General features: G+C 41.4%; 2 protein-coding genes across 6 annotated transcripts; both read left to right on the top strand.

Annotated features, from left to right (window-relative positions):
• The first annotated feature begins 7,195 nt into the window (after positions 1-7,195).
• Positions 7,196-30,600, top strand: LOC310957588 (kinesin-1 heavy chain). Its single transcript, XM_083928215.1, has 26 exons — positions 7,196-7,517; positions 13,791-13,878; positions 14,013-14,086; positions 14,173-14,277; positions 14,956-15,004; positions 15,667-15,722; positions 15,815-15,902; positions 16,005-16,129; positions 16,277-16,381; positions 17,999-18,144; positions 18,406-18,554; positions 19,826-20,013; positions 20,960-21,028; positions 22,017-22,223; positions 22,580-22,723; positions 23,277-23,465; positions 23,582-23,699; positions 24,195-24,250; positions 24,480-24,589; positions 24,787-24,888; positions 25,133-25,193; positions 25,587-25,658; positions 25,855-25,959; positions 26,172-26,388; positions 26,588-26,741; positions 27,721-30,600. Exons 1-26 carry the CDS (start codon positions 7,392-7,394, stop codon positions 27,722-27,724), a joined length of 2,907 nt encoding a protein of 968 aa, XP_083784341.1. The 5' UTR covers positions 7,196-7,391; the 3' UTR covers positions 27,725-30,600.
• A 1,259-nt stretch (positions 30,601-31,859) lies between these two features.
• On the top strand, positions 31,860-93,186 carry LOC310957648 (rho GTPase-activating protein 12-like). Of its 5 annotated transcripts, XM_083928307.1 has the most exons (18): positions 31,860-32,039; positions 38,927-39,695; positions 77,524-77,793; positions 79,051-79,257; positions 79,643-79,723; positions 80,934-81,062; positions 81,882-81,956; positions 82,707-82,768; positions 83,852-83,933; positions 85,135-85,236; positions 85,529-85,627; positions 87,068-87,170; positions 87,482-87,601; positions 88,631-88,729; positions 88,953-89,030; positions 89,179-89,313; positions 89,960-90,065; positions 91,885-93,186. In XM_083928307.1, exons 2-18 carry the CDS (start codon positions 38,997-38,999, stop codon positions 92,057-92,059), a joined length of 2,622 nt encoding a protein of 873 aa, XP_083784433.1. In that variant the 5' UTR covers positions 31,860-32,039; positions 38,927-38,996; the 3' UTR covers positions 92,060-93,186. The 5 variants fall into 5 exon arrangements, with proteins under 5 accessions (XP_083784433.1, XP_083784436.1, XP_083784434.1 ...); XM_083928310.1 differs by lacking the exon at positions 79,051-79,257; XM_083928308.1 differs by lacking the exon at positions 80,934-81,062.
• Positions 93,187-112,393: the final 19,207 nt, after the last annotated feature.

The raw sequence follows: 112,393 nt of genomic DNA, 5'->3' as shown, positions 1-112,393 counted from the left end.
CCTTACCTGCAAAGCTCTTATCGGTCAGGCTCCGTCGTATCTTAAAGAGCTCATAGTACCGTATTACCCGACTAGATCGCTGCGCTCTGAGCATAGACGGATTGTCATGACTACAGGCCCTGGACACAAACTCACCAAGGCCCCCGGCCAACACATGCAAACAGTGCACATGCACGCAAAGACCCTGTGACGCCAGCCAATGTAATAATGTCAGCAAACGTAATAAAGCACTAATAATACTGACCATGCGTGCAAGATCCAGCTGCTGACCAACAACAATATTGCTAAAGCACGAAGAAAAGAGCACAGTACCATTATACCGTTTGTTTTTGTGAAACAATAATAACTTTGAATATTATCACAATTAAGTTCAGTCTGTGATGTAAATAACAAAATGCAAACAATAAAGGCTTCTAACCATCTTTCTAAAAGTGTCTAGTTTTTAATTGAGAATCGTTTTTATATAAATTACACAAAAGGAAAAGAAAATATAAGATGTTTTACACATTTCATCACTTCACTTCGGTTTCATTGTTACATTTTTCGTGCGGTTTACTGCTTTCATTGTCTCTCTTGTCTCCAGCTGTGCCTCTTTGTGAACAGTTCGGTGCTGAAATACTGTGACTCTGTGGAGCAGGGAAAGCCGAGGAAGACTGTCTGCATCCTGAGCACCTTGCCCGCTGGTGTGGGCACCTTTAGTGGGGCGAAGGCAACACCAAAAACTGTGATGTGCTATAACAACACCAAGTACGGCGAGGACGTCCCGGACAAGATGGGAAGGCGTAGGCTACTCTGTCAAAGGCGGCCGGCCAGTGGTAGTCTTTTATAACATCTTCCTCGACCTGGCTGGGATAAATGCACCAGCAGCAGGAGAGCCCGGGGAAAGCAGCCGCGGCAGTCGGCACAAAATGGGCAGCAGCGGAAGCAACCACCACAGCAGCAGCAGCAGCAGCAGACACGGACACTGAGGCAGTGAAAAAAAAATATGCACCAAAATTGGCTACAGTGGGAGACATAGGATGGAAACCATGTGAGGCTCAGTGGACGATGTCGTCTTTTGTTCAGTTAAAAATAACCAGGCAAATTTTTCTTTGGGATTAACAGATTCTTGGTTCTTGGTCTAAAGATGCATGCACGTTGCTTTGCAACTCTGGGTTTGGTGAGGTTTCTTTAATAATGAAAAGCTTAATAATAGTCTGTTTAAAGCATCTAAATCTGTGTTTGTTAGGTACAAAGGACAGAGGGCCAACAATATGTGGAATCAGCTAAAATTGTGTATTTTTCACAGTCGTGCCTAGCATAGCATGATAGGTACCACTGGATTCTTTTGGTCGTCTAGTTTCATATATACCAATATGTTCACTCTAAAACAAAGCCTGCTACAAAGCCAGTAATGTTGGATGAGAACGTTTCTTACTCTCCTCACTCAGTCTCAGGGTTAGCCTTTTTGGAGAGTGTTGTGACAGGAAGCTCCACTGCCAGTTACCGACTACAATAGGCGATGCCCTACCCTGCCTAAAGGATATTTACAAAAGGTGCTGCAAGAATAAAGCTTAGAGAATCAATAAAGATCTAACAGATAACAGATTCACTTCATCTCTTACTGGGGTGTCCGATCAGATTGTGCCATTTCGCAGCCTTTTCTCCCTGTTGAGGTCGGGAAGAAGGTATCGGATACACCAGGTCGGCACTGAGAGGCTCAGGAAAAGCCTGCTCCCTCAAGCCACTAGGATTCTCTGCTTAAAGCGTACTGATTTTTTTTATTATTGCTATTGTTTTTGATGTATCATACATTGATTACAATAGGCGTACACACAGTATGATAGCTGAAATGGGTAGTTCATTTGACTTTGCGGGGCACAGCTGGATCTTCAGCAGGGTGACAAAGGACAGACAAAGACAGAGTGACAAATACATTTTCAACCACCAACCATCAATATTAACATCCGTTCAGTATGATACACACAGAATAGCGCAACTCCACTAAAAAAGGTTCGTATGATTCACCCACACCGTTCTTGTAACAGAGGTAAGGAAATCTCCACATGTTGCCCAGGCCATATATTCTCTCTCTATGTCTTGAGCTTTTCTCTGATTTTCCCTTTTCCTTATGTCTGCGTTCATTTTAAGATCAAGCACTTTATCAGTAGTGCGAGGAATCTGCTGCTTTTTCATTCATCTTCAACCGCTTGTCCCTGTCGGGGTCGCGGGGCGCTGGAGCCGATCCCAGCTGACATCGGGCGTGAGGCGGGGTACACCCTGGACAGGACGCCAGTCTATCACAGGACACATAGAGATGAACAGAGACAGACAATCATTCACACCTACGGGCAATTTTAGAGTCACCAATGAATCTAACACCTGCACGTCTTTGGATTGTGGGAGGAAACCGGAGAACCCGGAGAAAACCCACGCAGACACGGGGACAACATGCAAACTCCACACAGAAAGGCCCAGGCTGGGATTTTGAACCAGGGACCTTCTCGCTGTGAGGCGACAGTGCTAACCACCACACCACCGTGTAGTCCTCTGCTGCTTTTTATTTATTTTAATTTTTTTTACATCTTGCTCTAAAAATCTTTAATGTCCTTTTCAGGAGGATGAGCCAGAAATACCAGTTTACAAAGTCAAGTCAAGTCAGTTTTATTGTCAATACTTCACATGTGTTATACATACAAATGAATCGAAATTACGTTCCCCGCTATCCCATGTGTAGACATACATCCAGACAAGACAGAACATGACACCACCAGGGTAGACAGGACATGACAACAGTAAAGTGCAAAGACATACAATAAGGTGCAGAGAGCTTAAGGCTTAAGTGCCAGTTCTCTTATATGTAAGTGTTGCATTTGCATGCACAAATAACGTCTTTGTTCCGATGACTTACCAGATGTTTCACAGACAGTTAAAATGATTCATGATCAGTGTCCCTTCTGTCTGTGACGGGCTTCATTTTTTATTTTAGAATCCTACAAAAATTAATGTTTAGCTCCATTCAGAGGGTTATGACATGCAAGCACACTTCCTCATCTTCAAGCAGAGAAGAATACATTGTGCTTCTTAATCATTCTGTGTTGTGGCCTTTTGTCTTAAATGACATACACCGGGAGAAGTCTGTGAGGTTTACTTTATGAATCTAGTGCAATTTGAATAATGCGGCCTAGTTTGCTCTGTCCTACAGACATACATTTGGACTAAATGTCTTTGTCCTTGTGTGTCACACCAGCGTTCTTGTATCTTTTGACCCATTCAATACAAAGCATCATTTGCATCGCCGCAAAACATTTTGCAAACTATGCTTCTGTGTAAATTTAAATACATTTGCATGCACTTTTATACTGTTTCAGGCATTTTGTAAGTAAGATTATTATTGTGAAGTAATACAAGACAGCCTTCTGCTTCATACTGCTCATAAACAGTGTCACCGATTTTATCTGTATTTTATTTATTTAAAGAAAATTACATTTCTTTTATTTTATGTTTTCAACTGCACCCATAACCCCCTGGCTTTTGTTAGTGAAGTAAAGTGACTTGTACAGACTGTATTTTACACATTGAATGCTTAAATGTTGTTTTTGTCTAAACACATAAAACATTGTGGAAATAAAATGGTGATTTCTGAATTTGTAAGCAATAATTAGAAGCTTGAAGGCAATGGGCGGCAGTAGCTCAGTCCATAGGTGACTTGGCTGTGATTCGGAGGGTTGCTGGTTCGAGTCCCTGTGTGGATCATGAATGGAGCGTGGACTGGTGGCTGGATAGGTGCCAGTTCATCTCCTGGACACTGCCGAGGTGCTGTTGAGCAAGGCACCGAACACCCAACTGCTTGTGGAGCCCCCTCGCTCCAACATCTCTCCATTAATTGCTTGTATATAGGTCCTGTCTGTGCATGTGTGTATTTCGTGCCTGTGTGTGTAACATGAAAATGAATAATAGAGTGAAAATTGAATTTCCCCATTGCGGGACAAATAAAGGAATTCTTCTTCTTCTTCTAAATGTAGGTTAATGTAATGTTATACATCCATGCCAGTGGTCTAACAAATTAACAATGAAAGTAAACCTATGCGCAAGACTATAATAACCAAGCCGTCAATGAATAGACTTAGTTTGACGCTGAGCCCTTTGGCACACAGTTAGGGTGGGGTGGAGGGTCTCCTATATACCTCAGTGGTATAAGTGAACACTCAGCCTGCTTTCTAAAGCAGCATCAGAATGTATCACACTGTGTAAACAAAAAGGTCAAAAGAATGCAAAACCAGCTCGTGTTACTGAATAACCCTCAAATTCCCGTATATGATGAACAGTACAGACAATGTGGTCTTTGGGGACCTGTTGCTCAAGGACAACCAGACTGCCCTGTTAGCTCACACAGAGGAGCCACACCCTTTTGCTCCCAGCCCAACTGGTATTTGGATTAGCTAAGCACTCCATGGTGAAAAAGGATATCTCTAACTGTTTCAGGGAGTGGCCAGAAAATGTGTTCAGCTACTCGAGGTGGTGTGCTGTGGCTTTTTGCTCCATTATGGCATCTGTTGAATGAGGTCACACACGATGCATTTTTATTTAGGGGCAGGTCTCACAGCTGCGGCTCCCTCTCTTAAAGGCAGCTGAGTCACGAGCTACTGTAATGTCCTCTTTTGGGTGGAACAATGGCACCGGTTTTAGAATGATTCCCTCACATTTTCCTAAAAGCAGCTCACATAAAACACGTCTTCCACCATGTATGACATACTCCGTCTGTGTTTCACTGAAGCTTTATCACACTTTTATTCAGCGAAACATTCAAATCTAAGAAGCGTTTTTTTTATGGCTTTACTTCAAATGGAAAAACATGTGTTTCATTCCACAGATCTTCAGCATAACTAATGGTCTTCTAGAAAACTACAGACTGTATATGACAAAGCTTGTCCGCACGTCATGCTTCATGTATTGATGGAACTGCAAACGGGCCTATGGGGTCAGAGGCTACAGGTTAAAAAGCATGATAAACGATTACAAGCACATTTTCCACATTTTGCCCCATAACAGATTCACTTTCTTAAATTCTATTTTACTCTCAGGGTTGTAATTGTCTGTTACAAAAGAGAAAAATACAATATTGCATCATGGCAATCTTCTTTTGTATATTACGTCCGCACAAATGTGATTATTAAGCACCTTGTTCATAATATCTGATTTATGATTTAGACTTTTACCTCACCATACGCTTTTTTAAGAGCTGCTTTTCAGATTATACAACATAATGTGAGATAAAGCAACACAATGGTATGAAAGTTTGTTAAAACAGTTCTAACTTGAACATCTGCATCTTTAAAATGATTCTTACACATTAATGCAACAATCATAAGTCAGTATTATGTTATACAGAAATATATCTCTGGCAGGGATCATTCAACCAGTGTAAGGAGTGCTTTTACTGTTTATTTTTTATTCTATTTTATTATTTTATATCCTTTGAAATGAAGGGTAGAAGTATAAAATTACTGTAGCAACAAATATCTTATATTAGGTAAGTAGACTACAGTATTAAATGTGTATTAATTAATGTATTAAATGTGCTTTTCCATCACTGTCCAACTTAATAAATAAACAAGTAAATGTGAGTAAACCCTCAATGTAAATCATTGTGCCTCACTTGATATTTCCTGTTTTTAGAGGCTCATAGGTATTTTGTTGGTGATCACTGATCATTGACAGTGGTGGAAGAAGTACTCAAATGGAAAAGTAGCAACACCACAGTGTAGGAATACTCTAGAATGAATGAATTCATGATTTCACAAAAGTCTGAGCATCAAATTATAGTTAAAATACCAAAAAAAGTAAAAGTAGGTCCATCCACAGTACTGATTATGCAGAATCATGACTCATACACTGGGAATACTCCATCGTGTGTACAAACATCACTTTAATATTGAAGCTGATAAAGGTGAGGCTTATTTTACAGCGTCATCTATAATGACATATCCAGATTTATGTCAAATATCTGAATCTACATCATAACTAAACTTTACTTTCTGTACATTCAAATTTGAGTCTTTTCTAATATATGTTTAGTCTGTATAATATGTGTTATTTGTATATCTGGAGTTTTGTAGCAAAAACACCCCCCCCCCAGGGAATATTAAAGTATTTCTGATTCTAAAGCTTTAAAATAATTACAGTAAAATATTTGCCTCTCAAATGTGGTGTATTGGATGAGCAAGAAACATTGAGGTAGTACAAGTAGTAAGGTAGGCAACTTTATTTGTAACGCACTTTTCATACACAAGGCAGACTCAAAGTGCTTCACAGCACAGCATGTCATGAATTCAAATGCATTACAGAAAGACAAAGAGAATAAAAACATGGACAACAAAAAAAACAGTGCGGACGTTAAAAGTGCAAAGATTTAGCAGAAAGCTGAGGTGAACATAAAAGTGTTCAGTCTAGTTTTAAAAGTGGTCAGAGTGGGTGAAAGTCTCACATCTTCAGGAAGTTTATTCCAGCTGTTTGTTGCATAAGGACTGAAAGATGCTTTCCCTTGATTTGAGTTTAACAGATTGGCCTCAGAGGATCTTAGGGCGCACTCACACTGTCCTTCTGTCCCGGGCCAAAACGGGTTTTTCAGCTAAAGCCTAGTACCTTTAAGCAGTGTGAGTGCACCCGCTCCGCGCACAACTGCGGCCAGCGGACCGTGGACGGAGTGAAACTTGAAAGAGGTGGACATAGAAGGCTTATGTAGTGGGAGCATATCGGTGATATACCTCAGCCCTAGACCATGTAGTGATTTATACGTGAGCAGGAGGATTTTGAAATCACTTCTCTGACGTAGGAAGCCAGTGTAATGATTTAAGAATTGGTGTAATGTGCTCACATGTTCTGGTCTTTGTTAAAACTCTAGCAGCAGCGCCCTGAACAAGCTGCACCTGCCTGACAGTTGTTTTGGGAAGACCTGCAGGGAGACCATTACAGTAGTGTAGCCTACTGGTTATAAAGGCATGGACAAGGTAGTAAGTACAAGGTGCCTCAAGATATTATGCTTACTTCAGAGTATGTGAGTAAATGTAATCAGGCACTTTCCACCACTGATGGAGGATTTCAGTACAACAATCCTTGAGTGAGGAGGGGAGCGCCGAGCTGACGTCATTGTGATCCACATCCACAGCAGCAGGAGGGGCGAGGTGGCCAGCCGCTGATCCACCGGTATCATGGCTTCCTAACAGGAGGGGGGAAGTGACTGAGAGGACAACAAGGATTTCTTATTGAATGCCCGACAGATTATCGCCCTTTCCAAGAACCTGAGATTGGGACAGAGGGGCTCGGCCTCCCTTTTCGCCCCCACGGCCGCCCCTAGGATCCAGGATATACGTTAATTCTACTGGTGAATTTCCATTCGTAAACCGTGGAAGATGGCCGACCCGGCGGAGTGCACCATCAAAGTGATGTGCCGTTTTAGGCCCCTGAACAGCTCCGAGGTGACCAGGGGCGACAGATACATCCCCAAGTTTCAGGGGGAAGAAAACGTTATCATCGCGGTGAGTTGTTTCGTTGTGAAGGGCTCTAGCTAACGTTGACAGAGCCCTCTGGCACAGTCAGCAGTACGCCATTTTTGATTGTCTTGTAGCTACGGTGGTTAGCACCTTTAGCTTGTTAGCTAACGTTAGCCGGGGCTGACCTGCTCACCATTGCGTTGTGTCGCCGGCCCTCAGAAGACAACTTCTGGCGCCGCCAAAACACTTCGTTTACATTTAACTTGTGACTTATTCGGTCTCCCGTACATGGATAGTCGACAGCTGCACTCAGTTTAACATTGCAACGGGCCGGTCTGGTTGCTGTTGGCGTTAAATGTCACTTTTCGCAGTTGCCCTGTCATGGCTAGTGAGCTGTCATTCAACAAAGCCACAAACTCTTTGGCGGACACAGGTTCAAATGTCCCTAACGTTAGTCCACAAACCCTGCGCTTTAATCACTGCACTATTGTCCCGACATTAACTCACAAGTAGCCCTACATCTGTAACGATAAAGCCATTAATTATGAACGGTTAACGTCAGCATAAAGCGTAAGCCAGCTTTGATTTAGTAGTGGCTAACAGACTGTTGGCTAGCAGGCTAGGCCAGCTGGTAGTTGACAGATTAGCCGGCCTCGGCTAGTTGGCTAGTTTTAATACTGTTGCTTAATTAAAGCTATCATTAGTTAGCTGACCAGCTGGCTACATAACCTCTTTTTTATACCACGTTGAAATAACCTGTTATTGAATATAAAACTCAATTAAAAAAAAGCTTCCATTAAGGATTAGGAGTCACAGACAATGGTAAAGTCAAAATAATGTAATATGCAGTGGAAATGTCAAATTGTATGCATGCTGTTGACCTTCAGTGACTGGACATTGGACAGTTAACCTAATAGGCTCTTCTACAGATTAAAAAGAGCTTTTATTCTTCTAATTAGAAAGTTCATAATGGGAACACCAAAGTTTGTTGTCTTTGGTTTAATTAGCATCCAGTGATACGGATCCGGTGCTTGATAAGGATAATGGCATGGGCACAATTTGCACTCTGTCAAAAGAAGGAAATGCCTTTACTAATGGCTTGCGACGACTCTATGTTACCTCCACTTTCTGAACAAACCAAGAACTTGCCCTGAGATCAGTTTGAAAATGACACATGCTTGATGCTCACTGCACGTACTGTTTACACAACTTGTGTTCATAACATTGCGTTCCTCTGTGCTGTATCTGTATGGCAGGGTTTAGAAATCATGCACAGAAGGGGAAAAAAGGCTGGTCCTTCCACAGGCTTTATGACTGTAGTAATTATCAAGCACAACAACAGTACAAAAGCCAGGCTGACATCTCAAGTTTGTACTTGAACTTTAGTTTGTACTTGTACTTTAAAAATGCAAAAGCCTATGGCGTATCACTTGAAAAAAGAAAATCATGGTTAAACATTAGGTTTCCTTAGCGGCATATAATCATTCTCTTTGTGGACTTTGTGTCTTTGCTTACCTATGGTTTAAAGACGTTTACAAGGCAATAGAAACTGATCTGGAATTGCATTTGCAATGTTGCAGGTTTCGGCTGAGTGGATCTGAATTACATCCTCTACAAATTTAGGTGGTGAACTTAGAATACAACACGACTATTCATTTTCTGTCCTGCAAAACAGAGAAGACTGTTGTAGCTGTGGTGACTTCTTGAATGGTTCTGCTGACACTGACTTAAGGCCTTTCACTAACAGCAAGCATACTGTCTGTGCCCCTTCGGCATGATGTGGCCCAGCCCAGTTCAGAGTGCCAGTCATAGTGCCAAAATACCAGTGAACATTGTGAAGGACACGAGTGTTGCAGGGTACAGCCTCGTAGCCTGCCTCTGCCTGTGCATCTGCTTTGAAAAGTACAACACTTACAGTGCCCGTAAGCAGCAGCATAGGTCTCCTGGGTAATCCCCCTATGTTTTCTCTCCTGGTAACCAGCTGTTCGACCAATCAGAGTAGGCAGTTGGTCGGGCGCTGGGCAATCTCTCCTGGTGAGGAGGGTAATTGTTATGGTGGTGTACTTTGTTTTGCAGATGCTCTCATCCACGGTGACTGACTCACTTTGCCCATATTTGTATCCATTTTGAAACAATCTAGGGTGTGGACTGTATTAGGGCTGAGGCCTCAACAGCGGAGCTCTAGCAATGGTGAAGCTGACCGCTCTGCATGTTGTAAAGATATACAAGCAGCTTCACCATTGCAGGCGTGCTACTTGCACGTAGCATTTAGATATCCAACATCAGACACTGTTATCATACAGCATATTCCTGCAGTAAGCCTTTACTCAGCCGTGGCATATTTAAGTCGTGCCAGTCTTGCCGGAAAGGGGGGTAGACTAAGTTTTTTTAGATGAGATGGTATGGGTGTCTTAACTAGCTTGGTTGGCTTGCCAGCATAGTGCAAGTGTGCGGAAGGTGAACTATTCATGCATCCATTACTTCTGTGTCAGTTTTGCACATGAAAGATCAGGTCATTCCCCCATGCTTTGCTGTCACTTCTCCTATTGGCATACAGCAGCCTGGAATGCCACGCAAGAACACGACTCAGCGACTTTTAGTGTAATGGTGGTTGTTGCGTGAGAGGTTAAAGGAGAGAAAAGACATTAGCAAGATAAGTAAAAGTGCTTCTAACAAATTTGTACAAGTATGTAAATAATACATAAGCAAGTGACACCAGTTTTTGACTTGCCCGCTGTGTACCAGGAACCAGAATATGATTTTTAAAAGTCTGACCTGTCGATTCAGTTTTCTCTCCTTTTAAAAACTATAATTGACAGCTTATACCAGGGGTCACCAACAGGAGAACCGCGGTTTGGGTCCGGACCCAATAGCTGTCCAATCTGGACAGAGTCCAAAAACGGATAAATGACTGATAATTATTAGACTTGACAGAGCGTTCCTTTTTTAACGGCACAGCTTTTCTAGCGTTCACGGCACCGGTGAATCACCTTACGTGATGTGCTATTAGCCAATCAAATGGGGAGCCCATAGCTGTAGCTTCCTGGTGCTAACGACGACGGCACGCTGCTGGAGACAGTTTCAGTTTAGCGGATTAAAACTTTAATTTAAAACCAGAAACTCCTCAGAAATGTGAACTTTTCACGACACAATGCTTATGGAGGCACTACCGCTTAAAGTTGTCACCCAACGTTCCACATAGCAGCCAATCCCAAGGACGAGTCGAGGCAACAAAGCTAGCCTATTACTGCACAGTAGGGCGAAAGTAGGTTGAACACGGGTGGGAAAAAAATCATGAGTGGGCCAGAAGAGGGAGAAAGTCGGAGAGAAGTGAGTGAGATAAGTGAGGGAAGAATGATATAGCACTGTGTTAGTTAAAGCTTTATTCTCTCGCTGAACAAGAGAAAGTGGCGGGGTGGGATTCAAGAGGGAGAGAAAAGGTGTTGAAGCAGTCCAGTTGTTAAGATGTGTTTTAGCTTATTTTAAATTGGGTGGAGACTGTTCAGATGTGAAATAGAGTTTGCAAATTGAAGAAAAAGGGAGACTGAAGCTACACTTTAATTTTTGTAGCACAAGACGCTGAAGTTTTTGCTAGTCACTTTTTGTAAATTAAGTCGCGAGTGGTTCTGAAAAGTGACTAAATCTATCGAGAAAGTCACCAATTCGGTGTGTGCGTGCGTGCGTGCGTGCGTGCGTCTGTCTGTCTGTCTGTCTGTCTGTCTGTCTGTCTGTCTGTCTGTCTGTCTGTCTGTCTGTCTGTCTGTCTGTCTGTCTGTCTGTCTGTCTGTCTGTCTGTCTGTCTGTCTGTCTGTCTGTCTGTCCGTCCGTCCGTCCGTCCGTCCGCTCGCTCGCTCGCTCGCTGGCTGTGGCAATAGTCAGTTACTGTCTGTGCCACTGCGCACTTGACGTAAACCATGGTATGGTGCATGCGTGTAAATTTGCCCAGCATGGAATTAGCTATATCTGAGCAACACGATCCACTTAATTTTCACACAATAAGAATCATGTGGGTGCTTCAGAAAGCCTTTTACTGACGTGTGTTACTGTCTCCTCTGAGTGGCTTTGCCGGGGCAAGTATCATAACAAAGCCATCGGGAAGCAGTAACATGACAGTACTTATAAATACTTTAACAATGCTTTTCGCTGTAATTACATTCTCAGCAAGTACTCCTATTAGACAGAAGTGTAGGTAAAGAGGCCAGTAGCGGCAGTAACAATGAGGACATTAAACTCTGTGTGTGCCATTGTATGCTGACAGCGTCTGGCAGGCCTGATAGTGGCTCGCTGCCCTTGTTCTGGGCAGGGTTAATTGCCAGGATGTGGCTAGCTGGACTGAATTATCAACATCTTAAGATGATGCTGCTCTGTGTTGCGCCGAGCTGTGCTTCAGATGTGACCGCCTGTCAGGGGGGATTATGAGGGCAAATTGAGGACATTTCAGCTGTAGTAGTCGTTGACTAATTCTATTACTGGAAAAGGTGCTAGAATTTAGCAGGAAGAGACATATTTGTGGTTTCACCTTGACTTCTGAATGTGTTTACATGTACCACTAGTCCTAAACGAGGAAGCCCCATCAGTGGCGTCTCCACGGTGACACCAGCTGCTTGTCAACATCTCCGCCTTCTCTTGCTCCTTTCAGGTGTTGACACTAGATCAGTAATAACTAATTTACTGCCCCTAAGGACTGTATGTTTTGCAGCCTGGAGTATCACATGCAATTACACTTTTTTGTGGTTTAATACACCACAGCTAAGAACCCCACCCATCAGGCTGGAGATGAGATGAGTCAACTGGGACTTCAAACCTCTGAAGACGGCGTGCCATCTCAGTTGAACCTCAGAATTGCTTGTAGCATCATTTTTTTTACCCTGTGGTTGCCTTCTTAAATCCAGCTATTGATTTCTATCTCACTGGAATTGTGCTTTTAAGTTTTGATTTAGCTCAAAGGATATCACATCAGCTACACTCATGCTTGTTTGAAGTAGACTGGCTCTTTAGTAGGTGGTAAAAGTAAAAGAGTTTAGTTCATTATAAATGCTGTGCAGAGATTGTAGAGAGAGGAGTTCAATTGGGATGGGATCAGTTGTGTCAGGACGGCTAACTTTCAGAGGTTAACTAGAATGTAGCTGAAAAGGTCGAGAAGAACATCAAATTGTGACAGCTGGTCGCATTGTTGCACCCATCCCTTAGATCTACATATTTCCTGTCACCTTTCTATTGTCACTATTAAATAAAAGCAAACATGTCTGAAAAAAACCTGTGTCCATTAGAGAAATCGGTGCAATTAGCAGTAGGGATAGGCACGAGTAGATACTTCCAAGACCGAGGGATCGCATCAATTCCTCAAAGGCCAATCGAGTACTTGTTTTTCTAAATCTACTTTTAAAACGCATCTTCCTGCAGAAATAATGATGCACACCAATACAGCCTACCCAACACTTAATGCTTATTCTCAACCAAAGCAGTCACAGTTACCCTTTAAGGATTTATTTTTCACAACCGCAACGTCAAAACATCGTTTCCTTACAAAAACGTAATTGAATTTGCGTTTTCATTCTGTTAATGATCAGTCCTGCTGTGGAGAACAGGCGCTCTGCCGACACAGAGGAGGCAGGAATCAGCAGGTGCTGCTTTGCCAGAACGCTCAGTTTTTTGTACTGGGTCCTGTTGGACATCCATCACTCCAGTTTTCTGAAGATGAATGCATGCCTCACTGAAACAAGCTTCTAGCTCATTGACATCCCTGTTTTTCGAAGTAGTTCTCCCCGAAGAGGGTGTACAGTGCCTCTGTGCTTGCGACGTTGTGGCTCCAAACGTCACTGCTTTCCCCCTCCATGTCATCTGGGCCTTGCACAGTAACCAGTAAGCGCTGGTTCCAAAAATCAAAGGTGTTTGTGCGTTCTCGCACACATACAACGCGCAAAACAGTGCCGTTGTTTACTTATCAAGTTCATTTGATGATTCATGAGGACTACCCGAGGAATCGATCACTCACAGCCATCTCTAATTAGCAGTGAAATGTGTAAAGGGTCAGTTGGGAATGGACTGCATGCATACGCCTTTCTTTCCTTGAAGTTTGAGTTGTTATGTAGGCTATCTTTTTCTTTTTTTTGTCCACGTCAGCCCTGGCATCTTAGATGCTTGGTGTCGAACTATTGTTGAATTGCTGTCGTGTTGGTTGATGTATTAGTTAGTGAAAGAAACTAGCACAAACAGAACATGTCACCTATTGTAATTTTGAATGATGTTTCACGATAATGTGTTTTGTTTTGTTACAAGAGCAGTTACTCACTCACTCACTCTTTCTCTTTCTTCCAGGGCAAACCTTACATGTTTGACAGAGTGTTTCAGTCAAACACAACACAGGAACAAGTGTACAATGCCTGCGCCCAGAAGATTGTAAAAGGTTAGATCTCATTTTGGTTTTAATCAGTAGGTTTACAAACTAAACTTATTATTTAGAGGCGTGTGCGCAACACTAGCCCAGCCTATTTTTAATCTTGTCTTCTGTGTGGTGTGTGTGTGTGGTGTGTGTTGTAGATGTTCTGGAGGGATACAATGGAACAATTTTTGCATACGGGCAAACATCATCCGGCAAAACGCACACCATGGAGGTAAGGATGACCTATTTTCCCAATACTTGTTTTTGAGTAGAAGTCTTCACATCATTACATTACATTTGTTTGCTCTCTGTTTGCAGGGGAATCTCCATGACACAGATGCAATGGGCATCATCCCCAGGATAGTTCAAGATATCTTCAACTACATCTATTCCATGGATGAAAACTTGGAGTTTCATATCAAAGTAAGTAGTGAGAAGGGGCAAGCTTTGGAGCTTTCCCTCCACACGCTGAGAAGCAGGGTGCTTTGGTGGTTGGAGAGACACTGCCCTCTAAATTGAAAGTGACATTTTTAATCCCTGCTTTCAAATTCCAGCTTCAGGTAATGTGCTCCTGTCCAACACTATTTCAGACTCTGGGTTCTAGCAACAGGCTACGTACGTCCCGATTGTTATAACTAAGCATTTTTCTGCAGACAATTTAAGCGATGTGTAACATGCCACTCGCTGCTGCTGTGTCATATTTCCTGGCTGTCTCTCCAGTATGTTTGTTGATTGCAACTTGTGCATTTTCAGTTGGGCATAAGAGAAATATTGAATTGTATGAATTTAAGTGGTGAGACATTCACTTGATTCAGTTTTATTAAGAGTTTTTTTGCTCTCAGACAATGCCAATGTAACTCCTGTTGATTTGTGAAAATATCAAAACAAAACAGTAGCAACCATTCTCCAAACACATATCTACATTATCATACAACTCTCAGTTTTCCCTTATATTTGTCTTCTGTGTATTTTTTAATGCCTGTATATATCTGTGCTCTCGATTTCCCATCTGCAGTAAACAAGACAGTCCCCTGTGTGTGTTTCTCCGCTCTCATCCCTGAGCTGGATTGCCAAATAATGCTATTCTTTCTCTCTTCACAGGTTTCATATTTTGAAATTTACTTAGACAAGATCCGGGACCTTTTGGATGGTAAGTTGCCGCGATGGTGTAGTGAGCACTGTACCTCTCATCTCTCTTAGTTGTACCACACAGCGGTTAGAGGCGTGACAGGACAAGCTGCTTAAAGCCTGTGGGGCGTTAGCTGTAAACATAAAATATGTAAATATACACAACTCTACATAACAAGTCTCCAAGACAAGTGTTTGACATTGATCACCAACAACCAAATGTTTCATCTGTTACGATATACTTTAAGGTTCTCATATAACCTGATTATTATGCTGTTATTTTTGCAATTTGCTCAAGTCCAAAAGGAAATTTGTTAAAGATTTCTGAAGATAAATCTGCACAATACTTGTTCCGATCTATTTCCAGGTATATATAAACCTGCTAAGTGGATGTTTTCTAGGTAATACACTGTTAACTGGCGATGGGGAAACATTAAATAGGAAGTTTACAGATGGCAGCCATTCATTTCTAAGAACATTTGAGATATGATGACCAGAGAACATCAATGCGAGCAGTGGGACTGGAAGCAAAGGCTTTGTTAAGCACACACAGACTCTAGCTTCATATCTATATAAATGTTTACATTTAAGACGTTAAGTGCAGTGAAAATTAAACTGTACACACAGTATACCATTTTTTTTTTGTGCCAATTTCCCTGACACCTTTTTTCCTCTTATCTTCAGTGTCCAAGACCAATCTGTCAGTGCACGAAGACAAAAACAGAGTACCATATGTCAAGGTGAGACCTAACCTCCTGTCACGTCAAAGTAGTGGTAAAACTTTTTTTGTGACGGCCAGTAATCCGACCTCGTGTTCTGCTTTTCTTTAAAGGGCTGCACTGAGAGATTTGTCTGCAGCCCAGACGAGGTCATGGATACAATCGATGAGGGCAAATCAAACAGACACGTAGCAGTTACAAGTAAGATACCATCTTAGTCGCCGTCACAAATTTTGACTGTAGTGTTTGTATTTTTGAGGCTGATTACTGGTTTTAACCACAAGGGTATCTTTTCTCCTTTAGACATGAACGAGCACAGCTCCAGGAGTCACAGCATCTTCCTGATTAACGTCAAACAGGAGAACACTCAGACGGAGCAGAAGCTCAGCGGCAAACTTTACCTGGTGGATCTGGCTGGAAGTGAAAAGGTTAGTGGGAGATTCCTTTGATTCATTATTTTGTGTATTGTCTACTTTTGTTTGACCCATTTTCCCTGTATTGTCTTCTCGGGCTGGATTCAGATGAGACTCTTAAACACTGAGCTTTGTTGAGGTTATTGTTGTTGAAATTTTCAGGTCAGTAAAACGGGAGCAGAGGGAGCTGTGCTGGATGAAGCCAAAAACATCAACAAGTCTCTGTCGTCCTTGGGAAACGTCATCTCGGCTCTGGCTGAAGGAACGGTTAGTAACTCTCTTTGGGGTTGCTTCTTAAATCTGCGTAAATCTGTTGGCGCATTAAGGCAGACCACTTTCTAGCATACATTGTGGTGCTGTTCTGTGGGCTTTGGTTGTTTCATTTGTACTGTAAGTAAAAGGGAATTCTATCACATGTTCCCTAATTGAAGTTACGTTGACACTGTCAACTGCCCAAATAGTTTTTTTTATCGCAGCAACGTTAGATCTGTTATAACCTCAGGGGATGATTCCTTCCCAAATGTTTTAATAGCCCTTTTAAATGACAGACATTACGGTTAATGTAGCAGACAGAAGGGGAGTGTACTGTTTACCAGCTGCACAGCCCAGAGCAGGTGTGCATCTGGAAGATCTGCATCTTTATCTTACTGTGAACGCACCATTTTCAACAGATACAGGTTCTTTGTGTTGCAGAAATAACTTGAACAGATAAAAATGTACCTTCAAGCAATGTGTTGCTTTAGCTGTTTCATAGTGATTTCACACTTTTCACTTAAATCAATAATCGGTTTGTTCTCAGGCCCCTTTGCTCTGTAAACAACCTGGGGCGGACAGCCTCTGATATGTTTGTGATGGTCTGAAACAAATGAGTTATTGTGCAGAGATGTCTCACTCCGACTGCATTGTGGTGTCGCAATAATTATAGCAGACGGCTGCAGTTTAGCTGTTTGTAGCAATACTAATAATATATTAAGTTATTATGTAACAGCCATCTAGTTTGACAAAAGTCCCAAGAACTGTAACTGAAGCCTTTACATCCTGGCGGCTCTGTGCTTGTGAAATCACAGGCCTCTTCTTCAGTTTCAGGACTGCAGGAGAAGCATTTATAAGTTGGTATTACCCTAACAAAGATAATACTCTCCTTTTCGTATTTCTTTCCTCGGCCCATCTCTGAGTCTGTCATGTAGGGTTTTGTTATCCAATAATCCCTAATCAAGTCGGTCTGCCACTCAGATATACAGTGGAGATCAAAATTAGAGAACAAATCAGATATACTTGATTTATTCTGAAATACCATTATTTTTCAGAATTTGATAGAATAGCATGTTTTTTTAAAGACAGCGAGCAAAGTTAGAGAACAGTAACCATTGTGTCAAAACAATAGATTTAAACCCCATAGAGAATCTCTGGAAAACCCATAATGACAAAGTAAAGTCTAAGAAACCCACTACAGTTAGTGAACTGTGGAAGAGACTGAGTCAGAATGGACCAAGATCAAAACAGAGCAGTGTGAGAAACTAGTGATGTCCTGTGGGTGCAGATGTGCTGAAGTCATTCAAAGTTGAGGCCTCTACACTTCCTGTTCACTTTTGAATCTTATAGCCCAAAGAAAACATTGTTGAAATCTTCTCTTCTTACACACAATAAAGGTTTTTTTTGAAGTGCCTTGGTTATTTAAAAAAAAAAAACATGCAAGTAGATTTTGGTGTCCAGCGTAGATGGAGCTCAATGATATCTTGCTCAAAAGGTGCTTTGTCATTTATTTTGTTAACCTATTTACTGATATCCTTTCTTCACAGATTTTTCTCAGTTTTTATTCACCACATTAAGTTAATTTGTCTTCTCCTCATTAAATGTTCCCGTATACGTTTCTGTTTATACCAGGCCTACATCCCCTACCGAGACAGCAAGATGACCCGTATCCTACAGGACTCTCTGGGTGGTAACTGTCGAACCACCATTGTCATCTGCTGCTCGCCTTCCTCCTATAACGAGGCCGAAACCAAATCCACCCTCATGTTCGGACAAAGGTTGGTAGGAGCTCTTCGTAGATTCTTCGTTTGTAATGATGCGTAATATAAACATAATTCATATTTTAATGGAGAAGTCCACGTGTAGGCGTAGTAAAGTTATGGAATACCATATATGCATTCATGATCGTCACTGTTGGTCCAGTGATGGTTCAAGTGCGGTTGCTGGTACGTTTAGGAAGCATTCTTGAAGTAATCATGGTTCATAAAGTGTCGTTTCAGTTACTTTAAAAAAAATACTGTTTTTTTTTACACAACCAGAGCAAAGACCATCAAGAACACTGTCACGGTGAACGTGGAGCTGACGGCAGAGCAGTGGAAGCAGAAATATGAGAGGGAGAAGGAGAAGAATAAGACTCTGAGGAACACCGTCACCTGGTTGGAGAATGAGCTCAACCGCTGGAGGAATGGTGAGGAAGTTTACTTACATCTTATTTTGCTGTTTCATCTTCTACAAGACAAGAAAGTTAAAAAAAGGAACCTTTTCCGACTTGGTCCAGAGATGTCTCCAAAATTTGTAGGAGTAGCAGCAAAAAAACAACTTCGGAAACGATTCAAAATGATGGAAAATGTATGTAGATGCGAGTGGCCATGCTTCCGTGGATAGATTCGTCTGGACCCACACATAGTCTGGCTCACCGGATGCACACCACTGCCATCTCCACTATCTGTTTTGCAAGGGCACCCTCTGCTTTGCTCCGTCCAAGACGATAGTGATTGCTTTAAAGATCTTGAAACAAGCCAGAGTGGTTTTTTCCCCTTATCTCAAAATGATAAGTGGTGTAGCCAGACCACACTCCAGCAGTGACACAGCTCTGTGGACATGGGTGCAAGAGCTCCATGTACAGCCCTATTTAGGCCAAAAGTGAATTGCTTGTTTCATCATAGTCTGTTTATTTTTACCACTAATGCCGTTTGCTTCAAATTATGTGCCATTATATTTGTTGCAACGCAGCTTGTGAGTGAGTGGTCAGCATGGATGTATCCATGGTGGTTCCGTATCAGTTGACTCCAATGTTATTAAATGGATAGTAAGAGATGGATACCGAATCCTGGTATGAAACAGGCCTCAGTGATAAATTATGAAAAACCATAAAGTGAAGATAAGCTCCAACGTAACAATGCAGAATCTCCTCGGCTCTCTCTTGGCCGAGCTCCTCTGACTATGCTTGTTAGGTACTGTAGGTGCAATAAATACTTTATCATTACACTTGTTCAACAGTGAAGAAAAGCCGTATTTCAATCTCTTCTGTCTGTAGTCTGTCATCCCCAACTGCTGTTTTACACACAGCGTGCTAAACCGGACAATAGCAAATTGTTAGATTGTTTTTGCTGAGGCAATCTAGCCTCTCCTCTCTAAACCAGCGGTACCCAGTGCCACACCTGCATATGGCTTATTATTATGCACGTCATTGGTGTCATCAGAACATGAGGTGATAGTGGGGTGATACTGACTGTTTTTCCAACTCGTCAAATTCTGGCGCTTTGTCACGGCACTCGCATGACCGTCTATCAAAACAAACGACAAAGAGTCAGATTACAAGACACCCAAAGGGATAGTGACTTCACTCTCTGCTCATAACACCATTACTCCACTATATCGGATATCTGTTAACTGCTATATTATTGTTCTGAATGTCGAGTACTGCTTCTTAAAGGTGTGTTTTTGCTCCCACCTCAGGTGAAAGTGTGCCCGTGGAGGAACAGTTTGACAAAGAGAAGGCCAAGGAGGAGGTGCTGGCCCTTGATAACATAATCAACGAAAAGCAGGCCTCCACGCCCAACGTGCCGGGTGTTCGCCTCACCGACGTGGAGAAGGACAAGTGTGAGGCTGAGCTGGCCAAGCTTTACAAACAGCTGGATGATAAGGTGAGGGAGAGGACAGGATGATTGTAACAGGTGCATGAAAGTGGGTTTTATAGAGTTATGTATACAGGTTTTAAACACAACTTACCCATTGCAACAAGAATAAGTCGGAATGGATTTCATCATAAAATGTAACACCTTAAAACGGGATGCAAGTTATCTGGAGGGAGACTTATCGAATCTGTAGCAAAAAATGAAAACGAAGAATGACATGCCCAGGTAACTAAAGAGTAATTTGCAAGATTGAGTCCTTCAGACATCCCTCTGCCTCAGGCCTCATCGATTCCATCCAATTTATCTTGAAGTTATAATATGTGTAGTATATTAGTGGTGGTCGAGCAAGCTAGAGAGCTGATGAAGAGAGAGAGCGGCATTAGAATGAACAAAGCAGTGAATCAGTGAATAAAATGTTAGTTTCTTATTGTTTCATCATGGTTACAGTCTAAAGCATAAAGGATTTTGTGTGAATGCGAAGCTTCATCCTGCCGTGCACGTGCGTGTGTGTGTGGAGACAAGCACATAAAGACACAGAGCAATGTAACGACCCGTCATTGATGCATTAATGCTACTTTAGTCTGAAGACAGAGGCCGCTTTGACTTCTCCCAGTTTTAGTTAGTGGATGTCTTGTGAAATCCAATTTTTGATTTTCTTTAAGAGACTATCACATTTGATTTTTATGTTTAAAAGAAACCCCAGGATTTTCATGCAGGATATTTTGAAAAAGACACCTGCTCATTATGGCATTAATACACTATATTGTTTAATTAGACAAACTAAGCAAATTAATCCTCATCCTCGTTTGTTTATCAGGGATTTATCATTCACTATATATATATATATATATATTTTTTTAACAACTTCAAATATTTGAAATTAAAAAAGTCTTCAGTAACGCCTGTGGTGCCTGGTGTGATTGCTAATGTCGCTTTGTGTCTCTGCACTTTACAGGACGAGGAGATCAACCAGCAGAGTCAACTGGCCGAGAAACTGAAGCAGCAGATGCTGGACCAGGATGAGGTGAGTACTGGACGTCCGACAGGTTTCTGGAAGGCACAAGTGCAGAGTGAACTCTTGTTCTTTGTAGCTTCAGAGGTATGAGGTAACACATGATGACGCTATCACAGCTGGCAGCTTGTATTTGTATTAACGGTGGGGCATGACTAAAAAAATTAAAGAAAAGTGGAAACCTTACATTGCAAAAATATTTAGAATAATGTCCTTGGCATAAAATAAATGCTTTTTCTCCATGTTTTCAAAAACATAGAAACAAAAATGATCCATCAACTATTGACCCTCCTTGCATAATAGCTTCAGGTATTGAATGAAGGGATATTTCCCAGGGTGCTTAAATAGAGAAAGCTGTTTTACTGCATTGCATAAGAAAATTGAGTTTTCATACTAAATAAGTGATAACATTACTACAGCAATTCAAGACTGTACTAAAGTCCATGTTTCTCTGACCTCAATCAATTTTAAATCACACAAAAGTGAGAAAGGACAGGGTTTGTATGGGGGCTTGAAATCCTTGAATTTTAAGGTTGTTTTCAAGTTTGGAAAAGTGCTTAAGTTTTGGATGAAGTACTTAAAAATGCTTGAAATTGTTTCCGCATTTCTTTCACAACAAAAAGCCATAGAATAGAAATTAAATTTAATTTCCCAGCCTTCTGGTGTTACGAAACACTATTTTAGGGGTTTATAGCATAATATCATGTCATTAAAAAGTAAAGAAGCATTTTCAATACGTATGTATTCGTAGAAATATGGAATTAACCACAGCTGTGAGGTGCTGGAACAGCTTGAAAATGGACCTTGAAAGTGCTTTAATTTGACTTTGGAAAAGTTGTACGAACCCTGAAAGGAGGAAAGCTTGTGTGTTTGACAACAGTTCAAATAAAAAAGCAAATTGCTTACTCCTCCACAATGCAACAAACACTGAGTAATTCCTGCTGCCGTAATGCATCTTAAAATAAGTAACAACATTATGTTTCTCTCCCCTCGCTTGCAGCTTCTAGCCTCCTCACGCCGCGATCACGAGAACCTCCAGGCAGAGCTGAACCGCCTGCAGGCGGAGAACGAGGCCTCCAAAGATGAGGTGAAGGAGGTGCTGCAGGCTCTGGAGGAGCTGGCCGTCAACTATGACCAGAAGAGCCAGGAGGTGGAGGATAAGACCAAGGAGTTTGAGGCCATCAGCGAGGAGCTTAGTCAGAAATCGGTGAGCTGGGGACAGAAAAGTTTCCCAAAGTTGCTTTGATGCCTTTTTGCCTTTTATTTGGCCTTCATTTTGGCTTTGTTAATATGCAACACACAGACAATGTGTTGTCATCAGAGTTTCTGTGTTGGTGGATTTGATAGCTAGTCCGGCCGTGCATGCATTTGAGTGCCTCGTGCGTCGGTAGCAGACGCTGAGGGCTGTGACAAAACGTCTATTCGGCGAATTAAGGAACGGTCTGTGCACAATACAAACAATACAAGGGGCAAAAGGTAGAATCTGCCCACAGTGGTGTTGTTTTTCTTTCTTTTCTCATTTGAAAACAATGGACAAAGACTGAATGCTCTCTCTCCCTGCAGTCCATCCTGTCGTCTCTGGACTCTGAGCTCCAGAAGTTGAAGGAGATGTCCAACCACCAGAAGAAGAGGGTGACCGAGATGATGTCTTCGCTGCTCAAAGACCTAGCCGAGATCGGCATCGCAGTCGGCAGCAATGACATCAAGGTACTGGCATGCCTTGTGCATGGTTACCATAGCAACATTATGGCTTCAGTAGCAACACCAGTTTCTGGGAATCTTGAGATGGAAGAAACCGTAGTAAAGCAATTTTTACCTTTCTGGCCTTTTTTTCACTTTTGTAATCTTAAAATGCTCTCTATACGCGTATGGCACACTACAATGTAATCCAAAAAAAAGGGATCCACCAGGTGTTGAAACCCATCAATATTCAGTTCTTATATATATTTCTGACAAAAGTCCGACCCATCATTTTATTTGGTCTGAATAAAATGATCTGCTGAGCTTCCTGCCTGTCATCGTCGTAGCGTCCCTTCCAGTAGCCTGCCGCTGTCACTGCGTGTCAGAGGTCAGGCAGGGGGAAGAGGGTGGGACTTTGGAGGGTGGTGGAGTTGATCATGTTCAAATTTTTACTTAGTGCTGTGCAACATGTTAGAAAGGTTAGAAAAGTCACTAACCGTAGAAAATCTAGTACATTATCAGTTCAACTATTCTGATGATGTGGCTGTGCCTCTTCAACTTTCCACTTCTGCCTTTCCAGCAACATGAGGGCAGTGGCCTGATAGATGAGGAGTTCACAGTGGCCCGTCTCTACATCAGTAAGATGAAGTCAGAAGTGAAGACCATGGTGAAACGCTGCAAGCAGCTGGAGGGCACCCAGTCGGAGAGCAACAAGAAGATGGACGAGAACGAGAAAGAGCTGGCCGCCTGCCAGCTGCGCATCTCACAGGTTCGTGGAAACAATGCTATGGACTGAAAACGTACATAAAAAAAGAATAATGTCATCTCTGTATGCCCATTATACATGTATTTATAAAACCTCTGTATTATTTCTTCTGTCTCCAGCATGAGGCTAAGATCAAGTCCCTGACTGAGTACCTGCACAACGTGGAGCAGAAGAAGAGGCAGCTGGAGGAGAACGTGGACTCTCTCAATGAGGAGTTAGTCAAGATCAGCGCTCAGGGTATGTCACTCTTACAGGACAGGGTAAGAGATATAGCACCAGCACTCTTAAAGTCTAATAGAGACAATTAATCCTACTGGGAATATAACTTAAATAATCCCCCAGGAACCTAAACATAGTCATCCAACTCAAAAGGTTTGGCTTTCAAGAGCTGGTTACTTGGTATGAAATGCACTTTTTAGTTCCAGTTATTGATTTCTGATGAAGTGCAACCAGAGTGTATAGTGTTTACACCATGGCAGATCAGAACAGGTGCTCAAAAGTGTGCACAGGACGAAAGCTTTAGCAGGCTGTCTATGAAAGGCTAAATTAGTTGCTTTCAGTCTATTTTTTATTTCTCAATCAAATGGTTTGACAGGGATCAGAATCAGGATTTTATTTATAACCAAAATCAATGAGCAAAATTAAAATCTAATTTTCAAATTTGAATGGCTCAGTGAATTCTGACATCACTTTACTCCCATCTTAAAGTAACGTATCCTGTTTGTTTTACAGAAAAGGTCCACGCTATGGAGAAAGAGAATGAGATCCAGACTGCCAACGAAGTCAAGGTATGTTCCTCGGGCCCCGTAAACAGTGGTCATTAGTGAAAACTACAATTGTGCAGAAAAAAGAATTGAAACGGCATCCTAAATGGAGGAGCTGAGCTTAAATTCAGCACAAGGATAACTAATGTTAAATACTAAATGTTGGCCGTTTTAACTTTTAACAGAATGTTGTTGTTTGGTTGCTTCCGTCAAATATGAAGTATGCAAATGTTGTGTGTTCGTGTGTGTTCAGGAAGCGGTGGATAAGCAGATCCACTCCCACCGTGAAGCTCATCAGAAGCAGATCAGCAGCCTGAGAGACGAGCTGGACAACAAGGAGAAACTCATCACTGACCTGCAGGAGTAAGAAATGTTCAAATAACCAGACACAATTACATTTTACATTCAGAACGTTTGGGAAGAAATGGAAGATGCTGACATTTGTAGCAAAGCGAAAGATAATGTTTCCTCTTGAAATAGAAGAATATGTGCCGTTTACACAGATGTACGGATTCAGTCGGTCAGTTCATGTAAACGTGACGCTGCGTTGTCTCTTCCAGTCTGAACCAGAAGATCATACTGGAGCAGGAGAGGCTCAGAGTGGAGCATGAGAAACTGAAATCCACTGACCAGGAGAAGAGCCGCAAGCTGCACGAGCTGACGTACGTTTCACACACACACGCACGCACGCACACGCACACGCACACACACGCACGCACGCACACACACGCACACACACACACACACACACACGCACAGTGGTCACGGTTTTCATTCTGTTGACTCAATATGTTTCAGTGTAATGGCCTGATAGCGTAAGTGTGCTGCCATGTTCTTACCAGCATTATGACATGTGCATTTCTTCAGATGGTAACTATTGTTGTTGTTGTTGTTGTTGTTGTTCAGTGTGATGCAGGACAGAAGGGAGCAGGCCAGACAGGACCTGAAGGGTCTGGAGGAGACAGTGGTGAGTTCATCCAAGTGAACTGATGATAACAAAAATCACTCTTTGTGTGTCTTTGTCATGTCAGATAGTGGGCTTTACAGCTCTTTTTCAAGCAGAATTGATAGTATTGTTGAATTTACTACAATACCAATAATGTCCACAGCAGGTCTTCCATAAAGTTTTGTTTTCCTTTTTTTTCACACTAGTATTTACAGTTGATTTAATATGATTAGGAAGGATGATGAGGTTTTAACAACGTAGGGACATCTGTGCACATTTGCTGTTGCAGTGTGTTTCTTGGGTGGAAATCATCCATCTATCTACATCTCCTAGCTTGAATTGTTGACTATGACACTGACTGTCTGTTTCCAGTGACCTCAATCAAGTTGTTTTGTTGTCTTTCTTCCATTCAAGGCCAAGGAGCTGCAGACCCTGCATAATTTGAGGAAGCTCTTTGTCCAGGATTTGGCAACCCGAGTGAAAAAGGTGATAATGATTGTTCATTGCCTGGCTGTCAAGAAATTGCAATAAGGGGAATTTGTTTTCAAAGAACCGTACATAATTGATATCAAAATGACACAGCAGCTGTTCCACAAACGGCATCAATGTAAGGATGATGTGATGTGATCATAAGTCCCCCTGTGTATTAAGTTTTAATGCTTGTGTACTGTTGGTTGTGCAGAGCGCTGAGATGGACTCAGACGACACAGGTGGGAGCGCAGCACAGAAGCAGAAAATCTCCTTTCTTGAGAACAATCTTGAGCAGCTCACCAAGGTTCACAAACAGGTAGGACTTTAATATCAGTCCCAGCAAAATTCAAAGATCTACCTTTGCAGATGTCCCATTCTTCTTTCTTATTACCTGCCTTTATTTCAGTTCATTCTACCATCTTCTCCTATCTTCATCATCTCTGCTCAATCATGCTTCCCCAACCGGTAGATCGATGTTGAAAGGTACATTAAAGACATGATTTAACCCGATTCAAATTTGCCCCACAGCTGGTTCGTGACAATGCAGACCTGCGCTGTGAACTTCCTAAACTGGAAAAACGTCTTCGTGCTACAGCTGAGCGGGTCAAGGCCCTTGAGTCTGCTCTGAAGGAGGCCAAGGAGAACGCTGCACGCGACCGCAAGCGCTACCAGCAGGAGGTGGACCGCATCAAGGAGGCCGTCAGAGCCAAGAACATGGCCAGGAGGGGACATTCAGCCCAGATCGGTAAGTCAGAATGAATGAGCTGGGGAAACACGTGTCTGTGGCTGGAGGAAAGTCCTGCTACATATCCTCCAGATCATTTACGTTTTAATTTGAGTTTTGTCTGAAATGAAATTCACATTTTTTTGATAACGCAAACACCATGTATGCGAGGCTGACACGGCCAGTCCTCAATCTCCTCTTTCTCCCCCCCCACCCCCAGCCAAGCCTATCCGGCCCGGGCAGCAGCCGGTGGCGTCTCCCACCCACCCCAACATCAACCGCAGCGGAGGAGGCTTCTACCAGAACAGCCAGACGGTGTCCATCAGGGGAGGGAGCGGCGGCAGCGGCGGTGGCGTCACCAAGCCTGACAAGATGTAAGAATAACGCGGCTCTTACCTTTCAGAGAGCTAACGAGACAATTTGTCATTTCAGAGATGCCGGAACTAATTAAAGAAACATTAAAATGACCAAAAGAACCAAGACACCGCATCTAAAAGCATTCAATAGTCAAGACCTCTGAATGACCTATTGATGAATTCCTGTCATTAGTGTCCCCACTTCTATTCTGGACCGGGGCCTTTTACGTGTCATCCCACCCCCTTTATTTCCCTCCATGTTTCCTGTCCTCATCTCCACTTCTATCTACAAAGCTGTAAAATCTCTCTGAAGATAAAATCACGGCACCTAAAGCGGCCCTCGATTTAAGTTACACTTTTTTTTGGTGTTCCAAAATCTGATGTAAGAATAGCGTCCACCAATCTGAAGTGACTCAGGCAGAAGTTAGTGTTTTAAAGTTTTTATTCATGTTAGGTTCGGTCAAACTTATTCATGTTTTCTCATTTAATTCTAATGATACAGACGACGGAGACATGTTCGCTAATGTAACGTTAACTTGTTAACTTAGCATTAGACGGGTCGACTGCCCCATACAGCCACTGTAGCTAACATTCTGTGGCCTGGAGTAACCCGGCGCTGTTATCCGTGGTTTTTGAGCATGTTGAATGTCGCTGTGATGTTATTACGTTACAGTACACGTTAGCTCGGTGGCTGCAGGAGCCACTCGTCACGGTAGCACATCGTAGGTAGATACAGTTACTATAGAAAAAATAGAAGCTAGCACAAATGGAGTTATCAAATACTCATGCCCGCCCCTAGTCGTCACATGAACATTTATATCCAATATTAGCAGCACCCGTATTTCTTTAATCAGTTTGGAATCCAGTTGTTGGTGTACACATGGTACTATTCCGATTCACTAAAGTCCAATTAGTCTTGATACAACTCGTCAGCAGCATGATGGATGGTAGTGTGTGACATCCACTAACCGCATCCTTTCATTGTGTTTCTGTGCAGCTGAAGAGCAGCGGGACAGAAGGACGACACCACTGAAGAAGCCAATATCCCCCCCCCCCCCGGCCCACCCCGACAACCTGTCATTCCATAACAGCCAACGGGGCTCCTCGTAGCTGCTTCGGAGCCACGAAGGAGTTCCTGAATTATAAATATATAAATATAAATATTCCTGGCCTGTACAGCTCCAGCCCCCCGCACCTCCACCCTCTCCCCCACTCCCTCCCCCCACCCCAATTCTCACCATGACTTATCTCTTTTTCTCGTTCTGGATATAATAAAAAAAAAGACAAATTTAGAATTACAAAAGGCAAAATAATATTCCTATCCACCCAACCAAAAGCAGTCTCGGACGCAGTCTCGGGCGCAGCCTCGGCGAGCGAGACCCGGCAAACACCGTCAAATGTGTAGCTCGGGTTTCATTTTTTGTTTTGCACAGTCTTTCGTCATCCGTCATCGTCGTCGTGCGAGTAGTTTTGCACTGTGCCGTGCTGAATGTAAGGGCAGCGAGATCCGCAAAAAGACAAATGAAAAACAACCTAAAACACACAAAAAAAGGCCCTACCACGAGAAATAGCTTAACCCTCTAGGCTAACCTCTGTACATTTCACCATTACTATTATCGGTTGTTAACCGCACTTTTCTCTGAATAGATTTTACATGCTACTTTAAGGGAAAGAAAAAAAACAAAAACAAACAAAAAAACTGCGTGGTTTTGAATTGACTAGATGGCGTCGAGCACTACTGTTCTGTCCGGTCTTGTACAGATGTGAAATTGGCACTACTGCACACGTTTCCCTGGAGAGAGGGAGCGAGAGAGAGAGAGCCGTATGGGATCAGCAGGGGAACGGCTCAAAAGAAGGATAAAAAATAAATAAATAAAAAGCCACGACGTGCGTACTGTAGATTTATTTAACTAAATACCTGTGGAGGCCAATTGTTTTTATCTTTAAGTTAAAAATCAAACCTATACTCGTCATTGGTGACTTCATGAGAAGGATGTAAAGAATGTCGACGCGAGGAAAGAAGAGAATGATCCGGTAAACGCAACAAAACTTCCACCTCTTTAGCACAGCGTATGCTAAGTAGCTACATGTCCCCTGCTTCACTCGGTGGTTAATGATGCTGCGTTAATGAGCGCTATTTATATCTCTCTGCGCGATGGAGCGCGTAGTCTGCAGGCATACGGGCCGAGGTAGCGCACGCACTCCTTGTCCTGTCCTAGCTGGGTCGCTGTCACTCACTCACCTCCGGGATCTCTTCTTGTTTTTTTTTTAGTCGTAACTGTTTAATCCCCGCCGCATCGTTTCTTTTCAAGGGTGCCTCGCCTCTGATTCTGTTTTTCTTTAGTCGTCCATGCGTACCCTTTTTTTTGTTGTTGTTGTTTCTCATAGATTTAGCACCTGTAACTGTACACGCCCCTTTTGGTTGTAAATTTGCAGGAAAAACTGCTGGGTTTTACGTTCTGTGTCTCTTCCATTCTTCCATAGATTGCGTAGACGCGCGGGGAGCGGCGGGCGGGGGTCGTCAGTCGACGGGTCGGACCCTTGCTGCTGATCAGCCAGTCAGGAGAGCAGGGTCTAAAATTGCAGCAACAATCTTCCGTCGTTATCTGTAGGAGGGGGTTTATTTAACTAAATCTAGTCAGCGGTGTAGGATTTATCTGTGTTTTTATCGTCTTTGTTGTGTTTTTATTTCCCACCACAGCTCGTTCTCGTTTTTTTTTGTTGTTGTTTTTTAACCCCGTTTGAAGCCCCACTGCATCGGCTGAGAGCTTGTTGTGATTGTAACCCCGGCGTGAGAACACTAAACATCTTGTGCAAGTGCAATATACTGTAAAATACACTGTATATCAGTCGACTGGCAGGTGTGATCAGGGTGTGCTCGCAGCAGTAATCCTGCCACAGAGTCAAAAGTCATACTCCTCTTTCTTCTTTCTAGCTTCTGTTCTGGTTCTCCGTGATTTGCTCTTCTAATCGAGGCCTTCTGGACCATATTCTAGTATAAGAGTATCTACTACTGTACCAGACAGTAAACTCCCTGTAGATGAGTGGACGGCGATGCTTTACTATCCAGTGCAGTAGTAGGCATTGCCATTAGAATACAAACAAAAGCTTTTTTAGGAACGCAGATTAAAGAAAACGTCGGCTGCGGACGACAGTTTTGCTCTGAAACCAACGGAAACAAATCTAGTTTGAAAAAAGGGGGTATGTGATTTTGGCTTTCTCACTTTAAGATGTCATACTAAAAAAACACGTCATCTCGTAACGGGAAAGTTGGATTCATTAGCACTTCTTCACAATACCTGCACTCAGAAAAAAACACTCCGTATGTGGCTGTTTTTGGACTGGAGGAAAGTTTCCAAAGCCCTGTAAATGGAACCGTTTGTCGACAGCAAATCATTTTAAGGAGTAATAATTGCTTTCTACAAGCTGCAGGGAGGAGTAGCCCCCCCGTATCTACGACAGGACAGTGTTTGGTGTCTATCGAGGCGGTTGATTCCCTCTGTGATCTTCTAGATTAGTTAAGACTTTGCATGGACCTCAAAATGTTTATCCTTTGACCTTCCACCAAAACTGGATATGAAATGGGGAAAAAAACCCCAGCAAAGAATATTTGAGGTATTTTACCTAAATTGGATTTTTCGCGTTCATTCTAAATTAAAAAACAAACGAAGTGTAGCCACTTTTTTTATTACTGTGTAATAGTTGGTCAATTTTTAACGGACAGTTTTGAGGATCCATCAGTAGACATGGTACTGGATCATTCCTGGAGAACCGGGGCACAAAATGGCAGGGCTCTGATAAGGACAGAGACGGGAAGTTCATGAGATCACAGTTTTGGATTGATTGCATGATGTAAATGTATGTGTGATTAAATAATTATGAGAAAACACTCGCATCTCTATTTCCATTTGTTGTGTTCATTCAAGACTTCCTCGTTGTTCGCAGACAGCCGTGTGTTGTTGCTGTAGTGGCATCACACTGTCAGTGGATACTCTGAAATCTGATGTTGTAGCAAGGTGATTGTAGTTGTGTACATTTTGTCTGGCACTATGTTTTACAGGGTTTAGCTTAGGCCCCCTAGTTACAATTAAATGAAACTCAATATTAAGGACGATGCTGTGCTACCTTGGCAACAGTGTTGGGGCTGGCACTTCCTGTGTAGACCGTGAACTCCATAAATAAAATGGTTTCCCCAGTTTGGTGCGGAACAACTTAACTGGCCTGCACCCAGACCTCAACTCTATCCAACACACCATCCAAGTCCAAACATGGATTAATGCTCAAATATTTGTAATTAATGTTGGTTAGTGCCAGTAAGGTGTAAGTACAGTAGAGACGGAGAACCACGGGTGGATGTTTCCCCGTTTGACCTCACCACTCCATCACTCACACAGCGCAAAAGGCTGAAATGAACATTGATTTCACCTTTATTACCTGGCAGTGGCTTTCTCATGAGCCCACACATGTCCACTACCTGTCTGCAATGATCAAATGTTTCCCCCAGACAAAACCTAGCCTATGTTTGAACAACTGAAAGAAACATTTGGAAAGTTCTGGTTATTGATTCAGTTTTAAACATAGTTTTAAATAAACACATGCATGCTTGAATAACCAGAGTTCAACTAAATAAATAAAAGTTGAATAATCTTGTAATGTCGCTGTAGTTGCATGGTATAACCGCTGGGGGGCGCTGATTCCCAATTCGCGTCCCATAACATTTGATCGCTCGAAGTACAAAAGAGAGCAAAATTAGAGAAGACGTCTCACTCTGATTATTTCTGCGCCAAAACGGAGCCTCTTTTAATTAGTTAATGAAAACGCTAACAAGACATAGCTAATTTATAGTCGTTAACAGTTCAGTATCCTAATGCTATGTTTCAACTTACTGTTGTGTTAGCAAGTAAATCCCGCGAATAAAACAATGTTACACATGACATTATTTGTTTGCTGGTCACTATGGTAACAGCGAAGTTCACGCATATTCGGCAGCCAACCGGAAGGAGAGTCTGATTTCCGTTCTAAGAAAATGTGTAGGGGTGATTCATCTTCCTCAATAGATGATCTTTGCTCTAAGGTAGTTGCCAAAGTTGTCAGGGCAGGCGTGAGTGCACGGGGACGAGCACTGCTGTGGATTACACCGGCCAGGGGAGAACAGGAGAGACGGGAGCGCCGCTCTCTGACAAACCTGACAAGTGAAGAACCAGTTTGACACGGTGGTCGGTCGACAGGAAAGTTCACGGGAATTGAACCTCACTCGGGAGCTTTGGGGGGTGAGCTTCCCTTCTCTCCGCGGAGTGTCCCACGCCAGTAGAGAAGGTACGTCAAGGTGCTGTTTCCTGGACTGCGACGGTGTGTTTTTTGGGATAGCGAGGAATGTTTAGCTTGGAAGCTAATTAGCGAGCTAACGTTAGCGACAGATTAGCTCCTGTGAATCAAGACGGACGCCCGCACATGTGCACGAGCTGTCAGCTGAGATAACAAAATGAATGACTATCATGAATACATACAAAAATAAAAGTTCAGACTTTCAGTGGGTACGAACATATATACGTATATAACTCATAGCTGGTTAAGTTTAAAGGAATGTAACAAATACAAGGAACTGCAGGCTAAAGTTAACCAACGTAGGGATACTAGATAAAGTAGTGCCAGTATCATTACACCATAGAAACTCAACACTTAGGGTCTATATCTCTCCCGTTTCGCGCTGTAAAGTTGCTGTTAAACTACTTCCGACATACATGAATGTTACAGTAACGTTACATGTTTCTCCATTAGCTGTCAGCAGTGACATGAACCTGTCAGGGTGCAGCCTGGAGCAGGTGAAGGGTCCCTCTCTCTCTCTCTTGGATGGGATCATGTGTGAAGACATAAAGCCTTTGATCATTCAGTTTACAGATTAGGCTTTGGTGTAAGATTTAGACTATAAATCACAGTGGAGCTGGTTTCCATTACTGTTGATTGACCTGTCTTTTCGGTTAGATGATCAAACACTTACCATCCCTATCATAAGACCCCAGGGTGCTATCTGAAAATCAGCATATAGCTCTTTGAATTCAGGGAGTTTTTAATTGCTTAATAACTAAATTGATTAGTCCGTTGACATGAATGTGATCGTTTCGGTCATGGACTATATCAGGCAAACATTTTTGCTTGTGTGATGAAAGGGTGATGAATGTCCCACTGTTTTGGGACAGACTAAACAATCAGTTCAGCCATCCACATCATTATATTAAATGTTCACTAAATCTGCTTATCAAAATTGTAATGTATACATCCAGATCACCATAAAGCACGTCATAGTTTTGTCCCCAAATGGTGGTGATGCAATGTTGGTATCTTTTCCAGTAAGTGGGGGGTTTACTGTACGGTAGGGAAGTGAATCTTCCAGGTTGAATTGGATTTGTGACACTCCATGGACGTTGTGACACCCCTTTCTACATTGGGCAACCTACCTGGCTGTAAACACGTCCTTTTAGTTCTGATCCCGTTCTTCTTCTCTGTCAAGATGCCCACATTACTGCAGCTGGCCTTACGTGCGGAGGTCACAGTGCAGTACTTGACAGATTCTGCTAGTTTCTGATGTTACAAATTGTGACACAAGATTCCCATTTTAAAGGTTCAGTTCACCTAAAATCACTCTAAAAAGCCCCCCAATACAATAGAGATCAATTGTGTTTTTGCTCCTCAAAGCATTGGAAAATGACAATTGGTAAGATGTCTTTCCAGAAAGATGTTATGGTGACACAAAACTGGTCGTTAACCATGTTTTAAAGGGGTTATTTCATTAGAAACAGTACATTTGAGTGACAAGGAAATAAATCAGAGCTTAGTTTCTAGAAAGTTGACCTCTTTGCTGTTCTGTAAGGACACCACATAAACTTTAAATTGAGCTCAGTGAGCATGTTAACCTAATTTTCCTTCTCTTTAAATAACTCCATAATGGGAGAGAAATGGCTCCTGACTCACCAGATGGTTTGTTACACAGAACCATGTAAAAAGCTATCATTGGAAAAGGGGATTTAAAAAATACTTAGCATATGATTGGATTGAAGCATCTGTCAGATCGCCCCAACTCTTGCAGAAGCCAGTCAGGAAAAGGCCGTACACATATTTTCCATTGAGAAAAAGCCTTCAGTGCCGTTATTTGTTCTTCTTTGAATGAAGAAATACTCTCCAGTCCTGATATAACTGATGCTATTCGACTACTAAGTCATGACTAACTCCCTTTCAAAATACGATTTCCGGGTCCAAGCCAATCCAAGCCTCGTATTTCTACATTGCTGCCGTGCTGTATTTTGCGTTGTTTAAACAGATCTGAGTTAAAAACAACAACCTAATTGTCATTTTACCACTTTCTTATCGATGAAAAGGTGTCTCACTGAAGAAGAAGTATTCATAATTGTTCACAGATTTGGCCGTTGTTGTTGTTTTGTGTAACGGAGCGTATTTTGAAAGGGTGTTACATCGGACTTAACAGCGACCACGGCAGCGTCTACACTAACCTCTTCTCGTGTGATCTTGTGATCTTACGAAAATATAGCTGCTGTGCAAGATAAAGAAAAAAGTGCTCTCTCTAATGATACTCAGAGTAATCACTGGAAGCACGGCTTCAGCAGAAACTCTGCTAACTAGTATCATGTGAGACCCGGCGCAGAGCGGTGACTCTGCCGCCTCACTCGTGTGTGTTTCAGTGGAAACATTTCATGCGTAAAACTCTTTCCAAGGTGCCGCTTTCTGTTTTGCTGAGGCGAGAGAAAATGGGAGGGTGTGTTTCCTACATGTGCTGACAACGGCAGATTTTTCCGCCATTTAACAGTTCAAACAGTCCCACGCACACTTCTTCTTCTTCTTCTGCCCTCCCATCACTTCAGACTCTTCAGACGCGACGTGACATCCTGCCTTGTTGCTCTGGATGGTTTTATTCTTTGGACCCACCCATCCACCCCCCTCAACCTGCTTTAAATCGTATTACTATCACATCTAATTAGGGCGCTTCCTCTAATGTTACCGATTGGACTGAGAAGATTTGTGTTGTCCACTGAATTGCAGCGCTGATGCTGGAGCTTAATCAAAGCAGGGATCAGTGAAATAGACAACAGCCTCCAGTCACAATACCGTTAATATGAAGAACAAGAGTAACTAGACGGTCTTAATCTGTATGCTTGTTGTTCTGTTGCATTTTTGTTTACATATGAGCTGTAATGTCATGGAAAATTTAATCTTTATTGCTGGTTTCAGCCTCACGTTGTGTGTGGTGTTTTCTTTTAGTATGACTGACTATTTGAATCAACAGTTGTCAGACCGGTTTGTGATTTACCTAAACACTTTGGCAGGATATTGACGAGGAGTAACGGAATGAAAAGAAAACAACCAGGGGAAATGTTGCACGAGGAATGCAGGAAATTCATTTTTGTCTATTTTGCTGCAGAAGTCCCAAAATTGAATTATAAACTTATAGAATAGAGCATCTGAAGAATGACATTTTCTGTTGAGCAGGTAGAGAAAGTCAGGCCCAATGTTTGCAAGATATGGCAGGATTGACCAAACTGACTCTGGGGCAGACCACAGTGAGGACTATACGGTGCTTCACTGTGACAGATTGTGTAATAGAGCATTGAGTGCAGCAGTGTGCACAGATACAATCTCACACCTACTGTTAGGATAATGTGATTGAAGGCTGGTTGAAAACCTTGAAGTATGGCTGCTCAGTTTGGGGTAAAACATACTAATCCTGATCATTTTGATTGATTTGTGATTTGTAAATAAGGTTTATTATCCAGTGAAAAGCAGGGGCAAAGTTCCCCAACCCCAGTCCACATATCTTCACCACGATTAGATAGAAATAGAAGAAACAGCCAGCTGAATTAGCAGCTCACAGGTTAATGAAGAAGGCTGCCAGTTCTTGTCATGATATGCCCATCACCTTGTCTAATGCTTCACTAGTCCGCTGTGAGCTGTGAATTGGCATTAGAGGAAGTATTTGGGGTAATTTGGCTAATGGACGTTCTGTGTAGCCAAGAGATTTGGTGAGATTTCCCTCAGTGCCTGTTAGCCTGAACCAGCCGGGTAATCCATGATGATATTCCCGGCGGTCACTGTATCAGAAGTAAGACGGGCGCTGTTGGCCTAATCCCACACACACATCTTTATTACGCTAATGCATAACCGGTAAAGGTAAAGAGAGGTGCCACATAGTGATATTGGATGATAGCAGCCCAACCCACGTCTACTGGCTGTAAAATAATGGGCCTGTTAATTAGGCGGCTATAAAAGGGCGTAACTCATGTCGCTTTGTATGTGTATGTGTGTAGATACACATAGATAGATACTACTAATATATGATGGATTAATCAGACTCCAACACTGGATAAGGATCGGGTGGCAAAATAAACATGATCCCAAAATAGATCTATCAGATCCATGATCTTTGAGTCAGACACAGCCGCCACACACAGACTTGGCAGTGCAGGTGATTTGTTGTGTGGTTGATTTGGTGCCCAGTCTGCTGTTGGCTCTGTGTCCGTGTGTGTATCATGAATACAAAAGCGGAGAGGCAGATTCCGTGTCTGGATTGTCCATTGAAATCCTAGTTTTAGTTTTTAGGGCAAAGTTCTGCCTGGATGTGACTCACGGATGACTGATTGGAATTATGACTTTCCATTGTAACATCCTGCTTTAACGGACACTGTAACGTCCTGCTTCTTCATCTGGATCAGATGAGGTGACATCCACTTGCTCTGAAACAACTGTCTGGGGTGTTGCTCAGTTGGGGGTTGAAGTCATGTTGAACTCCTTTGCTTTGTTTTGAATGGGTTGGGACATCAGATTCATTTTAAGAAGGCCAAAGTGTTCCCATTGCAACACGAGTTAAATGCTTATTACAACAAGAGGTGCTGTGTTTTCTCATGTTTTACCCTAGGCCTTTGGATATGAAATTATTAACAGAATATTATGCAGATTGACATTGATGTGAAAGCATTAAGTAAATATCAAAATGATAAACGGAGTGAAACATTTAATTTCCTAGATTACGAGCATTCCAGGACATTGTAGTGATAACTTCAGAAATCAGTGTTGTGATGCAGAGAAGTGCTAAATAGATATTTAGAAATAAGATTCTACTAAGGCCTTAAATTTCAGTGAGCCTCAATCTGTAAAAAAAAACTAAACAAAAACAACGTAACGCACCAAACAGAGGTACACAGGCAAGATACACATCTTTGAAGTCTTAACCTTGTTAGGACATGAAATATTTCTTTTCCTACGACCTTTGGCTCCAAACAGCACTAGAAGCAATGTGGAACAATCTCTTTCTATCAAAATAGCCCATGCACAGAGGTAGTCTGAAGGAGGTATATGTCGGAGATCTCATGTCACACTCCTCCCCATAGGCGAAACATGTGCTTTATATGAAATATTGTCTAAGCTGCAGCCTCTGTTTTTGTCTCTTTGCACCTTTTAATTGCCCTCGAAGTTCACCACAGAAGATAAGACGTGCCTTTTAAAACAAAGGTTTGGCTCCACCACATACTTCAGTTGAGATGAGCATTTTTTCAATCACTTTTAACACTCTGCACGCTCAAGGTGTGTTGGAGCCTCACCTCATGTTGTATGAGTGTGTGTGTACGCGCGCACCTGTGACTTCAGCGGGAAACTATGTGTGTGATTCGACCAATCTTCCACTCAGCAGCAACCGGCCTCAGTTGCTGCTTGACTAACTGTCAGACAGAGGAACAGAGAGGGAAGGAGACACAGTTGGACACGGAAAAACAGAGATACAGTGGTGGGAGAAGACCATGTGAGTCAAATGACTGTCTCCCATCCGTATGTCTAAGATTGTGTTCTGATCTGATGCATTTGAAGAGGACTCATTTGTTGTGATTACGTTTGTGGAGTAATAGGCTTTAAGAGACGTGCTTGTTTGTGTTGTGTAAGGGCGCACTCTCACTGTCCTTCCGCACCGCGCCCCGGGCTTTAGGGTACTTGTCCCCCCTCCCTCTCCCCCCGCGCCCCAGGCCCATTTGTACTCACACTGCCTGGGCCTCGCGCAAATGCTTCTCGCTGTCCATACGTCATCACGCCGTGTAACACGTCACACGCATTGATGACGTCATCGCGATGCGTCACTTTGTTTCCAAATCTTTCCACATACCTCTGAGTTTTTGTGCGTCTTGTCGACTGTTTTTGAATATTTTCATCCGACCAAATCTGCAGTAAACACTCCACCTCCGCATCACACCAACGTGAACCTTTCACCGCCATTGTTGTTGTTGTTAAATATCCGCGCATGGTCTTATATTTTCTATGTCCGAACAGGCGCACATAAAGGACGTCAGAACCGCCGTAGGCCTCGTGCTCGTACACGTGCGCACGCTCGTGCTCGTACATGTGCAAACGCGCTCTACAAAAGCCCACCTCTCTCAGGCGGGCCATGGACGGCCAGCTGTCCGCAGTGATGCTTGGAGCGGGTGCACTCACACTGCTTAAACGCACTAGGCTTTAGCTGAAAAAACGGTTTTGGCCCGGTGCGGAAGGACAGTGTGAGTGCGCCCTAAGAAGACGGAAAAAGAAGAGGCATCTTTTCTAATTTATGAATACATTTCAAATACTTTAGGTGATAAACTTTAAGATTATTTGACTTGATCAATATTTGATGATCAGTTTTGCTGCAGACGTTTTCCACCCAGTTACTTTTTCCAAAGAAACTGCTGACGATGCTGCAAGAAATGTACCGCAAACAACATTCTTTGCGCTGAAGGATTTTCTCTGTGTTAAAATGAGTAAAATATGTGTAATCAATGGGATAGACTTATTGTACAGCCTGACAACATCCTTGTTCAATAATCTACTTTCACTATAATGTAGTTTTTACATTTTATTTTATAATTTATCGGCAATATGAAATTGTTCACAGATGTTTCTTTGCATCCAAGGGAATTGCATTTTTTTTTTTTAAACAAACATAGTAAGACATGTTACCCTTCAGTATAATTAGGGGAGAATGTAGTAAGAGAAATAGGTGAATGTAACAAATGTCCTCAAGGTCTTATATGGTAAATTCTCTGTAACACCCGAAACACATTTTTTTAAAGATAATGACTGTGGAACATAAAATGATAATAGAATAGAATAGAATTGAAATGTATTAATTTGGTAATGTATCAGATACTTACTTCAAGTCCTTGTTGTTCTCCCTCCAGCTCTGCTCAGGCAGCCATGCTAATAAACATCTTCCTGTAGTGAGCTGCCTGGTGGACAGTCATAGGCGTCATGGCAGAATTGCCTATTGCCCCAGGCGAAGTCTACATCGAGGTGGAGTACGACTATGAATACAAGGCTAAGGACCGCCTCATCGCCATCCAGCAGGGGGAATGCTACATGCTTGTCAAGAAAACCAATGAGGACTGGTGGCAGGTGAGGAAGGAGGAAGGGTCAAAAGCTTTCTACGTACCTGCTCAGTACGTCCGCGAAGTCCGTAAAGCCCTCATGCCCCCTCCAAAACCTCTCCCACATCCTCCTGCTGCCACTGGCAACATACCTCCACAAAGTGGGGGCACACACTGGGTGAAGCCAACCAGTCTGGATCTGGGACTCCACGACCAACCCACTGAAAACCTTCCCAGACATGACTCCAACTATCGCCGCTCACCCTCCGCGCACACTGCCTCTTCTGGGCACTTCAGTCCCCCTAGACAGCGCAGGGACAGTAACCAACATCAGCCCCCCGGCACTCCCACCGACCACGACCGAGCTCTGGCTGACATCCTTGTCCACGGCGGAGCCCTGCAGCCCGCTCAAAAAGGAAAGTCTGACACGCTACCCCGCACCCGAGCTCGATCCCCAGACCTGGTCCGAGCACCGCTGGACGTGGACAGCACCCAACACTGTGACTCTGCAGGGGAAGAGAGACGCACCAACGACTCTGAGTCAGGAGACGAACTGAGCAGCAGCTCCACTGAACATCTCCAGGTAAAGTCGTACAGATTTAAAGATTTTCTTGTGCTGTTGAATGTTGTAGAAATTGATTTTGTCTCTGAGGTCCAGTTTACATTTCAGGCACAATCCAGGATCTGTGTTAGTTTAGTTCAAGTACTGGTAAAGGGCCAAATGCTTTTAACACAACAAACATCCCCCCACAGGCTTCATGAGAGTCAGTGGTCTGGGGCACATACCATGCAATGGAGACGTCTGCAGCCATTCACCGATTTGCAGACAGCTTTGCTTGATGATGATGATGATTGTGCTGTACTTTAAATACACAAACAATTATGTCATTTTGTAGTGGCATCCTCAACTAAGCTGTTGGAATAATTTGCAGCTTGTAAAATGTAATGTGTGTTGACCTAAAGCCGAAAGTTCTGTTGAACAGGGGATTTTGATCTGAAGCTGCTGAGGGGCAGACAAATGCAGCCTTAGTCAGAAAGCATCAGTTGAAGCAGATGAGATGAGGCAGCTGATTATGTGTGAGCCCGGTCAGTGGGAGTGTTTGTTCCTGAAATCATTAGCTCAGTCTGCTGCTGAACAAAAGCTAGAGAGAAAATAGAAACGGGGTCTGTGTGCTGCTGCCACTGGGTGTAGACCTCTTCTTTGTGTGTAGAAAGGAGGGGATTGTAGTGTAAGTCGAGTTCAAGTTACACATAGTACTTTTAGCGTGTGTGGAACTTTGACCTGTATACTAATACAGTATATCATGAATATCAGTCCTGCCACTGTAACCGAGTAGTCATAAAACACAACTACTGCTTTGCAAACATATCTGCGTTACTTTCTTACAGAGTTCCAGTTTTTAAAACGTTCACAACCAGCTTAGGTAAACTCTTCCTGCTGTAGTCCACTTTCAAAGAGTCCGTTTTTTGCCCTTTCTATTCTTATCCATTAACCTTTTCTTTTTTTAATTGCTATAACTGGAATATAAACATCATATAAAAGATTTTGTTAAAATTCAGATCCTACCTTAAAAATTTAACCTCGCTTTTTAAGAGCACCATTATTCAATTTACAAAACAGTGTAAAATGCACATTCTTGCACAGTTTAGGCTTAAAATATACAAAATAATGACAAAAACAATTAAAGGAATCATGGTTTTCATGTGTTTCCAACACACTGTAGCACATTGCCTGAATGTTCTTTTATTAGCGCGCCAGTCGGTGTTTAATCAGACAATTTAATGGTTAGCTTCGTATAGAAAGGTCAATCCCCACATGGATAAATGAATCAGTGTTAAAAGGTGTTCACCAGACAGATGGATCACAATTATACGAGTAATAATCAGAGCCACAATGAGCACTCAGTTTAAATCAGTGTATTGCACAATGAGCTACACTCGGCATCAGAAAATGTCTTTAAATACTTTTCCAAAAGGTCCAAATAATGTTTCCCAACAGACACAGTCCAACGTTAAATCAGAAATCACTTTTCAGTTTCAAGCACAACAAAATAAAGAAAGTAAATAGTTGTTTTTTTGTAGGAGTGAATCCCCCCCCCCCCCCCCCCCCTAAAATAATGGTAGGGGAAACACTGCTTTTTGGACTTTTGTATTAAGTATTAAGTAATAAAAAAATATTGCATCCAGTCTTCCACAGTGCTATCAAACTACTCCCAAAATATAGGTTTACTTGTAATTGACTAAAGAGATTTAGCTTCAGACCCATGAAATCTTGACACTTGCCTGTAAAGTTCATTTGTTGCAATGAGTTTTGGTCGCACCAACACTGCAGTATTTTCCATTCTTTTCCTATACCATGGAGGCCTGCCAGTGTCAAATTTGTCCCACCACAGTTTCATAATGAACTGAAAATATGTTTTGACTGCGACTCAGGCTATATTGCTAATCAGGCATTATTACTGTATCAATCTGGAGAGTTGCCAGAAGTCCTACATTTGTGCATCTTGAAATAGCCACATTGCTAAAACCGTTGCGACCTTTGTTCCATTCTAATACCAGTCTGCAGGCTGTCGTCTGTAGTGCTGCATCACACATTGACGTAACCACTGACTCCGTATGATGTGTTTTTAAAGTTGATCTAAAAGAGAGCATATACAATTTTAAAGTCTGTGTAATCTCTGAAAACAGCCTCGTCCACCACAATGGAGTTCCTTCCTTCCTCTGTCGCTCTGTGTCATTTCAATGGCAGGGGGAAAGGTCAGTGTAGTCAGACTTGTTTTGGTAATCTAGACAACCAGTCCGGCTTGGTGTGAAAGTAAACACTGTGATTTTCTCCCCCCATTCTGTTAGTCATTTGATCTGCAAGTGCAAATATTACAACAAATACAAAAATAGATGCCTTTGGTCACAACGCTTCCTGTTTTTTATCTTTCTCTCTCAGATACTTTTACGGTTAACGATAGATGACGCACACTTTTATACCATGGACACAAAGTATTTGTTTTTGATTGGTTTTTAAAATTAAGACACTGTTCTGTATCAATGTCATGGCGGTGTCTTCTGTATTAGACTGCAAGAAACAGCAACAGTGCCGATGGTTCATGCTGTGTTAGTTTAATTGACAAATGAGGAGTAGACAACAAATCGTTTCCACGGTTTTGTCGATTATTATAAGCTTCTATTGACACAGGAGTAAAACAGTCATTTTCCCATATAGGGATGTGTAAATGGTTGTTAATTGGGTAAACACCATGCTATTCCTTAAGTGATTGATTGTTGTTTGATCAGGTGGATACAAAGACCAACAAAGCTCAGTGTCAGAGCTGGTGGTTTGAAAGAGTCCCAGTTTCAGTGGGCTGCTTGTTTGCCTTTCCCCATAGACCGTTTATAAAGATGGACGGCTTGACTGCTCCCCAAAAGTGAAGCCAAAGCATCTGAATTGCTCCCTGGTGGCTGACAGCAGTATAGGTCATGAGTCCTGCCCCCTCCATGTTAGTGGATGGGACAAAAACATCCCATTTGTTTCTGTTGATGTAGGTGGTTTTCTATCACACTGATGTTTGTCCAAGTGTTCTTTGTACTTGTATGTTTTAATTACACTGTACAGGTTTTAATTAGATATTTGATGCTATAAAAACAGGAGGAAATGATCAACTTGCAGTTGATGGGTGTATGTTGTATGGTGTATGTGCTTCAATGAGGGGACTCTACCACTGTATCACTGCTGAGCAGATTCTGGTTGCAAAATTACAAAATGGCGGCGCCCGTATCCAGTATATTTTGACTTCACTTACTTGGACATTGGGAGGACGTGGAGCGGCGTTGTCTATCGTTCTATTCCATAATGATTCTACGGTTGTTCCTCTGTTCTGGACGAATGCTGCTGGTGACAACAGCTCAGATGTGAGTCAGGATGCCACCCCACCTCTCCCCTATCTCTGCTCTCATTTTTTCTCTTATAAATGTATTTCCATTCCTGCAGAGTAATCATTTAAAGGGAAAAGGAAATACATTGACTGAACATAAGGCCAAAATAACAGTGTAAATGCAGAAAGTTGAAATCTGTGAGTTAGTGTTTCTGACTGCCGGGCCTTATTCCCAGCTCATCCAGCTCCTTCTGATAGGCTCCGAGCTTATAGGCACTAATGAGTGTGTAGGGAGAGCAGCTCTTTGCCAGGCTCTTATCTGCCACACTGGACCTGACACTGGGGGCCACTTTGTCACTACTTTTGTGGCCAGTCATCTTTCAACAGCTAATGCTCTGTCGTTCTCCGAGCTTCATTCTTTGGCACTTTATGTTGGGGGGGTAAATTGTGGGGCTGTGATTATATCATCCATTTGTCATGTGCCAAAATATTACCAATGTCCCAAAATGGGCAGTCATCCAATATCTCAGACACGGCTGACTGAATTTTGATGATATCTGAGGTACTTATTGAGAGGATGGGCTTTTATTGAGTTACTTCCTCTCTATTTATTTTCACTCTATCTAAAGACCTGATCACCCCAAGAATTTAAAACGGTAACATTTCAGAAAGAGTCAATTCCTTTTAATAAAGTTACCATCAGTGGATCGTGGTTGCAAAGTGAATTCCCACCTATTTTGGGGAGACACATGGAGGACCTTCACTGTGCCACTTTCTGGTGTGAGCAGGCCTTCAATTTAAGGTGAATAAATAAATCCAAGGTTTCTTGTTTCTTTTTTACTTTCACTGCAACAGGGCATTACAGGGATGACAGAGTCCCGCTGTTGATGCAAGCTCAACACTTCCCATTTGCTTCTTCACAGTGTAACCCTTCCAGTATAGAGAATTGCTAACAACATTCATTGTGAAGTACAGAAAGTGTTGAGTTGTAGCAGAGATGTTTTAGAAGCAAGACAGTGCAACTCATAGTAATTTACAGTATTGATTCCAACTGAGAGAAGTGAACATTAACACAGGTTGTGACTGATCTCTTAGCTCCATAGTTACTCAAGTTAATATTGTACCCATTTCTCATAAGCCACATATCTCCTGAATATTCTGACACTCAAATGTATTTTTTCAGATGGACGGATCAGGAAAAAATGTACTTTGTTTGAGACCTGTTTCCATCTCAGCAACAACTCTCACAGTTGAGCTAACATCAACTAACATTCGGCAACACCTTCGATGAGACATTTTTCTAATGCTAAATATGGCTGTTGGCTAGGGATGGGCGTAAGTGATTAATTCCTCGAGTAGTTCTTGTTTCAAATTAACTCGATTGGTAAACAACAGCTCGATGGTTTTGTGTGCGCTCGTAGGACCTCTTGCAGACATAAACATCTTCACAATGTCAATCAAGTGATTGATGTTATGACCCACTAATAAAGCTGCTTGCGCTCGTCACTGTCGGTTATGCTGCATTCACTTGTACTTGGAAATTGGGAACTTCCAACTTCTGAGTCGGGCTTGTAGAAAGGGCAGAAGTGTAATAGGAACGTGTGTGTGTGTGGAGGCCGCTGGAAACAAGGTATCTCAAATCGTACGGATTATGATTTTAAATAACAGCACCTTTTTCAGTTAACCTCCACAAACAAACGATGCCTTTCCCATACTATCCCCACCACCTCCACCATTTAGTACTGCTTACTCATTAAACTCAGAAGGCGTAAAATTTAGAGGAGATATGCTACAATCCAATAAGTAATAAACTAAATGGTGCAGAGATGTTTGAAACGCAGCACAGAGCTGTCACAGAATTAGTATTGAGTTGCTCCTGAGCCCAACAGCCATTGATCCTTAGTTGGAAAATGTTGAAGTTACCAAGTGAGCTATCACTTGATACGTTCATGCATACGGGATGTCTTAAAGCCCCTGGCCATGGTGGATTGGATATTGTACGCACTGAAGCAGATGTTTCCCTCTAGCCACTGAATATAATGGCTGTCAAGTTCTCAGTGTGTTTTAATTTGCTGCTTCACTGCACCGCCTCATCCATTCTGCTTTTCATCACCCCTTTTCCTCCAGGATCATAATAATAATCCAACAGCACTTGTGAGAAACACTGAGCACGCTATATACTGTGTGCTCTGTAACCTCACATAATTTGTTTTGGAAATTATCACTCAGCGTTGGCACCAAAATGGTGCTTTTTTTGACTTGCACCATCAATTGAGCCTTTTTCTCCTGTTGTTGTAGCTGTTGTAGTGGATAAGGATACATTTACAAAGGAGGTATAAACTATCTGGAGCTCTGCAATGTCGCTCTGGCTTTACAAAGATATCATTCAAAATGACAGCGGGAGGATTTGACTCTTCAGGTGGAGAATAATACCAACTGAAAAGCCTCATATAATGTGGTGTGTTACAGATTTTTTTTTTTTTTGCAGTTTTTCTTATAGGACAGACAAGAAATGGGGTGGGGGGGCATGCAGCAAAGGGCTGCAGGTCACAGTCGGACCCACGGCTGCTGCCTCCAGGACTTTTAGCCTCTTTACATGGGGCGACTGCTGTGTTACAGATTTCATTTTTAGAACGTGTCAGAATTGACTGACTGACTTTAACAGCACTCGCTCATGAAGTCCACGCCCTTGGTTGACTGGAGGTCTGTGGCATGTCATGGCTAAAGGGATAACTAAAGCACTAGGCTAATATCAGTGGTCGTGTAAAAAAACAGAAAAAGGGTGAAACTGTTCTGAACTTGTTTGACAAGCTTCAAATATTGCATTCAAGGTCTATCTGAAAAGGCAGATACATGTAAAAAAAAAAGTTCCTTCTCACCTATCCTTTCATATTAGTTCATTCAAAGACTGATTACATAATTTAACATAAATACAACACTTTATTTTATCAGAATTTGACCTTAAGGATGATGTTTTGCTACCTTGACTGTCCATAAACCCACAACTCATCTCATCTCATCTTCATCTGCTTATCCGGGGTCGGGTCGCGGGGGCAGCAGCTTTAGCAGGGGACCCCAAACTTCCCTTTCCCGGGCCACATTAACCAGCTCTAACTGGGGGATCCTGAGGCGTTCCCAGGCCAGTGTGGAGATATAATCTCTCCACTTAGTCCTGGGTCTTCCCCGAGGCCTCCTCCCAGCTGGACGTGCCTGGAACACCTCCCTAGGGAAGCGCCCAGAGTTCATCCTTACTAGATGCCCGAACCACCTCAACTGGCTCCTTTCAACGCAAAGGAGCAGCGGCTCTACTTCGAGTTCCTCACGGATGCTGAACTTCTCCCCCTCTCTCTAAGGGAGACTCCAGCCACCCTCCGGAAAACACCAAAATCGGCCGCTTGTACCCGCGACCTCGTTCTTTCAGTCATGACCCAGCTTTCATGACCATAGGTGAGGGTAGGAACGAAGATTGACCGGTAGATCGAGAGCTTTGCCTTCTGGCTCAGCTCTCTTTTTGTCACAACGGTGCGGTAACCCACAACTCCCCTCGTCATTTACCTGACACAGTTATGGAACCTCTGTCTGTCTCTGTATGTTTCCTGAATGCCTGCAAGTCTTGAGAAAGTCTTTAATCAGGAAACTTGCATTTAAAGCCTCACAAGTCTGTAATCAAAAGAGAGGATCATCTCAAAGAAGTCCATAAATCAGTTTCACCTCACTGTTTTCAGCTTCTGCTTAGCGTCTCGCTTTTGAAAGTATCAAGCACTTACTTAAGAGTTACCCCCTCTCTGTCACAGTCAATAACACCCACACAACCCCGCAGGATCCCAGCATTCCTCATGACAGCTATAATCAACTAAAACCTCTAAGGACTCTCAGCAGGATGACTGATTGAAGGAAGCACTTCCCCATTTCTTTGATTACCTAGCGTTTGTCAGGAAGTTGGCAATACACTCACACCTTTATGAATAGTTGAATACACCCACCAATGCTCCAAAGCACATACAATAAGTAATCCAATAGTCAGTCATTCGTTCATTCCTCACACACATGCACATCCACTTCTGTTCAGTTATGCAGAGACACTGACTCTGTTAACGAAAACCAGACCATCTGCACTACTGCTGAATCTTTTTCTCTGCCTTATCAAAACAGGCTTATTATATCACATGTTGGCAGGGAGCCTCGGATGCCTAATCATCCGCACTTTCAGGGGGTCCCAAATGTTTTCATGCTGAGGACCCCCAGATGGTAACATAACAAACAGTTGCCTCCAGTTCGGAAATCATTTTAATGAAGCATTAATTGCAGTTTTTGAGTCCATGCTTCAGTTTCCCATGAATACAGCTCATACATTAGCTTCTTCTATTTTTGAACAGCATCACTGCAGCAGTGAATACCTTGCTGAAAGGCACTCGTGCCAACTGTTAACAGCAGGGGAGAAACATTCAAAGTAAATAGGCATTCCAGACTTTTTCCCAGACTTTACTGCTCCTGCTGTCATCCTCCCAACATTTGCTGTTATAGTGTGTGTGTGTTTTTTTTTATAACCTCGCCGTATGTTTACATTCTTTCTTTTCTGTCTTATCTTACTCTGTCATGTTTCCTGCCAGATTGTTTGTGGATTACAACGGGTGACCTTCTGTCACAAAGCCACCGCTCTCACATCTGGGTCACTGTTGAGCCAACCAGATGACTGTCAACACAACGACATGCTGTGTTCATTAGGGCCGCTTAACCATTATTAAGTATTTTATTATTCATCTGCAGAGCGTTTTTCATAATAAATCAATTCGATTTGGTTTATGAAATGTTTAAAATCATCCTGTTCGGGCTGAGAAATGGTTTGAAGAAAGTCAATTTACGATTTACTTTAAGAGACAGAAAAACAGAAACTGGGATCAGTACGTTTTCGGTTGATTATCAAAGTCGTTCCCAATTAATTTTCTGTTAATTGATCGTTTAAGCTCTAGCGTCTGTTTCCTTAGTAGTGTTGGGATCAGTTGATTAAGAAAGGCCGACTCTTTTGTGCAGTTATTGCACTTGTTTTTGTTTAGGGTTATGTTGTTATGTGAGGAAATTTAGACTCAAAATGACTTCACAGATATCTCCTTTCAGGAAATCACCTAATGACACAACAAACAAGCAGCCGCTCATTTGGGAATAAGATGGAAAGTCTCAGTGGAGTTCTGCAGACTGTGGTAGTTTTAGTTTTGTTTGCAGCCCAGAGGGGTTTTTAGTACTGTTCTGTACTGTTCTCAACCTGGGAGACACACACACACACACACACACCTGCTCAAATTTGCAGCGCTGCCTGCAATGCTAAAATTTGAGCGAAAGGCACAGTGGACACATTTCTATTGTCTCACGGGTGTGTCATAGTATCCGTTCCTATAGTGTGCCAGATGTTACTAGTCTTCTTAACTATTACCAGCCGCTAGAACAACGCTGGTATTGTTTTTACCATGTGAGTCTGTGTGTTTTTTGTTTTAGATAATTTTTTGGCAGTTTTTCAAGCCTTTATTATACAAGACAGACTGGAAATGGGGTGAGAGAGAGGGGGAGACATATAGCAACACCCCGAGTCTGTGTGTTTTTGACACTGCTGTAGCAGGAACTTCCACAGAGGAGGTTTTGAGTATTTGGCTAGGTGTTTATATGTCTGTGGACAGGTCTTTTCTCCGCGATAACATCCCAACAGTGCAAGATGCAACAAGAAAACTTTACCGTATGGGTATGAAAATGGGTATGATCCAAGCAAATGGGGAAATAGGTTATTATTTTTCAATGTTTACAAATTTGACATTAAAGAATTCAATGTTAAAATATTCAATATACCAAAGTCAGCTGCAAAATATATACAATTCAATGTTAAAAAAACAAACAGGCCAAATTCAGCTGCAAGATTCAATGTATAAAATTCAGTGTTGACATCCGGGGAACCAAGAAAGAGCAATCGATTCTAGATACTAGATCAGGTGAATGTGGTCGAGCAAGGAGAGCTGTGACAAGAGTTACAGTTGGATAATTCAACCACGTACTATGGATATATAATAATCTAATAAAAGTAATAATTTATGATCCACCAGGCTTTCTTGCTACATTGGTTAGTTTCCAATTCAAAGTGAAGCTTAAAGTCAGAGTTGATCAACCTGAACTCTGACTTTAAACTTCACTTTGAATCAGAAACACTGGGCCGCCAGACGCTCACAGCTGCCCCCGTACCGTCCTCAGTGGAAACCTTTATACCTCTCTCTTCAGATTCACAAACATCTTACCGATGATTCCCAAGCCACATCCATACCTACTGTGGCAGATATGATTGTATAATTACGCACTACATTACTGCCACCTTTGAAAATATAATGTTTGTAAGATCGCGTCCAGCTGGATTCGATCTGCCCAGGTCAAAACACACAAACGTCAGTCCACTGCTCTACGCTGTGAGCCACTTGAGCTCATACAGCAATCACTGCCATTAACTGTGTGAGCATCCAGGTAACATTTTGCAGTGGGTTGATCTGAAACAACTGGTTACCTTGATCTCATACTGAATCTGACAAGAGAGGCTGAGCAAAGCTGCAGAGTGGCTCCCACTGATGACAATAACCGGGGCAACTGCGAGCGGTGTGTTTCCTCCTCCACCCGTTCGCTTACTCCAGTCCCCAGACAGAAAGTCTGCTGCTCGAGGCAGGTTTCAGTTTGACTGACTCTGACTTTAAACTTTACTTTAAATCACAATCAAAGACTAACCAGTGTAACAACAAAGCCTGGTGGATCATAGATTATTACGTTTGTATATCCATAGTGTGTGGTTGAATTGGCCAACCAGCAGCCACTCTTGTCACAGCTCTCCTTGCTCGACCACATTCACCTGATCTAGTATGTAGAATCGATTGCTCTTCCTCGTTTCCCCGGATGTCAACACTAAATTTCATACGTTGAATTTTGCAGCTGAATTTGGCAAGTTGACTTTTTGTTAAACGTTGACATTTTTAACATTGAATTGTACACATTGTATTTAGCATCTGAATTTGGTATATTGACATTTTAAACTTTGAATTTTTTAGCCTTGAATTCTTTGACATAAAAAATAAAGAATAACATTCTCAGTCAAAGCATTCAGATACATAATTTCAGTGCATAATTAATCGGTGCTAGAAATGCAATGGCTTTTTTTTTATTTCAAAGTTTACTTCAAAATACTTTCATAGAGTTGTTTCAAAGATTTGACGATTCACCTATACAGAAATATATTTGTTATTAGATGAGGGAGATCAAGAACAGATTCTTTATACTTGTGCTGTAGATATTTGCGATCTATGCTACACCATAATGTAGATTTATTCCAAAGGTTCAGGAGTAATGATACAAGTTAGACTCTTGATGGGCAGAAAGGGTTAAAAATACACTGTCAGCAGTATAATAAATATCCTGGGTAGTGATTATAGGGGATGATCCAGTGTAAAGCGTTACCCTGCCCTGTATGACTTCTTTGATTAGAGACGAAGAAGAGATGCATGTGTGTGTCTGTGTGTGTGTGTGTGTGTGTGTGTGTGTGTGTGTGTGTGTGTGGTGATTGAGGGGGCACAATGTTCCACACTTTGGAGCTTTTCTTAATCCCTCTGGGCGCTTCAATTTGATGTGTGTTTGTGTGCGCGCACGCTATTACAGCTTGGGCATCCTGCGTTGTGTGTTGTGGCATTATGGTGGGGCAGGTCAAAGCAGCGTGTGTTGTGGCAGCTGAGGGAGAGCGAGCATCTCTGAGCTCTGCATGCACTCTCCCTCTCTTTCCGTTTATGTAAGAACGTGTGTGAGTGAATAGGAGTCAGTGTGTGCGTTTGTGTGTGTGTGTGTCGGGCCTCAGAGTGACATTATCGCTTTTGCCACAGTGGCATGTCAATCAGGGAGAGAGTTTGTGAATAGGCAGAGGCTGTGTTTCTCTGCATCATCAGTGTCCTCGTCAGCACCGCCGTCTACGAGACTTGTTCCTCTGCAGCAGCAACTCAGCCACAGGACAGCATGTACCCAGATGAGAATGAGACGGTAAGCCAGCGTCCTTATCTGTGCATGTGCACTCAACAATATAGAAACAGTTAACTTTAGATGCATACCACTCGATGTGCTCATACAGCTACATGCACATTATTTTTTTTTTGCCATGTCAGCACATCTCTCCATACATTGTATTGTATTGCATCAAAGTATTGTACTGCACAGTGGCTGTCAGACAGTCATTATAAAGCTTACTGGGTTATACGATGCGCACAGATTCACAAAAGCCAGCTGGTATTTCTGTATTCACTGTGTTCGTTGCTCTCCCAGAGATGTGCTTTTAAATTGCATTAGGCATGCTAACTCTGTATTGCGCTCATATTTTGATTGCAGTCATGCAGGCAGAGAGTGTTGATCCCTAAAGTTATATACACGCACTCAGAGATGACGTGACTATCCCTTCTCGGCTTTGTATCTCTGTCGTTGTCTCTCTCACCCGCTCACAGAGCAGCTGATCAAGCAGCTTTTGTTCACAAGCTCAGGGCAGGACTTGTGTTTATTACCCATTTGTTCACTGTGAGCGCTCAGAGTGATCCATAACATTGATCATTTGAGCCACAGCTACTGTATACAGCCAGTTGGAACAGACCAAAGGTTCAGGATATGATGATGGCATGCAACAGGATAACTGAGGGGATGCGCTAAGCACTTGCCGTGCTTCATTACATAAGCGCTGGCTACGTAACATTTGTTTGGACAGCTGGCTGTTGAGACGAGCTCGGGGCAGCAGTGATGATGGGAGACAGGATGAGGAGGAGGCGGGGTGGTACACGGGACAAAATATTGTATGTATTTTGATTTCAGATTGGATTCTGTGTTTGGATTTTAATTTAACTTAAAATTGACTGCTATTTTACATACTGTGTGCACTTAGTAGAGTATATTTTACAGAACAGTGCTTTATTTTCTTTAAATCATGAGGAACAGAATGTAAACTTAACTCTTAGTTTCCTTTAAGTGTCTTAAAATATCAATTTACCGGCAGCAATTGTATGTCCTCTTGCAACACACTGTCTTCAAGTGACAAGAACACAAAACGGCGGCAACATTCTACCTCCCATTCTCTTTATTTTCTTCTTTATTGTACAATATATACGCTCAGATTTTTCTAGAAGCTCATTTTTCATATAGCTTGTGTTTTGAACGCCAATCCTCTCCAAACCACAATGTGTCTCCGAGCACCCACCAAATGACAGAGAGCAGTTTGCACCATATAATCTCCTGGTCCCATATAAATAAAGGTTTACTCGTGGCCCTGCCCATGTGTACTCATGCTTGTCTGGCTGACGACAGCGCGTGCTATAATTTCTCACTTTTCAGCAGAAAGGAAGGAGCATCTTTGTGTGCACTTTGCCCCCAGTGAAGTTCACAGTCAGAGATTATTAACTTGGTGGTATGGCAACAAGACCCGGTGCCATATTTAGCCTAGTTGTGCTGTGAATATAATGCATTCTTAAAAACAGGGAGAGAAGAATCACAACTTTGTCTTGAACAGTATTCACTTGCCTTTTTCAACATGTAGCCTTCTTAGACTGAATTCTTAGGTTTGGAAAGTCCAGGAATTTCTTTACTCCCAAATTGTAAGAACTATGAAAACATGAACTTGTTTCCAAATACTGGAAAATTACTGGTATTACTGGTACAGACTCACATACCATTCATGAGCCCCAGGTCCTCACAGCAAAAACGACTGCTGTTCTAGTGTTAAAGCTGAAAGTGGGGCATGTTTCACAGGCAGTTGCTGATATTTTCTGATTTTGTCTTTCTCATTTCCCCTTTTTTATATTACTGTGTGAAATATGTTTGGAAATCAACAATTTATGCAGTTTAGAGTTGAAACGATTGGTGTATAAATGAAGTTAACCGGCAAGTATTTCATTGTTGTTGTTAATTTTTAAGTAAAAACATTTCCGCTATCAGGGAAAATATGAAGATCCCTAGATTTGAAAAGCTGTTATATCAAAAAGTCATTATCTTTGATTTTATTTTGAAATAGCCTTGTTTTGTTTTCTTATATAAAAAGAGAAATATAACATTCACAATAAAATCTTAAGTTTGGGTAAACCGAGCCATCCCTTTGGGCTTTGAGAAACTGTGATGGGCATTTTTTCACATTTTGTAAAATAATAATTATCAATGAATTGACAAAGTAGTTGGCAGATTAACCTAGAATGAAAAGGATCATAAGTTGCAGCCCAAACACAGTTAACTTATTAATGCACACCTGTAGCAGTTTGTATATTACCGTAACTTTACTGGAGAATTCTCTCTATTTTATCATTAACTTTCTTTATCTGTGGCATGATAGATTATTTAAATGGTAACCAGAAAGATGAGAAGTTGCTGTCATTTTGCCATCTCGTTGCTTATATAAGGAGAATAGTTACCTTCATTTCCAAGGCATGAAAAACTTATGTACATGTGTAGGAGCTGTTCGGTTACTTTCTTTCTCTCCAAAGCTTCTGGACGTCACAAGTTGAAGGTCTGATGTCAGTGGGTCACTGCATCTTCAGCAACAGATTTTTTTTAACCCCTTCGTTGTACATGTAGCTCAAAAGATGTCGTCCACATTGGTTGTGAGAGTGTTGTTACTTTCAGGGCAAAGGTCATAGGATAAAGAAAGCAGTGTGTAAATGGTTGCAATATGAGCTGGTTGGGGATCAATGACAGGATGATCCTAGCTTAAGCTTTGTTCTAGTTCTGCTGTGTGTGACTACTGGCGAGGCCTGTAAATACTTTTTACTGTGAAATAAACCCGTAGTTGCATAAAAAACTGCGATTTTACACTGGAGATCAAAATCAGAGAGCAAATTATAAATACTTGATTCATTCTGAAATACTGTTATGAGGATTTCGGAAGAAGATCGTTTCTGGTGTTTGTATTATGATTAGACACAACAGCTGCTCTCCCTCTCTTCTTTATGTTAGTGTATTTCTGTGGCAGTTACAGCGCCACATCCAGGCCTGGCATGTGTACTACAGCGTTTTTAGCCGGTTTCACTGATATTCCTTGAGCTGAGTCCGTGTGGACGGTAAACTTTTAAAGAACGACAGAGGAAAAAAAAGGTTGTTTTCAATCATGTGGACGTACTCTTTTCTCCATCTTTATTAATCGACAGGGAGTCAAAGGCACCCCTAGAGAAATGCACTCAAGACATACAGTATTTAACCATTTGGTGACAAGTTCAGTTGAGTTCAGCTGTTTGGACAAAAGTAAAATTAGGAGTTCCCAACCTTCTTGGGTGTAGGGATCGGCTAACGGGAGTGTTCTTGTTGACCGGGTACGGGATGACTTTGACCAGACTGAGTATACTTTGAAATATTTTCTCTAGACATGTTTACAATAATCAGCTTTAAATAACGTTCAGAAATCCAGATTTTATGAATATGCAAACGTAATGGGTACAAGATATCTCCTACTTCACCGGATGTATATGATCGGTTCTTGTCAGATAACATCTTTGGGTCCTGGTCCTTTGCGTCCTGGACGACCACTGCACCAGATGATATAGTTATAATAATAGTTATATGACACAGCTGTTTTCATCGTAACTTGACTCTACTGTTCCCAACAGTCTGAAAGGCCCCATGTGATCCTTTTAGTTTCATCATGGCTCAAGGCCTCTTTATTTGAGGCTAAATCATAAATCAGCTAAGACGTGTTTAGGCAAGTGTTAGAAAAGACCTTGCTGAAATGTTCTCTCCTCAGCATAATGGGTAGCTTTCAGTGTGGCGTAGTGGTTGGACGGTTGCAGCTTTAGTCGCATAGCTACAGCCTCCCTCTACAGCTTTTGTGTTTATTTGTCAGATTACCTTTCAACAGCTATCCAGCCATGAATGTCTGCTCCCCACTTGCCTGTCTTTAAAACTTTGTGAAGGAACCAGCTCCTGAATTCACTGTCTAAAACACTGTGATTTAATTATTTTTGATGAAACTAAGAACAAAGATTACGCAGTGAATAGACAGACCTGCAGAGTCATGCCGGGAAATTGGCTGCACCCTTTCAGCTCTCCTCTGTTTAATGTCAGCTCCTCTCCTACAGGATAAAAGCTCCTTAACTTCCTGTTTGGACTATGCCCCTGGGATAATTCCATTTCAGATAAGATTAGTAGATTACTCTCGGGGTCTTGCCTGCCTGTCCCTCTTCCTCTTGCTCCTTCTCCTTGTGATCATTTACAATACCTTATATAATATGCCGTTCCACATTATCTGTGTGATTGTGTGCTGTTGTGGTTATTTGAAAAAATGAACATAAATCAGAAAAGTCCAGCAAGCCCCTTTTGTCTCGTTGAACTGGTTTGACTCGAGCAGGTTTTTGTAACTTCAGGTCTTCTGTCTGAGAAGCTAGAGACCTTATGCACACTTTTGTTTTGAATTTGCATTCAAGACCAGAAATACAGGTTCAGGTGAATGGCTGGTATTCTGAATAGAGAAAAGCAAGGGTTTTCTTTCTTTTTTTCTCTCCCAAGGACAGTTGGATTTTAGTACGACTGGGTGAAACAAAAGTCAAATCACACAGTGCCTGTTGTCAGTTTCACATAACCTTCTCAGGACCTTCTGCTCACTGTATTCTCTAATTGTTTAAGTGCCGGCTGAATCGGATCCCTCTCCTCACGTCTCAGTTTAACAATGCACTAGAATAAATGTGGCAGTGAAGTGTCAAGACTGAGACATTAATCTTACCAATATGGAAACCTCTGCAGCTTTTATGTTTTTAGCTTTTTATGAAATTAAATATGTCAAGCCAGAGAAGTCTGCTAAAGAACATGGTTCATCCTGACTCAAGGCATTCCAGCATTTTATTTAGTTTTTTTTGCCCCCACTGTAAAAACCTCTAAGAAAGAAAAGAAATGGACTTCAAGGGCTGGCCACTTTGACCAAAATCTCATTGTCATGATATAGATCATTTCATATCCCGATAACGATATGTCTCACAATATAGCAACTCTACTCATTGGAGTTTTGTGCACAGTTTTCCTGTACAATCTGTTCTTACACCTTAAGACTTTGTTGTAGCAAGGATACCAGGTCCCTGGAGCTTAGCAATTCATTTAGTGGGTACAACATGATCATAACTGGTATAAAAGGATGCCCAAAACTACAAAACCAAATCCAAGTTGTATTAAACATGAAATTAAGCAGTGCATTTTGTCATTTTACCACCCAGCTAGACTGCAATGAAACCTGCAAATAAAGAATGTTTCTATATAAACAACATCCTCAAAGCCAGGACAACAGGAAGCTGTAATTCTGCTGTTTGATGTCACGTGGCCGTTCCCCTTCAGCCTTATATCTTACATGGAAAAAACATGCACTTATCAGATTGTTCTTACAATTTATCTCACGGCCTCTTTGTTGTGGAGAACACTACAGTATATCCCAGCTAGACAAAACAGTAATCTACGTCGACTAGTGCTTCACCAAATCTTAAGATCTGTGGTTTCTGTCACATATAAATGAACCTCTGCTGGATCTGTAGCACATGTGGATTGATGCATAGACTGTGGTAGATTTGAGTTTCCTTCACTAATAGCATTTTTGTCACTACATCACTAACTGTACTCAAACTCGGTACCACTTACACCTGAGGGATTTTAAGTGCTTCATAGGCAAATTGTGACCTTTCGGTTCAGGTTGTAACACGTCTGGGGGAAATAGCTGTCTCGTGCAGAGTTTTTCTCACAGCTCCCTGGTTGAATTATTGTCACTACTGCATAATTTTGTTTTCCTTCTGCCTCTCTGCTTGTCTATCAGAATGACCTTGCAGGATTTGCATGGTCATTGAAGGAATCACAGCCAGCAATTTCTATCTCGGGCTCCTCTCTTCTCAGTGCTTCACCCGGGGAGTGAAAGCCAGTTAATGGAAAACTGCCAGGAGTCATTTTGAAGACAGGCTAGAGCAGCTGACAATGCCTGTACAATGCACTTTCTTCCTTTTTACATTTTGAACCACTATCCCTGTATTCCTTCCCCACATTATTTTTTACTTAACTTACTTACTTACTTTACTTTGTTTATTATGTGTGGGTTGGCTGAATACATTTTTCAGTGTTGTAGCCACAATAGCTTCTCAGTACAACCTCTGTGTATTGTGATGGTTCCTGAGCTTCCCACCTGGAACAGCTTGCATGAGTAATTTTCTCAAGGTCTCCTTATTCAATTGCCCACCTAGTTTTATATTACAAAAGATCTTACAGTGCACCTCTCTAGGCTCTGAATAATATATCTCCGTTAATAGTTGTCACACAGAAAAAATTGGCTTGATGGCTTATTTGATGAGTGTATTTGCCGAAAAGACCCTGGGATGATTTTACACCGGAATTACACTTAAGAGACGTCCGGGACCCTTTTTGGGGAGGGCTACTTATACGTCTTGTTTCAATGAGCCCTGCCTTCGTCCTCAGAGAAACCCAGTGTAACTGAGCATTCTGGCAAAGCAGCACCTGCTGAGATCTGCTACCTCTTTGCCAGCGTACCGCACGTTCGCCACAGCAGGACTGATCATTAACAGATTTAATTACATTTTTTGTAAGGAAACAATGTTTTGAAGTTGTGGTTGTGAAAAATAAATCCTTAGAGGGTAACTGTGACTGTTTTGACTGAGGATACGCATTTGGTGTTGGGTAGGCGGTATTGCTGTGCATCATTATTCCTGCAGGAAAATGCGTTGCGTTCTAAAAATTGATTTTGAAAAACGAGTACTCGTTTGGCTCTCGAGGAATTGATGCGATCCCACGATCTTGGAAATAACTACTCGTGCCCATCCCTAGTTCTGAGCGTCGCAACTGTCGCAAAATGACTCGTTTCACTCTCAGAATCTGATCAATTTGGTTGGATACCATTTTGGAACGACTAGAAGAGCCGAATGATTTAATTATTTTACCCCTGTTCAAGTGAGCATAGCGCTAATACGGAAGTTGGCTGTCTTGGACTGGAAGTATCTTTCGATTAGTCAGGAAATATCCAATCCCCTTCCTCCATGGAAATCGGGTAAGAGTACAGGCAATGTCAGACTGACGATGGAAACGTAGTGTAACCATTCTGTCTAACCTCTTCCTGTAGCAGAGCCAAGAGGAGGTGCAGAAGTCTCATTTTCTCTCAGAACACTTGAATTACAATATGCTAAAACATATTTGCTCAATATTGCCAAGATAATACCTACCCTTGGCTGACATTTGATTAACCTGAATGAATGTCAGCCTAAGTTTTGCACACTGGTGTCTCTTAGCCCATTAAGTTGTGACATGCTATAGGCTGAATGATCATCCTTAGCCTATCTCTCTTCCTGCCCCTGTCTTCCTCATACCTGCCTTTTACTCTCCTCCATAAAGAGGTGTGCTGTCGAGGCATGTGGCTGTAAAAAAAAACCAACTGGGACACGTGGCCTCCTCTCGGTAGCTGGAGGAGGTAAAAAGTATCTGAGTGCATTTCTTTTCTCTCTATCGCTCTCTCTTCACTGCATTCTTTAAGGTGTGCGAGGACAAGTCCTTACATGGTTCCCTGCTGTGAGGACTGTGAAATGATCTATGATAGACTTCAGAAAAGATGCACAAAAAGGAAAGTCACCAATGATGAGAGAAAAAATTGTTTTAGATTACTGGTTATTTTGTGCTGATAATAATAATTAAAAAAAAAACCCTTCCGTTGCTTAATGATCTGCCTGTTATGGTTTTTCTCTTCAAGAGAAAGTACTGTAGCATTGAGCGGTTTTTCTGGAGGCAGCTCTCTGCAGTGTCCCGGGGTTCAGCTGGGATACATGACGATCAATGAAGCTCTGCAGGAAATGACGCAAGATAACTTTAATCCGTGGACTGAGAGTGATGCAGATTTCCTCCGCAGAAAACAAAAATCAAACTAAGGCATGAACTCACACTTTAATCAAGTTGAGTGGGACTATGCTTCAGGTTCTTTTGTTGTGTCTTTGCACTGATTGACTCTCGCTGTACATTTTTCCCTCATTAATCACCACCAATTACTTTGCACTGTTGTTGACCTTGGGGGAAGACTTTAGTGGGAATATTTGGGCACATTGTCAAGCTTAATTACACTCTGAGCTTTTCTAATTACCCTGTCATTTTGTCGTTGCATTCTGTTCCTCAGCTTCCCTATTGCAATTATTAGCCTCTTCACTTGCTGTCTAACAGTGTGTTTAACTGGCATGTAGTTTCTTATCTGTTGATTCTATATTTTGAATCAGGGCTGTAACTGACAATTGTTTTATTGTGTACAGAATACTAATCTCTATGAAGAGATTCTGCATAGGAATGCAGAACGTGTAGGCAAAGATACAAGATTTGGGTAGAAGAAGCACTCTGGTTTCTGTTTGTAGTCCAAGTAGACTTTTCTAATAATGGCCGAAATGCATTAATGGAAATCCAAAATATTAGCCTTTGTCACCAGAGGCTTAAAAAAAAATTCTGGCAAAGCAGCACCTGCTGATACCTGCCACCCCTGTGCCATTGGAGCGCCTGTTCTCCACAGCAGGACTGATAATTAACACAATGCAAACGCAGATTTAATTACATTTTTTTGTAAGGAAACAATGTTTTGAAGTTGTAGTTGTGGAAAGAAAAGTCCTCAAAGGGTAACTTTGACTGTTTTGATTGAGAATAATGCTTATTATTATTATTATTATTATTAAATACTTATTAGGTTTAGGGTAGGCTGTATTGGTGTGCATCATTATTTCTGCAGGAAGATGCGTTTTGTTCCAAAAGTAGATTTGGAAACACAAGTACTCGATTGGCCTTCGAGGAATTGATGCGATCCCTCGATCTTGGAATTAACTACTCCATCCCTATAAGATATCAATGTTCAGTGTAAAACGCTGGGTTATTATTGTAGTTATAAGGACAAAGGCACTTTGGTTAGATGGCACAGGCAGCATATGGGATTGTTGAGGACTTTTTAGTTACAGCTACTGGTGCAGCATGAGGTCATCACTGAAGAGTTTTCCAGGAAGTGCCTATTTCATGGTATCATACAGTTTCCATGAAAACTTGAAATCAAGTAAAACTAGTGTTTACCTTTGGTCCTGTCTCAGTCATCTCCAATTCTATGTTTACTTTAAGAGCTTATCAATAGTCAGTACTGCTTCTTAATGTCATGAAATGCAACGGAAGTACAAGAGATGAATTGCCGTTTGTCATCCCCTATCTGTCTGTTGGTCTTCTAAATAAAGCCATCCGTCAGAATATCCTATAAATGTCAACCAGTAACCTAGTTCGTCCAATCAGGCTCCACTGACCTCCTAAAAGCAGTTAGTTTGTTAGTCCGGAGGTAAACAAGTACTTGTTTTAACCATGTTTTAAGCATATTTCTGACACAAACCAACTCTGTAAGTAAATAGTTGACCCAGAAAGTCATCAGAGTTATTGCCATTGTAAGATGCTCCTCTTTCTTTTGTAACATATTCATCTCAGTTACAGTAATCCCTTAATTTTTATGGGTGTTCTGCCGTGATTCGTGCTGTCAGTAAAATGGCCACTTGTGTCACGTCTCAGGCGTGACTCACTCTTGTCCAGTGCCCACTCATGTATGAGGTCCACTGTTAGGTCTGTGCCTTGACGTTTAGTGTTTCCGTTATTTGTTCTACCATGCAAAGCTTCTCTGTCTGATTTTATGTCATGGTGTCAAGCCTTTTCATACGTAATTCCTTCATTTCTAATAACATAATAATATTCTCTGCTTGTTTCTTTTTTGTGTGTGTTTCATGTCACGTATATTTAACTTCCTCCCAGTTCTTTCAGTCCTCAAATCTTTTGTCCCGTCTCTGAAAGTGTCAGTTGTACCACTTTATTAGGGAACTTGACAATAGCTATTGACAACATTTAATCATAATACAGCTTTTAGGCTGTGTTCCTCTAACCACCTCTGTAATCAGCCTTGCTGGCATTTGACTTGTCACCCACGCATTTGACTTTAGAGCCATTATTAATGCATCAAGGAAAAGAATGCTTTCCTTGAGTCCTGAAGGGAGCGTTCAAACAAAAACTGAACTAAACTAAAAGTACAACATTTTGTGGGTTGTCTAGAGTTTTTTTTTAAAAACCAGCTGGCCGTCCACGCCCCGTTTGAGAGAGGTGGGCTTTTGTAAAGCGTGTTTGCACATGTACGAGCACGAGCGTGCGCACGTGTACGAGCACGACGCCTACAGCAGCTCTCACGTCATTTTATGTGCGCCTGTTCGGACATAGAAAAAAAAACGGACCATGCGGACCAAAGGTTCACGTTGGTGTGATGCGGAGGTGGAGTGTTTACTGGAGATTTGGTCGATGAAAATATTCAAAAACAGTTGACAAGACGCACAAAAACTCGGAGGTCTATGGAAAGATTTGTGAACAAAGCGACGCATCGCGATGACGTCAATCAATGCGTGTGACGTGTTACGGCGTGATGACGTATGGACAGGTGAGAAGCATTTGCACGAGGCCCAGGCAGTGTGAGTACAACCGGGCTGGCCAGCGGGGGGAGAGGGAGGGGGGTCAAGTACCCTAAAGCCCGTAGGTATGGGCGGACAGTGTGAGTGCGCCCTTAAAGATCGGAATTGTTTTCTGCTTCGACGTCCTTTACATGAAAGAAGTATGGCATTGAAGAACAGCAGAGATTTGTTTTTATTGTTATATATTTTATTTGCCAAGCCCACTTTTTGTTATGTTATGCAAATGTTTACACAACTTTGCTCCTGCAAAAGGCTGAAGGTAGGAAGAAGTCAGGTGAGACTGGGGAAGAGTAGCGGTGCTGCTGCAGTTCTGTAGATTGAGGAAATAATGGGGACACCGTGTGACTTTGAAAACATAAAAGAAGGTTACTCTTTTGGAAAGCTTTACTATACAGAATGCAAGTTGATAAAAGTGACCTTTTATTTGGGTTTTATACAAGGGATGATTGAACCATTTGTTTATGTAGGGACTCCTATAAAAAGCCTCCATTTGAAGGTTTTGTTCTCCTGAGGGTCTTTGTGTAAATATTATACACTACTAATAAAGCACGGATTCAGAAACAGCATTGAGACAAGCATTCAGGGCTACATCCACGCTACTACACATATCTTTTGCTACATTTAAGCCTCGCCTCCATGCTACTAAAATGGAGACGTGTAAAAATGCTGCTGAGCCTGTTTTAGTTTGAAAACTCCAGGGTTGCGTTTTAGTCTGGATGGATGAAAACCGAGACCTTTTGTAAACGATGACGCAGACACCAACATCCGTCCTATCTGTGGGGCAGGCTTACAAATCTTTTGTGATTTCATCCTTCTTGTGTGATTACTCCTTTCCCTTTGCCATGGCTTCCTCCAGCAATTGGTAACGCTCCTGTTACCGCTCTAATATGACCACTTTAAACTCTGTGGCACCATCATTATCGCCTACGCTGTACTTTTATTAACAGTTCCACCTTGTTGGTTGAAGCAAAGACATCTCTGGTTTTACTTTTCACCATTGCTGTTCTTCATCATTGGACAAACTGCTTCCTGTTTTTACTGCCACGTACATGCACAGTGTAGTGTACGTGAATGGTCACACGATTAGCGCGTTCAGTTGTGTTAACATGGATAGAGATATTTTCTGATACAAAACTCCAACGGTTGTGTGAACAGAGACATTTTTAAATGCTGTTTTAGAATGAAAACGTAGTGTGGATATAGCCTGAGCTGAAGGCGGGCAGCATGAGTGTAAGTCATCTGGTAACCTCACTCAAGGCGAACGTGGCTTTGAATTAAAAAAAAGTCTACTTGGATAATGGCCTCCTTTAATCTTTGTCAGTTACACTGTGCTGAGCTCAGTGCATCAGGCTTGTGTCTTGTCCCGGTTTGCTGGTTTAATGGGCATATAGGCTCGTTCATGTCCATGAATGGACATCCAGCACATTTGAACTGATGGCCTTAAAGGGCCGGTGTCTTAGTTTGAAGGAATAATACTCAGTTCTGTTCCTCCACACTGGCTTTGGGCTTAACCCATTCAGTGTTGCCCAGCTGGCTCAGGCTGCTCAATAGTGATGCTGTGTCTGTTGTAATGTGATCTGACAGGATGAGTAGAGAAGGACAATAATGTGCTCAGCTCCTCAATCCTCAGTGTTTGGTGGTTTCTAAAGTTTCTTTCAGCTAACATTTTTTTAATTAATCAAGAATAACACTAGGCATGTCACAATTTTACAAACCCACAATTCAATTAGTTTCCATTTAACGTCTCAATTCGATTCGATTTTTTATACGAACATTTTTTTTCCAGCACTGGCAGCTATGCCATTGTTACACTATCAAGTGTTGATTTATAAAGATCAATAGACATTTTCAACATCATCTTCATTTTTAATTCCTCATATAGGCTACATGCTATCAAATGTGATGTTACTGCCATATGTGCTTTAGAATCTACTACACTAAGGCCTTATGGTCAAATTAAAATCATTTATTTGATTTGCTGATCTTGATTTTGATTTTGATGATTGAAATAGAAAGCTCATTTTGATCGATTTATTCGTTTTAGAAATGACGACACCCCTAAAAGAGACTGTTTTAAGAAGTTTTATATTGATTTTGTTATGAAAAATTAACCTGATTGATTGATATCAGCTGTTTGGGTCAATATGCATATTGATGACCTCAGGAAGCAAAAACAATTCCCAAATTGACGCTTGACACAAGAAATGGAATGTTTCTCAGTTGTAGTATCAAACCACAGGGACACAGCCACGTTTCCATCCAAATGAAGTGCAAATTTAAACCAAATTAACAGCAAATCGGCATAAGAAAATGCTGATTAATGTGCATTTTCATCCACTACTCTTATGCAAATACTAGGAGCAGGTGCATTCGAGAAAAACTGTAGCACTAATTCTCCAGTCGGGTGCCTTTTAACCATGATGAAAATATATATATTATATTTGCGCAATTTAAAAATGTGATTGCTGTAAAAACAGGTGAACGGAAACACAAAAGCATGCCATCAGAAATGTTTTGAACATGTTACAATAACAAATTTATTAGTATGTATTAGAACTGAAATTAACTAGAAAATCTTTTCCAGCTAAATATGATCTGACTGTAGTTACTTGAGATGTACAGTGCACTGTATGGAACAGAAATGTCATGGTCCTTGTTTTAGTGTGGGTGTTGTGATTGGGGAAATAATGCCATTGTTAGTAGACTGCAGGCTGTGTGTTCCAGCTTGTGTTCTCTAATGTGCTGCTGAATGGGAAATGAACTGCATGTACCATGTCTGCCACATCGGGATTATTTACAACACACTCACACATACATGCACACACCCACATATGCAGCCATCTGCCTCGCCACTTTCAAATCAAATCAGAGGTCTGGTTTATCAAATTAGACACACAAAGGCTAAACAATGTCTGTCAGTAAGTAACGAGTTTCGCTTCCAAAGGCCTGCTGTCCACTCGGATGTTTCACTTTGGTCAGACTTTGCCGGGCTTTAATGATGAGCTTGAGTGGTCAGGTGGTGGTTATACTGGTGCAGCATGGTGCTGTACATTGTTCTAGAAAAGAGGAAAAGGCTGAGAGAAAGAAGTGAGACAGGTGTGTCAGTCTGCAGGTGCTCTCTTTCATCGTCTGCTCTCCCATATAGCCCACATTTTCCCATTTCCTATTCAGTGGGAAATGTTTGGCATGCTGAAAGGGCTGTTGTGTTGACACTCAATGCTGCTGTTGTCAGTATAAACTCTCTCACCCCTTCTGCGCACTTTGTCGGTGACATTGGTAATTTGTTCCGTTGCCCATGACGATACATTCTGCATTCAAAAGTTAGAAGAAAGCAATGCAGGTTTTCAGAAGTAGGGCAATAATTGCAGAGGGATGGCATGCCACTACTGAAAGTTAAACATACATTACCACTAGGGGTGGGCAAGAAAATCGATTCATGTAAAAATCGAGATTCATATCTTCTAAGATTCTGAATCACCGCGTGCACTTCGCCGCTTCCGTAAAAAACACAGTTGCAGCAAGCTACTGGCAAGTCATTCACTGCTAGCCTACCCGTCATTGAAGGAAAGTGTTTGGGCACACTTTGGATTTCATAACCTCCAGGGGAAGACGGAGCTGGACATGACTCATTCAATATGCAATGTTTGCAAAATTAAAGTAAAGTAATTCGGCAACACTACAAACGCCCGCTGTGGACAAGTGAGCAGTCATTCGCTTCTCTGTAATCAAACCAGTCGTTAAAAATAGACCACTGCAGTCAGTGAATATTATCTTATTTGCCAACAGGCCAATTGCAGCCAATGAGGCAAATATCAGTCGATAGTGATGTTTAGAAAAAGTAAACATTTGAGAAAAGCCAGAGAAACGACATACATTTGTTCAGCCTTCTTGTTTTTTTTCTTGTTAAGGATCTCACAACCCCTCAGGTTTATATTGTGGCTCTTTTGGGGGGCGTTCAAAAACCCAGTTTTACTTATGATTGCCTCTTATTGCACCAACAATTCATTTGTCAGAGCAGGAGATAAATGTCCATTTTTCCCCTGCTTACATAGTTACTGCTCTTTTCTTTTCTAGGTCAGCTTGCTGGCTCAAACTCAGACATTGGAGAGCAGTTGTACATTAGTGGGCCTGTTGACCAGAAGGTTACCGGTTCAAATCCCCAGAACAGCTGGGGTAAATCTGGGTGTAAAGTAAATAAAAACGGCACCCTCCTGTAACTGCTCACATTGCTCTTGAGCTAGGCATTGAACTCAGAGCTGCTGTAATGATGTTTCTCATCGGCAAACGGTAGTGAATTGTCCCTCGTTCAGGCCTGAGCTTTTTGAATGTAAAAGACTTTTGAAATTGAGCTTGTGTGCTGAACCATACCGTCCCAAGATAAACGGGTTGAATAAAGAAATGTTAAATTGGGTGTTTCTGCTCTGTTTAATGTGTGGGGTGGCACAAGATGGACAGAGTCAGATAACTGGTGCGCAGGCCTCCAGGAGGATGTTGAGACTTCCATTAACAGGAGTTAGCAGGAGTTCATATCTTCATCCCCTCTAAATTCTGTTGGTTCAACAGAGCTGGATTGAGATAACAGGTGTCAAGATGTAAACCTCCATCAGTGGGGATTTAGATACTGTCTGAAAGCCTGTCGTGATGTGGTCGGCCATTTAATGTCTAAGAGATACGACCAAAAAGGCAGCAGATAGGCTGATCTCAGCTTAGTCTGAGTCTGTTCTCGTATGAAAAAGAAAACCCTTATCTTTCTAATTTGAGATATTCTGTTGTTTTAACTTATACTGAAGAATCCCATTCTTCCATTTTGGCCTTTTGAAACATAAAAAATACCATTTTAAAGCTGGTATATTTTCTATCTAGTGGCAACATGGCTCAGTGTTTCTTGCAATATAAAGTACCTAAGGAACAACGGGATGAACAGACGAAAACAATTCTTCTGGTAATAACATTAAATTCTCCACAGAGCCCAAATTGGAGTAGAAAGCTACACAGCATGCAAGTCACATCCCATTGCATTGTGTGTCCTGAGCAGTGACTGCACCTGTCCCCCTGCTACCCTCTTACATAATCACCCACACACACACGCACACACACATATATATATATATATATATATATATATATATATATATATATACATACATGCCAGCTGTCCTCAGTGGACCCCTCTAGACTCCAGCCAATCACTGTGCTAGGAGAATAAGCGTCATTAGCTGCAACCAGTCAGGTAGATGGAATAAGAGGATTAATCATTCAGTGTAGGCTGTCAGCTGCCTCGCTCCTCTGCGGTCCCTCAAGCTGGCTCAACTGTGCAGCCTCGAAAAAAAAGACGTCACCACACCACTGATCATATATTTAAGGCTGAGTCATCGCTTAAAACTGTCACTGAGGTGTCTGAAAACTAAGTCTTTCCACATACTCAGATTCTCTGTTCAAAAAAGGGATGACTGTGGTTTCAGTCATCGTGCCCCAGTCTGCAGGGAATGTTCATCTGTCCCCTGTGGAGAGGGCAGAGCAACATCCAGACAGCTGCTTTTCCACACACAATAATATGGTCACAGAAAAAAGTCATACTTGTATGCACATCTGGAAAAGTTAACTTCCCCCTTCAATTGGGCAGTGCCAACACTAATCCATTTCTTTTTTCTTTGTCACTCTTGCTCATGCGCTTTTATACATTTAGTCATGCAAACCGGTCAATACAGTCCCTACAGAGAGTCAGACACTGTAGAAGATGTGCTTTGATATGATGATGGACAAGAAATTCTTTTTTGTTTCAGTTTGTTCCATTATTAAGGGGCATCAGACCAACTTTAGCCCTGAAAAACACATGATTTTGAATCAGTTCCAACACAAAATGTTAAAGTTGTCTCAAATCTTGCCACAGTTCAGTGCCACATCATCTGGCAACCGGCTGCCTCGGGCCAACGCCCATAGATTTACAGTACTTTGTAACATGAACGCTACATGTTTACTGTTTACTGTTGCAAAGAAAGATAAAATACTTGCTGCTGTGACAACTTTCCAGATCAAACATTACTATATCAACAGTGGTACTTCCTAGATTGTACTCAATAGGCTATATGTACAATCACTTCCGCATTCCAACTCGACCTGCAGGCTTGACCAATTCGGGCCGGCGCCGTTGCTACTGAAATAAGACACAAACAGCGAAGCGATGTCGTTCTTCACCCGATATCTATTAGATCTTCCTAAAATAACTGTCAACTATGTTCGCATCATACAAGAAGTGTGCTGGAGCTCTGTCACCAAAAAGGAGAAGGGCGTCAAACTTAACGTTTCAAGCTATATTCACAATAACGAAGGTGAGATCTGGACATGTAAGGTTAGCACGTTTTTGTACTAGCCAGTGCTAGCATGATAAGTTACTGCCAACGCTATGTGTCTACATGTCAATCGCTGTAACAATTTTACTAACACCATTGTCAATCTCAGTTTCAATTTAAAAAAAATTAGTTAGCCAAATAAACATCATGTTCAGTATTAGTCAATTGCTGACCATTTAAATGTAGAATGAACAAAACTAAAATAAATAGCTAAATGGTACTGTATTTACAGTATCAGTCAATTGCTTCACATTTAAATAAATAAAACGAAAATAAATGGCTGAATGACACCATTTCTAAAACACCCAAAGTATTGTTTTCTGCGTTATATGTTCTGTAAAAAAGGTTTTCATATTGGTGCATAGGAAAACATATATGCCGATACCAATAGTTACCAATATGTCTATTATAGACCATTGGCTAACTGACATATTGTCTGGGTCTAGTTCAATTCCAAGGGTATTTTGAAAGCTTGTTTCAATTATGATGACAACCAGACGTCATGTAGTATCGATGGGATTGTGTTTTCCTCTATAAACATCTTTGTGAAGCTTCTCTGTCTTTTGCCTTCCTGCATCACTTTCTGAGTTTATTTCTCTCCCTCCTGCAGTTTCATATATTTGACCCATTTGCAGCCGATGTAGAGACTCAAGTAGATCAGATAGATTTAGAAACAAGACCAGGATTCCTCTGTGGACCCACTTCTCTGACAGACTTCAGTGATGCCGCACTCGGGGGGGTTTGTGTAAAAGAGGGCACCGCACATCACTTCTCTCTCATCTGTAACTCTGTAACACAGATCTTACTGCACATGCGACTATATATCACAAAGAGGCAAAAACTGTATCAAACACCCAATTGGCCTATGAGGTTTAAACTACCTAAATGTGTTCATTGTCAGCCACAGGCAAGTTGTTGCATCTGATAACCATCGATCCACTCAGTACTGAAACAATGAGCCAATGAATCGATTCTCTGAATTGACAGATAGTGAACTGACAATAGTACTTGCTTCTTCTAACGTAAGGACTTGCTGCCTTTCTGTTCTATGTTGTGTTAAATTGAATATTCAATCGTGATGTGCAGTTATTGTTCGTCAGAAAGTAACATTTATGGTAGTTGCTTAATTGTCATACTAATATTCATTTTAGTAGCCAGGATACATTTAAAAAAAGTTTTTTCTTTACCTATGCAATTAATGGTTGCATTAATCAGTCATGCAATTAATCAATGAATAAAATGAATCCAATGGTGACTCTTCTAAATTAAACTTCGATCAAATGTAGAGATCAGTGCCACCTAGTTGTCACCCTAAATCAGTCGTATGTAACTCTAGTGAATTCATAACCAATTCAGAAATTTAAAAATAACACAGAAAAGTGTCATATTTGTTTTATCTTCTGACCTAAAACTGCCCTAATCTTGGTTAACGTACAACGTGTCACAAAAGGACGTTCTACCCGATGCAACATGTTTTCATCTTGTTCCTCTTTTTGTTTTCTCTGTGAGATTTGATATAATAATTAACTACTTCCTTTCTCGCATGATTCAAAAGCTTCCTCTCATTTTGCATTTGGAGGTATAAAGTGCAATCTGTATTTATTTACTTATGGATGGAAATGGGAGGTTTCCTGTGGTCACTGCTCCCTGACTGAGGTTAACGAGGTCACTCAGGGCTCAAAGTCACCTCAGGCGATTCACTGTGTTTCCCCGTGTTGCGTCGTCTACGCTTTTCTCCTGTTGTAATTGCTCTGGAGTTGCATAATTGCCTTGGGTGGTGCCAGCGTTTCAAAGCCTTTTTGTGTTGACTTGCAGTGTGCTCGCAGCGCGGTTTGCTTTTCTTCACTATTATTCATTTCAGTCCGATTCTGTGAGATGACCTCAGACCAGACTGAACAAGACACCATGCCATAATGGACATGCATTTTTCAAGTGTGCTTTCTTTTTGGACGTCAGCCGTGTTAATGTTTTATCTTTTTTTTTGCTCCTGATTAATTCTCCGATACTGAACATTTATTTTGCTATGCAACTTTTCTCGTGTGATGTAATCTCACCTGGAAAACCAGCCTGGTTATTTCCCGTGTACACAACTCCTATTTAATACAACCTCCTTTCTTCCTGTTTCGATCAGGCTCTGTCACACTCTACTGACTGGTTTTCTTTTGTCCCCCATCCAGCAGTCATAGCTTTACTTGGCAGACAGTCAGGGACATATAAGGTGTTTGGATCAAATGTTGTACCTTGTGGGAGTGACTGTGAAATGAAACCAGTGTCCCACACGTGAAGGAAAAAGTCAGCTATATTGGGGGTCTTGGGGAAATATTCCGAAACATTTCCTACTTGTGTTATGTAATATATGTCATTTGGCAGCCTCTCAGTAACATGTGCCGCACTGCAGTGGCACTTTGCCCCCGTGAAACTAAAAAATAAACGAGGAAGTAGAAAAGAGGTAGGTGTTCTCTGTGTTTGTTTTTGTCGGGCACGTTTGTGCATGTGCAAACTGGTTTGTATATCAGTCTAACCCACACACTTATCTGTTGGCACCAAAGTGCGTGTATATTTACAAGTGTGTGTGTTTGTTTGTGTGGCTCGGCTCCCTGTAGGTATGCAGCAGAGCAGGTTCATCTGTGTCACACAGAAAAGGGGAGGAGAGAGGAGGTGAGCCTGTGGAGCCCCACCTCTTCTCTTCAGTCACTGGCCAATCCCTTTAAGACTTAACAAATGTTGTTGTCAGGCTGCCACCTAAAGGACACTGGTGTCTGACCTTTTCTCTTATGTTCCTAGTGTGCAGAAACGGGACAAAGTGTTTTCAGCTTATAGTCTGGTATCAGCTAAGAAACATTAGACAGTTTTGATTTTAGTTTTGAAGCATGCACGTTGTCATAGTTTGTTTTTTTAAAGTTATGATGTTTGATTGTGAGCTCCATACAACTAATGAGCTTTTAGTCATCAACATGATACATTCCTTAAGTCTTTCCAGGGTAGTGCTGAAATGATCGGTTGATAAATCAATTTGTTCATCAACCGACCCAAATTTTTTTTTCATAGCAAAACATTTGCTACTCCAGTCCCAATCGAAGAGACCTGCTGCTTTTCTCTTGCCCCTTTAACACAGCATGTTCAAGATTGGGAATGTTGCGTCGTTCCACCTCACCATTCTGTATAATGATGGGAATTACAACTCTTTGATGGGAGCCTGATCTTATGGTTCCTTTCTGTTTAAAAGAGCAGCTTATTGTTCTTTTAAAATTTTTAATTTTTAAACTCTTTTGAGGAGGGGGGGTTTTACATCTTTGACGGGCGCAGGCCTGTGACCCATTTTGGATAAAAGTATCACTAAAAGCATGTTTGATGTGTTTTCAGTGTAACAGCTGTATGTGCAACCTGCAGCCCGCTGCTGCTGCTGCTGTCACTGTCACAGGAGGAGGTGGAAATGATGGAGCACTCATGCGAGTATGAACCTGGCACAAGTAAATCTTGATTTCTTTGTTCATACCAGAGCTGTTCAAAAGAACCGATCACTAATTCTGTATAAGAGTTTATGGACACAGCAAATGGTTATTTTGCCGTTGAGCTGGCACTGGGGTTGGTAATGGAGCCAAATCGACCTTTGTGTATCAAGGACAGCAGGCATGGCAGGACTACACGCGCACACGCTAGATGGTGACTTTGTTGTGTTAGTTCACTGCTCTTTTAAATCCGGAACAATGCCATTGTTTGGTTCAGTTTAAAACATTAACGCTGGCTTAACGGGGATCTTCTTTACGGTAGTATTGTGGAATCTGCGTGAAAAGAGGCTTCGGTTTGAAATCATTGGGATTTGAGTATCCTTTTGTGTTTTAACTACCGGTAGGATAAAATAAAGACGAAGACGATAAGTTGAACCAAAATGACCCAGCGCCACAGGAAGATCCACTGAAACCACAACTGAAACAAACAGTAAAAACACCTGGCTTTGCTTTGCTTTTAAAAAGCAACCCAGCAGTTTGAGTGCAACTTTATGTGAATCAGGACAACAGATTTGCATAAAATGAACACAGTGTTCCAAATCTCACACCCGACTGGTCTAAATATAAACCGCATCTGTAGCCATTTCCATCTAATATTAGCTGTGATGCATTCAGTGCCTGAAGCCTCAGTCTTCTCCAGCCTCTTCTTCTCCCTGGCTCTGATGCGGTTTATCTCCGGCTGAAGAACACTGGACCAGCCGATTATTATTCCACTGCAGAGCTGCAGGCAGCACAGATAAGACTATGCAGGTCTCCTATCTGGGACTGGCAGCGTCATTCTCCGTTGCTTCCTATTCTCTACTCATTAACTCCTGCTCTGGCCTGAAATAGGGAATTAGGAGTATGCTGAGCTGCAATCAGAACTGTTTATTGGTGGCTGCAGTGTAAGCACTGAGTCACTGAGGGTGCAGACTGTACAGTAGGTGGTTGCAGCTGACCTCTGGTGTGATTGAGGCTTACTCGTCAAATCAGTTCAGTTTGAGGTCTTCGACTAATGATCTTTGCTCCCGACAACCAGGTTTTGTAAATGACTATTCAATTCCTCAGAGCACAAAGTGATTTATTTCCATGAGTTGTTCGACCAGCAGTCCAAAACTCAAAGATGTAATGTTATATATTAAACAGGAAATGACTATGATGCTTATTTTTCTGTCAGTGTGTGTCAGCCTACAATACAATACTATACCCATATGTTATAACCATCCGTTTTAATTCAATTTTTATATAACGTAGATTCTTTTTTCTGTCAGTTTAGTATTGTGAATGGATTAATGTCGTTAATTTAAAATGTGTTTTCATTACAATTGGGAACAAAATGCCACTCCACGGTTGCTGAATTCTCGTAATAGTGAACAGATTTAAACTGCCGAATGTATCAGAAGCTTATGCGTTGTGATCTTACGCTTTCACTCAACATGAACAGCCCACACAACATCATTTTAAACTCAGTGATTGGTTGTTTTGTACCAAAATGCTCCTTGAAAGTCATAGTTTATATATTTACATTATAAAATGGATACAAGGTAGAGCTGCAAAGACTGATTGGTTATCAGCTATTGAATTAATCGTGAACTGTTTTAATAACCGATTAAAACGTTTGAGTAATTTTTCAAAGAAATAAAAGTCAAAATTCTCTGATTTCAGCTTCTGAAATGTGAATATTTTCGGGTTTCTTTCCTCCTATGACAGTTTACCGTTTCAGTTATGTTTACTTGTGACAGTTCGCTGTCATAGGAGGAAGGAAACCAGATAATATTCACACCTTTCAGCTGCGGACAAAACAATACATTTGAGGAGGCCATCTTGGACTCTGAGAAACACAAATCAACATTTTTCACCATTTCATGTCAACAATCAACGGATTTATCGACACTGAAAATAATCGCCCATTTCTGCCCAAAGACAAAGGCTTGTGCTTCACATTCTATTAACGTATCCCAAACTTTCTAATCAAATTGCTTGTCTTCAAAAATTCAACAAAGGGAAAGTCTCACGTCTTTTCACCTAACATTAGCGAAACAGAAAAACTCTGGAAATCCTGGATGTCCATAATACCTCCTGCTACTTCTCAACTCTAAAGTACATAATAACATGTGTTCACCTCGACTGAAGAAGTGTACTTCCAAAGAGAGCGGCTTCCTCCATGTTAGAGGTCAACCTTTTAATGTCCCTCTGTGCTTCAGTGGTTATAGAGCTCAGTATTGATTATGTGGTCGGTCTGTTCACACCAGATGTCCAGCACCAGCTGCTCAGGAATATACTGCTGCTATAATAAAGTCAAGAAGACACCCTGTGCATATTTAATGAGTCAACCTGGCGGTGCCGCCTTTAGTTACATAATGAGTGCCGTTATTTGACAAAGCCCACATTGCTGCTGTCATTGGAAGACCTAACTGCAGTTTTACGGCTTGTTCGAGCTTTGAATGAAGCTCACACTGAGAGGGTTTCACAACCTTGTGGCCTATAAAACCGTTTCAAAATCGATTATGTAAACATTTCCTCAGTCTGACATGAGGCTACTTCTCGAAATTGCTGTTAAGCTGCCATTTGAGGATAGAAGATATTTGTTTGACTGCAAAGAGAAATAACAGTCTCCTTACATGAGTTGCACCCAGCTGTATCAATACTTCGAACCCTTCTTCAACCTTTTTCCTGTGTCCTCTTCAACTTTTCCTCCCAATAATGAAATTGGTTTATCTGGCGGAAGAGAGTAGATTGCCTTATATTACTGTACATCTGAGCAGCCACGACTTAACACTGATAACAGATCTTCTTGAGTCCATCAAATCCTCACAATGCATCCTGTGTTGCTCTACTCTGAGTTTTGTGGCAAGTACGCCGTGACTTTGATTTCAGAACAACCATGGGGAGGAAAATGCGGTTTTGTGGCCGCCGAAGTGGGATACTACCCAACTGCCTTTTTAACGGCCGATTGGCTGCCAGGACTTCCCCTTTGACAGATCCATGCACTAAATCACATGTTCACTCAGCATTACACAGGAAGACAACAGAGCAGTGTCTCCAGTCAACACTGCACGCAGGTCAAAATATTAAGCGGGGGCGATGGCAATGATCCGTTTGAGGAGAAGCTTTTTTCGAGCAATCTCAATCCATGAAGAGGATGATGTGTTTACTAGTTGCTCACTGCCAGAGGTAATTTTTTGTTTCAATGTATGGAGCATGAGTTCATGTTTTAGCTGCACCTTGCAGGACTCGACATTAAGGCTTGTCCGGACAAGTCAAGTTAAATTAAAAGTGCGCCGCTGCTTGGATTTTTTTGATGCTTGGCTATTCGTGGTATTACGGTAGTGTGGGTGCTTGCAGCAGCCCAAAAAGGGAAAATAACCATATTTCAGCAATAATTTCTCACATATATCAATTAAAACCACTATTATATGAGATCCAATTATAATAAACAGAGTTATTCTACTGTAATGTACATAATTTTTTTAATTAATTAGTTATGGTTGATGAAATTTCCAATGGATTCCTGTTCACGATGACTGTGTCCATGGCAAATTTTATTTTATTTGACTGTAAAGTTCTTGAGAAATGTAAAGAGAAATGAGAATTCCTATTTTTTTCATAAGAAGCTGTCATAACAAAATCCTACATGAATTTGAAAAGGATTTTTTGAGGTGAAAACATAAAATATAACCACTGAAATTATTCACACGTTGACGAGAATGCATGCTTTCAACTGTCTGTCGGGATTTCATTTGCAAACCAAATAAAGGTTTTTTTATCCGGACAAGTGACATTTTGCGTCTGGACAAGTAAAAGTTAAATTTACTTGTACAAAGTGGCTCAAAAAAGTGAACGTGGAGTCCAGACCTTGCTTCACAGTCCACAGTCTTGCACAATAGCATTAGAGAGGCTTTCTGTTAAAAGCAGACTTCAGTTCGGAAAGGCTAGATTTGCTGAATGGCTCAACCACACAACTTGCAGAGAAAGTTTCCCTATTTTGTCCCTCACTTCCTGTCAAATGCTGACTTCTCATGTCTTCAAGAAGAAGAAACTACGGTCAATTATGTAATATATACTCTCCACCTTTTATGTTGTTGTGCTGTGATACTGTATTAGACAGCGCACTTCTCGGTCTTCATCCAGTCGACTGACTGCCCGATTCTCCTGGGTACCTCCAGCTGTTTGCACTGCTCCTGCATATTTCATCCCTATTGATCCCCGTGCAATAAAAACATCACAGAGCCTGTGTTAGGAGGCCTCGAGGCACTGGCATTATTTATGGCTCTCTTTGCCCCGTCTCTTTGCAGCCAGGCAGCGCCTTTGTAATGTCAGCATGAAATAATCATGACAAGCAGCCCATTGACTGGATCAGTTGCACATCAGGGTTTTGAAGAAGGATGCCCTGTCATTACACACAGCATGCTGGCTGTACCACAGCTGTGGAAAATGTTGTAGTTTGACTAGATACAGGAGCTAACATTAAATCAATACTGTTGCAATTTATGCCCACATTCACCAGCTTGATTCACTCTCTGCTAACCCACAACGCTTATCTTGCTAGTAACAGCATACAAGCATTTGGTTTATGGTTGCCCTGGTTTCCAGTCCTGTTGTCTGCAGTGTATCGGTCTGCGGAGACTCTTTCGGGTTAAAAATCTAATCTGAAAAGTCCACAATTCAAAGAACAAATGTACATGTTATCAAAATGCCTATGCCAATTATTACAGATGACATTATTAGTAATTTAAACATGCAGTCACTCGACAGCAAAGTAAAGATTTTATGTTTCCAGCAAACTGAATGTACTTATACTTAACTTGAGTCTTTTCATTTCATGCCACTTTCTTCTTCCATCCATTACATTTCAGAGTGAATATTGAAATGTTATATTGACACTTTACACCAATTAATTTTTGCATGAAAAACAACAAAGAGCTTATCAAATATGGTGTTGTGTTATAAATGAAACTACCAAATTTTACAGCTGAAGTAATTAGTTGATTCATCAGTCAACCGACAGAAAATGAGTTGGCAAGTCTTTTTATCATCTGCATTTTTAATACAAAGATGACAAACATTTCCAGCTTCTCAAATGTGAGATTTTCTGCTTAATCGTGACGGCATTTCACAATTTCGTTCAGAAACCAAACAATTAATGGGGAAAATAATCAGCGTATTATTCCTTAATGTAGAGCTCCACCTCAACCAGTAGAGAGTAAAATCCTGCTTTTACATTAATGCTTGAGTAATAATAATTATCTGACAGTATAATGATCACAGGGTACATTTTTCTGCATACTTTACTTTTAATACTTTTAATACTTGAAATACTTTTTCCTGATTATACATACTTTTACTTAAGTAACATTACCGATGCAGGGCTTTGCCTTATACTCGTACTTGAGTATTTCTACAGTGAAGGATGTAAAGGATCTGAATACTTCCTCCACCACTGCTTATATTATGGTTTACTGAAAGATTTTGATCAAAAGTGTCCAGTAATTTGAAATTGTCACCTTGGACTTGAGGAAATTGTGTGGCGTTTTTATTTCTTTCCTATTTTGTTTTTCAATGAATCAAGAATATATTAAGATTAAATTCACTTTTTTCTTCATATATATTTTTAGTTTAGTTTTTTTCATTTATTCAACTGTTATGTTCATGATAACCAAAGCAATTTAAATACCCCACATTTCTAATAATCTAGTCATAATAATGTTGTTTCTGGAGAAGTGACTCATATTTGCATGTGTGCTGTAAGGCTGAGCCAGGACACACAGACCTACCAGTGGGTCTTGATTGTCAGTCTTACTTCCTTATTTCTACCTGACTTTGGTCACTTCTACCCTGTTGTATAACAGCGCTTCCTTCCCTTCTCTTCACTCTCCCCTTTATTGAATGCTCTGCTCCTTTGTGCGGTCATCATTGCCTCTGTCAGCTTTAAGTTTTTTGGCATTACAGACATTTTCTTTGTGCTCCAATGCCACTGACTGTTCATCAAAACACTGCAAAGTGATTGACTCTACGTGGAGCTCAGTAGGACCATGACAGTAACAGTGTAGGGGTGGGATGTTTGATGTGTGCTCGGGGGGCTGTTCATTTACACTCTGACAGCTGTGAATTTCTAACATCACTCTCTGTCGAGGAATTTGTCCCTGATTATATAACAGACTTAAATCCACTCACTGATGACTCACAGTTCCCTCTTTCTTTTCTTCCCATCAGACGGTATCTTCGTCAGGCCACGGCCGCTCCGAGTCGCCTCTCTACGCCAACCTCCAGGAACTGAAGATCACCTACACAAACCCGCCCCCTGTACCCTCCGACTCCCCGCTCCATGTGCTGGGCGACTGGGAGACCTTTAAGGACCAAAATGGCAGACACTTCTACTACAACCGCTCCACCCAGGAGAGGAGCTGGAAGCCGCCGCGAGCCAGGGACACCAGCACCAGGAACTCCAGAGGAGAGAGCCTAAGCGCAGGAGACAGCGCCGAGGTACAGATCATTTACAGAGGGTTCAATGAAACGCACACACACACACGTACACACATTATTTTACATCTGAACCCCCCCCCCCCCCCCCCCCAGTGATTACATTCAGAGTCCTAAATTATCAAGTACCAGTTTACTAGTAAAGTTAGTCTTAAGCTTCTCAGAGCAAGTTCAGATGAATCCAATACCCTTAAAGGTGGAGCAAGAGGCTTTCATCAAAGTGACTTATCTTGTGTGTTCAAACTAACAGAGGAGGATGTAGGAATTTGAGAAATGTGTAGAGTTTGCAAAGCTCTTGGGGCCCTTGTCATTTCAAAAATGTAAACACCTAGAAGCACTGCAGAAAGCAGGTGTGACTGTTGTCTAAATTGGGTGACAGATCTTCCTCCTGTCTGAACGACTGAGACAAGGTTTATAATAAACATTTCTGGACACCTTTAGAGCAAACTTAAAACTTTATTCTAGTAAAAGTATTATCTTTTAACTAATTGATAGTTTGCAGAGATACCGTCATTCTAATTTGTTCTCACAAACACAGTATTGCAAGAACTCGTGCACGCAAACACTTTTATATCAGCTCCATCAAACCATCAGGTTAGTGACAAATATTAAATGAACAACAAATGCGGCATGCCAGTACTTCATCACATATTGGAACTGCCTTGTGATTAACAAGGCTCTCTATGCAGACAGAGCGAGGCATCTGCAAAATTGCTCTTTCAGCGCTGACAGGTCGTCAGGCGAGACGAAAAACATCTGAGAAATGAGAAGGTTTTATGCATTTTCTTTCTGATATGAAGCTTGATTATACAGCTTCATCATAGAAATTGAAAACCCAATTTTAAAAAAAACAAACACATGCAGGTTTTTGCACAGTGGAAATTATTACATTTGATGAACAGTGAATGACTTCATATTTCTTATGATCACCGTATACACTTTGAGTCATAGCAGATTAGCCTGAGTCATGTGGGAGTCACCTCTGACTTTGAGTCGGCCTCTGTTTCATTAAATGGCTGTGCCACACTGCCACCTACAGGCGAAAGGCAGTCTCAGTTCGTTGTCACTCTGCACCAGCCATTCAGACTTCCACCATATTCTCCAAATCAAGCATGAACATGAGTGATGATTAGCTCTGATGGGTCTCCTGGTTCTCTGTACTTCATTCAAGTGGGTTGTTTGGTGCATGACTGTCTTTTCTCCTTTGTATCTCCATGGTGAAAGATTCTCTTCTCTTTTCTCTCCTTGCACTGATGGTAGACCACCCCTCTCTCGCTCTCGCCGTCTTTCCTTCCTTTCCTCTCACTCTCCATCGGTCGACTCCATCCCCTGTCGTCGGAGGACACCTGCTTCAGTACCTACTCTAGCCAGTCAGACAGTCAGTATGGCTCGCCACCACGTGGTTGGTCGGAGGAGATGGATGAGCACGGCCACACACTGTACATCAGCGACTATACTAATGAGAAGGTACCGGCTGCACAGGGGCGACCTGCTCGCTCCGCTGTGGTGATTTCTGTATGCATGTGGGAGTGGATCTTTGTTTCATTTATGGTGAATCTCCTCTTCTAAAACACACCTCAAATGTTTTCTCCACACTGAGAATCACTCAGAGACGTTTTCTCATAATCCAGAAATAGTTATCACACATGCAGATTAAAAAAATAGATATAATTTCGTAGATTTAAAGAAAAATGAACACTTTGCAACATTTAATATGATAACTAACAATAACATTTAAGTGTGTCTGTTGGTCAGTAGGTAGTAGTTGATGTTCTTGCACAAATCTGCTCATGTCAATACTCACACTAATGAGTGTTGTGTTTCTCCTATCTGTCCACGTGTTTGCCACCAGTGGTTAAAGCATGTTGATGAGCAGGGCAGACCATATTACTACAGTGCCGATGGTTCAAGGTCAGAATGGGAGCTGCCAAAGGTAAGACTCTTAAGTAATCCTTACAATTCATGAAATATATAAAAGTCAGCATGTGTACAGCTCCAAATGACATATGGGTAACACTAACACTTTCACTTCTATACCCAAAAATACGCCTACGACACTTACTCCAGTGAGTGAAGAGGGGCTGCAACAAGGATTGTTTTCATTATGGGTTCATCTAAATAATGTCGAAAATAGGGCCCAACACAACTTTTAGCCCTTTTTTAAGTCACTTTGTTACACCAAGCCCAAAACTACAAAGGGAAAAATTCTCAATTAAAACGAGATGAAAAAGAAAGATGCTAAAACCTGTAAATGTTTGTAATTTTGCTTGATAAATTACTCGGGCTGGACCTAAATATTTGCATATGTCGATATTTGTTCCGTCGTTTTAAATGTTTTGGGGGTGGTGGGGGTGGTGGTTGTGTTCTTTTTTTACATATTCCTTAAAAACAATAATGCCTCACATTAAACCGTAAGACACATTTTGCAGCACAGCGTTTGCATATCAGCTCAGTGTGTGTCTTTACTGTGTTTTGCTGTCATTCACGGTCTCTTTTCTCTTTTCCTCTCCTCACACTCAGTTGCTCTGTGCGCTACAGCAAATACAGGACATCTGCTAACTTGTTCCGCTACCAACATTAGCTGCTCTGTTTCATCTCCGTTTCCGCTAATTAGCCTCTAATTTATGAATTCCACTGAAACACTTCAGCCTGTGCATGTCAGAGACAGGGAGACTGGAATTATTTTCAGGAGATTTAGTGAAGATAAACACAGTCTACATCCACACGTAATTACGCACGGAGCTGGGAGCTGGGAGCTGGCTGGCTCCTTCCAGATTCAGGCTGCGGCTCACTTCATCACCCCCGAGCCAGCAACGAATATCCAGATATTCGTTGTTGATTAGTACCGAATATTAGGAGCTCAAAAAATGGTATTAGGAGAGCCCACTGAAATAGTTAGTTAAGTTATCAAACAGATCTCTGTTAGTGGGGATTCTGTTCTTATGTCTTTGTTGCTTCCCCCACTTTGTGCATGTTCAGTTGTAACGTCATGCCCACTTTTGACAGAATTAGGCACACGTTCAGTTATAACTGAGGATGCATATTTTTTTATTCAGGTGAAAAGCCTTCTGTGTGTATGCATTTGCATTACGTAAAATTAAAAGTATACTGATAGAGTATGAATCCCTGTCACCTCCCTTTAGTACAACCACTCCCCTCCGCAGTTGTCTGGAGACGCTCCAAAGAGTCGCAGCCTGGACAGGAAACAGGTTGAGCCCATCGTCCTCACTAAGTGGAGACACAGCGCCTACGTCCAAGATCCCAACGACAAGGTCTGACACAGGGTTTTGCAAACTACACACTTAAGACTTACTATACTTTATATACCTAATTTCACATCTAGTGAAAAAGTGAGTGTTATAATCCATTTCTTTAAGAGTAAGGACTGCACACTCGTTAGCTCCAGATGGATCTGGTATATAATGTGTTCACTTGTAATATATAATGGTCAAAGATTTAATATAATTCCATGAGTCCAGACTTTCAGATGTAGACTGGTTGCTTTACAGCGGCTGTTAAAAACCAGGCGTTTCCGCGCAGGCTCTGCCCGCCCTCACCCGTACAAACACCAAGTCAGTAACCTGTCCGTAACCGACCAATCAGTGGTTTGTCCCTTAATTCAAGCAGACAATCGGCTTGCATGATAATAATCACACAACAGGAGTAATAATCACATCCTCATCTTCATGCCAAATAGTTTTTTTGCTTGATTCCCTGAGTTGATTGTTCATTCGAATCATTCCACCAAGAAACTGATAATTCAATCATGAACTTGATGAACTATTTGAGGGTTTTGGCCACAATGCTACAGACGTGATTTGGCTTCAAATAGTTGCTGAAGTTTGTAGTAGCAGCATGGGCATTGTGATAAATACCTGCCTCCACACCTAATTAATAATCCCTCCGTGCCTCCTGAACATCACACAGATACTTGACACACTTTGCAGAATTATAATTCCCTGCTAATTGCCATCGCACTCTTTCAGCTGTCCGTGTCTTCTTAACCTCTCATCATCTTCTCATTAACCTTCTGTTGTTAGTCCATGTGACAGTGTGTTGTTTTTTTTTTTTCATTCATGTCTCCTCACTAGGACGCTCCTCTGGGCCCCAAGCCCTCCTCTCCCGACTCTGACTCCTGCCCTTCGTCTCCCAAGCCCCCCACCTCTGTTAGTACTCACCGCCCACCAGGCTCTGTTCTGCATGGGTTTAACTTGGTCCCTGGCTGTAGGCAGTGGCACATGCCGCGGCTTATCGCAGGGTTTCTACACAGGAATGGAAATCTGGAAATAAAAAGAAAAAAGGATTTTGTCCCAGCATACAATTAGCTCACATATTCTCATATTTGTTGCAATAAAGATGTTTATCTTCATACAGCAAATATAAAGTTGCAGTGAGAGAGTAAATTTGCACTTGAGCCTGTGCAGAACCCCTGTTGTAAGCAGTGCTGATGGGTAACGTTGCAGAGGAACTGCTTGGTCTGGACTCTGAATAAGTTGTTGGGTGTGTTCCTGGGTGCGCTGATTGTCTGTGTTGCCCCTAAAATTGGCTTTTGTGTTAAAATCAGGAACAAACAAATCACCAGCTAAAAGATGCACAAATAGTTTTGGCTTCCATGTTAAAATCCACTCCTTTTAAGCGTTTTTCTCATTTATTGTAATCTGATGTCTCTGGGGATTTTCTGGTGATTAGTCACTTGTTTTTCTTGAGTGGGAATAATCTTTTTCTTTCGAGCTGAAGGCTGTGATTGTTGTCGTGGCGGGGTGGTGGTGGTGTTTTACAATGGAGTGACACAGTCTTTGACAGCAGCAGCTTTCTCTCCTGTCATCCTGCTGCGGTTTATAATCACAGTTGAAGTGATGGATGTATATGTAACCTGCTTCTTCAGTGTCCGTCCTAATGTTTTTTTCCCTCTCCAGCCATCTGAAAAGTGCGGCGTTCTGAATGTGACAAAGATCACAGAGCAGGGCAAGAAAGTACGGTGAGTAACTGGACCAATGTTGACAATTAACTGTATTATGCTGAGTTCATTTTAAAGGTACCCTGTGGTTTTGACCTCTAGTAGCACTATGGAGTCCATTTTAGAGGGGGTTTCCTTTTTTTGTTTGTATTTTGTGCATGCGCATAGGACGCAATACCCCAACAAAAACATGGAAGAAAGTTCCAGATCGTAACATAGATGTGAACAGTGTGGGTTTTCAATTATTCAAAATGTTTTATGAGGAAATAAAATGCATTCAACACATTTGTTTGGCCTCAAGGAAACACAACGTCAACATAACTTTTGTGCATTTTAAAACACTTCAGGCCACTTTTAAGCAAAATTGCTTAATTATGTGTACCTACTTATTGTTTTTCTTATTAAAGTTTGTATAAAAAGAATATTTAATTTCTTGTTAGGCCAATATTGTTCCGTGATCAATGAAAAATGTGTATTTCACATCTTCTTGAAGGATTTGAGACTTCTCTTTCTGTAGCACTGCTTGGTAGCATTTTAAAACTCTGTGCCAATGTCAGTGTGACATCTCAGTTACAAATTACTTAATTCAGTTTTTTTTTTTCGAAAAAGTTTGCACCCTTTTTTTCCCCCTCTCTGTTCAATAATGTCTCTACTACATCTATGTTCAATTTTGTCCAATAACTTTGCGTTTATTTGCCAAAATGATTTAAAGATCTACTCCAGACATGTATCAACACATACGCTCTGCTTGGAACAATCATGTGTATATGCCTTTTCTGTGAAATTAACTTTAATTTGAACATTAACATCCTTAAAAAAGCTGAGAATCTATAAATATGCGAAAATGATTCATTTCTATAGTTTTGAAGAGGGACTTTACATAAGGCAATATTTTATTGAAGTATAAGTAAACAAGACTGAGTTCCTGACCAATACTTTAACACATTGCATTCACCACCCAAAACCAAGGGTGAATAGTTAGTAGTTACTCAAAGTAAAGAGCCGATGTACTTTATTTATGACTCTAAATAATATATAATTATTATTATAATGTTTGAAAGAGAGGAATTAGAATATAATAATGTTTATGAACATCCGTTACAGGAAGAACTGGACTTCTTCCTGGACAGTGCTCCAAGGATTCACGTTGCTATTCGCCAAAGCCCAAGGAGGCGGGACTAGCTGGGTTAGTGAGACAAACCTTTCACCTTTTCTGTTTAACCACAGCAAGATCCTGTACAGCCGTGCCACCTTTTTAGGACTGCACTGCTTAAAAGTTTGTTTTCCTAAGTTATTGAGGAGGTCGTCAGGTCATTTCATAGGACATGGGGTTGAATTTCCTCTCCCCCTCCATCCCCTTCAATGCAGTCTTGCTAACACAGTGACTCCTTCTCTTCTCCCTACCATCTCCTATGATGGAAGGAATATGTACGTGCTTCCTCCTTCCATTTGTATGCTTCTCTCCTCCTCCTCCTCCTCCTCTGCATGCCAGACCAACCCCCCCCCCCCCCCCCCCCCCCTGTGTCTGTCATGATCCCAACCCCTCTGTGTGTTCTCACAGTGTCACTGGGGATGAAAATCACTGCATCATTATCTGCTAAACAGTTTCACTCTGTGGCTTCAGTTGACTTTAAAGAATACTATTTTACATTAAACATTAAAATGAGGCAGAATTGAGTTCATGAACCCATAGTTTTAATCAGTTTATTTCTTGAAAATGAATGGAGGTCTGCAGGGGTGTCATTCAGATGACAAAGGCAGGATAACTTTAGGTTTTTAGTTGCACGTGTGTATGCCGTATGGAGAAAAACTCCTCAGACTCTGTTGCTAATGTGAAACTGAAGTTTCTGCTAAGCTGGCACTGCAACTAATGAGCTCCAGAGGTAAAAGAAATGATAATGAAGTTATATTGTGTCACCAGGGTTATTTTCCTTAATTTTGAGAAATTAAATCCAGTATGCAAATGCGTCAAGTCAGTCTACAGAATCATCGTTTTACATTTATTTTGAATTAAATATAAAGAATATATGCATTTATTTAAGTTATTTTTGGTTATTACCCTTTTGGGAATTCCTGTTTGTGTGGGAACAAAATCAGACATTTATCAACAACAAAAGATTTTGAAGTTAACGAGAGACATCAAACAAATAGTGCTCCACAACAACAGCAACACCAGCACAGTTGCTGCACAGGAAGGTAGATCACATTTGTTAGAATAGCTGATAAGAAAGGTAAATACAAGCTTTGAATCTGTATGTTCTTCATTATCCAAGCCACATATTTCTTCTCATCTAAACAAATTGTCAGTCAAGGCTGAAGAGGTCAATATAAACAGGCGCTGTTGTGTGTTACTTGGCCCTCCTTTGATTTGTTTCCTCTTTGTCCAGTTTGGAGGCAGTCAGTCCAAACCCGAGTTCACTGTGGACCTGAGGGGCGGCTCGGTGGAGTGGGCTTCCAAGGACAAGTCCAGCAAGAAGCACGTTTTAGAGGTGGGAGAGCGCTCCGGCTCCATATCTTGCTTGTTTTTATTCTGTATTTGTGTTTCTTTTTGTATAATAATATAGCACTGATAAGTCTCAAATACAAACAAAAACTCCTTCAGGTGTAGTTTCAGGCATGTTACCCTGTTGCTCAACCTGTAAAGATTTGGGTCGGTTTAATTCCAAAACATTTAGGATCCTTCAGCACTCATGTAAAAATGACTCAAGCTAAAGACAAAGACAATTTAATAATACAAAAATAGAGCGTAACTCTGATGACTCATATGGTTTACGGTTGCAGGTGAAGACTCGGCACGGCACAGAGCTGCTGATCCAGTCAGAAAACGACAGCGTTGTCAGCGACTGGTGCCGAGCGCTGCTGGACACCATCAGCACCCATGTGAGGACCAACACGACACAGTCCTGAAATGTGGAAGCTCTGCCAGTGTTGCCTGATTGGACACAAAGTAGCCCAATCAGAGCCTAGAACATGCATATTACATGCTTATTTCATTTTTTATACACACACACACACACACACACACACACACACACACACACACACACACACACACACACACACACACACACACATATATGGGTATACAAATCATTTATCACAGAGCTATTACAAAATACTAAATGTAATTGGAAATTGTAATAATACATTTGTTTTTGCATGTCGAGCTACAGACCTCCTGTCAATCTTCTGGAATATAGTCCAAAGTATCTTTCTTAGAAACTGCCCAAACGATACAAAAAGAACCCAAAATTATCACAATATGTCCAAAACAATAGTTTTACCCAATGTCAGGTTCAAGCAACCTAAAACATCCAAAACATAACGAAAGAGAGAAAGACAACAGTTGTATGTTTTACTTGCAAGGAGAACGGACAGATATGCGTTCAGTTACGATCTCCTACCGCTCTGAAACACACTCTGCCGAGCCCTTTCTCTTTATTTCCTTTAGTTGGACCCTAGTTACAATATGAGTCATAGCTGTAAGGGAGACTGGACACACAACTGCAGCTCTTCACATGTTGCTCAATTCATTCTCTTTATGAGTGACGTGCTGTAAGGGAGAGGGGGCACATGTTGCTCGTCCTTGAAACATGTTCTGTCTTTAAACAGATGAGCAGTTTCTGTTTTTGCACAGATAGTTCTTTGGCGACTCATCAGCAGTCACGCTTATCTGATTTCTTCTACCTGCAAAACAACTCTGCACAAATTAGCTGTTCACACACACACACACACCAAGTAAGGTTAGTTTATATGTAAAGGCAATTGGAGTAAATATGAGATTACTTTATGTACAGTTATTCCAACACCCAACTTGTAAAAAATAGTCAGACTGGTTTGAAAACTGGCCACTTTGACAACAGTGGCCTCTGCTTCAACAGAATATTACGATTAGTTTAGAAACTGAAGAGTTGATTGTGCCAGATTGTTTAAATGAGAAACAGAGTTGACTTTGTCACTTAGTGCTGTCGCCATGTTCACTTAATGAAAATACGTCAATAAGTCAGACGTCCTTGAACTTTGCTGCATCTGCAACTGTGCACCAGCTGCTCAGTTTAACCAGTGAGGGCAAACTGAAAAGAGGGGATAGAGAGTGGGATGAATACAGCACAAATACTATTTGGTGTTGCAGGGTAATTAATCGCTGCTTATGTTTCTTCCAGTTTTTGCTAGACATCCTACTAAAACTAAAAAAATAAAAATATATATATACATGGGAAACTACTTAACTCAGAAATGAAACTGTTTGAATAATTTGACAAATAATTTTAGAAGTTAAGATGTTAACCTGTATCTTATTTGTGCGTGTGTGTGCGTTAGGCCTGGGAGTCTGATGAGGCCATTGAAGAGGACATGCCGGAATCGCCTGGTGTGGAGAAACATGACAAGGAGAAGGAACACAGAGACTCAAAGAAAGGCCGAGGTCTGTGTGGTATTTAACCGTGTTGAACAGATCTATAACCACATATCACATTTGCTGTATTTTAACAGTAAAGTGCTGCATACGCATTTTATAATAAATCATCAAAAGTCAAACCAAATACATGACAGCAGGCTGAACGAACAGGTACATTATACAAAACTGAAAATGAAAGTGTCATGTGTCCTTCTTGCCCCATAAAACAACTGCATTATCAGTTTCATCCCTTCAAAAATATCAAACGGCTCTCCGTGTTCGCTATGTGTTGGGACGAGTGGTGTATAAAACTGTGCTGTCCCATCTGTCCTCTGCAGCCATGAAGAACTCCACCAGCATGGACGCCTCCGACAACAAGAAGACCAGACACAAGCTGAAGAAGTTCCTGACCCGCCGTCCCACCCTGCAGGCCGTCAGAGACAAGGGGTACATCGAAGGTACTTGGAACCACAAACTTCTCTCACATCTGTGGAAAAGACTCAGTTTTCCTACTTTCTTAGGTATTTTAGGTCGTACATTTGTGGAATAAGCTGCTGGGTTTTAACCACAGGAAGCTCAACTTTAGAAAATACCTGTATGTTTACTGTCATCAGTGTTTTGGATAAATCAGTAGTTTTATAGAGTCCAGTTTGCCAACAGGTAGTGTTGTTTTTGGCGGCCTGTTTTACTTTTAGTCTAGTCTAGTTTTAGTCGACTAAAGTCTGAGCGTTTTAGTCGACAGAAAATTGTATATTAGTCTCTTTTTAGTGATGCAATTATATTTAATCAATATTATAAAAGTACCTAGTAGTATTGAGGAAACCAACATTTCCTTTGAGCCAAACCCATGCACATATCTTTAGTTAACATGCACATATCTTAAGTTTACAGCAGGTACAGGTCTAGAAGAAGTAATCCAATTTATGTTGATGCCAAATTCAGTTCAGTGTGATTTGCTCTGTGAAATACAAAACTGGTGAAAGTATTTGGCCAACAAGGGGAAGTTTAGTGCACCTATAGAGTGAGTCAGTCAGGTAGGAACTAAACACACACTTTACAGACAAATACAAACAAATACACACACGCACACAAGTCTCACACACAGACACAGACACACACGCTAGTCTCACACACAGACAAACACAGATAAAGGTTCGTTGACGACAATATTTCGTCATCATTTTCGTTGACGAAAACAACACTACCCACAGGAATCAGTAAAAGTTCTCATTCTACAGTTCCATAATAATTAAGCTGAAAACATTTCATAATTATAGTCATTTTCTATACTTGTTGATGAAGTTTGTTGCCTTGAAGAGCCCACAGAAGGAACGCTGTCCTTTCTTGTACATCTCATAGAAACTAATAAGACACAGGGGGGTGTTGCAGGCCACTGTAAAGGCCTGACTGATGATAAAACACACGCTGCGCCAAAACGAGGACTCCGGGCTGTTTTATGACGGCGCTTTGTCTTTGCCTGTCTTCAGATCAGGTGTTCGGCTGCAGTCTGTCCAGTTTGTGCCACAGGGAGAACGCCACAGTACCGATCTTTGTCAAGATGTGCATCGACCATGTGGAGAACAACGGTGGGTTCAGATATGTGTCACTTTAACACACCTGAGCCAGAAGGAAGTGATTCTGTGTTTTTTTTTTATGTAACTGCAGTAAAAGTAGGGTGGATTCTCTGCCTCATGATAACACGTGGATAGTGACTGTTGTCCTCTGGTGCTCGAAGCAAAAAGAAACAAACTGCAGGAATAATTTTCAAAACTGAACTGATTAATGATTTCCTCCCATGATCCTCTGCAGCTCTGTGTGTAGACGGGCTGTACAGAGTGAGTGGGAACCTGGCTATCATACAAAAACTACGCTTCGCTGTCAATCACGGTAAGTCACTGCTTTCTGGGACAACACGGAGAATAATGCAAAAGGGTTATTTCAGAGTAACCTTACTTGACATTTCTTTTGTTCATGTATTATGATTTTAAGTGTTTTTTCGTTGAGCTCTCTGGCTGAAGGGTTTGTGTGTGTCCAGATGAGAAGGTGAACCTGATGGACGGGAAGTGGGAGGACATCCACGTGACCACTGGAGCCTTAAAGATGTACTTCAGAGAGCTGCCCGAGCCTCTCTTCACCTACGCTCTCTTCCATGACTTTGTCAGCGCCATCAGTATGTGTTAAATACAGCTGTACCACGAATATCTCTATTTATTCTTGCATTAACTCTGGCTTTTCTGTATTACAAATCATGTTGCCAGCCTCTTAACGTCTTGAAATGTACTGCTGCAAAACCCCAAACTATCTTTTCAAATTGAGAAGTCCCCTGTGATGTGGACCATTTTTTCCCCAGGATATCCTTATGGAGAGGTTTTTGTGACAGATTGTAGGCGTACTTGAATGATTTAAATAGATTACAGGGAGGTATCGAATAGTGAAACATTTGATTTGAGGTTTCATTCTTTTTTTTGTCCAGTTGGGAATTAAAATTGAATTACTTACCTCATGGAAAGTGACATGGGACCCCAAAATCCCACTTAGAAAATCACTTAGCGATTAAGGGCGCACTCACTGGCCGCAGGTATGCGCGGAGCGGTTACACTCACACTGGTCAAACGCACTAGGCTTTACCCGAAAAACCTGTTTTGGCCCAGTGCGAAAGGACAGTGTGAGTGCACCCTAAGTGCTGGAAACTTAGCCATAAACCACCAGCATCAAGCAACTCTTTATCCAACATTGCATGAGTGAAAAGTTAAAAGAATGCACGAATCCTCATGTTCACTCAGACTTAAATTCATGTTGTGTTTTCTTTTCCGCAGAGATACCAGACTACAAGCATCGAGTTCAGTCCATCAAAGATCTGGTCAGACAGCTGCCTAAACCCAACCATGACACCATGCAGGCTCTCTTCAAACACCTCAGGAAGTGAGAAAAACTCTGTATTTTATTGATTTCTTTTCCCCGTCAGAACAGAATAGTTTACTACAAACAACAACAACGAAAGGCACCATTCCACATGAAAACAATGTGTATCTCATGCAGACATTTAGGGCTGCAACACTTGGATTATGTAAATTGTTCATTAACATCTACAAATGTAGAAACACTCACAATATTCAATCTACAAACATTAAAATGGAGAAAAGCTGTCACATCTAAAACAGGAACATGACAATGTTTGGCACTTTTACCTAATAAATTACTTTAAAAAAACTATTAATCAGGTATCTGAATAGTTGTTTTCTGATGACTGATTAATCGGCTCATCATTTGAGCCCTACGGCAACTTACATTTGAAGTGACGTTAAACCAGGGATCAAAATTACAGCCTTTCAGGGGCCAAACACTGAAACATATTATCTTTGGACACACATAAATTGAGGTCATCCATCATCCCAGCCGGCAGCGTTGGAAAGAAACTAAGTACATTTACTCGAGTGCTATTTTAAGACACTTGAGTATTTCTATTTCCTGCTGCTTTTACTCCACTGCAATTTAGAGAAAAATATTGTTCTTTTTGCTCTGCTACGTTAAAGTTATAATCCGTAAGATTTGAGATACCTTGTTTCAAGCGGCCTCTTTGGTAGTAAGATGTAACTGCAGGCGCGCCTGTTCTTTCAGAGCCTCCATCTTGTCACGTTCACAGTTGAACGGTCTTGTTTCTCTGTCTGTCTATCCTCCATTGTGATTCCGCAGTGATGAAATGGACCTGTGCCGGTCAGACACATTAGAGCGGGCCTTGTTGTATGACGTACTCATACTTTTTTTTAGCTCTTTTCTAAACTTTATTGACACATTCACGTCTCTACTTGATACCCTATATGTTACCCTCTTAATCCCATACGCGCACACACCTTCCTTTTACACTTCTGCCCATATTACAAGCCTGACTCAGAATTTGCAGCATACGCTTCATTGCCGAGCTCCATTGGGGCAGACCAACAGCTGCTGACTGACGTGAAAAGCGTCACTAACAGCGCTGCATTTGAATTTTGCGCAGGACTGTCTGTCACAGGCACTCAGATTGGAATACTCCGCAAAGCACTTAATACAAGTGCTTTTATTAGTGGGTCATATGATCAGTCACCATTGTTTTACCTCACCCTTTGATAGATAGGAACTTAGCAGACAATTAACTAGATGAAGATCATACAGATTATACAGTAACTTGTACATAATACCTTGAGTAACTTTGTAGACTTTGCTACTATTCAAACGAGCTCCGCCTCTCCTGGCTGCAGCATTAAAGTGGATTAGCCTCACAGCCGTCACACATGCATCAATAATTACAATCCATGAATCCTAAATATTATTCTCATATGGATCTTTTTGCATGAGTACTTGTTTCTTTTTGATAATTACTGCAGTAACATATTGAATGCAGGACCTTTACTGATTACAGAGTATTTCTACGCTGTGGTTTTTCTACTTTTACTCAAGTCAAATATCTGAGTGCCTCTTCCACCATACCGGCCAGTAATCCGTTTAGATGATAGCATTTATTTTTAAAGTTTGTCTCTACATATTACTGTTGCTTGAGTGCATCGGTATGTGTCTTAATTTCAATTCTGCAGCATTATAATGAGTTTACAAACCTGATTCTACAAATATAGTAACAGCATTATGGAGCAGATTGATGAACAGCAGAGTATTTCTGTGTGAAGTCTGTGTTCTTGTTGGGGTTTCTTTTCCTTTAGGGTGTTGATCTTTGACACTGTGTCTAACTTTCTCCTTGTTGCTGCAGGGTGATCGACTACGGTGAGGAAAACCGCATGACCACTCAGAGCGTGGCCATCGTGTTCGGCCCCACGCTGCTGCGGCCTGAAACGGAGACCTGGAACATAGCTGTCCACATGGTTTACCAGAACCAGATAGTGGAGCTGATACTGCTGGAGTACGAGAACATTTTTGGCAGGTAGGAAGAGACGCTGGAGGCTTTTCTCTCTCTTTCTCCAGGCCTGGCTCTGCTCGATCCAGCCCGGGCCCCGGGCAGCTTCTCTTCATCTCAAACCAACCTGCGGTCATCGGCTTCTCCAATCGTACGACATTCGGACCAAAGCCACGCCAATATGTCATGAACCAAAACATAGATGTAACTAACTAGCGACCAAAAAAAAAAGCACTTTTCAGTTTAATTTTCTCCTGCAGCTGTTTTTCACTGCAAACGTTACATCCTCCTGTCCTGACACTGGATTCCTAAAACTAATACATGGGCCAAACAAGCCTCTACTACTGCACAGACTGACTGAGACCAAAGCAGAAGAATGGGCCCCAACAGCCTCTATCACAGAGAAGGAGGCGTCAGTATTGGAGTTTGGAGAATGTGCTGTACTGTATAACGTATCATCACGCCTGTGTGAATCCCACCGGGGAACCAACGGAAGAAACCAAACTCCTGTCCTTGGCTTTAGACATATAGACACTAAGAGAAGAGACCATTAGAATACGGAGAAGGAGCGATATGGAGGTCTTTTATTTAGGAATTAGATGAACATTTTCTGCCGTACTGCTCTCCCTTTCTCTTCCTCTTTATTTTGAATATGTTGTTCCCCTTCTGCCTCTTTCTATCTCTAAAATACTGGACCGGGGTCCTCTGAACACATATGGAGTTATCACTTTGTATATATCTGCACGCCACTTTCTCCATTTGGCTTTAAGAACAAATCATCCTGCAGCGATCAGAACTTTAAAAAAGCAAAACAACAAATGGTACTCAGCCGTGTCTCTCCTCAACTCATGGATATTAAGTGTTTAGGCAAACAGCCTTTAAACATGACACCATTGATCCATCTGTACAGTGTTTTTGTGCGTGCATGTTGATGGGGTGGACGGATGAATGGATTTAATGACAGTATATTGTACAAATAGTAAATATAAGTATGTATGCCTGGAATGTTGAAAAATATGATATGAGGGAGGAATCGCTGTCTTGTGATCATTGTGTGACCAACAGATGTGAGTAATAAAGTTATGAACTGGGGGTGTGGAGGTCTACCTGTGTGTCAGCTTAATGAAAGGTTGTTGAATGTAACTTTGGAGAGAAACCGTCGACTTTATCAAAGTGGAATAAAGACCTCTAATAAGAGATATTTTCCAAAGGAAACGTTGTTTACTTATCCCTTACATTGACCCTTGTGTTACAGTAGTTCCTCCTACTTCAGTGTGAAGATCAACGGGTTGACACAACCTGAATGATTGGTCTCATCACACACCCAGTTTTAAACGTAACCTGGAACTTCTCTTCAAATCAAACCATGCAAGCTACATTTTATGTTCAGCGACGTTCGAATTGTGACTTCTAAGTCAGAGGTCTAAGTATCACACTGACTTACACTTCATATCTCATATTTGACTTCCCATGCCATGACATTGTATCTCATAATATCGATGCTTTGATATTCATGCAGTCTTCATTTTTTATCATTTTCTCCACCCTGTGGGAATATAATTTTGCTGTAGCCTTTGGATATCATTGTCAGGAATGTGAAGAAAATTCAGTGATTCAAAATGGAATATATAATGTTTCAATGGACTCTGTGCTCTGTGACAACTAACATTATTTACCAAGAAGACTGCTCTCAGGTTTCATCTTTCAAGCCTTAAAACTGGTGATTCGCTATTAAATGTGCCACTGCCTAACTTGATTTTGTGCAAGACACAATATGGCCCTTGAACTGGTACCTTACTGGCATGCAGCTTTAATGAAGTTGATCAAATACACCTATGACCTCCCTGCTAATGATAGGCTGTATTTTTTATTATAGATTATGAATAGTAGATTTTTTTAAAGGACAAAAGAAATCGCTTATATTTCTGTTAATCTACATTAGCACCAGTGACGTGATGTGTATGCCTTTATTTTATCTATTATCCCTTACGTTGGTCATATGGTATGACCAACGTAAGGGATAATAGTCTACAACACTACTCTTCTGTCTTAACACGCATGGCACCATAATACACATCACAGAATGCAAACTTTTTAGAGCTTTTTTATGAAAACTACATCATACAACGATTTTCAAGGGACGATAATCAAAAAACACATTAGAGAAAGTGCACAAAGTCCTGTTTGCGATGCAGATGCTCAGGAAGGCGGCGGGATTGTGGCGCATCAGATGCAAACGGATGAGATCCTTGATGTTGGGTCGGGGTTAAAGCCTGATAATGGATTCTAAAACCAGAGATTTCCTGGCGTAAGAAGGGAAATTCAAAGCATTCGACAGAGGTCAAGGGTTCTCATTAATTCAGTTTTCTATTTTGAAGAAAATACCATCATTTTGACTTTCCTGCTGTTTTCTTTTTTATTATTCTTGTTTTTTTTTGGCAGTTTTCAAGCCTTTTATTAGATAGGACAGACAGGAAATGGGGTGAGAGCGAGGGGGAGACATGCAGCAAAGACCTTCAGCCTCTTTACATGGGGCGACTGCTCTAACCACTGTTCCACCTAGTGCTGTTTTCTGGCCTCTTGATTTAACATCTGATGTGGTGCATCACATCCACAGACAGAAAAATCAATATATGCACTTCAAGAAATGCACATGAAATCCATAAGCTATCTATGTGTTCACTCTCCAGCAGACTTCAGGATTCCTTTGCTGCCAAAAGTCAAATTTGCAGACTTACTCAACTGTAACCTCCAGTCCCATCACAGCAGTCTGGGAAACACGTGTGTGTATAAAATAACATGGAGAGATCAGACAGATCCATGCAGCTCAGAAACTGTGATGTTACTGATTTAACATGATGTGCAGGCCTCTACAGATCTCTAGTTTGAAATCCCGGAGAGCTTTCCATGTCAGAAAAAATCCTGCTTCAAGCCACAGATGAAAATTTGATAACACGTTTTCCTTACAAACACAGCCTGAAGAGATTTTCCCCGTTAGATGCAACTTTGCGCAGCAGGACTTATCAGTGGAGGCGGTCTCTCAGCATGCTGTCCACTAGGGGAAGGAATACAGTTATAATGAGCCTAACAGCGATTGATGATGTCGCCCCCCTCTATTCTCAGTTAGAGCGGCTGATGTTCATCCTGTAATCAGAGTGAGAAAACTCCCAAACACAGAGAGACACAGTTGCCTCGCTCTCTTGTTTTGTATGTGTTTGAAATCTGGGCTCATACGAACTCCCACAATGTCCCCGTCCATTAAAGTGGTCTACTAATAGACACTCGTGAATACAAAAGACTAATTAAAAACGAGTTAAAATGAGATCAACAGGAGAGCTAATGAATCATCGGGGTGTGAAAAAGACACCGCTAACAGAGCAGGAACTCATCAGGTCCAATTATGTCCAAAAAGTGTGTAGGGTCGTTTGGTGACTACAAGTGTAGATCGGGTCACAGTCTGAAGGGTCGGCTCACAGAAGCATAATTGCTTATTTACTTCTAGTGGTATAAATCCATTCATTCATCGTTTTAGGAGGATTTGTCCACGGTTTGAGATACCTGCCTCCACTTAACCATGAGAGTGGGTTCTGTTCGTGGATTATCTTGAGCACACTAAAGACACAAAACAAGAATTCCTTTATTAATCCCGCAAGGGGAAATTACATTTTTTTTATTATTCAGGTTACACACATGCACAATCAGGACCTATATACATGCAATTAATGGAGAGATGTTAGAGCAAGCTGCTGCCCCCGCGACCCGACCCCGGATAAGAGGCTGAAGATGAGTGAGTGAGTTAAGCCTGTGAGTGTTCTCATTCGTCCAGGTCATCGTTATCCTCAAAGCAATTTCAGTCAAAAACAACTGGACTTGGTTATTTGTCTAGGAAGACGTTTCACCTCTCATCCAAGAGGCTTCATCAGTTCACACATCTGACCAGACTGGGACTGGACCAGGACCAGGGCCAGGACTAGGACCAGGCTGGGACTGGACCAGGACCAGGCTGGGACTGCTCCAACTAACTGGTGTGAGATCCAGGTATTTAACCTCTCACAAGGCCGATGATGTCACTGGAACCCTTTGTGCTCCAAGTTTGTTAGAGTGACAGTCGTTGGTGGGTAGTAGGTTTCGACTTGGTTAGTGCTCTATTGAGACTGAACGACAGTCGTTGGGGTCACCCGGGGCTATGTGTGAACAGTTGTTCTTTGAGGTTAGATTGTTGAATCTCCTGGGAAGTGAGTGAGTTTAAATTTTTCACATGAAAATTGCCTCTTAATACGCACTCAGTAACTGTAACTTTTTAATTTGAGTCATTTTGATTCGGAGCCTGTATGACACCAATAGATGGAGCTCTCTGAGCCCTTTTCTTTGAACCAAGAGCTCCATCTAGTGGGGTCAACAAATACCACTGATGCTTCATGAGGCTTCATTTGGACGTCCGGCCTGTCTGTACAGTACACCCCTAATCCACCGCCAAGCAGGTACCTACACATTCACACAAGATTGTCTTTCTCAAAAGAAGCAAATTCTATCAATTATTTGAGATATTTAATAAGAACGTGTGTGTGTGTGTGTGTGTGTGTGTGTGTGTGTGTGTGTGTGTGTGTGTGTGTGTGTGTGTGTGTGTGTGTGTGTGTGTGTGTGTGTGTGTGTGTGTGTGTGTGTGTGTGTGTGTGTGTGTGTGTGTGTGTGTGTGTGTGTGTGTGTGTGTGTGTGTGTGTGTGTGTGTGTGTGAGTTTTAAAGCTGCTGTAAGCACTATTTTATATTATCATTGAACCTATATAGGATGACAGGGGTTGTCTGTAGTGACACATTGATTGTATATAATTATCACCTGAGTCCAGCTGCAAAGATGAATGAATTAGTTGTCGACTATTACATTTATTGCCAACAATTGTGATAATCAAATCATTGGTTTGTAGTAGTAATATTTTTAAGAATCAAGTTAGAATTTTCTCTTTCCATCGTAATGTAAATATTTTCAGTGTTTTTCCTTCTGTAGCTGAATACCTTTGAGTTGTGGACCAAACGACGTTTGAGGACGTCATCTTGAGTTTTGGGAAACACTGACGGACATTTTTCATAATTTCTTGACATTTGATTGAGCATATTTAATTTCAATGTCACTGCTTTTATTGACAAAAGCTCTAACAACAACGACGACAGTATGGTTTTGGCGAATAGACAAAGTCAGTGAGTCCCTGCTGAACATATTAATTAACATATTACTAAAGAGCCAGATAAGACCAATGCAGTGTTGGATAACTATATTGTGTGTGGACTGTATATATATTTATATATTTTATATATATGTATATTTTTAGAAAACAGCAAACCAAAGTGAACTGCTGTTATCCTTTGGGCATGGCACAACATTGCACCTTCATTTATCAATGGAAAGGTTTTGCTTAGCTTGCATGCTGCTTTTTGGTCGTGCCCTACTTTAGGTTGCTCTAGTTACATCTGATAGATGAGGTCAGGACAACCGCTGTTCCTCTAATAGTCCCTGTATTAACTGACTGTAGTATCTGGTGACTTTAACCTGGAGAAAGTCAAAGAAAGCTTAAAGTCGCAGTCTGCCAGTGACGTGCAGTCAAGGGGGGGCAGGTGAGGCTGTGCCTCCGCTGTCATCATGAGAGGACAAAGAAACGAAATAATAAAACAACACAAGTATTAATATTTGTCCTCTGGACGATGATTTTGGTGTGGTTCTTAATGTATTTTGACCGTTTTTATAGTAAAAACTGGATGAGCGCGTGCAAACGACGCATGCTTGTTCCCATTTCTGTGTATGTTTCCAATATGATGGTTGAGACACTTTTATGTAATAAAAGCATACGTCTTCTTTTCCATGGTGTTCAGTAATGTAGTTTACGTGTGTGTAATATTTACATCTTATTGATGTGACATAAATCCACAGGGAGGATGCTGCCCTGAGGCAGGCAGTACCTCTGCCTCAAGGAAGGCGGCGATAGTGAGCAGCCTGATAGCCTGCATCCAGCCAGGTCACAGTGAACTCTGACCTGTGTGCAAAAAGGAAACACAGAAGTGTGCTGTGCCACGCTGTAGAGCTAAGGACAAGCTGTCATTTCTTACCCTGAAAATGGAGAATTTGATTTCTAAACTAAGACATTTTTCAAAGCTGGACTTTCAGTCAGTAAAGGTAAGATAAGAACATACAGTAGCACTGGTGTTTAAAAATGGTTTTCAGCATCCTGTTCTCTCCTGTTCTCTCCTCCTATCCTATTTGCATCCTTGTAAATCTGACTTGTGAGTCAGTGCCTCCCCAACCCTCACTGCACGTCACTGGTATCGGACCTGCAGTGTGAACGTAGCTAATGTCGCATTAAATTCGACCTGGCTGTTCAGATTTCGACACATATCCGATTCATCCTGATTCTGATTTGAAAATGTCAGATTCAATGCGACTTGTGCTGTTCACACTGTCAGAAGCAAATCAGACATGGGTCACATATGAGCACATATGATTTTATGAGAAAATTGGATTCAGGTCACTTGGAACTGCAGTGACCGTAGCCTTTCTACAACAGGTCTGGACCACTGGGAAATTGGGTTTGCACCTAAGAGAAAATTCTAAATATGAGAAAATTGTTGAATACAGCAAGCTCTCCTAAATCACTGGTGCAAGCCACTTAAGAACCAATCTGTTCGTACGACGACCTTACAGCCCCCATCTGAATTAGAATCATCAAAATAAGAAATTTGATATCTATAGTGTGTGAACTCTGGCTGTACAGAACAAGGAGATTCCTCTGTTATTAAATTAAAATAATTACACGCTAACTGGGGACGATCATTAGCTGTCTCCCTGAGGAGCCGTTCCCCCCTCAGCAGCCGTTCCACTTCCACTTTGTGGCTCCTGCTGATAAGGCCAAGCAAATATGTGCTCAGTCGCTGGTTGCATGGCAAATGATAAACAGAGGTTGGGCTGCTGTCCACTCCATCAGGACAATAGAGAGCGGAGTCTGACTCTAAAAATGCCTTTGCACGTCATCTTTTAACCTCAAAATCATATTTAAGTTATGCTGAAGCATTGTTTTTTTTATGAGACTAAAATCTTACTCTTATAATAAATATGTATTCATGTGTAAGCACCAGTTATTGAGATTACATCCTTGTTTTGCATCATGTACATGATAACATGAAGTGATTATAATACATGGGTGGCCGGATCATGGCAGATGTGTTCACAGCCACTCCGCAACATGAAAAATCCCTTTAAACCTGGAATTAAATAAATTAGAGACATGGAGTGATTTATTAATTGTTTAGTCTATAAAATGCCAGAAAATAGGGAAAATTCCTGTCACCGTTTCCAAACGCAAGAACACATCTTTGGATTTTGAGCGGACACAACAAGCCAAATAAACTCAATCTAGAGCGACACACAACAAACAAAAGCAGCACATCTTAACTAAGCTAGCAGCCGTTTTGGTATGTTTGCTTGATGAATGACTTAAATGTTTATCAAAACCGATGTTGATTTGTTTTATTTTGATGAACATTGTGAAATGAACTAGCGATTTCAGCACCAATATGATAGAGCTTGATAAACAGACTCCATTAGACATTAAGGCTATAAGCACTTCCCTTGGTAATGACGGTAAGCCCACCAGAGGATTCGTCTTCTTATTGTTAATTATTATGAATAACTTGTGTGAGTGTCAAAAACACATTTTAGTCCATGTTTTCCCACACCTCCACAGTTTGTTTAATGGCTCTGTGTTTTCTTAATAAGATGTCTGACTGTTAATTAATACAACAGTTCAACATTCATGTAGGATACGTGACCGGCCTAGGATGGATGGAGAGACATGAGGAGCATCAACTAATGTGGACACGCACGCACGCACGCACGCACGCACGCACGCACGCACGCACGCACGCACACACACACACACACACACACACACACACACACACACACACAGTGCTTTATCTCTTGTTATAATGTGTGTGTGACCAGGAACTTCCCATTACGCACATGTATACAGACAAGACCTCCTCTGTGTCTCTCGCTACCAGATCTGCATGGTAATTACATTTGCCTATGTTATTTAAACACACACACACACACACACACACACACACACACACACACACACACACACACACACACACACACACACACTCACAGAGGCTGACAGGGTTCCTCTCTGACTTCTACTAGCAGCTATGCATGATGATTACATTCCCCACAGTCAGTTCTGTTGCCAACACCGGCACACCTCCCTGCCCTTAACCCAGACTCAGTGCTTACAGCCAGGTGGGCCGAGTGTGTCGCCATGCACTTCCCTTTGCTGAGAGGCTCCGGTGAATCCAAACCAGAGAGAGAGAGAGAGTCTTTCCATGCAGTTGGACCACTTCAAACTGTGTAGCTTGCCAGCTTTGAAGATAGATTTGAGCAATTTTAGTTACTTAGTCAGTTTAGTCACCACCCCCTCATTACACTATCTTTGACAAATCCAATCATACAAATTTATAAAACAACCTTTAATATAATCTTCTTTCACATGAAAAATAGCTGCTATACAAGTCATGTTACCTGCTCAATGACAGCCATGTTTGGGTACTTCCATAGCCCAAGCAAAACATTTACTGAAGTAAGTCAGTTGAAGTATAGTACAGTGAAGTGTAGCAGCCTTTCATACTGAAGTAAGTTACAGTAAAGTACAGTGAAGTGTAGCAGCCTTTCTTACTGAAGTAAGTTAGTTACAGTAAAGTACAGTGAAGTGTAGCAGCCTTTCTTACTGAAGTAAGTTAGTTACAGTAAAGTACAGTGAAGTGTAGCAGCATTTCCTACTGAACTAAGTAAGTTACAGTAAAGTGCAGTGAAGTGTAGCAGCCTTTCATACTGAAGTAAGTCAGTTACAGTAAAGCACAGTGAAGTGTAGCAGCCTTTCTTCCTGAAGTAAGTTAGTTACAGTAAAGTACAGTGAAGTGTAGCAGCCTTTCTTACTGAAGTAAGTAAGTTACAGTAAAGTACAGTGAAGTGTTGCAGCCTTTCTTACTGAAGTAAGTTACAGTAAAGTACAGTGAAGTGTAGCAGCATATCTTACTGAAGTTAGTTACAGTAAAGTACAGTGAAGTGTAGCAGCATTTCTTACTGAAGTTAGTTACAGTAAAGTACAGTGAAGTGTAGCAGCATTTCTTACTGAAGTACGTTAGTTACAGTAAAGCACAGTGAAGTGTAGCAGCCTTTCTTACTGAAGTAAGTTAGTTACAGTAAAGTACAGTGAAGTGTAGCAGCATTTCTTACTGAAGTAAGTAAGTTACAGTAAAGTACAGTGAAGTGTAGCAGCCTTCCTTACTGAAGTAAGTTAGTTACAGTAAAGTACAGTGAAGTGTAGCAGCATTTCTTACTGAAGTAAGTTAGTTACAGTAAAGTACAGTGAAGTGTAGCAGCCTTTCTTCCTGAAGTAAGTTAGTTACAGTAAAGCACAGTGAAGTGTAGCAGCCTTCCTTACTGAAGTAAGTTAGTTACATTAATAAATCACTATAGGTTCTACAATGCTGACAAACTTCATGGATGCGTGCTTCAGACATCAGCTGTAAATTGTTTAATGCTTAGACGCTAGTAGCTGAAGATGAGCTGGTTTGTTTGAAAAACAGCACCACAACATCTGCTTTCATATCATAGCTCTTGGCTGGCTTTTGTCTCCGCATGACTTTGAGCTTCAGTGGTTACCGCAGGCTGTGAGAAAGATCTCTATTAAGATTGACCTGAGTGACAAATCTCTCCCTGGTTGGTAGTGTAAGCCGGTCACGACAGGGAGAAAAACCAGCTAACCAGCAGGATGGAAGCTGCTGGGAAGCTGCTCAGTCTCTCAGAAGCTGAACGCTGCTCTGAATTTCTTTTTTCCCCTCGTCTTTTTAAATAGCAGGTGGGACTGTGGAGTCGCTCCTTATCTGTCAGAATGACCCGCAAACTCATCCTGTCATAAATATATTTCACATCCCACTCCCTCCTAGCCAGAGTTTCTCCCTTTTACTGCTCTCCTCTTGCAGAAAGGCCCAAAGTGTTGACGTGTGAGGTGATGTGGTCGCAGCTGACATCTATTAGGACTGGACCCAGTGTATTATTTATGTAATGTGTGATCACCGCTAAGCCTACAAAACAAAAAATATCCAACCGAGCGCCAAGCAAATGCAGATACATGATATAATCTGTCTTTTGTAAGTGATTTACTATAAGTATAAAATTATTTTTTGCTATTGTGGATACATAGATGTAATTTAGGCCTCCTTTTGTGTGCAGCAAAGAGCAAACTCTCTTGAAACTCTCAAATTAATGATACATTAGTAAAGAAATGTACAATATTTTGTCTGTTTGTGAAGGGCGTACTTTATTATGTTGTAGTAAGTTTGGGTTTCTTATAAACTAACTAAAAATATAAGGTTATTGATTAGTCAGTGCTGCCACCACCACCGCATGGGTACCACAAGTCTGAAACAATCTGACGCAGCCTCCCATCACTGGAATGTTATTCTTCGAATAGAAGTGTAGCTTAATATTTACCTGCCACTGCGCAGAAATGCCAGGTTTAAACAGAATTAAAAGCCACGCAAAAAAAATATTTAGAATTGAAATGTCATCTTATGAATGAAGCTGCAAACTATTCGGTACAGCCATGATTTCTACTTCCAAATGGAAATGATGATGGGGTGTTTTTCCATGTGAAAAATGGCATTTGAGTGGTTTAAACTGTGAGAACACTAAAAATGGGAAATCAAAAATAGTGAGTAAGAAAGACTAGAAAACAAAAGTGGTTAAAAGTTGTTTGTTTTTGTAAACCCAGCGAACTAAACTCCCAGCCCGCTGTGGATGTTAGACTGTGCTCAGCCGTCAGTCATCTTCTAATGTAATTGAAGCGAAGCGTCCCGGAGCAGATGGCCCCACTCATTTGGCACTAATCCCAAAATGAGAGATCTACTCTTTAAAGTAAAGTGACACCTACTTCACAAGGTGATTGATAATCTGAAGTTGGATGGGATTTAGTTCTGCAGGGTTTGTTGAGTAATTTTAATATTGCATATGCTGACCTACCCTACTGTCTGACTGTAATAGGGAAGGTTTTCGTTGCCACCGTACTCTACAGGGGAATTGTTGGGTCTATGTTTATCATAGAGTGTGGTCTTTACCTTGTCTGTTAAGTGTCCTGAGATAACTTCTGTTATGATTTGGCACTATAAATAAAATAGAATTGAATTGAATTGACCACATATACTGAGTGTGTGATTGTCCTCTCTTTACCCCAGTATTAATAAGAGACCTGTACCTGCTGTTTTTCAGCTTGTTTGTTGGTTAGGTTAAGTTTAAGCTTGACCAGAAAAGATAAAGAAAAAGTTTCTAAATCTGTGAATGCCTTGTTTGAATTCCATCACCACTCAGAGCAAAGGTGCCACTTTTCTCTTGACATTTTGCTTTGATGACTGACAGCAAAATGGCAATGTTGCCAAGTTAATGAGATTTATCCACAAAGGCCAATCTGCTGATCCACAGCGAAGCTGTGACATTTATCTCGCCGCGGATTGATCGATAAGTGACTAGACCTTCCCCACAGGCTACACATTAAAACAAAAACACAGAGAACTTGGAATTAAATGGATGACTGGAACAAAACAACAGACTTTCTCTCATGCAGAACGGACTGGGTTTACTTTATAGTTTGCTTTATTTTAAAATACAGACGCTCCATTGACACATGGCATTGTTATTACATTGGTCGAGGAATGTGCTTTAAAGAGATATACAATCAGAAACTTCAGAATAGGCATACAGTCTGTCAGCCACTCCAAGTAACAAAATCACCACACAACTGGACATCCAGAGACCCGCTCTGTGAAGCCAGTTTACCAAAGAAACTAGGCTTATTTCAATTAGTCTGACTGTGTTTCCCCTAACAATATATTCATTATTTAAAAGGCATTTTCATTTTCCCAAGGCTGTAAACCGAGGGGAAACACTGCTGACTCATGTTCAGTTGATTCGGTTCTATAAAGTAAATTGAACACAGTTTAGTTTCAGTCACTAAAGCAACGGATGCTGGCAAACAAACCTGTTTTGAGACAGCTCTTGATTCAGAGTTTCTCACTGAACCAACGGGAAAGCCGTAATGGCAGCACAACTGCCATGAATGAATTAAAGGGAAACTGTCTTAGCGAAACTGACTGGATGAGTGACTTAGATGAGACAAATCTCATCATAATCACGTCTTACATCGTCATCCTCACTGTGTAAATAATGTAAGAGTTACAATGTTGTTTTATGAGTGATGTCTTGAACGGCATTAACTGTCGCTGCTTAAAGTCCCTCTAAGATTTATGAATCCTTCATATGTTTCGAAACAAAAGCAGGAGGAAGGACATGTTGTGGTTTCACATGCTCACTTAAGTTGGACCACTGTGTCGGCTTTGAGCTTCGCTGTGAGCTGTGAACATGGATGCTCTCTCTTTACCACTGCTTTTTACCACGGTGTATTGATTTGATCCGTGTTCGGGCTTAAGAACAGCGTGCACAGGCAATTATCTCGACTTCCTGAACCTGTCTCAAATTAGTCTGATGGCTTGAGCTTGAATTGATCTCAATGGAACTGATTTATTAGGTTTATTTAAGTCAGGTTTTTGAACCCGACTTTTCTTAGCGTGCTTTAAGGAGTAGGCCCCTGTATGCCTTTGAAAAATGAATATCTTAAAAGTGGCGTAACCGCTTAATGAAATTATCTCACGACTAAAGGTGAGCATAGATAAGCGCAGTGGTGCGGTTTATTTGCTCGGTGATATACAAGTTATTGTCTGTGGATAAATAAGCATTTTTATTTTGCATATGAACAGATTTGTGTTATAACGTGCAGCCAAGGAGCAGCATACACATATTTATAGTTTGCACAAAGCAAACCAGCAGCCCTATATCCAGCAGGTGCAGCACCAGCAGAATATAAATTAGCTGCACGCTCACTGTCCCAACTACTCCAGCAGAATGTGGGTTTAATGGGCGGCGTCCAGGTATGAATATGTGAGACGGTGAGATGTCTTCGTTTAACTGAAAAAACCCCCCCAACAATCTGATCTCCTCAGCTTATCATTTATTGATGCTGCGTTGTGAACACGAATAACGTGCTAGAAAAACATGAACACATTTGATACGTTTCCAGTTGCATTTGAAACAGCGTCGGATTGAACTGCTCTGTTGTTTGGATGACACATTTTATAAACATCTGGTGGCTGTAGCGGAGACGCAGATCGTGTGTGTGTGTGTGTGTGTGTAGGCGTGCGTGTTTGGGGCAGGCATTAATCCAAAAAACAGTTTCTCCAACTTGCCTCAGGGTGCAGCTGTCTCCATCAAGGGCGAATGGAAGCAAATAATAGAGCAGATTAGCATAAAGTGTCAAGAAACAACTCGGGGATTTGTCGCCACACTTCTGCTGCACACTGTCTCCAGTAAATGTATTCACTGCACAAACTAACACGAGGAGGAACGAGTCCTCCTCAACTTGGGTTGTCAAGGCTGAATAGTTGTTTTGTTTTTCTTCTGTGTTTTGTCTTTTAAGCAGCTCAGCCTCCGTCTGAAATCATTAAATAAATCCCGCAGATCGTCGCAGCATCTGCTAACACAGCACGCTTGGTTAGATCAGCGAGCTTCCGGCTCCGCGGGGACACTGTCGAACAAAAGCAGGAGGAAGGACATGTTGTGATTTCACATGCTCACTTAAGTTTTGACCACTGTGTCGGCTTTGAGCTTCGCCGTCTCGCCTGATTACTCCCAACAAGTTCCACTTCTCCAGTCATTTGCTGTCAACAAGTTCCAGTGGAAAACATCACACACTTTGATGTCTGAGGTCATTTGCATAATAGCCGCCATCCCTTGCAATGTGAGCCTCTTGAGGAAAGTACACTTTTTCCATTTATCCTCCATCCAGGATGTCAGACCTTGTTCTGGAGTTAAAATAGATTGTAATGTTATCTCCACATAACGGTGCAATACAGTTTTTAATTCCCCCGAAATCTCTAGAACTCAAACTTGGGTAACAGGAGACAGATAAGATAAAAGAAAAGGATGTTTGTTGCCCGTCAAGATGGATGGAGGAGGCGTGTTGGCGATGTTTCTGTTTGTTGAGCTGCTCCGTTTTGTTTTCTCAAATTTTACAACACTAATCGCTGTTTAACTGAAACCTGCCAGAGCAACACAACAGTTCTAGAAATCACTGCAATTTAAATTAAAGTGTGAGAATCATTTTGCTCTGTGTAATACAAGGTACCAGGTTTAACTGGAGCTGAGAATAATGCTGGGATGCTGCAGGATTAAGTGAGATGAATGAAAAGAGAGGCAGAGATGCTGAGAGAGAGAGAGAGAGAGAGAGAGAGAGCGAGACAGAGACAAGCAGTCATTCAGTTATGTAAATTTCCACATGCTGTTTCCAGTACTTGTTCCCTTTGTAGATTGTGGTGGAATTGTGCTGCTGTTCGCTGCTGATAAACCTTTGGAAGAGTCCGGTCTCTGCTGGATTCTATCAGGAGGCCGTCAGACAGAAAGTTTTGGCTCAACCAGGCAGCCAGGAGGGGTTTTTTAAGCAGCAGTTTTTCCTCTTTGTCTCTTTGCACAAACAAGGTGTCGCAGCACGTTCAGAGAAGACAGAAGCAGCAGACAGAGACCGATATCAACACCTCAGTGCCATCATATGTGCATGCAGTTCGCTCTTATCTGCGGCAGCTCACAGTACCGAGAGTGCATGGGCTCTGAGTTCAGACGGTCCCAGTGGAAAATAAAACCAGTGACTGTGGACGAGAAGCTCGACCAGTGGAGCTTCACAGGAATTCTGTTCCTCTTCTTTCTGTGGCTTCATCAAACACTTTCCTGACAGTTCACTCCCCAATCACTTAAAGTTTTAAAGATGGAAAGTTAGATATATCATTTTGCTCCTCTAGCTGAACTGAGTGTACTGAATAATCATTGTCACTAACAGAATCACCAGATGTACTTGCCGCTGAGCAAAAGCCATGATATGCAATATATTTAGTGTGCACTGAAAGACACTGAGGCCAGAAGAAACGATGACGATGCAATAAATCTTACTATTGCTGAAGCATTAATCATACAAACAGTACTTCCATCGGCCCAGTTGGTGCTGAGCTGAATTGCACTTATATCAAACAACAGATTGAATTAACTTATAATCAGAGTGAACTGATGGACAGTCAAAGGCAGCGCAGTAATGTCATGGTGTTATGAACGGTGATGAGATAGATTTTCCATTTTCTACTAAAGTAAATTATTCAAATCAGCAAAGTGGTTTGTAATTTCCACCTTTAGTGGCAAATGCAAATTCATAGGTCAAGCAAATCATACCGGCCGTGACTCAAATGAAGTCTGATGGTGAGATTGATCATAAGTGGCAGAAGAAATATTCAAATCCTTTACTTAAGTAAACGCACCAATACCACACTGCAAAAATACTCCACAACAAGTAAAAGTCCAGCATTCAAGACCTTCCTAAATAAAAGTAAGTATTATCATCAAAATGTAAGTAAAAGTACTCATTGTCTAGTAAAATGTTCCCTCAGTGTTATTCTATTATATATTTTTGTGTACGTATCGTTTTACTGCTGCAGATGTTCGAGGCTGAGCTCATTTTAACTTCTTTATAAACTGTTGGGAAGTTCATTCTACAGCGATGCATCATGTTCTCAGGGTTGTCCCTAGGATTTTTATGATGCCATACGCTCATTTTCATGTCTGGGAAGTCATCACATATTCATTTGCATGAGGCTTAGTGGTTGCATTGGTTGCAGCGAGGGAGCGATAACCTAGAGCCATATATAAGAAATGTGCTGCCGAATGATCACAAACGGGGACATCGTATAGCCTATTTGAAGTTAAAACAAATAAATTAATAAATACATACTGTATAATCTACAAAGGGAGGGAGAAAACTTACTAGAGTTAATAGAAAAATCTCAATAAAACATTTGAATAGCTCGAGAGCTTAATGTTCCGATACAAAGAAAGTTTTTCTTAGCCATAGAAACTAATTACAACTGACCTCCAACTCCTGTGGTGAGCGGCATCCCCCTGCGTGCCCCACACCTACTGACTGTCTGCGTATGGTGCAAGAGGAGAGGGAGAGAACCTGCGCTGTTGGTAGAAAATAACGAATGGATGCTTATCCCCTGCGTTGACTCATCCAGATGCTAGCCACACACGTTTTTATGTTCATACAGCTAAAGTACAGTGCAATAACGCTTAGGCGGGGCACCTAAGGTGTGTAATGGCAGGGAAAACCCTCTATATAATCATATGTTTGTAGGGAATATATATAAAAATAGTAACTAATGCTCTGATTAGTCTCTACTCTGGCAGGTTCGTCTGGCCCCAGCTGGTCAGATCCTGGACAAGCCAATTACAACCGTTTAAAACAATGACTGACAGAGGAGCGTTATGGTTACCACTGCTCTCAGTTCAATGTAACTTTGTGCCTATTAACCCCGCCTTAACGTCTTGCTCTGTTGTCTTTCAGCGCTTCATCGTTTCTTCGCTCTGATTGGTTGTAGGTCACGTTTTCCTTTGCTCTGATTGGTCATGTTTCTGTGCTCTGATTGGTTGTAGGTCACGTTTTCCTTTGCTCTGACTGGTCATGTTTCCTTGCTCTGATTGGTTTTTGGTCACGTTTTCTTTGCTCTGATTGGTTTTAGGTCACGTTTTGTTGCTCTGATTGGTCATGTGTCTGTGCTCTGATTGGTGTAGGTTATGTTTCTGTGCTCTGATTGGTTTTAGGTCACGTTTCGTTGCTCTTATTGGTTGTAGATCACATTTTGTTGCTCTGATTGGTTGAAGGTCACCTTTCCTTGCTGTGATTGGTTGTAGGTGACATTTTGGTGCTCTGTTTGGTTGTATGTCATGTTTCATTGCTGTGTCTGGTTGTAGGTTTATCCAGTTGCATCTAGAACCATTTTGCTCTGCACTGTTGATAACGCCCCTTGGAAATGGAAAATTAACCAAGAGTCTGACGATGCCAGGCTAAATGTAACCACAACTCTAGGTCAATCAGTGCAACAATAAAGCAATGGGATTCACAAAACATAAGACAAAACCTATCTCCCCTCTCTTTTCAGCGCTTTATGCATTCAGTCAGTGAAATCCAGTGTGCTTTAATCATTAGCTTTAAAAGAAAATCCTGCTCACTAAATGGCTTTCTTTCTGTTTGCTCAGGCATAGTGCGGAGGACAGAGCCGTTTAATGGTTTCAAGCCATTCAGAGTGAAGATTATAATGACTCCTTAGGACTGTCAGAAAAGTCTCTCAGAGAAGCCGAAGCAAGGCTTTTATCTTCCCTTTAATGTTTAAGCAGGAATACTTCACTTGCAGTAATATCATATACACTGGAGTTCAAAGTTAGAGAACACATATTAATACTTTATTTATTCTGAAATACTGTTATTTTTTATTGTTCAGAATTTGATAGAATATCAGCTGCGTCTATACCACTGCTGTACTAGCATGTTTTTTTAAATAACAAAGGCACTTCAACAAAAACCTTTATTTTGTGAAAAAAAACTTTTGTGCAAAATTAGAGAAGGCTTTCAGATACCTCCCAGTGTTAATCTGGCACCTGGTGACAATTTACTTAATTGCTGGACACACCCTATTTATCTGGCAGCTCTCCTGGTTACTTTGCAAGATGGCGAGTTGCTCTAAGGAGACTAAAACCCTGAGACAGCAGGTTGTCCAGATGAAGGCCAAAGGGAGGACCCTCACACCATTGCAAGAGAGGTTGGGCATTCAGTCTGTGATTTCAAGAATAATGAAACTTTACAAGGACACAGATTAATTTAAGTCCCTTAAAAAGGCTGGTTGTCCACGTAAAACAAGTGCACGAGAAGAATGGAGGACAGGATTATGCAAAGACTCTCAATGGGGAATCAGTTCAACACTGCAGCTGGAGTTGCTCGCCAGTTCAGTGCTGAACAGGGAAAGGATCTCTCTCGGCACAAAGTGTCTCATCATTTAAGACTTTTTAAACTGAAAGCCCATTCTGCAGTGACCAAACCTCTCATCAGCAGAAAGAATAAAAAGACTAGACTTGCCTTTGCTGAGGAGCATGTTGTGTGGACAGAGGAGAACTGGTCCAGAGTGCAGTTCAGTGATGAGAGGACGTTCAGTTTATTTGTGTCTGATGGGAAACATTAAGTTCGGCGTAGGACTGGGAAAAGACTGAACCCAAAGTGTGTAAAGTCAGTTGAATTTGGAGGAGGAAGTGTCATGGTTTAGTGGATGTTTTCTGCAGCAGGAGTTGGGCCTCTTGTACAGCTACATGGCAGGGTGAATGCAAATGTTTATTTGAAGCTTCCTAGGCAACATGCAATACCTTCACTACAATTGTCTCCCAATCAGCTGCAAGTTTCATACAAGACAATGTCCCCTGTCACACTGCAAAACAGGTTACGCAGTTCCTTGAAGCTAAGAACATTGAAACAATGAAATGTCCAGCCCAGAGTCCAGATCTAAACCCCATAGAGAATCTCTGTAAAATCCTCGGCAACAAAGTAAAGTCTAAGAAACCCACTACAGTTAGTGAACTGTGGAAGAGACTGAGTCAGAATGGACCAAGATCAAACCAGAGCAGTGTGAGGAACTAGTGATGTCCTGTGGGCGCAGATGTGCTGAAGTCATTCAAAGCTGTGGCCTCTACACTTCCTGTTCATTTTTGAATCATATAGAAGAAAACATTGTTAAATCTTCTCTTCTTCTCTAATTTTGGTCTCCGATGAATATGGGGATATAGTATACAGAAGTACAACTAATGTCTGTCAATAAAACTTTCTTACCTGTAGCTATGATGTATAAATAAAACCTCAAATGAGGTTTTGAGTGTCCCACAAGTGGAATGCTGGAGTTAAAGCTGCTACGCACGGTGTCATGAACGAGGTGAGGTGATGAATGAGATAAATAATTATGACTCGCAGCTGCTGCAGAAAGACCTGCCTCTCACTAAAAAATTAACAGGATTACTGTCATTAGGGAAAATCATCAGCAACTAATGACACATCTGTGCACTCGACTCTTAAATACTAAACAGCAGTTACACATGAGGAGAAAAGCTTCTTACAGACTTGTGGCTGTGGGTGTCTGGTTCTCTGAGGACTATGCTCTAGCTGTGTGTTTCAAATCCTCTCAAACACAATATGTGTGAGTTCATCATCGTTTCATCACAGCAACAAAAACAAGAGGTGTTTCTGTCCAGTGGGAGTTGGATTTGTTCAGTGACTGGAGCTTGCTGGTGTCGATGGATGTCCTTGGCTAAACTCCAGTTTCAGATGAGCAGAAAGGTCTGATAGAAGAGAAGCTTCTACAACTCTGTCTAGATTTAAAGACAGACACTTAACATTCATAGTGCTTTGTGTCACTTTGACGATAAGGAAAATATTCTGAACAAAAGATCACTTTAATGAATATTCAAATTATTTTGGGAACATTAGTTGTAGTCCAAAGCTGTCAATCCAAAATAAGGTGCAACAAAATGAAACCAGAGCCTGCAGTTCTGGAAAAAAAGATGGAGGATGGTAACCTCCCCTGCTGTATGCCTAAAGGAAGCAGGCATGTTACTGTTTAGCCAAGCCCCCACCACAGTGACTTCCTAGTTGATCCAATAAGGAAGTGCCAAAAACCCAAAGTGGCCACTAGGAGTAGTTTGCACAATAGAGCAATTTCTCATTGACCCCCATGTTAAATAAAAAGCAGACTAGTTTTTATTTTTTCGCAATTAAAGCTTATGAATAGTTAGGGGCGCGGCCTTTTGTGTGACAGCTAGCCTCTGGCCCTGACTTGTCCTCGGGGGTATACATCAGCCAGATGGACGTACGTCCCGTCTAGTGTATCAATCTGTTCCTTCATTTTACTAATCTTTTCCCTCAGTTTAGTAATTTGTTTCCTCAATTTACTAATCTGTTCCCTAAGATTAGTTATTTGTTTCCTCAATTTACTAATCTGTTCCCTAAGATTAGTTATTTGTTTCCTCAGTTTACTAATCTGTTCCCTAGGTTTAGCAATATGTTCCCTCAGTTTAGTCATTTGTTTCCTCAGTTTACTAATCTGTTCCCTAAGATTAGTTATTTGTTTCCTCAATTTACTAATCTGTTCCCTAAGATTAGTTATTTGTTTCCTCAATTTACTAATCTGTTCCCTAAGATTAGTTATTTGTTTCCTCAGTTTACTAATCTGTTCCCTAAGATTAGTCATTTGTTTCCTCAGTTTACTAATCTGTTCCCTAGGTTAAGTAATTTGTTCCCTCAGTTTACTGCATGGCTTTTTTTTCTCGACTACTACCAGGGGGTTAGTACTATTTTTTTC

This window comes from Echiichthys vipera (assembly GCF_963691815.1).
Source record: "Echiichthys vipera genome assembly, chromosome: 15".
Lineage (NCBI taxonomy): Eukaryota > Metazoa > Chordata > Actinopteri > Perciformes > Trachinidae > Echiichthys > Echiichthys vipera.
Note: the sequence above shows the minus strand (reverse complement) of the source record. Positions and strands in the feature narration are given on the sequence as shown.

Excerpts from the sequence above, each read along its gene's own strand:
- LOC310957588 (XM_083928215.1), top strand. The coding sequence starts at position 7,392 with ATGGCCGACCCGGCGGAGTGCACCATCAAAGTGATGTGCCGTTTTAGG. Across the intron at positions 18,145-18,405 it reads ACCCTCATGTTCGGACAAAG|AGCAAAGACCATCAAGAACA; the intron begins GTTGGTAGGAGC and ends TTACACAACCAG. Across the intron at positions 25,960-26,171 it reads TCACCAAGGTTCACAAACAG|CTGGTTCGTGACAATGCAGA; the intron begins GTAGGACTTTAA and ends TTTGCCCCACAG.
- LOC310957648 (XM_083928307.1), top strand. The coding sequence starts at position 38,997 with ATGGCAGAATTGCCTATTGCCCCAGGCGAAGTCTACATCGAGGTGGAG. Across the intron at positions 81,957-82,706 it reads CTCCCAAGCCCCCCACCTCT|CCATCTGAAAAGTGCGGCGT; the intron begins GTTAGTACTCAC and ends TTCCCTCTCCAG. Across the intron at positions 88,730-88,952 it reads CGACCATGTGGAGAACAACG|CTCTGTGTGTAGACGGGCTG; the intron begins GTGGGTTCAGAT and ends GATCCTCTGCAG.